The following is a 144,179-nucleotide window of genomic DNA, read 5'->3' on the forward strand; positions in this document are numbered from 1 at the left end:
ATTCCAATAATAATTAATTAAAACCTTATTTCTCGTCGCCTATGGCTTTGAAAACCTTCCAAATATTATTTTATCTTCTTGAACAATTATTCAGCAACATTTAGAAATAAAAATCGTGTATATAACGCCATTTTTAAAAGCACAGGAAGTGAAATACTAACCCCACCCCCTGCCGTCTTTTATTATTATTTATTGCTCTATCGCCTCTCCGTTCTTCTATGGTACTTTTATAGACAATTAAAATATTTAATCCTGCTTGAAATTTAATGCTCTTTTGAATAAAATTAATGCCAAGTCTCTATCTTAATCCGTATAGGACCTAGAGGCGAAAAACCGACCCCCCCCCTACCCATCCGCCAGGGCGCGCTTTTGCGAAATTCCAATAATAATTAATTAAAACCTTATTTCTCGTCGCCTATGGCTTTGAAAACCTTCCAAATATTATTTTATCTTCTTGAACAATTATTCAGCAACATTTAGAAATAAAAATCGTGTATATAACGCCATTTCTAAAAGCACAGGAGGCGAAATACCTACCCCACCCCCTGCCGTTTTTTATCATTATTTATTGCTCTATCGCTTCTCCGTTCTTGTATATTGCTTTTATAGACAATTAAAATATTTAATCCTGCTTGAAATTTAATGCTCTTTTGAATAAAATTAATGCCAAGTCTCTATCTTAATCCGTATAGGACCTAGAGGCGAAAAACCGACCCCCCCCCCCCTACCCATCCGCCAGGGCGCGCTTTTGCGAAATTCCAATAATAATTAATTAAAACCTTATTTCTCGTCGCCTATGGCTTTGAAAACCTTCCAAATATTATTTTATCTTCTTGAACAATTATTCAGCAACATTTAGAAATAAAAATCGTGTATATAACGCCATTTCTAAAAGCACAGGAGGCGAAATACCTACCCCACCCCCTGCCGTTTTTTATCATTATTTATTGCTCTATCGCTTCTCCGTTCTTGTATAGTGCTTTTATAGACAATTAAAATATTTAATCCTGCTTGAAATTTAATGCTCTTTTGAATAAAATTAATGCCAAGTCTCTATCTTAATCCGTATAGGACCTAGAGGCGAAAAACCGACCCCCCCTACCCATCCGCCAGGGCGCGCTTTTGCGAAATTCCAATAATAATTAATTAAAACCTTATTTCTCGTCGCCTATGGCTTTGAAAACCTTCCAAATATTATTTTATCTTCTTGAACAATTATTCAGCAACATTTAGAAATAGAAATCGTGTATATAACGCCATTTTTAAAAGCACAGGAAGTGAAATACTAACCCCACCCCCTGCCGTCTTTTATTATTATTTATTGCTCTATCGCCTCTCCTTTCTTCTATGCTGCTTTTATAGACAATTAAAATATTTAATCCTGCTTGAAATTTAATGCTCTTTTGAATAAAATTAATGCCAAGTCTCTATCTTAATCCGTATAGGACCTAGAGGCGAAAAACCGACCCCCCTACCCATCCACCAGGGCGCGGTTTTGCGAAATTCCAATAATAATTAATTAAAACCTTATTTCTCGTCGCCTATGGCTTTGAAAACCTTCCAAATATTATTTTATCTTCTTGAACAATTATTCAGCAACATTTAGAAATAAAAATCGTGTATATAACGCCATTTTTAAAAGCACAGGAAGCGAAATACCTACCCCACCCCCTGCCGTTTTTTATCATTATTTATTGCTCTATCGCTTCTCCGTTCTTGTATAGTGCTTTTATAGACAATTAAAATATTTAATCCTGCTTGAAATTTAATGCTCTTTTGAATAAAATTAATGCCAAGTCTCTATCTTAATCCGTATAGGACCTAGAGGCGAAAAACCGACCCCCCCTACCCATCCGCCAGGGCGCGCTTTTGCGAAATTCCAATAATAATTAATTAAAACCTTATTTCTCGTCGCCTATGGCTTTGAAAACCTTCCAAATATTATTTTATCTTCTTGAACAATTATTCAGCAACATTTAGAAATAAAAATCGTGTATATAACGCCATTTTTAAAAGCACAGGAAGTGAAATACTAACCCCACCCCCTGCCGTCTTTTATTATTATTTATTGCTCTATCGCCTCTCCGTTCTTCTATGGTGCTTTTATAGACAATTAAAATATTTAATCCTGCTTGAAAGTTAATGCTCTTTTGAATAAAATTAATGCCAAGTCTCTATCTTAATCCGTATAGGACCTAGAGGCGAAAAACCGACCCCCCTACCCATCCGCCAGGGCGCGCTTTTGCGAAATTCCAATAATAATTAATTAAAACCTTATTTCTCGTCGCCTATGGCTTTGATAACCTACCAAATATTATTTTATCTTCTTGAACAATTATTCAGCAACATTTAGAAATAAAAATCGTGTATATAACGCCATTTTTAAAAGCACAGGAAGTGAAATACTAACCCCACCCCCTGCCGTCTTTTATTATTATTTATTGCTCTATCGCCTCTCCGTTCTTGTATAGTGCTTTTATAGACAATTAAAATATTTAATCCTGCTTGAAATTTAATGTTCTTTTGAATAAAATTAATGCCAAGTCTCTATCTTAATCCGTATAGGACCTAGAGGCGAAAAACCGACCCCCCCTACCCATCCGCCAGGGCGCGCTTTTGCGAAATTCCAATAATAATTAATTAAAACCTTATTTCTCGTCGCCTATGGCTTTGAAAACCTTCCAAATATTATTTTATCTTCTTGAACAATTATTCAGCAACATTTAGAAATAAAAATCGTGTATATAACGCCATTTTTAAAAGCACAGGAAGTGAAATACTAACCCCACCCCCTGCCGTCTTTTATTATTATTTATTGCTCTATCGCCTCTCCTTTCTTCTATGCTGCTTTTATAGACAATTAAAATATTTAATCCTGCTTGAAATTTAATGCTCTTTTGAATAAAATTAATGCCAAGTCTCTATCTTAATCCGTATAGGACCTAGAGGCGAAAAACCGACCCCCCTACCCATCCACCAGGGCGCGGTTTTGCGAAATTCCAATAATAATTAATTAAAACCTTATTTCTCGTCGCCTATGGCTTTGAAAACCTTCCAAATATTATTTTATCTTCTTGAACAATTATTCAGCAACATTTAGAAATAAAAATCGTGTATATAACGCCATTTTTAAAAGCACAGGAAGCGAAATACCTACCCCACCCCCTGCCGTTTTTTATCATTATTTATTGCTCTATCGCTTCTCCGTTCTTGTATAGTGCTTTTATAGACAATTAAAATATTTAATCCTGCTTGAAATTTAATGCTCTTTTGAATAAAATTAATGCCAAGTCTCTATCTTAATCCGTATAGGACCTAGAGGCGAAAAACCGACCCCCCCTACCCATCCGCCAGGGCGCGCTTTTGCGAAATTCCAATAATAATTAATTAAAACCTTATTTCTCGTCGCCTATGGCTTTGAAAACCTTCCAAATATTATTTTATCTTCTTGAACAATTATTCAGCAACATTTAGAAATAAAAATCGTGTATATAACGCCATTTTTAAAAGCACAGGAAGTGAAATACTAACCCCACCCCCTGCCGTCTTTTATTATTATTTATTGCTCTATCGCCTCTCCGTTCTTCTATGGTGCTTTTATAGACAATTAAAATATTTAATCCTGCTTGAAAGTTAATGCTCTTTTGAATAAAATTAATGCCAAGTCTCTATCTTAATCCGTATAGGACCTAGAGGCGAAAAACCGACCCCCCTACCCATCCGCCAGGGCGCGCTTTTGCGAAATTCCAATAATAATTAATTAAAACCTTATTTCTCGTCGCCTATGGCTTTGATAACCTACCAAATATTATTTTATCTTCTTGAACAATTATTCAGCAACATTTAGAAATAAAAATCGTGTATATAACGCCATTTTTAAAAGCACAGGAAGTGAAATACTAACCCCACCCCCTGCCGTCTTTTATTATTATTTATTGCTCTATCGCCTCTCCGTTCTTGTATAGTGCTTTTATAGACAATTAAAATATTTAATCCTGCTTGAAATTTAATGTTCTTTTGAATAAAATTAATGCCAAGTCTCTATCTTAATCCGTATAGGACCTAGAGGCGAAAAACCGACCCCCCCTACCCATCCGCCAGGGCGCGCTTTTGCGAAATTCCAATAATAATTAATTAAAACCTTATTTCTCGTCGCCTATGGCTTTGAAAACCTTCCAAATATTATTTTATCTTCTTGAACAATTATTCAGCAACATTTAGAAATAAAAATCGTGTATATAACGCCATTTTTAAAAGCACAGGAAGTGAAATACTAACCCCACCCCCTGCCGTCTTTTATTATTATTTATTGCTCTATCGCCTCTCCTTTCTTCTATGCTGCTTTTATAGACAATTAAAATATTTAATCCTGCTTGAAATTTAATGCTCTTTTGAATAAAATTAATGCCAAGTCTCTATCTTAATCCGTATAGGACCTAGAGGCGAAAAACCGACCCCCCTACCCATCCACCAGGGCGCGGTTTTGCGAAATTCCAATAATAATTAATTAAAACCTTATTTCTCGTCGCCTATGGCTTTGAAAACCTTCCAAATATTATTTTATCTTCTTGAACAATTATTCAGCAACATTTAGAAATAAAAATCGTGTATATAACGCCATTTTTAAAAGCACAGGAAGCGAAATACCTACCCCACCCCCTGCCGTTTTTTATCATTATTTATTGCTCTATCGCTTCTCCGTTCTTGTATAGTGCTTTTATAGACAATTAAAATATTTAATCCTGCTTGAAATTTAATGCTCTTTTGAATAAAATTAATGCCAAGTCTCTATCTTAATCCGTATAGGACCTAGAGGCGAAAAACCGACCCCCCCTACCCATCCGCCAGGGCGCGCTTTTGCGAAATTCCAATAATAATTAATTAAAACCTTATTTCTCGTCGCCTATGGCTTTGAAAACCTTCCAAATATTATTTTATCTTCTTGAACAATTATTCAGCAACATTTAGAAATAAAAATCGTGTATATAACGCCATTTTTAAAAGCACAGGAAGTGAAATACTAACCCCACCCCCTGCCGTCTTTTATTATTATTTATTGCTCTATCGCCTCTCCGTTCTTCTATGGTGCTTTTATAGACAATTAAAATATTTAATCCTGCTTGAAAGTTAATGCTCTTTTGAATAAAATTAATGCCAAGTCTCTATCTTAATCCGTATAGGACCTAGAGGCGAAAAACCGACCCCCCTACCCATCCGCCAGGGCGCGCTTTTGCGAAATTCCAATAATAATTAATTAAAACCTTATTTCTCGTCGCCTATGGCTTTGATAACCTACCAAATATTATTTTATCTTCTTGAACAATTATTCAGCAACATTTAGAAATAAAAATCGTGTATATAACGCCATTTTTAAAAGCACAGGAAGTGAAATACTAACCCCACCCCCTGCCGTCTTTTATTATTATTTATTGCTCTATCGCCTCTCCGTTCTTCTATGGTACTTTTATAGACAATTAAAATATTTAGTCCTGCTTGAAATTTAATGCTCTTTTGAATAAAATTAATGCCAAGTCTCTATCTTAATCCGTATAGGATCTAGAGGCGAAAAACCGAACCCCCCTACACATCCGCCAGGGCGCGCTTTTGCGAAATTCCAATAATAATTAATTAAAACCTTATTTCTCGTCGCCTATGGCTTTGAAAACCTTCCAAATATTATTTTATCTTCTTGAACAATTATTCAGCAACATTTAGAAATAAAAATCGTGTATATAACGCCATTTTTAAAAGCACAGGAGGCGAAATACCTACCCCACCCCCTGCCGTCTTTTATTATTATTTATTGCTCTATCGCCTCTCCGTTCTTGTATAGTGCTTTGATAGACAATTAAAATATTTAATCCTGCTTGAAATTTAATGTTCTTTTGAATAAAATTAATGCCAAGTCTCTATCTTAATCCGTATAGGACCTAGAGGCGAAAAACCGACCCCCCCTACCCATCCGCCAGGGCGCGCTTTTGCGAAATTCCAATAATAATTAATTAAAACCTTATTTCTCGTCGCCTATGGCTTTGAAAACCTTCCAAATATTATTTTATCTTCTTGAACAATTATTCAGCAACATTTAGAAATAAAAATCGTGTATATAACGCCATTTCTAAAAGCACAGGAGGCGAAATACCTACCCCACCCCCTGCCGTTTTTTATCATTATTTATTGCTCTATCGCTTCTCCGTTCTTGTATAGTGCTTTTATGGACAATTAAAATATTTAATCCTGCTTGAAATTTAATGCTCTTTTGAATAAAATTAATGCCAAGTCTCTATCTTAATCCGTATAGGACCTAGAGGCGAAAAACCGACCCCCCCCTACCCATCCGCCAGGGCGCGCTTTTGCGAAATTCCAATAATAATTAATTAAAACCTTATTTCTCGTCGCCTATGGCTTTGAAAACCTTCCAAATATTATTTTATCTTCTTGAACAATTATTCAGCAACATTTAGAAATAGAAACCGTGTATATAACGCCATTTTTAAAAGCACAGGAAGTGAAATACTAACCCCACCCCCTGCCGTCTTTTATTATTATTTATTGCTCTATCGCCTCTCCTTTCTTCTATGGTGCTTTTATAGACAATTAAAATATTTAATCCTGCTTGAAATTTAATGCTCTTTTGAATAAAATTAATGCCAAGTCTCTATCTTAATCCGTATAGGACCTAGAGGCGAAAAACCGACCCCCCCTACATGTCAGCCAGAGCGCGCTTTTCGAAATTCCAATAATAATTAATTAAAACGTTATTTCTCGTCGCGGATTGCTTTGAAAACCTTCGAAATATATTTTTATCATGTAGTACAATTATTCAGCAACATTTTGAAAAAAAATTCGTGTATATATCGGCATCTTTAAAAGCTCAGGAAGCGAAATACGTACCCCACCCCCGTGTTTTAAATAATTATTTTCATTGAAATGTAATTATTATCTTAAATAATTAGTTTCACTTGCTATACTTTACTTTCTGGGGTTTTAAATTAAAGAACATAAAATTGCTAATATTTTGACACCAAATATATATTAATATCTTTAAAACAGTCCAAGTTACATGATATTTAGTTTCGTGATTATCTCCGATTTTCTGATTTCTCGGTATTTCCGGTTTAATAAGGCCTTTATTTATTGACCGAAATATTAATTCTTGGTATCATTGTGAAGATCTCATCAATATCTATCAATATTAATCAAGTTTTAATATTTAAATGTTCAAATTCAAAAGATATTACCATTAGAAGTTAAAAAAAATGAAAACCGGAAGGGGGTGGGGATGGAGAATGGAGAATGCATACTTCCGGTTCAAAAATTATTATTTTTTTTACATGATTGCTTCGAGCAATAATTTACCAACATTTTGATACCAAATTTATAATTATATCATAAAAAATAAAAAAGTTATAGGCATTTTATATTAAAAAATTTCGGAAAATTTCTTCCGGTCCGCCATTTTCTCAAAAATCTGAACTTCCGGCGCCCATAACTCCCTTATTTATGGGTCGATTTTCAAAAACTTGATATCTATGTTTCAAGCGTGTCAAGATCTACAAGAATACGTAAAAAAATTTGGTGTAGATATATTAATGTGAAAGTTATGGGGAAAATAAATTAAATTTTTTCAAACAAATAAGGGGGTGGGGTTGGAGAATGATGGAGAATGGGTATTAAATGTTGATCGATTTTAATGAAATTTTGCACACTAAAATTAGACACTTTAACCTTTATTTTGACACCAAAAATAATAAAATCTGATCACCGGTTAAAAAGTTATTAGCGCGTACTTTCGGAGAATTTTCGGAGAATTCGGAGAATTGACACCTAGGCCCCCAAAATCAAAAAAAAAAAAAAAAAAAAAAAAAGTGGCCCTAAAATGCCTTAAAATGGTCTAAAATGCCTAGAAACACCCAAAAAATTTTGCAAAAAAAAATTCCTGAAAAGGTGATTCCTAAAGGTCAACCTGTTGAGCTTGGGATCATAATTTAGTTGTTGTATCTTATCCAGTTCCACATCAAAATGTATTCCTAGAAGAGTAAATCTAGTAGTTCCCCAGTTAAGATTGTAATTTGGCAGTAAGATTTCATTGCTAAACTTTTTGGAGCCTATCCACACTATACAAGTTTTGGCATAATTAATGTGTAGTCCAGATATTTCTGAAAAACTCCTTAGTGTTTCCAATGTTTCTGTAAGGGATTTTTTACTGCCATCAAGAATAAGAGAAGTGTCATCAGCTAATTGAGAAATCTTTTTTTAACATTATTCACAGTTATACCTTTAATATTTTTGTTTAATCTAATTTGGATTGCTAATATTTCTGCACATATAATGAATACATAAGGGGACAGTGGGTCTCCCTGTCTGCAACCTCGCTGGATGTTAATTCTATCAGAGAGATTACCACCTTGGTTTATTGCAGATGTAATGTCTGTATTAAAAAGCGATACCCAATTCCTAATTGAGGGGCCAAAGTTGAAAAATTTAAGTGCTCCTTGAATAAAATTCCATGACAAAGTATCAAAGGCTTTTTCAAAATCAATAAGTAATAACAACCCAGGTATATTTTCTTCTTCCGTATAATGCATTATATCATATATTAACCTTGTATTTTCACTTATATATCTATTAGAGATAAAACCTGTTTGATCTTGGTTGATAATTTTGTCAAGGTATCTTTTTAGTCTATTTGCAATAGTGCCAGATGCAATTTTGTAGATGGTATTTAACAAAGTGATTGGTCTCCAATTCTTTAAGTATTGTCTTGGCTTATCACCTTTGGTAAAAGTGTAATAATCCCATGTCTTTGTGTGATAGAGAGACTCCCACTCTTATAACTGTAATTAATAGATCTAACTACAAAAGAACCAATATATCTCCAAAACATCTTAAAAAATTCAGCAGAAAAACCATCGGACCCTGGGGATTTATTAGATTTCATTCTGTAAAGTGTATCCGAGGCTTCTTCCATAGTAATTTCACCTTCTATAGATTCTGCTTCTTTACTTGAAAGCTTTGGTATTTCTTCATTATTTAACTCATTAAATAGATCAGTATTTGGGTTGACTGCACTTTTTTTTATATAGTTGTTCATAAAATAATTTTGTTTCCTTTAAGACTTCTGATTGGTCATAAATAACATTACCATAATTATCCTCCAATCTAGGTATAATTTTACTAGTAAAATTTCTAGATTCTAATGTGCAAAAATAGTGTGATGGTTTTTCACCTTCCTCAACCCATTTTGCTCTACTTCTGATATAAGTACCTTGCAATTTATGTTTTCTAATGTTCTCTAATTCTTGTTTTTTACTATATAATTCATCAATATTATTTTCACAAACATTTTCTTCCAACAATTTAATACTTTCTATTAAGTCTCTCTCCTTGTTTTCTCTTTTCTTTTTGATATATGATGCATACGAAATAGTCTTACCTCTTATTTCTAAAAGCAGAGTTTCTAAAAATAGCTGATCATTAACAGTGAAAGAAATATTTGTGTCTGGAATATTATCTATGTTGTCAAAGTTATACACTGGGATTGCGTATTGTTTCTTAACCTCTAAAATAACATTTTTAATACAATCTAGATAATTTTCGTCATGAAGTAAAGAATTATTAAACTTCCATAACCCCCTACCTTTCTTAAAGTCATTAAAAGCTATAGATAAGGATATTATGGAGTGGTCTGATCTATAACTAGCATCTATAGTGCACTTTTCTAATCCTGACAAGAGGGTTTCAGATATTAAAAAGAAATCTAGACGGCTTTGCTTCAATGGAGTTTTCCTTCTCCATGAATATCTACGCTCATTTTCATGCAGCTGTCTGAAAGGGTCAACATAACCATTATTTTCTATTATTTCCAAAACTTTTTCTCTTGCCTTTGGATTATTTATAGATTTGTAATTATAATAGTCCAAGTCAGGATTTACAACTAGGTTGAAATCACCACACAAAATAATATTACTACACTGCATATCATCAATATATTTTTGTAAGTTTTCAAAGAAAAGTGGTGTGTCATTATTTGGACCATAAATATTACATATCAATACTTCATGACCTTCTATATAAGCTTTAAGTAAAATATAATTCCCGTCAACATCATCCTTTTCTGAAAGAGGTTTAAAATCAAAGTTATTGTTAACTAGAATTGCCACTCCCCTAGAGTTTGTGGAGTATGAGCTGAAAAAACACTGGTATCCCCACAAATTTCTTACTTCGTTTTCAACATCACATGAAAAGTGTGTATCTTGTAAACAATAAATATTATATTTTAAGGCTCTTAAGTAATTAAAAACATCTTTGCGCTTTGCAATATCACCTAAACCTTGGCAGTTCACTGAAATAATTTTAACCATTTAGAATAATTACAAGACGTTTACGAGTTGATACCCACCATGGAAACAAACAATCGGAGCTCATGTTGAAACTTAAAAGTAAATAGAGAGAAAGAAGGAAGATAGTAAGAGCACAAATATAACAATATAAATGAATTAAATTATGTCAATAAAAAAATCAACTGAAAGCCAAGCTGACTACCGTCATGGAGTTGTGAGTCACAGTTTGGAAGATTTAATGCAAGTTATGACCGGAAAAGCGTTTTGGTAACTATTGTCGAAGGAGGTATGGTCAGAATTTTTAATCCCGGATTTTTTTAACTTTAAAATCAATATCGTCAAGGATATCAAATTTCACACGTTTCCCTTTCACATTCCCATACACCGACCCATTAAAGTACCAAGCTGATGATACACTTTCGTTATCTAACAGCCGTGCGATTAATTCACTGTTTTCCTTAGTAACATCGTCACCCAGTCGAATATTTCCAGGTGCCTCCTTGACCGCTGATCGATGCCGCATGATGTGTGCCTTTCTGTCGTTGTTCTTTAGTTTTATCAGAATTGGCTTTGGGGCGTTTGATTTGGATCCTGGGATCCGGTGAACCGCCACTATATCTTGTTCATCAAGTTCCACACACCCCTTCTCTTTCAATGTAGATTTGACAACCTCAATGATGTTCTCATTTTTTGTTTCTTTTACACCGTATATTTTGATATTATTCTTTCGACTGTACTGTTCATTATAATTGGCCTTTACTGTGGCAAATGTCGCTAAATCTCGCACCTCACTCATTTCTTTTTCTAATTCTCTTGTGTTTTTATTTGCTGCAATATACCTTTATCACCTGCATATGGGGTATATATCTCTCAGTTGATTCGATACGCAAGAACATGCTCTACGTATGAACAATTTCTTAAACAAGGTAAATTATTGACAAACAAGTTGATGAAACAAGAATATCAGCTGTCTCGTTTAAAGTCATCATTTCGTAAGTTCTATGGTCGATACAATGACCTTGTCAGCAAATACAATTCATCACTGAGTCAAATGCTGACTGATGTTTTTCATACTAATTGTTAGGCCATTATTTACACACTGAATTGTCGACGAATTTTTCCGTTATTTCCCGATCATAACAATGAGCACACGGCGGGTGTGACCGGTCAGCAGGGGATGCTCACTCCTCCATGGCACCTGATCCCACCTCTGATGTTTAGAGGTCCGTGTTTGCTCTGCTCCTATTTTGTATTGTTTAATGGACTTTTGAGCTTGAATTCTGTTCGTTATCTCCATATATTTCCTTATAGTATAAATAGGTTTCTTAAAATTACCACTGCTTACGAACACCTGTTCATCTTGTTAAAAATAGCAAATATTTTTTGTTTTCATTTTTTTGTTGTTGATTTATTAATGTTAATGTTCAGTGTTTGGATTGCTGTTGTCTTTGGTTGAAAACAATCTGCTTAATCCTTGAAGTCCTTTCCCTGTAATAGAAAACAAGAGACCCATGGGCAACATCGCTCACCTGAGCACTGTAGCTTGGAAAAAAGCAAATATCAATTCAGTAAATGCATAAGTGGTCCTGACCCTTAAAAGGGAGGGGGGGGGGGGGTATGATTTGAACAAACTTGAATCTATGCAAACTTGAATCTACACTAACTAAGGATGCTTAAATATCTTTTTGACTGTGGCCTTTTCCCTATAAGTTTGAACTCTTATTGTGGTCCCAGCCTACACCCGGGGTCATGATTTGAACAAATCTGCATCTACAATACCTGAGGATGCTTCCATATAAACATGACCAAACATAACTTTGCTGTTCTACTGTAAGAAAACAATTTTTGAAGATTTTAACCTTGCCCATAACTTTTGATTGGTTGGAGCTATGAATTTCATATTTCACATGTGTATTCCTTGTGACAAGACCTTTCTTTGGGTACCATCATATTTGAGCTTTTGACCTTAACCTTGGAGTTTGACCCTCTTTCGCAAAATTTTATGAGACTTTAACCTTGGCCATAACTTCTAAACAGTTGGTGCTTGGGGTTTCAAACTGCACATGTGTATTCTTTGTGACAAGGCCTTCCTTTGGATATCATCAACTTTGACCTTTTAACCTTGACCTTGGAGTTTGACCTACTTTTGAAAAAACTTTAACCTTGGTCATAACTTTTGAACAGTTGATGCTTGGGGTTTCAAACTTCATATGTGTATTCCTTGTGACAAGACCTTCCTCTGGATATCAACCACTTTGACCTTTTGACCTTGACCTAGGAGTTTGACCTACTTTTGAAAAACATTAACCTTGGCAATAACTTTTAAATGGTTGATGCTAGGGCTTTCATACTTCACATATGTAATCCTTGTGACAAGACCTTCCTTTGGATACCAACAACTTTGACCTTGACCTTGATGTTTGACTTACTTTCGAAAAACTTTAACCTTGGTCATAACTTTCGAATGGTTGGTGCTAGGGCTTTCATACTTTACATATGTAATTCTTGTGACAAGACCTTCCTTTGGATACCAACCACATTGACCTAGACCTTGATGTTTTACTTACTTTTGAAAAACTTTTACCTTCGCCATAACTTTTGAACAGTTGCAGCTAGATCTTTCAAATTTCACAGGTATATTCCTCGAGACAAGACCTTTTTTTGGGTACCAACATTTTTTATCTTTTGGCCTGGATTTTGACTTGCATTTAAGAAACTTTAACCTTCACCATAAGCTGCCATACTGGGGCATCAGTGTTTCACATCTTGTTTTCAACTTATTTTTTAGCAAAGATAGTTAAAAAGCATTGGTAATTATAAAGCAGTATTGTTGCACTCCTGACTGCAGTAAAATTTAAAATTAAAACCATAGAACACAAAAATTCATAAAGTGTTGGCAACCTCAAGTGGTAATGAAATTGCGCAATATTTATAGTTCAATACTTCACAGATGAAAGTATTTAAAATTCGCATTTTATCTGGAATTATTCCCTATTTATGCAAAAAAAACCTAGCTTAAATGTATATTATATAAGATAAAATAAAATATTTTATAGCATATTTTCCTTTAGAGGACAAACACAGTAACCCACCAGAAAAATTCTATTCATCATTTTTTTCTTTATTTTTATTGAATGATTTATAATTCTAACATTTTTATTGCACTCCTGGCCAAAAGCATTGATGCCTTTTAAAGTAGAATTATTAAGTGAAAATTACATAAGAACTTGTTCCGTTCTTTCAGTGAAGTTGAGGAGGAATTACTTGAATTTTATGACATTTTTTAGTGTGTTTTTTTTAATGTTCATTAAAAAATCACAAAAGAGATAAAAACACATCTGAATTGATAAAATTGAAAAAGGAAGGATTTTAATAATAAAACTGCCAATAATTTAGTATTAAATTATACAAAAAGATCATTATTAATTAATGAATACTTCTAAGCATGAATAGAAGTGTTTTCATCACACATCTTTAATCTTTGAAAAAATGTGTTGCACTCCTGACCATAGAAATATAGATCTGAAGCACAGACAGACCATGTAATTGATAAATCTATTAGGTAAAAATGTTCTTTGTGTTTTTATTTTCCAAAATAAAAATCAGAAAATCATATAATGATAATAGTTTTTTCATGCTTGGGGGCAAAATATCAAATGTTGCTCTCCTGACATTATTGGGTATTCACATTATACTTGGCTATATTCAATGCTGCTTATGATTTATATAACTTTTTTAGTTTTAAAATGTATATCAGTTATTGTTTTACACTTTGAAAATTCTTTTTTGTCTAAATTTTCTTTCAGAATTTTACAATTGATGTTTTTTGGCAACACTACTTTTTTTTTCTATATAAGATTTTTTTTTTAAACATCAGCCATGACCACAACTTGATTTAACAAAAGTTACTACAGTCCACATTTAAAGCCCAATACTTTGAATATTATCAGGAAAGTTTTTATTTTTAACATAAAGCATTATTATTTATTTCACAGATCTCTAAAAAATATTGAAATTTCAAAATGTCACAAAAAGGTGTTGCACTCCTGACAATTTTAGCATCAAATTTGGGCATAACTTTTTTGTTAATTGAGATATCGAGATATTTAGCAGGTATCTAGACACTATCTAAAGACATATGCTGAGACATAGAAATCTATTTTCATTGTCTGTATTTTAAGTGTGGGTTGATAAATATGCGTTTGGTCATGTTTTTTTTTTAATTCACCCAAATATGAACCAGTATGATAGGAATAGGTTTTTGCATTTTTTGTAGGTTTTTTTTATGATTTCAAACCCTAGGTCAGTGGTGCCCTTAAAAAAAATCTTGTTTTAAATTATTCCATAGATCAAAATCTATCAAAATTTCATAATTTAATTTAGGGGCAGGCCTGTCCTGAAGAACTTCTATGCCAAAATTCACGCAAAAATTGGTGCTTTAACGGACAAAATACTGTTTTTATCAACTTTGAAGGCTAATTTTAAAGTTGCAAATAAAAAATTTTAGGTTCAAAATGCAAATTTAAAATATTTAGACAAATATACGATTGATTGATTAATGTTTTACGCCGAATCGGCACTATTTCAGCCATATACCGGTGAATGAAAACAACTAAAGAACATTATTTTTAAAAGTGACTTTTTCCGGAAAATTTTTCTCTCCTATAGGTCAAATCTTTCGTTATAACGAATACATCCTTTTATAAGATTTTAAGAGCAGCAGAAAGCTAGAATACATTTTGTTCTAGGGCTTTTGCTCTCAAGCTGCATTTCCTTGCGTTTCACCAAAGCCTAATTTAGAGTAATTCATTCCAATATTACATGACTTTATTAATACATAAAATAAATAATAATATGTATTATTATCAGATGTAGCATCTAAAATATGACTAATTCTATGTAATCCTACAGGCTACTTCAATGAAAGTTACAGATTCAAAAGAGTATGAAGGACAAAACTCAAACCTAGATTTTTTTTTAATCAATATTTAAGCAAATCTTTCCACTAAAAGTTCTCTTACTGAACCCAAGCCTGTAACAGGTTATCAAAATGATACAAATTATCTTGTTACGGATTATTCATGTTTCAATTAATAATTATTTAGAATTGACATTCTTGTACACGAATGTATCTTTCAATCCCCTGCAAGAATAACTTACCTCTTTAATTTCTCCTCTGCCATAAGTTCTTTCAACCTTTTTAGCGATTCTTCATTCTGATAAATACAGAGTTCAACATAATACAGGATGTTTATGGACAACTTAAAGATCTAATGCTGTATTCTGATAAATACAGAGTTCAACATAATACAGGATGTTTATGGACAACTTAAAGATCTAATGTTTTATTCTGATAAACACAGAGTTCAACATAATACAGGATGTTTATGGACAACGTAAAGATCTAATGCTTTATTCTGATAAACACAGAGTTCAACATAATACAGGATGTTTATGGACAACTTAAAGATCTAATGCTTTATTCTGATAAATACAGAGTTCAACATAATACAGGATGTTTATGGACAACTTAAAGATCTAATGCTTTATTCTGATAAACACAGAGTTCAACATAATACAGGATGTTTATGGACAACGTAAAGATCTAATGCTTTATTGAGTTAAATTGGTCTGTTATCACCCCAAACGGTCTGAGATATTTCCAATATTATATGACAATAATTTTTACTTCAAAGTTTTAAGTTGTAGTATCAGGGGGCCCAGACCCCAACCCCCATTTTTTTCAAGCACAACATTTCACTATTGTAAATGTTGATTTTCTCCCCCCCCCCTCCCCATCCCCCACTTTTTATTGAACCAGGGTCATCAAAAAATACGTAGACAATGTCTCTTATCAATCATATTACTTTCACAAATTTTAAGATCAACACATTTTCATATGTAAAAACATTTATTTTGTCGATGTGTGAAGTTTCACTCCATTTGATTAAATGGAAATCATGTTACTCAATTTTAAAAGCAACATGTTTTGTCACCACGGAGCAAGCTTAACAACATTGTAACGTCAAAACCAATGGTGAGAAAGTTTCTTAAAATTACTCTGCCTTTTCATTTCACACAGGGTTTGTAGGTCTTACCCATTCATAAAAACATATCCATAACACCTGACATCTACTATGCTAACAATTGTTTGAGTAGCTTAAGTTAGTTTGTCAGTGATTTCAAATTCTTAACTGTGTAACTCTGCTTTCACAAGTCCTGTAACAGTGAAGCACACATCATGTTTCATGAAGTTACATGTACTAACTCTTTTGACAAGAATTTTAACTATAATCTGCTTCTTCGCAGACCATCCATCATCCGATTCAAAGTCTCTACCACTCAAAAACTGTCATATCCATATACATACAAATGCATGGCTCATTTTTGATATGATTATTTCCTGATCCTCCAGCACTTTCAGAGTTCGTTTTAAAGGTTTCCTGAATGCAAAGCAAAATTTTGTCACTACTCGCTGCTCTGTGACGTCCTTTGATGTCATCATTTTCGCTTTTTTAAATGAAGTCTATCTGTCTTCAAAAATGATATCTTTTAAAGGAAGCAATGTATTACATTACATTTTAGCATCTGAAGTAATAGAACAATACCAGGGATCGACATTAACGGTTGTCCGATTGCCAGAGGCAAGTAAAACCTCAGTTCGGCAAGTTAATCTTTCAACATATTTGTCTGATCAGGCAAGAGAATTTTTCTGATAGAAATGTAGATTACATTAATTTATTTATCAAACAATTAAAAATTGATTTCCACCAGGTTCGTGCCTGCATGGTTTCTGCATTCGGAATCCCTCGGTAGCATTCTATATTAAAATTCAATTTAAAAGTCGGGTTCGTTATTGTTGTCTTTCATGATGGTAGTTACGCTCTATGTCTAACAAATCTGTTGCCTACTTATTAGGAAACATTAAGATTACTTATTCACTCAAAGAATATAAGTAACACAAGGTATCCTGATCAAAACATGTACGTTTCGTAGCAAGCCTACCTTTAGTTTATATCTTAAAAATCAAATTCAGAATCTTCTCGAAAATAATTTTTAGAAGTATAAATTTTACTAGAAAAGAACACAAGAGGGGGTTGGGTTTTTGCTGGATGGCAGTGTGTGTTTCCAGGTTAGATTGACAAGGACAGGGGTAAACATTGCATTGAATTGGCTTTTTTTTCATGTAGTTCAACCTGCCAAATAGACAGTTAGTGTATCTAGTCATATTTTTTTCTTATCATAGAGACATTTTCAGCAATGATTTAAGTTATTTTCTTCTTTCTTAAATTTGGGCAACCAAGTTTTGCAGTCGAGCAAGTCAAAGTTTGAGATTACTTGCCCTTCGGGCGAGTGAATCTAAAAGTTAATGTCTATCCCTGAATACTAAATTTGAATATTTAAATTTTATTTCGTTAAAGCGCTATTTATTAGAGGTATTGCAATAAAAATTATAGTGTATAATTAGTAAATAACTCAATTTTAACCCTGGTCCGTGACCCCATATTTGCCGTCTTAAATCTTTGATAATTTTAATAAATATCAAGATATATTCCAATTTTTTGACTTCAATTATTTAAATCTATTGTTAAAATATGTGTACCAAATTTGGTTATAATATGACGTTAAATAAAAAAGTTATGACAAAAGTCTACGAATTTTTTTAATGACCCTCGTAGTATACGTAAATAGAGGATATCTATATTGTGTGATGTGATATTTGCCTTATCCGACAAGTTGAAATGGAGTATGTTCGCGAGGCTTGCCGAGCAAATATACACCATTTCAACAAGTTGGATAAAGCAAATATCAAATCACACAATTATAGATGTTCTATTTATATTATTTATCTCATGCGATTTTCGTTTTTGACAAAACTTTGAGATATCCCCGGTGAAACTTATCCAAAAACATAGGTAATCAAAGATTACTAAGCTCACCTTGACGAATGATATCTTTCAGTACTTGGCAAATCTCACATCATATTTTTTTCCTAGTTTGTGTGCATCCCAAGATCAAAATCCATGCAAGTTTGGTTTAAGTAGAACTTGTAGGTACTTGGGAATGGACCTGCTCCAAAAACTTTTACTTGTTCACTAATCAAGAAAATGAAGGCCAGTTCCAACATCTGAAGCAAGACTGGAAGTGTCCATCCCTAGATGCATCATACATGCAAGCTTAGTCATAAAGGACATATAATACAGAGCTACTCCAAAAAAATTATCCTGTTCACTCATCTGGAAAGTATAGGAAAAAATCAGCATCCAAAGCAAGTCTAGAAGTGTCCATCCCTAGATACATCATCCATGCTAATTTTGTTAAAATATGGCTAAAAATCACTCATCTGGAAAATGTAGATCAGATCCAGCATCCGAAGCATGTCTGGTAGTGTCCAACCCTAGATGCATCATCCATGCAAGTTTGGTCCAGGTAAGGTTTATAATTACTTGGAAATGGACCTGCTCCAAAAACTTTTACCTGGTCACTCATCCGGTTGTGTCAAAACTGGAAGTTCTATTTATAAAATACCTACCCTTGGATAAAGCATAGCGTTATCTCTCTTCCTGGCTTCTGATACCTGTGAAGTTTATAAAAAAAAGTACAATGGATTTGTGAAAGAATTGTTTTAAAAATGAAATGCATGCAATATATAGATCATCCTCTACTCAAAAATACAATAGGTTTTATTTCTTTAAGTTTAAACACAGAGTTGACTTTCACTGAAGCCCAAGTTCACAATACAAACCTTTTCATTAGCTTTCTCCAGCTCCTTTTTTAGTTCAACAATTTCCTGTTTAAGGATTTCTCTTTCCTCTGGAACAAAAGTGGTGAATTCATTTTGAATACATTTTCTATTAGCACACCATAACATATACCAAAAGTACATGTATTTTATTAAAACAAGTAAATTAATGTACATACATGTATCATAATTCTATGCATTTAAGGATACACCAAAGGTTTCCAAATGCCGGAATTTAATTTGCGTGTAATTCTTTCATTATTAAAGATAGTACCATAAAAGTATATATTATTTGAAAGCTTGTTAAATTTACTATTTAATTATCCTTATTTAAAGTTAAATTGACAACTTATTAAAAAATTATTTAAAATTTGATGTAAATTTTAGTGCATAAGTTTTTTTTATAAATCAACTTTTTTGTATTTCTCCTCTCAAAGTGGTCTTTTTGCCTCAAGGTTGATTAAAGATTGAACTTCAAACTGTACCTCATTTTTTTTTAAAAATCTTCTAATCCAAAAGTTACAGCCATTTGGACTTCAAGGTTACCAACTTTTTAGCCTAATTTAACATTTCCCTCAATAATTCCAAAACTAAGCAAGATATATAAAAAATCTGCAATACGGTTTTGTGAACACATATTTGAGAAGCAACCTAGCCAATTTTCAGAGAAATTGGTCATTAAATAAGAGAGCTGAATCCTTTTAATTAATACCATAAACTGTCTGATCTTACTTTACAGTAGAGGGCAAAAACCTATTACCCAACAAAATCTGTCAAAGCTCGAAATATATGACACCTTGGAGATCCAGCTATGGATATTTGTCAGTTAACCATATTTCCAATGCATATTCAAAGAATGGGATGTTCTTTTCTGTATTTAGAAGCTTTTAATTCAATTCTGAATCAGAGAGATTTTACAGCAAAAGGGCAAGAGCTTAGCACCGCCTCCTATTTTACAGTCATCAGTGATCTGTTAGATCTCCCTCTCTAAATCTAGAGTCCCTGTAGTTTAATTACTGATAATCTCTTGTGTGGCTAGGGAAGAATTCCCCAATTATTTATTGCCTCTTTCATGAGCAGACAGTCACAGATCAAATCAGAAGCTTCAATAACAGAACATTCACATGTGGTAGTGTTTATGTTTCATTATTGTTAAATAATTTTAAAGAGCCATTCCCTGTAATGACTTTAACTTTTATATAGGAGCTGTGGCACGCATAGTCTCAGAATTTCTCCAAATCCTCTATGATAAAAGTCTTTGATACCGTAAACTCAAATCAGGCAAAAATTGGCTGCTATGTGTCATGGTTACCATAGCAACATGTCCTAAAATTTGAAAAATGGCATTTTTCAACATATTCAGAGTCCCACAGTTAACGTTTGCAGCAAAGCAAACAAGTGGCAATGACTGTTTCTGAAAGTTTAAGGCCTGCTCTCTTAAATGCATGATAAACATGTTTGGTAAATCAACTATTATATATGTTACTATGGAACCAAAGTATTCAAAGTAATAATTTTGTTCATTTAATTTTATAAAGTCATACACTTAAGATTAAAAACAAGTATAGGTTGAAATGCAAGCAAATAATAGACAAGAGATCCTTGTAACATATACCAAGGACGAAATGTGATATTTCTTATAGGTTGGCAATGGTTGCCATGGTTTTAATACCACAAAAGAATTTTAAATTTACTCTCTTAGTGTTTTAATCTTATCCTATCTTTTTAAAAAGCATATTTCTATATAATTGAGGATCAATTTTTAAAGGCGTTGGTGTGACCCTAATTTTCACATTTCAAAAAATTCAAATTCATGTCTTTAAATAGAGCATTGCTATGGAAATAAGCCGAAAAAATATGCATAAAAATCTGAAAAATATTCTGTTTCCTTGGATACGTACCCTTGTATGTTGATTCCCAAAACTTTTATGATTGATATATATGATCAACTAACCTGACTTTCAATTTTGACTACCACCCAGTCTCTAACTGGATGCAAAAAGCTGGCACATAGAATTTAATATTGATATAAAATTAACAAAATTGAACATTTTCCCTTCTTGGTAACCATAGCAACAGTGTTGTATTTTTCAACAAACTTTATCAATATGAAATATATGGAGATAACGAACAGTATTCAAGCTCAAAAGTCCATTATACAATACAAAATAGGAGCAGAGCAAACACGGACCTCCAAACATCAGAGGTGGGATCGGGTGCCATGGAGGAGTGAGCATCCCCTGCCGACCGGTCACACCCGCCGTGTGCTCCTTGTCATGATCGGAAAATAACGGAAAAATCCGTCGACAATTCAGTGTGTAAATAATGGTCTAACAATTAGTATGAAAAACGTCAGTCAGCATTTGACTCAATGATAAATTGTATTTGCTGACAAGGTCATTGTATCGACCATAGAACTTACAAAATGATGACTTTAAACGAGACAGCTGATATTCTTGTTTCATCAACTTATTTGTCAATAATTTACCTCGTTTTAGAAACTGTACATACGTAGAGAATGCTATTGCGTATCGAATCAACTGAGAGATATATACCCCGTATGCAGGTGATGAAGGTATATTGCTGCATAAGTAAGGGAAGTTGACGATTGAAAAGTTAAAGTCATCACGTTTATCATAAAGATTGGTTGTTAGATTACCATTAACATATGATACTCAACTTTAGTTCTACCAGATAAGTACTATTCAAGGTGAGTCAAATAATATGTTTCTTTATTAAAAAATAAGTAAATTCCCAAAGCAGCCAAAAATATCACTTTAAGGGGAAGAAGGACCTTTAGCTGAAAAAATACTTGTCATTCAATTTTTTTTTATATTTTGTATATTTCTTATTAAGTATGTCCCACATATCTTAAAGCAGTTATATCATTAGGTTTCTTACCTTATTTTAGAGATATTGATTGACAAATATTATGCCCTACAGTATCTAAGTGGAGTTTTAATTCTCCATGTTTCCGGGCTCATTACTCTGTCCATAATTGGATTTTTAAAGCATATATAAAAAATATGTAAGTGAACATGTATCTTTTAAAATATTTCAGAGTATGAATTGGGTTTAAAATTCGAAAAGGCAAGATTCATCTATCACACTGCATCTGGATAGGGAAAATTACGAACTTTTTAAGACAACTTAAACAACAAAAAACGTAATTTACAAAAAATTCTATCATTCAATATTTTTAAATTTACGTTGAAATGCAAGTCCTTCAAATTATTGATTAACTGTAAAAATTTCGAATGGTGAAGCTGACCTCAATATTGCACAGGATATCGTTAAAGACGACATAAGCAGGACAAAAACTTGTCATGTTTACATTTCTCGAGTAAGGGAAAAAGCGACTATGACGTCACACGTAAGCTAAATAAGCGAAATAAGATATACCTACATAAGATTTCCGTCATCAGGCACGCAAAAATAATTTTTGTGTTCCCCGTTTCTCAAAATACTTCATCATATACTGATTATGACCTGTTTTTATATAATAATACCGCCCTTGTATTCACCGAGTATGATCTTGCTGTACTAGCAGATCGTGTATGACGTCAACGACTTGTTGGACGCGCAGTTTAAAGAAACAGAGGAGTGGATCAATCTTTTTTTCATAATTTGTTAATGTTTACAAGAATGTTAAACTTTTTATTCTTTTAATATAAGATGGTAATTAAAGAAAAAAAATTGTCAAAATGTTTTACAAGAACTGATGCTTTACACGTTTTGCACTTATATAAATGGAGACTATGACGTAGTTTAACAAAGTCATGTGACCATGTGTCCTTCATCCCCTTAATCAACTAATATGTTGTTTCCATGGTTACACTGCAAAGTAACAATAAATTCCTATTTTTTCTTTATGTTGTCGGTTTTTCAAAGTCCTAAGGATGTATATGTGCCTGTCATGAATTTTATTGTTTTTCCTCAAGATAGTAGCATTAACCCAATCTTAGCAACAGATTTTGCATGGTTACACTGTGTTACCATGGCAACCATGAAAGTTATTTTTAGAATAATATTGCCAATAACTAATTACTTTAGGTCAAATAATTTTACTGTTTTTCTTTGGTTGTTGATTGAGTTTGATCATGTATCATCTATCATAAATGAATATTGAGCGTTTTTCAGCATTTTTCAAAAATGTATTCCAAATGTACCCATGGTTACCACTTACTTAAAGATAAATTCTAAATAGTTTCTTTATAGCATAAGTGGAAACAAGGTGTCATGTTTTTGTGAGAATGGTTTGTTGTTTTTCTTAGTCTTTATTAAGGCTTGATAAAGATTCAAGGTAGCTGAAAATCTCATTTTTTTCAACTTTTCTGGCTGTTACTATGGCAACCAAAACACATAGCAATGAAATTTTATTTGATATATGTTTCTGGTGTCAAGTTGTAATAAAGGGCAAAGTTTCATCAAAATCGGTAACCATGCGTGGCAAAAAAGTTTAAGTGGTTACACAGAATCGCTAATAAATAAAGTGTTCCACCACAGCATGATACGCTCGTCAAATATTGTTCAATTGTCATTAATCAGCCTGCGAACTGACTAGTTATCTTACCAAGAACTTCAAATGTGCTTGCGTGTTCTGGAATTCTGGGAGGTAGATTGGTACCCTGACATTGGTTAATATAAAAAGTGCAAGCGATTCTGGGAGATTGACGTAGACCTGTTGATTTCATTTCAGTTAAATCAATATGGATTAAACAACAAAATCCCTATTTTAACACCATGCATATACCAATATAATGTAAATACAGTTTTAAACAGTAAAGGCATTTGGTGCTGTTTTCTTTGGGAAAATGTCCTGTATTGGGGTGTGTATATATTAGCTCTTGCAACATCAATAATCTGGTTCGCAGTAATTTAACTGGTTGGCAACTATTCATAAAACGTGTGTTCTACGCAACGAGGCATAAAATTGTATAAATTCGTTTTACTAAGTGTTTGGCGCATCAGTTTAAACTCTTTTGAAAAGTATCTTAAATGTATTTTACAAGTGTATTCAATTCTGTAGCATAAATATTGGATTATTTCAGATTTTGAAGCTTTTCAGTTTTTATTACTTTTACTTTCGTTTTCGTTTAAAGCATTTCGATCCTGATGTTAATTATCAAATTGGCCAATATGATTTGTAAAGGATTGCAATGGATAGATCGGGAGAGACACAGCTGGCTTCCCCTGCTACATTCTTTTTAGCTCACCCGAGCTGAAAGCTCAAGTGAGCTTTTTGATCACCCTTTGTCCGTCCGTCTGTCAAGCTGTCTATCTGTCTGTAAATTTTTCATATTTTCAACTTCTTCTCAAGAAAAACTCGGCCAATTTTAAACAAAGTCGCTAAAAAGCAGCCTTGGCTGAAGGGGAGATTAAATTATCAAAGTGAATGGCCAAGCCTCCTTATAAGGGGAGAAAATCAAGAAAAGACAATCAAAGGCCTGAAGGCCTGAGAGGCATGTTGAGGGAATGAAAAAAATCAGGAACAAAGAAAAATAATAAAATATCGTTTCTTTGATGATAAAAAAAGTTTTGCGTTGTGGCATTTTTAACCAGTCGGTCAGGAAACGGTAAACAAACATTTCTTTAAAGATAGTCCAATATGTAAATTATAATTCAATGATATTTTAATTAAATTTTCATTGATTTCAATTAATTTTTTATTTTTTTATTTTTATTCTTTAATTATTATCACAGTGGGAAGATGAAATAATGATGAGAATTTAGAAATAATTGATTATTGAGTAATTCTATATAATTTCATATCTGAATTTTTTTTGTTTCCTTCCTTATGTGCACTTTTCAAAAATATCAATACTTTGTCTTAGACTAGTTTTCTCAAGCAAAATGGCATAATACCATGAATACGTTAACCATATTGATACATGAAATATTCAAATAAATAATACGGGACTGAAAAAATACAATCGGCGTGGTATACTATGAAACCCGTCAATGGTGGCCGATATGATATTTTCTGATATTTTCGATAAAACTGACTATAAAACCTTAGCAGTAAGGATTGAACTCAAAAAGTCTAAGTTTATAAGGTACATGTATTAGTAATCCTATAAATTGAAATCCACAGTTTCCAGTTTTTTATCAGTCATTTCATGATATTCAACCGACATTTCACCAAAAACCGATCACTTCAGTTTCAAGTCACCCTTCCTCGTGGAATTTTTCCCCCCGAAAGGTGGAGCCTGTTGCAAAAATTTATTCAGTTGGACATCTTACTATTCGTTTCACCGAGTGAAAAATAATAATATTCCTTCTATTTCTATAAAAACAACAATCCCGTTCCTATTGTTAGTGTTGCTTTATTAAATAAAACATTTTTCTCAGATATTTGTACAAGCAATGTCGCTTAAAAGGCCTAATAATTTTTAGTACAAGTTGTTGTAATGCAAATAGATCTTACTCCGCGTAGCGCACTTGTTTGTTTGTTGTTTTCTCTTTCTCGGTTTTTGTTTGTTTTTTCTTTTTTTAATTTAACTTAATTGTTGCTTTCAAAGTATAAACAACATATAAATATGAGATTTTATGTTATTTGATATTTAAAAAATAGACAATGAATATCACCAACTTGTCAATATACATTTGCACTATTTTCACTAGCATATGTAGAATGAATATTGTGGAGTCCTTTGCCACCGCAGTAATTGAAAGAAAGAGTGGGGGTCGTCAGCAATGAGGCTACATCGCTGATAGCGATGCGCCTAAAATAGGGTGGGACCAATAAAAAAAAATCTCAAGAACCACTGGGCAAGAAAAGCTTAAACTTATGTGGAAGCATCCAGGTAAAGTGTAGAATCTAAATTGTTCAAATCATGACCCCCAGGGTTAGGGTGGGGCCACAAGTTTTTCATTGAAATACATAGAAAAAAAAATCTTTAAAAATCTTCTTCTCAAGAACCACTGAGCCAGAAAAGCTGAAAATTAGGTGGAAGCATTCTAGGGTTGTGTAAAATCTTAATTCTTGAAATCATGACCCCCAGGGATAGGTTGGGGCCACAATAGGGAATCAAAGTTTAACATTGAAATATGTAGAAAAAAATCTTGAAAAAATTTCCTTCTAAAGAACCAGAGCCAGAAAGGCTGAAACTTATGTGGAAGCATTCTGGGGTAGTGTAGATTCTACATTATACAAATCATGACCCCCGGGGGTAGGGTGGGGCCACAATAGGGAATCCAAATTTTACATTGAAATATATGGAAATAAATCCTTAAAGACCTACTTGTCGAGAACCACTGGGCCAGAAAAGCTGAAAATTTGGTGGAAGCATTCTGGGATATTGTAAAATCTACATTATTCAAATCATGACCCCCGGGGGTTGGGTGGGGCCAAAATAGGAAATCAAAGTTTTACATTGAAATATCTAGGGAAAATCTTCTCAAGAACCATTGGGCAAGAAAAGCTGAAACTTATGTGGAAGCACCCCTGGGAAGTGTAGAATCTAAATCGTTCAAATCATGACCCCCGGGGATCGGATGGGACCGCAATAGGGAATAAAAGATTTACATTGGAATATATAGAAAAAATGTTTTAAAAACTTCTTCTCAAGAACCACTGGGCCAGAAAAACTGAAACTTATGTGGAAGCATCCTGGGGTAGTGTAGAATCTTGTTCAAATCATGACCCCATGGGGTAGGGTGGGGCCACAAAAGGTATTACAAGGAAGAAAATCTGGTGAAGAACAGGAAGGCTAAAGTTACTCAGGTGAGCGTTGTGGCCCATCGGCCTCTTGTTTATATTTAACTCCTTATTTGTTCATCTTTCTTTCATTAAATTACACTATTAGGCTGTGGAAATTCAGGTTGGCAAGCATAAAAAGATTGGTAATAAATTTGTAAAAGTGTTTTATTTTATTTTCAAATTCTACATTAGTTCTAATGTCAAGTAAATCATTAAATTTTATTAGGTAAAATAAGAAAAGTCGATAGATTAAAATATAAAATAAAACGCAAAGTACAGGATTTAACGAAGTTTACATGTTTATGATGTTACATGCTTGATGCCTGTGTTGTTCAGTAAATATTTCAGGGGTAGACAAATAGAATTTTGCATTACTTGCCCTCGGACAGGTTACCATCATAAAATTACTTGTCCTACCAAATGCTTGTCCGACCTGTTTCTTAATTTAAACAAAATCATTAACATTAAATTATTTTTCAACCGAGATACTACAAAGGAATCAACCTAGATCTAAAATCACTACATTCTCCCAGATTTCTTTCGATATTTTCAGGGCATTGGTAAAGTCAAAGTTTCATTCTATTCACCTCAAAATTCTTCAATAAGATACTCCATATAATTTCTTTTAATTAATCTAATGAAAAAGGTGAAGATAACGAACAGTGATTGATCTCAAAAAAACCTACAAACGAAACAAATCTGTGAACACTTCTGCATGCCGATTGAGCTATCGACTTCATGAATATGTGATTGCCAATCAGCAACACCAATTTTAATAACAGTAGCACGTCTGTATTCACAGAATGAATTTAATATTTTGTCATGTTTTATGACTTGTGTTCATTTTAACAACACATTCATGGGTAAATTCTAGAGAAGTTCCGACCGAGTATTCAATATAGTGGTCAACAGCAGCGAAAACAGATGCTTTGTTGTGATTCATGATATTTTAAAAGCAGTAACACAAAAGACATATTGAGTATATGATTTTTTTGTAAATGGGAAAAAGCACTTGTCCGCGGGCAGGCACCATTTATCAAATAACTTGCCCACCAAACAAAATTGGTTGCTATTTGTCTAGCCCTGAATATTTATTTTTTATATTCTAAAAGTTACAACACTATTTTGGAGCGCTCGCTCCGTGATCGGGAGGTCGTGAGTTCGAATCTCGGCCGCGACAGACCTAAGTCGATAAAAAATAGGTAGCAACTGTTCCTTCGCCATGCGCTCGGCACTTTGGAGTGAAAGTTGCGGGTCTTTCGGATGAGACCTTAAAAACCGAGGCCCCGTGTCACGGCAGGCGTTGGCACGATAAAGATCCCTCACTGCTCAATGGCCCTGAGTGCCGAGTAAAGGTCAAAATTTGAAGCCCTTCACCGGTATATGGTGACGTCTCTATATGAGTGAAAAATTCTCGAATGGGACGTAAAACAATATACAATCAATCAATCAATCAATACAACACTATTTTGCAATTGTCATTTATTTATAATCTTAATAAGGGGGTTCCGTATGGCAATTAAGGATTTCTTGTCTGGGTGAAGTTGACCGAGGCAATCTCTACCAGAGACACTTTGCAAGTTTCACTAACACCCATTAGTGAAGTTTGCAAAGCTCCTTCTGGAAGAAAATGACGACGTGAAAACTACAACGCTCTTTTTCCCTAAATAATAATGTAATAATGTAATAGAAAAGTTTGAGTAAACGACTTTGACAAGATTAGAGGGCGGATCCAGAGGGTTGGTGGTCCCAGGGGGTTCAGACTTATAAAAGTCTAAAAATCAACGAAAGTTGTCAAAAAAAATTATATAGAAAATTATTTGTAAAACGGGCTAAAGAATGTTACGTATTAAAGCAAAAGTAGTGTAAATGAGATGCGAGGTTAGTGTAAGGGGTTTTGAAAGCTGACAAAACCTGATGTGAGCGGCTACTGACTTTTAATGAAATTATGCTAGCCTATGTGCATTTAAACATAATTAAACTTTTTGTTTTCTTTTTCGTATTTAATTCACAAAATAATGAGAGAACCTGCATGCATGGGGTCGTTCTAACCCCAAACTCTCCGCTCCTATGCTGAAAAACTAAAAAATCAACTGGCCAAATCGGCTGAAGATATTGCTGAAATCATTTTTTCTTATACAAAATTTCTGTTTCCTAAAGCTTTTAAACATTATCACTAACAAGAGGCCCATGGGCCACATCACTCACCTAAGCACGGTGGCTAGGAAAAAAGCAACAAGAGGCCCATGGGCCACATCGCCATCGATTTTTCCTATATATTTCAATGTAAAAATTTGATCCCCCATTGCGGCTCCTCCCTATCCCAGGGGTCATGATTTGAACAAACTTGAATCTACACTACCTGAGGATGCTTCCATAAAAATATGACTCATCATGGCTATGCTGTTCTTGAGAAAAAGATTTTTGAAGATTTTTCCTATATATTTCTATGTAAAACTTTGATCCTCCATTGTGGCCCCGCCCTACCCCTGGGGGTCATGATCTGAACAAACTTGAATCTACACTACCTGAGGATGATTCCATATAAATATGACTCATCATGGCTTTTCTGTTCTTGAGAAGAAGATTTTTGAAGGTTTTTCCTATATATTTCTATGTAAAACTTTGATCCTCCATTGTGGCCCCGCCCTACCCCTGGGGGTCATGATCTAAACAAACTTGAATCTACACTACCTAGGGATGCTTCCATATAAATATGACTCATCATGGCTTTGCTGTTCTTGAGAAGATTTTTGAAGGTTTTTCCTATATATTTCTATGTAAAACTTTGATCCTCCATTGTGGCCCCTCCCTACCCCTGGGGGTCATGATTTGAACAAAATTAAATCTACACTACCTGAGGATGCTTCCATATAAATATGACTCATCATGGCTTTGCTGTTCTTGAGAAAAAGATTTTTGAAGATTTTTTCTATATATTTCTATGTAAAACTTTGATCCTCCACTGTGGCCCCGCCCTTTCCCTGGGGGTCATGATTTGAACACACTTGAATTTACACTACCTGAGGATGCTTTCAAATGAGTTTCATCTTTCCTGGCCTTGTTGTTCTTGAGAAGAAGATGTTTAAAAGACGCTATTAATTTTCACTAATTCTTTATTATCTCCCCTTGAATGAGGGCGTGGCCCTTCATTTGAACAAACTTGAATCCCCTTTACCGAAGGATACTTTGTGACAAGTTTGGTTGAAATTGGCCCAGTGGTTCTTGAGAAGAAGTCGAAAATGTAAAAAGTTTACAGACAGACAGACGCCGGACAAAAAGTGATCAGAAAAGCTCACTTGAGCCTTCGGCTCAGGTGAGCTAAAAAAGAAAAATGCACTGGCTGACTCTCTAAGCTTTTTTTAAAAGCTAAACTTGTAAACAGTTTAGAGTGCAAGAAAATCATGTCATTACCTTGATACAAGGATTTCAATGGTTTTCCCATTCCTTTAAATATTTGTTTATACATCTCCTGTGGTGAAGGCATTAATTATAACAAATATTACATTACAGATCCTCAACTGGTTGTGTTAGAGCTTGACATTAAATGCCCATCTGCAGCCTCCCCCCCCCCCCTTTTTCAGACTTGTGAGACATGATGCTCTGAATTAGTTGATATTTTCAAAAAATTAAATAAAATATCATATAAAACAATATCAATTTAGTCTTAACAACTTAATCTATATCAAATTAATATTAAAAATAAAAGGCTGGCCATCAAATGATATATCCTATAAACTGACAAGCAGTTCTTCTGTCTAATTCCCAAAGAACACAAATAAGAGCTTTTTTCTGCTTTGTTGTGCAATAAAAATGCATCTATATTTTTGTCATTCTGAAATTAAATTTGAAAACAAAGATTTTTTTTTTAATTTGTTACAAAGATTTATAAAAAGAAACAAAAATTTTGAGTAATCTCGATGCGACATTTTTTAATAAGGTTCCTGCATTACTCTTAGATTTTTAGGGACTATCTACCATAATTATAACATTTTTTTAAAAACTTGATTTTTTTTTTAGATTTATATAAAGTCAGACTGGTTTTAAGCTGCAATTCATACGGACAACGGGCATGCTGATTCCAATATCACCCCCCCCTCCTGAGTATAATTAGTTTTAATTATATTATACAATATCAAATTAGTTTATTTATTATACAATATCAAATAAGTTTGAATTACTTTTCACTAAACTCATTTTAAAAGTTGGGCTAGCCAACTATTTAATCCAACAGGCTGATTCTTTTTGCCCAGTTCCCAAGAGATATAGATAACACCTGCTTGATCAGAGATGCTCTATCTGTTAGCTCCTCACACTAAACTCATTAATTTCTCTCTAATTTGACATGCAATATTTGTTATCAAATTCTCCTTGACCAGTGCTTGATAATTACATCCATGGGAGAGGTGGAATTTCTCTTGTAACATTACATTTGTTATAGATTGCTGTAAAGTATATAATGAAAAAAATAAGTATTTTCTTGATTTAACTTTTTTTTTAATAAGGATACTGCAACACTCTTGCATTTTTTGGGATTATGTAATCTAATAGTAAAAAGACATTTTTTTTTATTTCACTTAAATTAAAGGTCACAGTGACCTTGAAATAGATTGCGACATACCTTCTACCTAAGATGCATAAATTGGCCAAGTTTGATGATTCCAAGTCCAATAGTTTTCTAGTTATGAGCCAGACAGGATTTTTCCATATTTGGTCATAGCATCTTCATTAAAGGTCAGAGCGACTTACTTTAAATGTGCGACACACCTTCTACCCAAGAAGTATCAGCTTACAAAGTTTAATAATCCTAGGCCTAATAGTATTAAAGTTATGAGCCGGACACGAAAAAAGCTAACAGACGGACAGATGGACGGACATGAACGCCATAACATAATACATCCCATCTAAAGACGGGCGTATAAAAACCATTTCATAACTAGTAGACTAATTATTCTCGAACATTAAGAGGTCTTTCCACCTTCTTTAAATTTTATCTTTTTTGATTTTTCATTCTCTATAGTTAAATTTTGAATAAAAAGAAACCAGAAATGGCTTGAGAGAAGTAAAAAATGAAAAATTTTAAATTTTTGAAATGACCTTGACCCTTGTCTTTGATCAAATATTCAAGGTCAAAGATCAAGAGTTACATTGCACTTGACCCCATGCTTCTACGACTTTTAGTTGTAAACTTATAAGGTTTAATAGTAAGCGCAAAGACGTTAAAGGGCGATAACTCATTTAAGGGGTCATCAGATCCTTTCCCACTGAATAGATTGAAGTTGTGTCTAAAGACCCGTAAGACATTAGGCCAAAATTTAAAAAAATGTTTGTTTGCCCTTTTCCGACTCAGATTTTTAACAGTGGGTAGGTAAGTAGGAAAAATATTTTTTTTCCTGAAAATTATACAAAGAAGCATAACTGCCAAAATGCTCATTTGAGTCACTTTTAATATTGCTGCTCTTCAAAAGGTTGTTTTTGAAAGATTTTTCTACATTGAAAAATTGTGGGTCCACCTAGACTTAAGGACTCATGACATAACCAAATTAAAATCTAACCTACATTGGGATTCTGAATATTAGTATGACTAATGTGGCCTTGCTTTTGTAAAAGAAAAATGTTCGACAATGATTTTCCCCTAAATGCACGATTGTACATGGGTAGAAGGGCACTTTTTGCTGCAATAAGAAAAAGGAATAGACATGTTTTCTGTTGCATGCTTAAAATTTATAAGGCCTTGAGGTGGTTTATTTACTTTTTGTCTGCTTGTATTAATTTGTGTAAAAAAAAAATCAAGGGGAGTGGGGATGGGTGGGTGAGTTAGAAATTAGAAACAATAGGCCCATGGGCCACAACGCTCACCTGAGTAACTTTGGCCCTGCTGTTCTTCACCTGATTTCCTACGTTGTCATACCTTTTGTGGTCCCCCCTACCTCATCCCCGTGGTCATGATGTGAACAATTTAGAATCTACACTACCCCAAGATGCTTCCACATAAGTTTCAGCTTTTCTAGCCCAGTAGTTTTTGAGAAGATTTTTTAATGACCCCACCCAATTTTTGTCTTTTCTTGATTATCTCCCCTTTGAAGGAGACTTGGCCCTTATTTTAACAATTTTTACTCCCCTTCACCCAAGGATGTTTTGTACCAAGTTTGGTTAAAATTAGCCCAGTGGTTCTTGAGAAGAAGTTGAAAATGTGAAAAGTTTACAGACGGACGGACAACAGGTGATCAGAAAAGCTCACTAGAGCTTTCAGCTCAGGTGAGCTAAAATTGTAAAGGGCATTGTTTTCTATGGAAAATGATATATCAAGTGAAAACTCATCATATCGAAAAATTTAAAAATTTATATGAAAAAAATTGCATAAATCCTATTGAGAACTTCTTTCTGGTGTAGAAACATTGAACGTGCGGGTATCAAGTTTAAAGTTTGAACATCATTTACTGTATTTGACTTGATACTCTGTGTTTCCAAGCCCATTTCTCATCCAACATTTAAGTTTTATTACATTTATGTAAGTTGACTAAATGTATCTGAAGGTAAAATCAGCAGCCTTGTTTGCCGCTTTTCCTCATCAACGATGTTTTTTCTACTTTTGGTTTTAAAAAGCACCTCCGATTTTGATAATTATTTTAAATTTATTTTATAATAATTTATGTCTGATGTCTTTTACATTCTCAGTCATTATTTTCTATCCCCTATTACTGCTTTTGTCAGCTGTGAGCGTTCAAGTGAGAAGTGATTTCCTGTACACCTTTCACACCCTGAATTCACACCTTTGCATACATTAAAATCTAAGGCGATATTGCCGCATGTACTGAATAAACAAAATAGCTATTCTAGAATTAACATATATTTCACCAATTACAGTCTATTTTTAACGCTTCATGTACTAATCAAAGCATCTAAATGACTTTAAAGAAGTTTTTAACAAGATTAAAACAAACTGGTTTGAAATTATTTAGATAAAAAAAATTGTAAATGAAGAGCAATGAAATAGTTTGAGTCGGGCTAATTTTTGTGGGTCGGTTGGCTGAGGGCAAACAATCAATATTTTAATTTAGGCCTTAGTGAAGGTTTGGTGTCTCTGCAGTTTACGGTTTTGGAGGAGTAGAGTGAAAGGGGCGATAACTTTTCAAGGTGTCAAGCTTAGGGGATAAGAATAAAATCTTTGAAATAGCTTTAAGATGACATATTATAGATGTAATGATATATAGTATATGTTGAAAGACAAAGGAGCTACAAAAAGAGCTAAATTTCTCATATTTTGAATGACCTTGACCTTATTTTTTTAAGAGGTATGGTCAAAGAATCTAATGCAGTTGGTTTCATGTCTTTAAGACTTATTGTTTTGAAAATTTTCGATTCTTTGTAAAAATTTAAAACTTTGAGGGGCAATAAATCATTGAAGGTGTCGATGAATACTTTTGCAATGAATAGATTGAAAAGTCTCCTAAATTAGTCAAAGACATTAGTGAAGGTTTCATATCTCTACGGTTTACGTTTCAAAGGAGTAGGGATAACAAGCTTTTATTGCAAAAGGGGATGTAACTCCTTGAAGGGTCAAAGTTCATATACGCAGGGACAACAGCAAAAATCTTTTACGGAGTACATTCTCATGAACTATGAATCTTTTCGATAAATCTTGTAACTCAAAATCACATGGCGGAAAAATAATAAAAAAAAAAAAATAAGAAACAGAAGAAAATCTACAGAAAGGTTGAAAGACCTCATTAGTCAGAATTTTACAGGCACTATAAAGCAGTTTATAAACTTCTTTTTCTCAGCTAAAAATCTCAAAATTGTTGAAAATCTTGAAAAAAAAAAAACCTTTGGTGTATCCTTAAAGACAACAAAATTTTTAAATTGTGCATTCTGCTATTGTAAAAAAAAACATCACAAATGAAGTCAACTTAACTATAGGATGTCAAAGTAGTGTAGATACCATTATGGAAAATGTATATTTATTTATATGCATTGTTGTGCCTAAATTACATGTATTCCTTACCAACATTCATCTATAGCAGAATGATTTTATGGTAACTGGATTTTTATCATGCAATAGAAACTCTGAGAAATTTTATTATACTACTCTTAATCCAACTACAGTAACTACTTTTTTTTTTAAATTGCTCTAACAACAATAGGAATACTGGTATTGTAGATTTTTTTAGTTTTAAGTAACATGAATGCTTGGGTCTGACCTCAGGTGTTAAGTTTTATTTTCAGTTTGCCTACATGTGTACACATCAAAACAATCAAACAAGAATTTGTTTAGGTAAAAAGGTCCTTGTCACCAACTTAATGCAATTATCTGTACTAATTTCAACTTCTATTTACTGCCATTTGAACTATAAAAACTTACCTACAAAGTCATTGAGGAGAGCCTCATAATCTTTCATTATCAATCTGTGTAAATGAAATAAAAAAAGTGTTAGAAGTATTTCCCATAAATAAACATTGCACAGACTTAAAAACTTACCGTTTCATACAAGGTTCATAAACAGCGATGAATCTTTAACTTAACGAGGTTCGCTCCTGAGCTTTTGAGCAGATTTTTATCTTAACCTATATTTCAAAAATTCTCCATAATATTTTAATTCTTACAATAAATTTGGATTCTACAATGCCAATTTAACCCTATTCAGTTAAAACTCCATGATTAAATTCCATACCAAAAGCATTAAGTGAGGAACTATATTTTGTGGCGGGAGGTTTTTTAGAAGAAAATGATCATTTTTTCTCTTTCGAAGTATCTAAAGTATGTTTAGTTTGGATTCCTATTTTTACATGCAGTCTGCACACATAGTTATTTTTTTTGCAGTGGACTGTTTTATACTGGTCCTAAATTATCTATTAAATAAACTGTCATGAATTCTGTCATCATATTTGATAAATATAGCAAATATATTGTGAAAATGAAGAAAAAAATAGCCCTAATTTAAGCTTAAAATTAGCACTATTTTAGTAATATCTAAAAATTAACATCACAGACCCCCACTTTTAATTTTCTTTTCTGAATATATACGATACTTTTAACCATTCTTCTTAAATTCAGTGAAATGTTATTACTTTCAAATGATTTTTTTGCTTTTTAAATTTTTAATGCCAGAAAAAAGAAAATGTTTGAGTGCAAAAAGGTCAAATAATTGAACATGTGGAGTAATTTGAAAATTTCTTCGTTGTCACAAATTTTAATGTGTCTATTTAAGATAAAATAAGACTGTATTTGTTCCCATAATTTAATTGATAAAAAAATATTGAAGGAAAAACTTAAAAATTGATTTATGTGTAAGATGTATTTTCAGTGCAAAAAGGTCAAACTAAATGCTCTGTAGCGCCAAAAGAAGCGCATTGACCCCCATTTTTTGTTTTGATTTTTAATAAAGCTATGTGTATAAATTCTAAAAATATACTTGATAAAAAATTTTCATTACTTTTGATGACAGGATCCAACCTCCTTAAGAAGGATTTGAATAGGAATTACAATGGAAGAATTAATCAGATTTTATTGAACTACATTACATATGCCATTTGCTCCACCTTGTACAAAAATTATTATTTTTCATTCAAAATTTCACAATAATGTCCAAATTGTGATAAAAAAAAATTATGAAGGTATATAAAAGTGATTGCCTAAAAGAAAGAATTTAGAACATCATAAAAAATTTACAATTTCTAAATATTTTAGAAATTTTATATTTGCCTCATTCACAACCACAATAGGTCTAAAAAATATTATATACAAATCCAGGCATCCCTTTTTTGGTTTGTATCATCTGTCCTTTAAAAATAAAATTACAGTACGTACATCAGTTCGTTAACCTTGTCCTCTGCATTGGTCTGTATTTTGGTCCTCATTTTCACCCTCAACTCCAGCTGTTTACTTCTTTTCTCCTCCTCTGCTAACTTCTGACTCCATTCTTTTTGATTTTTCAGTAATATACCTTGGAATGTCAGGGCCAACCTTTGCTTGATCTGAGATATGTCTGCCTCTGTATATTGCAAAACCTATGCAAGAAATGCATGAATGTGCTTTTTTTTACCTGGCTTTTCAAAGGTCAAATAAATACAAAAAAAAATTTCCAATTCACACAAAATCATCTTAAAATAATTTAAAGATCAATTACCAGTAACACCACACAAGTATACCCAACAAAACACACAGTATATTCTTTAACAATTTATAGAAAAACTGAACAAACCCTCCACTCCAATAAATGCAAAATGCAATAACAATGAAACTGAAGCTTATTAAACATTTTCCTATTGACGCAGTCATTACATCAATATCCCTGGAAACAAATACTGAATTTACAAACTGTAGTCACGATTTATATAATGACACTTGTTCAAAAATACTAACTAGATGTACATATATATATATGCCTTGGCTTGTCATGCGACCTACCTCATCATCTCCCTCTGTCTGATTTAGAGACAAGGTATACTTGATCACATCTGTAACTTCCTGTGAGAGTAAAATTAAACATAGGTAATCAAAGATTACGAAGCTCACCTCGACGTATGTTATCTATAAGTAAGGCATATTTCACATCATATTTTTTTTCTAGTTAGGGAACATCCCAAGATCAATATCCTTGCAAGTTTGGTTTAAGTACGACTTGTAGTTACTTGGAAATAGACCTGCTCAAAAAACTTTTAACCTGTTTAGTAATCAAGAAAATTTTGGTAAGTTCCAACATCCAAAGCAAGTCTGGAAGTTTTCATCCTTAGATGCACCATCTATGCAAGTTTAATCATAACAGGCCATAATATTATATAGCTACACCAAAAAAACTACCCTGGTCACTCATTTGGATAATGTATGTCAGATTCAGAATCCAAAGCAAGTTTGGTAGTGTCTATTCCTAGATACATCATCCATGCTAATTTGGTTAAAATATGGCTAAAATTCACTCATGTAGAAAATCTAGGTCAGATCCAGCATCCAAAGCAGGTTGGTTAGTGTCCATCCCTAGATGCATCATCCATGAAAGTTTGGTTCAGGAAGGGCGTATAGTTACTTGGGAATGGGACTGCTCCAAAATCTAAACCTGGTCTCACATGTGGAAAATCTAGGTCAGATCCAGCATCGGAAGCAAGTGTGGTAGTGTCCATCCTTTGTATGCATCATCCATGCAAAGTTGATCAAGGTAGGACTTATAGTTACTTGGGAATGGACCTGCTCCAAAAACTTTAACCTGGTCATTCATCTGGAAAATTAAGGTCAGATTTAGCATCCGATGCAAGTGTAGTAGTGTACATTCCTAGATACATCATCCATGCAAGTTTGGTCCAGGTAGGGCTTATAGATACTTGGGAATGGACCTGCTCCAAAAACTTTAACCTGGTCACTCATCTGGAAAATCGAGGTCAGATCCAGCATCCGAAGTAAGTGCGGTAGTGTCTATTCCTAGATGCATCATCCATGCAAGTTTGGTCCAGGTAGGGCTAATAGTTACTTGGGAATGGGACTTGCTCCTAAAACTTTAACCGGGACGCTGACGCGAACGCCGACACCGAGGCCGGGGGTATAGCATAAGCTCATCTCGACTTCGTCGAGGTGAGCTAAAAATCCTTTTAGTATAGCTTGACGTTAGATCTATATTCAAGAAACATGAGAAATGTTAAAAAAAAAATTATTGAATGCAAAAAAAATTTTCTCACAAAAACAGCAAATTGTATGAGCAAAAATTAAACGAGGCATGTACATATATACAGAAAATAGCATTTACTCAAAAAAAAATTTCAATTAAGCACTTGCATCTTTTACCAAAATTTTTATTTCAAAATATTTTATGGAAGATTAAACAACATGTACCGTCCTGCCCTCGGGTATATCTGAGCACAGAAAGTCATTAGAGGTGACTGATGTCTGGTTCTTCACCACCGGCACCATGTGGCTCTGACCGGGACGAGGCGTCCCCATCAAAAGCATGCTCTCTTCTGGCTCACTTATTAAATAATCAGAAACAATAAGTTTGCTGTTTTTTAAATATGCATTAATATGGATAAGATATGACATAATTCCTCTGAAGTCTAAACAATGCGTGTCTTGAGGCATTTCTAATTACTGATCCCCTAATGTTAAATCTATATTTTGCTGAAATAGTTTAAATACATAATACAGCTGAACTTCAGCATCTCAAACACTGACATCTCAAATACTTTATATGCATGTATGTCAAAGTTTTAAGTCCAATAACATTTTCTTTACAAATTTCAACGTCAACTCCTCAATCTTCAAATCCTTAAATATCACAGTTTTTGCTTCTTTCCAATCAAGTTCAAGATAAAAAGCTTTGACTGTTGTAATGAACATGAATTTCTTATGTAATAAACTTGAAGTTATACTCACAGCTGTCCGAGTCTAGAGTCAAAAGCAACTCCTCGCTTCTTTCTCCTTACATCAATACTGGCTCGACGGGGATCTGGCAAAAAAAAACAGGATGCAGAAGAGCGTGCCAGCATCTTAAAATTTCAAATTCTGAACACTTTAATATATATTCTTTGGAGGAAAGGGAAACAAATTCCTTTGAAAGCAAACGAGGAAACAAGAGGCCCATGAGCCACACCGTTCACCTGAGCACATTGGCTAGGAAAAAGCACAAATCACTTCAGTATTGAAAAGTTTAAAGGGGGGGGGGGGCTTGGATTTTGAACTATCTGAGGATGCTACCATATCAATATAAAAAATGGCTTTGCTGTTCTTGAGCTGAAGATTTTCAAAGATTTTTTTCCTATATATTCCCTTGTTAAAAATTTGATCCCCCATTGTGGACCCTCCCCCCCCCCCCCCATCATTTGAACAAACTTGAATCTACACTATCTGAGGATGCTTCCATATGACTAAACATGGCTTTCCTGTTGACGAAAAGATTTTTTCCTATATATTCCTATGTAAAAATTTGATCCCACATTGTGGCCCCATCCTACCCCGAGGGGTCATGATTTGAACAAACTTGAATCTACACTACCTGAAGATGCTTCCATATCAATATGACAAAACATGGCTTTGCTGTACCTGAGAAGAAGATTTTTCAATTTTTTCCCAATATATTCCTATGTAAAACTGTGATCCCCCATTGTGGCCCCACCCTACCCCCAGGGGTCATGATTTGAACAAACTTGAATCTACACTACCTGAGGATGCTTCCATATCAGTATGACAAAACATGACTTTGCTGTTCTTGAGAAGAAGATTTTTCAAGTTTTTTCCTATATATTCCTATGTAAAACTTTGATCCCCAATTGTGGCTCCACCCTAACCCTGGGGATCATGATTTGAACAAAGTTAAATCTATACTATCTGAGAATGCTTCCATATCAATATGACTTAACAAGGCTTTGCTGTTCTTGAGAAGATTTTTCAAGTTTTTTTTTTCTGTATATTCCTATGTGAAACTTTGATCGCCCATTGTGGCCCCACCCTACCCCAGGGATCATGATTGGATACAAACTTGAATCTGAACTACCTGAGGATGAATCAACATCAATTAGACTAATTGTGACTTTGTTGTTCTTGAGAAAAAGATTTTTTAAGATTTTTCCTATATATTTCTATGTAAAATTTTGATCCCCCATTGTGGCCCCACCCTACCCCTGGGGGTCATGATTTGAACAAACTTGAATCTGCACTACCTGAGGATGATTTCACATCAATATGACTAATTGTCGCTTTGTTGTTCTTGAAAAGAAGATTTTTTAAAGATTTTTTTCCTAAATATTCCTATGTAAAACTTTAATTCCCCATTGTGGCCCCATCCTACCCCCAGGGGTCATGATTTGAACAAATTTGAATCTGCACTACCTGAGGATGATTCCATATCAATATGTCTAATTGTGGCTCTTTTGTTCTTGAGGAAAAGATTTTTAAAGATTTTTTCTATATATTCCTTTGAAAAACTTTGATCCCTCATTGTGGCCCTACCCTACCCCTGGGGGTCATGATTTGAACAAATTTGAATCTACACTACCTGAGGATGATTCCATATCAAAATGACTAATTGTGGCTTAGTTGTTCCTGAGGAGAAGATTTCTAAAGATTTATTCCTATATATTTCTATGTAAAACTTTGATCCCCCATTGTGAATCCATCCTACCCCAGGGGGTCATGATTTGAACAAACTGGAATCTACATGATATAATGAAGGTCTCACATAAGTTTCAACTTTTACAGCGCAGTGGTTCTTGAGAAGAAGGTTTTTAAAAGATACCAACAAATTTTCACTAATTATTATCTACCCTTGAAAGAGGATGTGGCCCTTCATTTGAACAAACTTGAATCCCCTTTACAAAAGGATGCCTTTTGGCAAGTTTGGTTGAAATTGGCCCAGTGGTTCTGGAGAAGAAGTCAAAAATGTGAAAAGTTTACAGATGGACGGACAAACAGACGGACGAACGGACGGACAGACGGACGACGGATAAAATGTGATCAGAAAAGCTCACTTGAGCCATTGGCTCAGGTGAGCTAAAAACTACAACAAAGGCATTAAAGTTGAATTATCAATAATTTTCTATGACCACAATTAGCATGATTAGTAAAACAGATAAATATTACTGCACTTAAATAAGAGCAATAAACTAGAAACTCATTGCGAGCAATGAGAGGTCTTCCGTCCGATTTTGAAAGTAAAAACGTAAATTCAAGCTGAAAAGGTGATAAAAGAAATTCAGACACTTTGGAGATTTAACCCTGGTTGTCAGGTTGAAAATCCAACGTGCTAACCATTGACCATTCACTTTTTTGCATCACTTCCTGTCACGACCAGAAGTAACGGCGATACAAGATTTCCTCGCAATTCAAATAAACTGATGAATGACTATCAGTTCTGAAAGTTTTAGACTTCAGTCGTTTACTGTTGCCGAGCAATATTGTGAGAACAAATTATAATTCTGAGGACAGGTAAACACGCGACCGGAAGTGAATTTTATAAAAAATCTCTGACGTTTTTCTATACATTTGCAGTATCTACAAAATGCATAAAAACATTTCAAGTACTTTATCGATAAGCAATATTTATGAGAAGGTTAAATATCGAAGTAACGTAGCTTATCACCTAAAACCGGAATTTGACGTTTTTGTTTCCGGTGGAATCTAACATATTTCAAAACAGCGAAAGAGATGCAATAAAGTGATGCAAACTTTAATTTAAAAAAGAAAAGTTAAAATTTTTTATTTCTTTGATCACTTCCTGTGACGACCGGAAGTTACGACAGACGCGTTTAACCAAAATGGTTTTGCCTACTCCTCAAGGTCTGCTACTCATAAGAATTTGGTGTTTTAATCTTTTACCTGTTTTTGAGATCTCGCTCAGACAATTTTTCATTTTGAGGACAGAAAAACACGCGACCGGAAGTGAATTTTTTAAAGATATTTAAGTTTTCTCTAGACCTTTGCAGTCTGAATAACATATTTAAAATTCATTTCAAATACCTTATCTATAAAGAATATTTATAGGAAAGTAAAATACTCAAATTTTGTAGTTTTTCTCTTATAACCGGAAGTTGTCGTTTTTGTTTCCGGTGGGACCAACATCTTTCGAATCTGCGAAAAAGATGCAATAAAGTGATGCAATCTTTAAATAAAAAAAGAAAAGTTGAAATTTTCGATTTCTTTGATCACTTCCTGTGACGACCGGAAGTGACGGCTGACGCTCTGAACCCAAGTGGTTTTTGCTACATCTTAAGGTCTGTTGCTCGTATAAGTCTGGTGTCTTAATCTCTTACCGTTTCCGAGATCTTGCTCAGACTTCTCATTTTGAGGACAGAAAAACACGCGACCGGAAGTGAATTTTTGAAAGATATTTGAGGTTACTCTAGACATTAGCTGTCTGAATAACATGTTTAAAATTCATTCCAAATACTTTATCTACAATAGATATTAATGGGAAAGAAAAATACTCAAATTATGTCGTTTTTCTCTTATAACCGGAAGTTGACGTTTTTGTTTCCGGTGGGACCAACATATTTCAAAACTACAAAAGAGATGCAATAAAATGATGTAAGAATTGATTTAAAAAAGGAAAGTTGAAATTTAACGATTTCTTTGATCACTTCCGTAAGCGACCGGAAGTGCTGACGACAGACGAAAAGGTGCCCTCTCCAATCTAAAAGTCAAGTTCTATCATCTCTAACAAGTCTCCAGTTAATATCTTAAGCCATTCTCGAGAACACTCGCGGACAAAATTTCATTTTAAAATCAGAAAATTGTCCATAACTTGGCACTGGAACCGAGTTTACCAAAAAACGGAATTTTATATAAAATTCATATAAAGACCTTTTATCCCTGAAAATTTCAAGGAAATTCGTTGAATAGTTTTGGAGAAATCGCGTGCACAAAATTTTGTCTAAAAAAAAAAGAATAATAATAATAATAATAATAATAAAAAGAAACAATAGAATCACTATAAGGTCTTCCGTGGAGACGGAAGACCTTAATAATGACTTCAATCAGTTGATTCTATGTACCTGCTACAGGGAGGTCCACCAAAGGATCAAACTTTACATACAGTGACATCCTTGATAGGGCTGATTCTGCTATCTGTAATATGAACTCGTTCAGTTTAGACTTGGATAAGATTGTAAGTTGTAAATTTTGAAGATTTTTTACACCTACATTTAAATGATGGCATATTTCCTCTAATGTCACCATTACATCATTCTGTCTTTAAAAAAATGTATTGCATTTGCTTCATCTACAAAAGTATCACTTTGTTTTCCAATTGCCAATAGCTTCCAAATTGCTTTTTTTTCCTGAGCCAAGATGCAGTGATCAATCCACAGATGATAAAACTCACCCCCTTATTGCTGCCTAACTGTTCCAAGATGTCTAAGTCAGCAGGATCACTAAACACTGAAAAAAAAATTTAATCTATTTTTTTAAAAAAAAAAAAAAACAAAACAAAACAAAACATACATGCATGTCAACAGATTGACAGGAATAATATGCAAGTCCACATAAATGTTTTATCATTCACTGGAAAATGTTAAACTGATTTCAATACAAAATATACTGCATGATTGTACTAATTCTATCAGAAAAACTCCTCCTTACAAGTAGAACTGGCTGGCTTAAAGTCGTCATCACTCAATCCATTTAACTCACTCATATTGGTGAGGGGGCAGCTCTTTTTGGGAATCTTTTTCTACAATAAACGTCATATTGTTATAATGACTATCCCTAAACTTTTTTAAATAAGAACTTCTTTGAAGCACTAAGTGAATGTGCACTTGACTGCCATAATGGATAAGGACGTCTGCATGAGTTGGTCTGTAATTTAAGATGTTGTAAGGAAATTTTTTCAGAAATTTTGATTTCGTTCTTGATTTGCCAGTAATCAGTTACATGTATTTGGGTTTTTTTTTACATTCTGCTTTCAATGTTTAGCCTCAACATTACTTTTTATATTCCCTAATAGATATAGCCAGGATCTGGCAGATCATAGGTGCACGTACTTTTTCAAAGTCATAAACTTTTGGTGAATTTAAGCAGATTGATAAGCAGATATTTATGTTAGGAACCCAGGAAGAAATGGTGTATATAAAGGTGTGATTGCATTGCCGATTTGTCTTCTTAGCAACTTTATGAGTACTAAATAAAGTCAAAATGAAACAATATTGTACACCTTCATGAAAATTCGAAAATATGAGCAAAAATTAAACGAGGCATGTACATATATACAGAAAATAGCATTTACTCAAAAAAAAATTTCAATTAAGCACTTGCATCTTTTACCAAAATTTTTATTTCAAAATATTTTATGGAAGATTAAACAACATGTACCGTCCTGCCCTCGGGTATATCTGAGCACAGAAAGTCATTAGAGGTGACTGATGTCTGGTTCTTCACCACCGGCACCATGTGGCTCTGACCGGGACGAGGCGTCCCCATCAAAAGCATGCTTTCTTCTGGCTCACTTATTAAATAATCAGAAACAATAAGTTTGCTGTTTTTTAAATATGCATTAATATGGATAAGATATGACATAATTCTTCTGAAGTCTAAACAATGCGTGTCTTGAGGCATTTCTAATTACTGATCCCCTAATGTTAAATCTATATTTTGCTGAAATAGTTTAAATACATAATACAGCTGAACTTCAGCATCTCAAACACTGACATCTCAAATATTTTATATATACTAGTGACTCTTGATGGCTCGAACTCTGATCTCTCGAAGTGAACCTCCGGTCCCGTTTTTTTCCTCTATATAACTAAGCAATTTTCCTCCTAATCTCTCGAACTACCTATCTCTTGAAGTTCTCTATTTCCCGAACCAAGACCTGGGCCCCGTTATACATATATCATTGTTTTTTACTCTCTGTATCTCGAAGTTTTGATTGCGCTTGTATACACGTCAATCAAGCGTAAAATTAATGCAGCTTGGACTTACCTGGATAACAGTGAACGCCTGGGGCTGGGATGGACGTGTTAATTGGGTGTTTACATAGATGATAATTCACCTGTGAGTCGTCCGAGTGTTTGTATAATTAATTGGTTAATTGGTAAATTATAAACAAATAGCTTCACAACTTACTTTGACTAGATAATTTTGAGAAAATAATTTAGGGACGTGTCCTTAATTCTCCAAAGATTATGAACTTTAAGATTATTAGAGTTTACACAATCCCAGTTTGGCAAACATTGCACAAGAAATCCCATTTCAAGAAATGTATACCGATTACGAGCAATCTCGTGAAGGACCGATCAAGCCTGCGCCAGGGATATAGCCGAATCGGCAATTGCTATTCAGGTTTCACGTAATCATGAAATGAGAACAAATAAATATTTAAACTCAAAATAATCATTTTATTTACTGAAAATAATTAATTGTTGTTGAAATCAAGTGAATTACCTCTAAATTTCGAATGAATACGTGTACTGACATTATCAACTTTTACTTCCTGTATGTATAATAGTAGAGCTATGATGATCGGAACTGAAAATTCCAGATTTTATTCACTTTCTATCTCTCGAACCCCCCGATCTCTCGAACTTTTCTTATGGTCCCTTGAACTTCGAGAGATTGAGAGTCACCTGTATGTCAAAGTTTTTAAGTCCAATGACATTTTCTTTACAAATTTCAACGTCAACTCCTCAATCCTCAAATCCTTAAATATCACAGTTTTTGCTTCTTTCCAATCAAGTTCAAGATAAAAAGCTTTGACTGTTGTAATGAACATGAATTTCTTATGTAATAAACTTGTAGTTATACTCACAGCTGTCCGAGTCTAGAGTCAAAAGTAACTCCTCGCTTCTTTCTCCTAACGTCAATACGGGCTCGACGGGGATCTGGCAAAAAACAAGATGCAGTAGAGCGTGCCAGCATCTTAAAATTTCAAATTCTGAACACTTTAACATATATTCTTTGGAAGAAAGGGAAACAAATTCCTTTGAAAGTAAACGAGAAAACAAAAGGCCCATGGGCCACATCGCTCACCTGAGCACATTGGCTAGGAAAAAGCACAAATCACTTCAGTATTGAAAAGTTTAAAAGGCGGACTTGGATTTAGAACTACCTGAGGATGCTTCCATATCAATATAATAAATGGCTTTGCTGTTCTTGAGCAGAAGATTTTTAAAGATTTTTTTCTTATATATTCCCTCGTTAAAAATTTGATCCCCCATTGTGGACCCTCCCCCCCCCCCCCATCATTCGAACAAACTTGAATCTACACTATCTGAGGATGCTTGCATATCAATATGACTAAACATGGCTTTCATGCTGATGAAAAGATTTTTTCCTATATATTCCTATGTAAACCTATGATCCCACATTGTGGCCCCACCCTACCCCTGGGGGTTATGATTTGAACAAACTTGAATCTACACTACCTGAAGATGCTTCCATATCAATATGACAAAACATGGCTTTGCTGTTCCTGAGAAGAAGATTTTTCAATTTTTTCCCTATATATTCCTATGTAAAACTGTGATCCCCCATTGTGACCCCACCCTACCCCCAGGGGTCATGATTTGAACAAACTTGAATCTACACTACCTGAGGATGCTTCCATTTCAGTATGACAAAACATGACTCTGCTGTTCTTGAGAAGAAGATTTTTCAAGTTTTTTCCTATATATTCCTATGTAAAACTTTGATCCCCAATTGTGGCTCCACCCTAACCCTGGGGATCATGATTTGAACAAAGTTAAATCTATACTATCTGAGAATGCTTCCATATCAATATGACTTAACAAGGCTTTGCTGTTCTTGAGAAGATTTTTTTTCAATTTTTTTCCTGTATATTCTTATGTAAAACTTTGATCACCCATTGTGGCCCCACCCTACCCCAGGGATCATGATTGGATACAAACTTGAGTCTGCACTACCTGAGGATGATTCCACATCAATTGTGACTTTTTTGTTCTTGAGCAAAGATTTTTCAAGATTTTTTTCTATATATTTCTATGTAAAATTTTGATCCCCCATTGTGGCCCCACCCTACCCCTGGGGGTCATAATTTGAACAAACTTGAATCTACACTACCTGAGGATGATTCCATATCAATATGCCTAATTGTGGCTTTGTTGTTCTTGAGGAAAAGATTTTTAAAGATTTTTTCTATATATTACTATGAAAAACTTTGATCCCTCATTGTGGCCCTACCCTACCCCTGGGGTCATGATTTGAACAAATTTGAATCTACACTACCTGAGGATGATTCCATATCAAAATGACTAATTGTGGCTTAGTTGTTCTTGAGGAAAAGATTTCAAAAGATTTGTTCCTATATATTCCTATGTAAAACTTTGATCCCCCATCGTGGACCCATCCTACCCCAGGGGGTCATGATTTGAACAAACTTGAATTTGCACTATGTAATGAAGGTCTTACATAAGTTTCAACTTTTACAGCGCAGTGGTTCTTGAGAAGATTTTTAAAAGATACCAACAAATTTTCACTAATTCTTAATTATCTCCCCTTGAAAGAGGATGTGGCCCTTCATTTGAACAAACTTGAATTCCCTTTACAAAAGGATGCTTTTTGGCAAGTTTGGTTGAAATTGGCCCAGTGGTTCTGGAGAAGAAGTCGAAAATGTGAAAAGTTTACAGACGGACGGACAGACGGACAGCTAGACAGACGGACGGACGGACAACGGACAAAATGTGATCAGAAAAGCTCACTTGAGCCGAAGGCTCAAGTTAGCTAAAAACTACAAAAGGCATTAAAGTTGAATTATCAATAATTTTCTATGACCATAATTAGCATGATTAGTAAAACAGATACAGATGGTTTACAGATGGACGGACAGACGGACAGCTAGACAGACGGACGGACGGACAACGAACAAAATGTGATCAGAAAAGCTTACTTGAGCCGAAGGCTCAAGTGAGCTAAAAACTACAAAAGGCATTAAAGTTGAATTATCAATAATTTTCTATGACCATAATTAGCATGATTAGTAAAACAGATACAGATGGTTTACAGATGGACGGACAGACGGACAGCTAGACAGACGGACGGACGGACAACGAACAAAATGTGATCAGAAAAGCTCACTTGAGCCGAAGGCTCAAGTGAGCTAAAAACTACAAAAGGCATTAAAGTTGAATTATCAATAATTTTCTATGACCATAATTAGCATGATTAGTAAAACAGATAAAAATTACTACACTTAAATAAGAGCAATAAATAATGACTTCAATCAGTTGATTCTATGTACCTGCTACAGGGAGGTCCACCAAAGGATCAAACTTATCATACAGTGACATCCTTGATAGGGCTGATTCTGCTATCTGTAATATGAACTCGTTCAGTTTAGACTTGGATAAGATTGTAAGTTGTAAATTTTGAAGATTTTTTACACCTACATTTAAATGATGGCTTATTTCCTCTAATGTCACCATTACATCATTCTGTCTTTTAAAAAAACCTATTGCATTTGCTTCATCTACAAAAATATCACTTTGTTTTCCAATTGCCAATAGCTTCCAAATTTCTTTTTTTTCTAAGCCAAGATGCAGTGATCAATCCACAGGTGGATAAAACTCACCCCCTTATTGCTGCCTAACTGTTCCAAGATGTCTAAGTCAGCAGGATCACTAAACACTGAAAAAAAATTTAATCTATTTTTTTTTAAAAAAAAAAAAAAACATACATGCATGTCAACAGATTGACAGGAATAATATGCAAGTCCACATAAATGTTTTATCATTCATTGGAAAATGTTAAACTGATTTCAATACAAAATATACTGCATGATTGTACTAATTCTATCAGAAAACTCCTCCTTACAAGTAGAACTGGCTGGCTTAAAGCCGTCATCACTCAATCCATTTAACTCACTCATATCGGTGAAGGGGCCGCTCTTTTTGGGAATCTTTTTCTACAATAAACGTCATATTGTTATAATGACTTTCCCTAAACTTTTTTAAATAAGAACTTCTTTGAAGCACTAAGTGAATGTGCACTTGACTGCCATAATGGATAAGGACGTCTGCTTGAGTTTGTCTGTAATTTAAGATGTTGTAAGGAAATTTTTTTCAGAAATTTTGATTTCGTTCTTGATTTGCCAGTAATCAGTTCAGGTATTTGTTTTTGTTTTTTTTTTTACATTCTGCTTTCAATGTTTAGCCTCAACATTACTTTTTATATATTCCCTAATAGATATAGTCAGGATCTGGCAGATCATACGTGCACATACTTTTTCAAAGTCATAAACTTTTGGTGAATTTAAGCAGATTGATAAGCAGATATTTATGTTAGGAACCCAGGAAGAAATGGTGTATGTAAAGGTGTGCTTGCATTGCCGATTTGTCTGCTTAGCAACTTTATGAGGACTAAATAAAGTCAAAATGAAACAATATTGTACACCTTCATGAAAATTTGTTTAAACTTGAGATTGATATACGATCTTTTCTAATTTTGAGTTGTTAAATTATTTATTAAAATTGGAATTATAGCTGAAAAATTACGGGTCACTCAGTTATTTTTATTATTATTTTTTTCAATTACACAAGTGCTGTGGATATTTTATTCCTACAATATATGAAATGAAGTGATGATTTCTAATTGTGTACAATATAGAGGTGTGTCGGAATTACGCAGAAAGTCTAGAGAGGTCAGACTTTATCTCTTTGCATAATTATAATGATGTTAAAGAAAATGAAAACTAGAAGTGAGTGCTGCTCATAACTGCGAACTACACTGTACCTCTTAAAAGAACACCGGGGCGAAGAGTAATTTTGGATTGTGCACATTGCTCCAAATGTACTTTGTTTCATAATAATTTCCACAATTTAACACACACCCCCACCCCCCATAACTGCGGTATTTTTTTTTACGATAAACAGAGTAAACTAAAACTTGCTAAAAAATTAATTTAACACTCTCTGTGAAAGAGCAACCTATATACAATGTCATCTGATGCTGATATTTCGAACCTTCAAATAATTATATCCTCACAGGGTTCTCACTAGGATTTTGCTAACTTGAGTCCCAGGACTCAAGATTTCTGAGAAGCTTGCGTCCCAGCTAAATTTGGTGCGTCCTAGAAAAATTATGTTGAGTCCCCCAACTGAATTATTGCAGTATCCTTCCATCCAAACATAAATAAAAATCTTTTATTATTTTAACAGTTTGTTTATGCAGTATTAACATATTCAAATATATAAACTGGTAATGCATCCAATCCATATTCTAAAATACACGTGTAATCAATTGCCATAAAAATAACTTGTTGTTTATAAAGCTAAAATTAACTGTTGCATAATCAATTAGTACCCGAAAGTTGACTGTATATAATCACAGGTGTCATGTGCAATGAGGCGTAACTAATCCTGTCTGCACTGGGTGAAATTTACGAGATAATCAAACCGCATTGTGTATACAAACAGTAATTATGATTTCTAGATAAAACTCAAGATTCAAAAGTGTTTCTAAAAAAAAAGCTGCAGTGTGTTTACAGCTATCGGAGTTTGGTATGCGACACTAAATTATGACTATGCACTGATAAACATGAAATATCTTATAATCAATCCCTGTTTTAAAAAAATAGAAATAGGTACAAGAAAAGTTGTGTCTTGGATAAACTTTATGATAGTTATAGGAAGGTTTCGATTAAATATTTAATCTAAGATCTAAAATCTCCAGTTTTCGAAAGCACCCAAATTTCTCGCTAACGAGGACGCGTCCACTCATGAGTCCGCAGAAGCATCTTTTTTAAGAACCTTGAGTCCCAAATAATTTTGCTTGCGTTAATGAGAACCCTGATCCTCATGCGGCTTGATGTTATAGTTTTATTTTAACGTAAAAATGTATCAAACAACTGTGCTCATCGCAGTGCAGTCACACTGTCAATGCCAATACAACAAGCAATTTAAATTAAAAATAATTCTGATGTAATTTCAAATTTCAAACAAAGCTTAGCGCTTTCCCGTACTTTCAGTACTTTGATTAAGGAATAAGGATAGGTGTCAGAATGCCCGTTTTCAGGGTTGTGGGTACATATGCCGTGTGCAATATAGCATTAATAATATTGGTAAGCACTGGGGTTATCTAGTCAATGCCATTTTGAGATGTTCTGCTGTAAGACCTGATATATCTGCCACTTTGTTATTTTTAAGGTTTTTAATAATATTTCTTATTTTTTCCTCCAATATCTTTTCTATAGACGAATTTCAGTCATAAGAGCTATCTCCCATTGTCGGCGTAACTCTGATTTTTCTCACTATAACCTTTGTAACTTAATTACCTGTAAATATTTTCAACCTTTAAGGAGGCTGGGGGGTCAACAAATTAACCACCAGATTTAACTTAATTTTTTAGATATGATATCTTAAGCTGTCAACTATCATTTGGCAAAAAAAAATTCCAAAAATTTTAGTTTTAAAATTTGATCATTTTCTATATCTTCATATGGAGCTCTTCTTCTAAAGGAGATCAATATAGTCTAAAAATGGCCACAACCCCCCAGCCTCTTTAAACGCTATCTGACAATAGATAGTTTTCATTTGACGTATTTTCTCTCCGAGTTATTTCCCTTGGCCGCCATCTTGGTGGTCAATCTGGTAATTTTTCCTCTTTGTCTTACCAAATTTAAGAGGGTGTAGCAGAAATATTTTGGGAAAAATCTTTATAGAATAAAAATTATGAAATAAAGTTGGCTTTAACAAATGTATATTTTTTAGAAAAAACAATGCTCCCTACCCCACAATGGCCAGTATAAAAAGTTAAAGTTAATTGGCTGAATAATGAAGGAATATGAGCATGTTGACCTCCAATATGGCGGCCAACTGGAAATAACTCTTGTTTATTTAGGCCTACTGAAAACTATCTACTTTGATCCGTTCTTGCATTGTCATAGTAATATGGGACGACATAAAAAAACATAGAAAACATATTTATACAGATTTCATTTGTAAGACATTGCCCCATGAAGTTGCTAATGGTATAGAGGGAATAATAGAATCATTCATTACTACGAGTGTGGGATAGTGAAGTTCCACCAAGGGGACAAGATTCAGGGTCTAGGACGAGGCTTTGCCGAGTCCTAGACCGTGAATCTTGGCCCCGAGGTGGAATTTCACTATTCCCACACGAGAATGTAATGAATGATTATTTTTCTCGCATTATTTTATCCAAAATACGGCCTGTCAATGACGTCGCCATGATAGGGTTAAAAATATATTCTTTTAATTTTCCATCTACTTAAAAATCTAAATACACCATCAGAGAGAGCGTACCTGAAAATCTGATAAAATGAATTTCAGTCCATGTAAATTAATTAGATAGATAAAAACTGGGAATATAAAAAAATATCTATCCGATAGCGTACACATTCATTCAAGAAGAATCCTTCCGCGATCTAAAAATAGTGCCATTTAAAAGTGAAACTACGACAATATTTTGAATGAAAATAAGTTTATCTTAATAAGTTAAATGACAACATTTTAAGTATATGTAATATTTTTTAACATTGTTACAATTTCTTTATATAAAGACGGAATGTTTACGTTATCGTTCGCGGCGTAGTAATACACAGTGTAAGACAAAAAAATCTCACACTGCTGTCTCACACCGGACAAGTCAATCATGCGAGAAAACAGTGTCTTGCGCCGGTTGACCCCATATTGACCCCGCAAAGGGAAATAACATTTGTAAATGTGAAAATCGCCTATTTGTGTTCTGTTGGCTTTGCATACTTTCAATTATAAGCAGATTTTGGTGTATTGCATGTTTAAAGTCTTCATCAAAGTTTTCTTTTCCTTTGGTCTTGCAAGATTCTCGAAATGCATCTGCCATCCCACAATTATATTATCATTGTAGTAGTGTGTGAGCTGATTTATTTTAAACAGATTATAAAATAAATTTAATTTAAAACATTTATCTATTACAGTTATGCAACTTCATTACATGAGACAGACTTGGATTAAAGCCGTAAAGTACGGGAAAAAGTAACATTAAATTAATTATGACGTCATAATGGATCTAGCACCAAAAAGACAGACTAAACTCATTTACTCGATATGACATCATACGACGTAGGTTCTACGTTAAGTCATGTGATTTTTTTTATCATGAAGCTCTATTGAATGATATTAGTATTTTTCAAATTGAGTCTGGAAGATCAGTTTGGTCATTCAGTTCTTATGATATATTGATCTTGGACTTTTATTCATAAAAGGTCAGTTGATTTTAATATTATACATTCATTTGATGAATAGTAAAAGTGAATGTGTGAATCATTTTATATAAATTAATTAGCAAAGAGTATATGATATTTATTATTATTCAGATCTACCTAATATATGTGATGTAGCTGGACTGCTGTATATATAACTTAAGGGTCTGTTACCATATATTGGGTAAGATATGTGATGTATATGTTTGTGTAATGTGAGTCTGTATAATATGTATTTACATTCCATTGTTATGTGAATCATAACGTGAACCATTTTTATTTCATCAATAGTAGTGATTTACATTTGAATTGCTGCTGTCGTATTTTAATTCACTGAAGTTTATAAGAATTACAGACCTGTTTACCCATAATGTTGTCTCTCAGTATTTATTATTAGATTTGTCAGTGAGATTTGGCATTTGCCCGTAAGAGATTTAACATCTATTACTTGAAAACAACTGCATTTTTGATTACCAAAACATGGTTTATTAACAAAGATAAACATACCTCGCTTTCTTTCGAGGGGTTTCTGTCATTTTTTTTAACCCTCTGGCTTCGGGAAGGACATATATGTCCTTTTACCGTTCGCTGCGGGAGGGACATATATGTCCCTGGCGACGTCATAAATGTTGCGTGATTTCTCTCTAGTTTTATTGAGATTTTCTTTAATATTATTACATTTTCAAAGCATTTCTTGATTAAAAAAACGATTGAACAATTTAAAAGCATTTGCATTTAAATGTAAGTTAAATAAGCCAGTAACACATTTATTTAATCATTAAATTATATGCACATGTATTTTTTCCATGCATGTGATTAATCAGTTCTTAATCGCGCAATCGAAATACTTTTTCATATTATTATAACTGTGAAATTAGAACATACGTTAAAGTCCATTATAAAATATATATTTTTTAAAAAATTGTCATGTTATACTAATTAAGGGGATGAAGGACACATGGTCACATGACTCTGTTTAACTACGTCATAGTCTCCGTTTATAGAAGTGCAAAACCTGTAAAGCATCAGTTCTTGTATAAATTTTTGACAATTTTTTATCTTTACCATCTTATAAAAAAAAAATATAAAAAAGTTTTAACATTCTTGTAAACAATAACAAATTATGAAAAAGATTGATCCACTCCTCTGTTTCCCCAAACTGCGCGTACAGCAAGTCGGTGACGTCATACACGATCTGTTAGTACAGCAAGATCATACTCGGTGAATACAGGGGCGGCATTATTATGTAAAAACAGGTCACAGTCGGTATATGATGAAATATTTTTAGAAACGGGGAACACAAAAATTAGTTTTGCATGGCTGATGACGGAAATCTTATGTAGGTATATCTTTTTTCGCTTTGTTAGCTTACGTGTGACGTCATAGTTGGTTTTTCCCGTACTCGAGAAATGTAAACATGACACGTTTTTGTCATGCTTATGTCCTCTTTAACGATGTCCTGTGCAATATTGAGGTCAGCTTCACCATTCAAAATTTTTACAGTTAATCAATATTTTGAAAAACTTGCATTTCAACGTAAATTTAAAAATATTGAATGATAGATTTTTTTGTAAATTACGTCTTTTGTTGAACTTGTCTTAAAAAGCACGTAATTTTCCCTATCCAGATGCAGTTTGATAGAAGAAACTTGCTTTTTCGAATTTTAAACCCTATTCATACTCTGGTATATTTTAAAAGAAACATATCCACTTACATATTTTTAATATATGCTTAAAAATCTTATTATGAACGGAGTAATGAGCCCGGAAACATGGAGAATTAAAACTCCACTTTGATACTGTAAGGCATAGTATTTGTCAATCAATATCTCTAAAATTAGGTAAGAAACCTAATGATATAACTGCTTTAAGATATGTAGGACATACTTAATTAGAAATATACAAAATATGAAAAAAATTGAATGACAAGTATTTTTTCAGCTCAAGGTCCTTCTTCCCCTTACTTGTTTTTATATCATTTCCTATACAGATCAAATGAAAATAACCCCCCCCCCCCCACACACACACACACACATACACTTTCAGAGAGAAAATAGCGTTACCTTTTAGTAATAATTTTCTTTTTTAAAAAAAATACAAATTTTCATTTTTTCATTATAACTTAATCTGTCCAACATTCGAAAACAAAAAAAAATTCTGCTTCCAAATATGACTCAGATTTTGATTTGAATCCAGAAGCAAAGATGAAGTTTGCCATCAATATAGACAAATGTAGGGTGTGTGAATGATCTTTATTATCCACACACTATCAAACCATTTCCCCGATATACGCACGTTTACCCACATTACGCCGAACACCTCCCCCGTCGAATATTTCAAGAAATTATCACATATACCTGATCCTGTTGTGTTTTCTTGATAGATTGATGTGCAGAGCAAGTTCTATCTTTGCAACACGACCCCAAACCCTATTCGAGGAACCATATATTTCAGATACTAAATGCATTTTATTTTAAGTACACTTAAAATTAAAAAATCTTACAGGCATGAATCTCTGGCATTTTAGGACACCTGCACAGGTGCGTATCCAGGATCCCGCAATTTCCAGGGGGTGGGTTGGGGTTCCGCCCCCCCCCCTTCCATCCGTGCATGCAGCATATTATATGTAAGATGTTACGACCAGAGACAATTTTCATATTATCTCTATATTTCTCCATGACAATGATATCGCAACATACACCTCGCGCGGGACCGCTAGGTATGACCCCATCGCACACGTCCAATACTGAACTTTACATGTACATAAATAGTACATTTTCAAAGGATAACATTTAGCAAGAGATTTTACATGTTCTGTATATACATTTACTGATAAAATATGGTTAGATTTAAAATTCTAGTTTTTTGGCATGTAAACACTAAGTCTTGTATTACCTGGATTTTCTATAATTAACCATCTGAGCTTACATGAAATCTATAAATTACGAAGAATGAGAGCTACTATGCGTATTTTACTTTTTGTCGTGATATCATGTTTAAAGACTTCACAAACACATGTAAATACATGTAGGCACAAATACTCTGTTGTGGAATTATATGTAAATGACATCGATCTCAAATATATATAGGGTAATTTTGGCCTTTAAGAGTCGCAGTGACAAACTTTGTTTGAGCGGAGTCTCTGTCTATTAAGATTATCTTAAAAAAATTGAAGAAATCGTTAATGTCTTCGCTTTCAAAACCTAAGGAATTCATTTTCCCACCAAAATACTATTACAATTAACCCCGATTTTAAAGGAACATAGTCAGGATTTGTTGAAAAAAAAAGATTGAAAATTTCATTTTAGAAATAAACCAAAAAAGAACCAAATAAGTGTGTAATAATTTTGTAATCCCCTCGCTCTCCCGTTGTCAGTAGAAAAAAAAAATGCACGTAGATTACAAATGCAACCAGCAGATATGTAAAAAGGGGAGGGGGCACGGTTGGCATTTAATCGGATAAATAGTCGTGGGTGCTGTCCTCTCGTGTTCTAAATATAGGTCTTCATGATTTTGACATCCATTCTTCAATTTTAGTCACAAGATTAGTATACAGAAGAACGATTAACACAGGACCTTTTGGGACCCATTTCTGGGATATACGTACTCTTCATCCTGTATTAGTTTTTATATTAAGTATATTTATTTCTTAATATCTTAATTCGTAACCCACCCACCCACCCCACCCCCCAAAAAATCCAGATATTCATAAACAGTTTTCTATCGTATCCTTTCCCCTTGAAATCCCCCAAAAATTCTTACATAGGCCTTTTAAATAAGAAGAATATTTATTTTTAGTTTCAACCTAGTTCTAAACAACAAAAAAGAATGTGTTATTTACAACAAGAGGCCCAAGGGCCACATCGCTCACCTGAGCACTGTGGCTAGGAAAAAAGGAAAAATCAGTTTAGTATTGAAAAGCTTAAATGCATAAGTGGTCCCAACCTACCCCTAAAAAGGGAGTGGGGGGGGGGTCATGATTTGAACAAACTTGAATCTACACTATATGAGGATGCTTCCGTATAAATATGACAAACCGTGGCTCTGCTGTTCTTGAGATTTTTAAAGATTTTTCCTATATATTCCTATGTAAAACTTTGATCGTCCAATGTGGCCCCACCCAACCCCCGGGGGTCATGATTTGAACAAACTTGAATCTACACCACCTGAGGATGCTTCCAAATAAATATGACCAATCATAGCTTTGCTGTTCTTGAGAAGAAGATTTTTGAAGATTTTTCCTATGTACACCTACATGTATGTTAAACTGATCGTCCATTTTGGCCCCACCCTACCCCCGGGGGTCATGATTTGAACAAACTTGAATCTACACCACCTGAGGATGCTTCCATATAAATATGACCAATCATAGCTTTGCTGTTCTTGAGAAGAAGATTTTTGAAGATTTTTCCTATATATTCCTATGTAAAACTTTGATCGTCCATTGTGGACCCACCCTATCCTCAGGGGTCATGATTTGAACAAACTTGAATCTACACCACCTGAGGATGCTTCCATATAAATATGACCAATCATAGCTTTGCTGTTCTTGAGAAGAAGATTTTTGAAGATTTTTCCTATATATTCCAGACCTATGTAAAACTTTGATCGTCCAATGTGGCCCCACCCAACCCCAGGGGGTCATGATTTGAACAAACTTGAATCTACACCACCTGAGGATGCTTCCATATAAATATGACCAATCATAGCTTTGCTGTTCTTGAGAAGAAGATTTTTGAAGATTTTTCCTATATATTCCAGACCTATGTAAAACTTTGATCGTCCAATGTGGCCCCACCCTACCCCCGGGGGTCATGATTTGTACAAACTTGAATCTACACCACCTGTGGATGCTTCCAAATAAATATGACCAATCATAGCTTTGCTGTTCTTGAGAAGAAGATTTTTGAAGATTTTTCCTAAATATTCCTATGTAAAACTTTGATCGTCCATTGTGGCCCCACCCTATCCCCGGGGGTCATGATTTGAACAAACTTGAATCTACACTACCTGACAATAATTCCACATGAGTTTCATCTTTCCTGGCCCACTGGTTCTTGAGAAGAAGATTTTTCAATAATGCCATTAATTTTTTGCTATTTCGTAATTATCTCCCCTTGGAGGAGGGCGTGGCCCTTCATTTGAACAAACTTAAAACCCCTTCACCCAAGGATACTTTGTGCCAAGTTTGATTGAAATTGGCCCAGTAGTTCTGGAGAAGAAGATGAAAATGTGAAAAGTTTACGACAACAACGACGCCGCCGCCGCCGACGACAGACAACGGACAAATTTTGATCAGAAAAGCTCACTTGAGCCTTCGGCTCAGGTGAGCTAAAAACAAATACTCAGTAATAAGGAGCCGGATAAATATGCCTTTAACTTGTTTCCAAATCCCGTTTAATATTTTTCAAATGTATGTTTACTCATTATGCTTGTAATTCTAAAAAAAATATATATATATGGTTTAAACTAGGATTTATTACCCAATGTTAAAACAAAAGAACTTTTTTTTTAGTAAAAAAGAAACAATGCCCTTGTCATCCGAAGTCTTCCTTTACAAAACACCCTTCTTGCTAGTTTATAGAATATCCCATATATCATGGTAAACATTACATCTTAATCTCATCTTACATGAACAATACAATACAGCTGGATACCAAGATGTGGGAACGGAGCAAAATTTTTTCTAACATTTAGCATGATTGTATTGGTTTGAATTAAATTTTGAATTCTTCTCATTAATTATCACTTTCTCTCATAAAATAAAACATTGTTCCTATGTATTTTAACTTTACAGCAGAATTTCAATACATAATGCAAAAATTCCCTGATGTCTATTTTGTATAAAACAAGATTGCTGGTATCGACTTGTCCGACAAATCGTTGGAATTATATGACCCCGATATCAGATCGATCCAACAGAATATGGGATACAACCCTAATTTATTTTCTTTTCAGAATTCTATTCGATATTGACGCAGTTTGAATTCGCTTATCAAATTTTACTTCCGATAAATTGCAAATATTTTTTTTACCCTTTAATCGATCTCATCCATAAAATATGGAATTACAGATTTAATGTTGCTGAAAATTACCTCTGATATACAAATTATATTTTTTATCAACTGGTCTATATATCTATCAGTTTAAGATTGTATTTTGTAAGAGTTCCTATACCAAGGAATATTTTTGATTAACAACACTTTATAGTCAATGCCTATATCATTTATTGGCAAAGAAGTGGGCTACGCACAAAAATTAACCATTTTAAAGACTTTTACTCCCGCCAATCTAAAACATCAGACCGGAAGGTACCGTCTCGGCCTTTTGGCCAAATTAACAGAGAAGCATTACACTGAACAGCTTAATAGTAAATCTTTTTCCTAATTGCTGGTTTATTAATTAAAAAATAAATCAATTAGCCTAACATGCGTTTAATCATTCGTTTATGTTGTTGTTTTATTTGAACCAGAGACATTACATCTCATAGGTATACAAAATATGTACATAAATATTTATACATAAGCTTTGCACAGGATAAGTGTAGTATATGCTATACAATATACATTACATGTGGCAATTACATAAACAATAGAATTTAATGTATTATCACTTCTTATTGTACACTATTTAAAACATCATTTCTTAATTGATAAGAAAAATACAGAAATTTACCTAGGTTACATAGTTCTTTAGTATTTGTGGAACTCAGTAACTGTACTAATTTAAATACTGATGGTTTTTTAAAATAATTCAGTCAACATTAATGCCAAAATGAAATATTTATACAACTTCTAAAGAATTAATTCTAATAAATTAAATTCAAATTCATGGGTCAAAGTTGTTTTATTATGATTTTTTTTTCTAAGTGAGAACTATTCTTGGAGGAATTTGGCTTGCTTTTTATTAAATGTAGGAATAGAAAAATCCTCGCGGGCTTTAGAAGCAAAATTAATAGAACGTGGTACGCTTCATGTAAATTTGGACTTTGAGCAAAATGTTTTAGAAGGCATCACACCGTATAGCAAGAAATTTGAATGCAAAAGAAGAATAAGATGGAGAATGAAAAAAATACTAATGTTGATCTATACTATATTTTTACTTAATTTTTTAGCAAATATTTAACAAACTATCGATAATGTTTAGGATTATTCAGCTGATTTGAATTCGCTTCTGATTTTTATGAATTCATTCTTCATAATCGATTATTGGTATTTATCGAAAAATCTTTAAGATATCATAATAATTAATGATTAAAATTGGGACAAAATATACATGTAAAAATAAAGAATTTCTAACTTCACACTTTTGTTGATGTAAAAATTGAATAAATTTCTATACACGCTATCTTGTATTTGAGCGCACTAAACTAATTCAGAAAAAAAATCCCGCAAAATAATGTCAAAGAAATTGTGACGTTTTTATCTCGCAGTGACGTTATATTTTCTGTACACTGACGTCGCAGCCAGAGCGTTAAACCACCGCGTTTTGGCAAACCGACATCACTTAAGTGTTTGAAATCTTTTTTTTTTATTATAGCGATTAAAAAGCGTCAAACTGAGACAGATAATTTCGAAAACTAAATGCGAAAATCCAAACGAACTGATTTCCGTATTTTTCATACCGCAAAACGTGAGACGTATTTTGGACTCAAAATCCGTACAAAATAAGGCAAAAACATAAGAGTAAACAGGTTTGGAATTATGATATACAAAGAAAGTAAATGATGTATAGTTAATTCTAGTTTTTGTAGGAATAATCTCAATGTTACAGTTAAGTGAGAAATAGTTTTTATGCCAAAAATATTTATTGAACAGCTCATATTAAGAAACAGGAAGAGTTATCTCTCTTTGTGTATTTTATATTGTGTGTTATTAAATATACCAGGTCCAGCACAATCTCTTGATTTAGCTATATAGCTTGAAAAAGCTATATAGCTTTAATAAGGTATTCAGAATAGCTTGATAAAGCTATTCAAGAGCAGTTTTTCGGAAAAATGTTATTTTGTAAGAAATAGACAAAAAGTCGCAAGTATTTGACTATTCATATATGTACTATGGGCTATCAAAACCAGGGGCGTAGCTGCCTATACGCAAATACGCAAGTGCGTACACATCACTTTCAAAAAAAAAAAAAAAAAAAAAGGAGAGGGGAAGTATTCGAAGAAAAAATCTCCGTTCTGTACCGTCCAACAAATATCTGTGTTTGTGTCATACTGTTTCGATTTAAATTTTATCACAATTATATAATAAAATATGAATTCCTTTATTGAATCATTGCCAAGTCCAAATAAATCATCCATTAATTTTTAATTGTTCTTTAACACACTGATTATTTTTTTAAAGACCTTTTAGAAATTAAATTTCTAACACATCGTTGAATGCTCTGATCTACTAGTATACTAGTATGATTTATATTACGATATTTTTTGTTAATAATTAACTTTTAGTATACGTGTTTTTGAACGTTAAAAAAGAGTATATGATACCAATATATCGGTTAAATATTAAGCCTAACTTCATGTACAATAAGATTTCAAGGAAGTATTAATTTTGCGTTAAAACAATAAATATTAATATATAATGTCTTTTATTTTCTAAACAAAAGCTAAATGACAATATTTATATTTTGCAAGAAAATGAATGAAATATTTGGTAAAACTCGGAGCTTCTGGGCCCTCACCAGCAGGCACGTAGTATAGGGGGGCAGGGGGTGGCCTGCCCCTACTTATTTCCATACCTAACCTATTACTATTGAAAATGTTTATTGAAAGTGTGGTCCCCCCTTTTTGTTGTAGTATAGTTAAATCATGGCAATTTGGTAATGTATTAATAAAATTTTGATTTCTGAAAGTTGGACCCCCCCCCCCTTCCGTTCTCTGCGTACATTTTATTTCCATGCTGGCTACGCGCCTGAAAACAACAACTGAAATCAAAGATAGTTCTAACATTGCAGCATTTGAATACTTTTAAGCAAAAGACGAATTTCCATTGTTTGGGTAACTGTACACTACCTTGTGTGCGTTGAGGCATGGATAAGTATGATTGCATCTTATTGTACTGAATTATTACCAATCAATTATCTTGTTGAACACAATTGGCCTCTTTTACAATTTGAATGAAGAAGTAACTGTATCAATTGCTTTATATAGCCCCAAAACTTTTAGAACTGAGTACAAAGTCTCTTAAGGAGACGCAATTTGATGAGTGATTTTTACATGCATTATTTTCAGAAGAGTTCAAGGTTGAATATTATCACTGCACCAAGGTGCGACTTTTTGTGCATGCTGAGAAAATGACACATTTGAGAAAAAAGTGTGATAAAATAGCTAAATCAAGCTATTCTGAATAGCTTAATAAAGCTATATAGCTAAATTGAGCTATATAGCTAAATCAAGAGATTGTGCTGGACCTGTATACAATGTCTATGTTTATTTCAGACTGTTGAATACTGGTTATATAAAGGATTGAAAACATTAACTCTTGTTACTTTGTGAATCCGGTAACATCATATTTATGGTATGCTTCGCCTTTCACGATGATATGGTCAGTTGTCTGATAATTGATGTGATCATGAATCAAAATGAATACACTTTTGATCGAGTATTTCTAATTGTCTTAAGCTTTTTATATCGACCTTTTCTTCCCCCCCCCCCCAAAAAAAAAACCGATGATTAGACTTTTTTTGTTTACCAACACTTACCAATTCTTACTATGGTTTACCCGCGCCCGCTTGATATTTGAAATCCGACAAGAATCTAAAGATACAATAAGCATGCGCAGGAAAAAAAAAACACTGTACGGATATATATTTTATTTCCGATATAATGCTGAAATCTTTTGCATGCCAAATAAAGAAATGAATACATCCAAAATTAAAGTGTTATCTGTTTTATATTCAAGACCTTTTCATTGAAAGAATACAAAGCAATATATGACTCACTTGTCTGAAATAAGTTCCCGGTTTCTCGTTAGTGTATTTTGTAACTTATGTTCTAAATTCACCAGTTCAAACGAACATAAATTATTTATAAAATAAAAACTCAAACACCAATATATAGGATAAGCTCGCATGCGCGAGTGCAACTGCTTTAATACAACAAATTAAACTTTACATAAACAAAAATCTTCATGATCGAGGACATTATTGATTCCATTCTAAAAAAAAGAAACGATATTTTATTGAACATATTCATGAAAAAATCATATACAAGAATACTTGGGGTGGGGGAATCTGTTGCACTTAAGGCAGCGAAACTTCGAATGACTTAAAAAAACCCTTAATGCGACCCAATACAGACAAAGCTACATGCCTAGCATGATTTTCACCTATAGAACCGCGAAAACTTAAACCAATCGATCTTCGATTACTGCCACGCCCCCGAATTCCGTAAACAAAACAACGTGTTTACCGTAACTTTTATAAATATATTTATGTTCTAAATTCACCTGTTCAAACGAACATGAATTATTTATAAAATAAAAACTCAAACACCAATATATAGAATAAGCTCGCATGCGCGAGTGCAACAGACTTCGACGATAAAGAAAAGACTGAAATTGTGACTTAACAACAACAAAAACACCCCTACCCCTAAATACCAAAACCTTTAGTAACAAACAATTGCTGTTGTAAACTCTCTTTCACATATCCATCTTTAGCCGAATCAGATCGTCACCTACCATGTTTTTTGAACAGTCTGTCACAAATGCCAGAATATTAGCGGCTGCAGTGGCACCACCTGCACGGAGACTATGAAAACCAAACTTGCGCTTATCTAACCCAATAAATTCAAGTGCAGACAATAAAATTTCCCTAGCTCGGGTATATGACAAACTTTTATGCCCTTTTAAGGAACAGACACCAGATTTCTTCCAAAAATTGATGGGACGAAAAATAAACTCATCTGAACCAGGAGTAATCTTAGCTTTCTCTAAATACTTTCTCGTGATAATAAAAGGACATGTAACGCGACCTGTACCTGATATGTAAACAGTACTTCCTTTCATATAACGATCTGTCTTACTTTTTTGTACAAAAATAGTCAAATGATCATCAAAAAAGTTTATGTCGCACATTCTAATATTAACTAACTCAGAGAACCTCAAAAAACCTGTGAAACTTAAAATACACATACATGCGATTCTAAGGTCTGATAAATTACATTTTTCACTCCCGTACAATACACATATGCTTTTAAGAATTTCAGGTGATATAGGTTCCTTTTTATTGTTTGATCGATGACCAATTGATCTATAGCATCCTTCCTGGTGAGAATTGCGAGATCCGAGGAACACGGATTAGAATATCCAGATAGTTTATGTGCCCAGCTAAAAAGCTTCATCGATAGTATTAAATGAACCACAGGTATCATTAAGTTTGACCAAGTACAATGGAATATTATAGTCTGAAGCAGGTAGTGGAGAAATCTGATAGTTAGAACACGACTTACAAAATCTGTTGAGCGCAGCTGAGTATTGTTTTGTTGTATTTTTCGCCTTTGATTTTACACACACCGAAGGAAGTTTGTAGGCTAGTTCCTTTAAGGAGGCTGGGGGGTCAACAAATTAACCAAAAATTAACCACCAGATTTAACTTAATTTTTAAGATATGATATCTTAAGCTGTCAACTATTATTTGGCAAAGAAAAATTTCAAAAATTTTAGTTTTAAAATTTGATCATTTTCTATATCTTCATATGGAGCTCTTCTTCTAAAGGAGATCAATATAGTCTAAAAATGGCCACAACCCCCCAGCCTCTTTAGCTGCGGATTCGCACAAGTCCAGGTAGAAGACCATTTGCCCGATTTAAAGATATCTGCAAAACTGTTGAATTAAAAAATTTTACTTAATGTATAAATAATTTGAATATCAGGACCTCGCCAAATTAAATGAAATGGCCTTGTCCTATAAACCATTAACGCTACCATTTTTCAAAACAATGCTCCGTTGAATTAAATAATTACTTAATGCAAATCATTTGAATATATCAGGACCTCGCCAATATAAAAAAATATGGCCTTGTCCAATACACAACTTGTACTAAGCGTATTTCATAATAATGCACTGTTGAATTAAATAATAAATTTAAGTCAATTGAAAAACCAGGACCTCGCCAATTTCAATGAAATGGCCTTGTCCATTAAACCACTAATACCAACCATCTTTCATAAAATGCATCAAATTGATATGTTCAATTTGTACGTATAATACGATACCTTTCACGGTATATGTATACATGTATATAACTCTGACCTTGTCAGCTTCATCAAGACAAACTCTTGAAATGGCCATGGCCATGTCTAAAAACGATTTGTACAAAAATTAAGAAACAAATTAACTCTAAGACCTTGCCAGCTTCATCAAGACAGCTCTTGAAAGGGCCATGTCTAACTCTATTTTTTTTTTTGGACCTTGCCAGCTTCTTCAAGAAAAATCTTGAGAAAGGGCCATGTCTAATCTATTTCACCGCAAAGTCTCACAGCCAGAACCCTAGAAGTAAAATAACTTGAGCCAAAATGGCTTTTATTATTCATACCATGACAAAACACATTTTGATGAGGCTCAAATCCTAATACGTCAAGCACATATTTTTTGAACGTCATATTTTGACCAAACAACATGGTCCAAAAGGGAGAGGATGGCCACTTTGGAACAATTAAGGTACCGCTAGCTCTACAAAATTGTAAATGTTTAATTGCTTGAGATACCAAAGAAATCGGTGAAACTAACCAATTATTTTCACATTTCCAATTTTGCGAAAACGCGTCTAATGCCTCTGTCGTAGGAGACCAAAATAAAGAATTAAATCTCTGTAATTTGGCATTTTGAGCACTAGCAAATCTGTCCACCGTATGTGGACCCCACATACTATCAATGAATTCGAAAAACGCTGTGTTAGTTTGCCAATCATCATAATCAATAACATTAGAAATGTAATCAGTTTTTGTATTCAACTCTCTTGGAATCCAAACTAAATTCAAAGAAATGCCAGATTCTGCACAAATTGAAAATATACCAAATGCTAGTTCTTGTAAATGGGGCTTTGTACTGCCTCTCTGGACAATTCTTACGCAGTTTTGGTTATCTGTATGCCATCGCACAGACTTGCATGTCAGGTAACTAGAAAACGAAGACAAAGCTAACTGAATCGCTCTTAGCTGTCTCCAAGTTGAACTCATCGAAGATTCGGCTTCTGACCAAACATGATGGAAAACATTTTCGTTCAGTTCAATTGTGTAAGCACCAGCGGCAACATTGCTAGCATCTGAAAACGCTATAGTAAAAGGCAAAGATTCTTGTATTAAGCGCCTAAGATTTAGCTTAACCAAATTTTTTGACCAAAATTTCAATTCTGTTTTAACACTGTCTGGAAACTCGAAATTTATAAACCAGTCCCAATGTGATCGGCTCTCTACTGCTAAATAAATATGCCTTGTCATCAAACTACAAACATCCATACACAGGTGACATTGAAATAACTTGACCCGCAAATGTGGCAAGTTCTCTAGCTGTAAACAAAGGAAAAGCATTCATTAGGAATTTCAAAGAATTCGAAGCATCCACAATTCTCCTTTCCGGTATGCTCAAAGATAATGTCTTGGAATCCCATAGTAAGCCAAGCCACTCCATAGACTGTTTGGGCTGAAATATTGACTTTTCAACATTGATTAGTAAACCTGCTTGAAATGAGAATTACTGACAAAATTTGAAGCTTTCAAACAGTTTTCATAATTATAACCAAAACCAAATCCGTCATCAAGATGGAGAACAATGTCAATACCATGGTTTCTCCAATGTTTCACCAAAGGTCTGAGGCACTTGGTAAAAATATAAGGTGCTGAAGTCAATCCAAACGCTAAAACGTTAAAACAGTAAAACTGGTCATTCCAACAAGAAGAAAAATATGTCAGTTGTTTTCTACATAAATCAGTATGATGGTATCCTGATTTTAACGTAGATCGCGGGTTTGCAGGCCATTTAAAAGTGTCCGAAAACATACCATGAAAATTAGTTATATGAATCCTCTACCTTCGTTTTATATTCTCTGAAAATTTTATAAAATTCGTCTGCATCGTTTTTGTGTAATTAAATCCCACTGCCACTGTTGTCGTTACATTTTCGACATTATTCTATTGAATTATATAAGAAAAACGTCGTTTTCGGCTCATTTTGAGGCAAGATTTTGTTTCAAAAAACATCAATAACTTTTAAATGGTGCAGACGAAATTGTTTTCTTTTTGGTATTTTAACAAAGAATTAATTTGAAATAAACAATGTGAAAAAATTAATATGTCTTCGGGTTAGTTTTCGCGTAATTTAAATGTGGATAATTGCTTTTATTACATTTTCAACAGTGAAATACTGTGATTTATTTATTGAATAAAAGTGATATTCTCTCACACTGTGAAAGGATACCCAAAATGATATTCTCTCACAGTGTGAAAGGATATCAAAGTAAGTAAAAAATAATTTCTGGCCTATCATAAGATAGAGGTAGTAACTAACCATCTTGATAGAGCTAAAACTGCACATTTCTCCCCAAATGTGTTGCTAAAATCCATGCTATGTAATGTTTTCAATCTCACAACTGCTAAGCTATGACGTCTCAACCGCTCAACTATGACGTCAAGCCTATGACACTGTGATAAGAAAAGACAGAGGCAAAAAGAAAATCAAAGAAAATGTAATAAACAGAAAATTCAATGTTTTGTAGATGAATATGGAATTTATTTCACTCGTGAGACAGGATTTTTGTGATATTTTCACTCGTGCTTCGCACTCGTGAAAATATCAAAAACTCCTGTCCCACTCGTGAAATAAATTAAAATTAAAATTAAAAATTAATTTTATCTGACGTAATCAACAGCCAGTTTTTTTTAGAACATTAATTCTACTTGTTGGACTTGGAAAGCAAAGTAGCGAATAAAATCTTTAGGTAACAGCATTGCAAGCTGTTGCTTAGGGGACGATCATTTCAGGGGGGGGGGGGGGGGAGGGGGGCTTACAGATTTTGGAAATAAATAATCTGTCCTTGAAAATGTTGAAAATAAATAATCTCTCCTCGACTGGGCAAGAAAATAAATAATCTGTCCAAGACTAGTTCTAGCATCCCCCCCCCCCCACGGGATTTTTCAACTTTGATGTTTTTCTTTCTTTTTTTATGCTTGTCAGACTTTTTTCAATGAAGAAAAAATAAATAATCTGTCCTTATTTTTATTGGAAATAAATAATCTGTCCTTCACCGACATGAAAATAAACAATCTGACTCGGTAAAATGTGCCACCACCAACCCCCAACCAAACCCCCCTCCCTCAGAATCAAATATTGTCCCCTAACAGGAGGTCAGTGTCGCTAAAAAAAATTGTCTTAATGTTTCATCGTACCTTAGCAGTATTACCCCCCCCCCCTCTCCCTCAGAATCAAATATTGTCCTCTTACAGGAGGTCAGTGTCGCTAAAAAAATTGTCTTAATGTTTCATCGTACCTTAGCAGTATTACCCCCCCCCCCTTCCCTCAGAATCAAATATTGTCCCCTAATAGGAGGTCAGTGTCGCTAAAAAAAATTGTCTTAATGTTTCATCGTACCTTAGCAGTATTTAATTATTCTTGTACATCTATATATATATTTTTTTTTTAAAAAATATCCTGTTTAAATATAAAGTGTAATCTTTTGATGTAACAGGTGTATTTGTGATTTTTTAAAAAAAATAATGGCTTCTTTCTTAATAAAACAAACTGATAATTCAAAAACGATCAAAGGAAAAAAAGTCAGTTGAACCTTGTGTCCATATCGTTTCGCGATTCCAAGTGAAAACAAATCAATCGCAATTTCTCGGGCCTTTCCGACAAGCCGAAAAACAACCACTTGTTTTTCCAAGCTTGGAGGAAAGGTCCGAGAAGATGCGATTGATAACTTAAATAATCAAACTTTTTTTAATATTTCAAGTGTCATTCGAATCGTTATAAGCCTTCTTCACTAAATTACCAATTCCAACAAAAGTTTTATCTACGTATTGTATCGACTATACAAATCGTAAAAAGCCTTCATTATTTGTGATAATTTGTTGTTTAAATAATATAACACTAAACTACCAATTCCAAGAAAAGTTATAGCTAAATAATGATATACTGCAGAATTTTTGAAAAAAAATCATCACAGATTTCTTTTTTATTGTGACGTCATAATCAAATGTGCACAAGAAAGTCGCCCAAATCATATAAATTGCGTACCCAGTTTTAACGACGTCAGCAAACCCGCGACCTACGTTAAATCGAATTTAAAAAGAAAACAATCTTTCTTGAAAAAATTCATGGCCACGTTCCAGTCTTCAAACTTTACTTTCTTTTTATCTACAAATTTATTCAATGCGCTCAAATCTAAAATAAGCCTCTTTTTACCCGACCCTTTATTAACTGCAACGCTGAGTGGGCTAACAAAAAACGGCTGAAAAGGAACTTCCTCGATACATCCGGTTTCTAACAGATCTGAAATGGAACTATTAACAAACTCAACATTTTGAAGAGCTGACTTATTATTCTTGAACTTCATTGGAGGCGGAGCAATCTGGAAAGGAACTACATAACCGTTAGTAATGGTATCAATAACAAAATCACTGGCACCTATACTTTTCCAGTATTCAACATGCTTAACTAAATTCCCTTTAACACCTTTGCCATTGACAGGTAATTTGTCAAAATAATCTACTTGTTTCAAAAATAAATCAATTTGCTTGTTCAATATTGAATTTTCAAGAAAAATGTCATACTTCTCAACTGATTTATTGGGCGATTGTATTGCTTGTGCTCTGAGTTTGGGTGCTTGGTTTGGGAGATGCTGTGCACTGTGACTTCCAGTGTCCGTATTTTCGACAGTTGAAACAGATGTCGTAAGGAGATGCTTCGCGGCGCCTTGAGAAACGAAAAAGCTGCTGTGGAGGAGGAGGGCTACGGTCAGGAGGAACAGAAATCGTAGCAGATGCATTCCTGTTAGCATAAGGCTTGAATCTTCGTTTCTCTCTGAGTACCCGGAGCGCTCTATTCTCCGCTTGACGCATACGCTTTTCGTCGAATTGGAGGCGAGGTCGTCACTTTCATATTCTCTCACAGTGGACCAACCCGCTGGTGATTTATCTGTTATATTTATTGTATAACACATCTACAATATTCCATGAATGCAGATACAGGTGACTCTCGATCTCTCGAAGTTCAAGGGACCGCAAGAAAAGTTCGAGAGATCGAGGGGTTCGAGAGATAGAAAGTGAATAAAATCCGGAATTTTCAGTTCCGATCATCATTGTTCTACTATTATAAATACCGGAAGTATATGTTGATAATAGCATTGCACGTTTTCATTCGTAGTTTACAGATAATTCACTTGATTTCAACAACAATGATCGTATTTTGAATAGATAAAACGATCTCTTTAAGTTTCAATATTTATTTGTTCCCATTTCATGATTACATAAAATCTGAATATCAATCGTCGGTGTGGCTAACCCCGGGCCTGATCGGGTACTTTAACAGATTTCTCGTATTAAATCGGTATTTAATTCTTGAGATAGGATTTCTTGTGCAATGTTTGTCATACTGGGATTATGTACATTCTAATAAAAACTTCATAATTTATGGAAAATTTTGACACGCCTCTTAAATTATTTTCTAAAAATTTTCGTCGCGCTGTCAAGTCAAAAATAAGTTGTGAAGCAATTCGTTTATAATTTACCAATTATAACCAATTATTTATATCAACACTCAGATGCTCACAGGTATAGTGTCATCTATGTAAACACCCAATTAACACCTCCATGCCAGCCCCAGGCGTTCACTGTTATCCAGGTAAGTCCAAGCTGCATTAATTTCACGCTTGATTGGCGTGTACAAAGCACAATCAAAACTTCGAGAGATAGAGAGTAAAAAACAATGCAATGTGTGTAACGGGACCCAGGTCTTGGTTCGAGAGATAGAGAACTTCGAGAGATGGGAAGTTCGAGAGATCGGAAGTAAATTTGCTTAGTTATATAGAGGAAAAAAAAACGGGACCGGAGGTTCACTTCGAGAGATCGAGAACTTCGAGAGATCGGAGTTCGAGCCATCGAGAGTCACCTGTATTTCCCTTTTTTGTTGAGGAATTTTTGAATTATTTTCCAAATTAATCTTTTTTCAACATGTATCTTCAATATTTCCGATTGCTGTGTAAACGTTAAAACACAACAAAATAATTTTTATTATAACGATACATTTTTATAAGGTCAAGATCTAGTAAATGACTTGAGACCTTCTTTTTGGTGCTAGGTTCAAATGATCGGGTTTCTACCTTTACATGGTAGGGCCAAAAAAAAAGAAGATACTTTATTTATTTATTTTATTTTTTACATTTTAAAGTTTAAATATTAATTTCAATAACAAATCATGTCATATAATATGATAAAACCATTCAATATAATATTAACATCAACTGGCAAAGAAACAAACATTACTTCCCATGTGCAAGTACGTGGTTCGTAAGTGTCGAGTTGTTTTTGGACAGCTGACCATAGCTTTACGAAAGTCACGCATGTCATGGAAAATATACAGTGTGTCCCAGAATATATCATAATAATTTAATTTTGTTTCTATTCTAGCCTCTGATTGGTTAATATTCAAAAAGGAACACAAATTATTTCTGTATAACCTGATTTGGTATGGGGACACACCCCCTTGACAACCAGCTAAATCATCTGTATCCATACAATCCTCTCATTTCCAGTCCTCGGGATTCATGGAAAATTCCAGATTTAGTAAATGTACCTTTAATTTCAAACGATAATTCGACATGTAACCAAACAACATGGCTGCTAGGCCTATATATCAGTTTTTACCTCCCCTCGATTCCCATCACTTCCGTTACTTCCGTTACTACGGTTGTATTATTGAGCGGCAAATTTGAACTAATAAAAAGTAACGAAATTTTACACCCATAGTTATTTAATGATTTTAAAATTAAATTATAAGGAATGACTCTAATTCTTGGCCAAATTATTCGAGTATAACCTGGTTTGGGTCAGTTTACGCTGTTTTATAATCCGCTTCGCGGATTATAAAGCGTAAACTGACCCAAACCAGGTTATACTCGAATAATTTGACCAAGAATTAGAGTCATTCCTAAACTATTTCAAGATTCTGCAAAACTTAAGTGCATGTCTCAGTAAGAGTCAGGCAAAGTAGGTTTGAAAGTGAATCATGAGGGTTCTTAGAATTTGATGATTTTCAACACATAGATTTCTATTGTGCTATGAACCATGTATGCAAAGTGAAAAAAGTTTTAGGTCATGGTTACTATGGAAACATGACAAAAGAAATTTCCCTAGCAACCGGTCAATTTTCCATGGGTATGGACAAAAAAACCACTATTCTTTATGGCTTGAAATTGATTGTGAATATTTAAAAATTTCTTCTTATTTATTCTTATCGCAAAGATAAACATTTAAAGTGTTTTCACAATGCATTACATAGAAATTAGAATATGAGATATATATGTTTCCATAGTAACCATGACCCAAAACGTTTTTCACTTTGCATACATGGTTTATAGCACAAGAGAAACCCATGTGTTGAAAATCATCAAATTCTGAGAACCCTCATGATTCACCTTTTTGCCTGATTCTTACAGAGACTTGTACTTAATGAAACGAATATTGAATTATAACAAATGCATTATAAACATTGCATATTATGGTGTCCGGATAGGGCCATTTGCAAAAGCTCAACAGCGCGTTCAGAAAAACACGCCGTCGCGCTAACACACAACACGCTGTCACGCTAACACAATTTCGCACAACACGCCGTCGCGCTAACACACAACGCGCTGTCACGCTAACACAAGTTCGCACAACACGATGTCACGCTAACACACAACGCGCTGTCACGCTAACACAAGTTCGCACAACACGATGTCACGCTAACACACAACGCGCTGTCACGCTAACACAAGTTCGCACAACACGATGTCACGCTAACACACAACGCGCTGTCACGCTAACACAAGTTCGCACAACACGCCGTCGCGCTGTCACACAACTCGCTAACACAACTTTGCACTCACAGTCTACAGGGAAGTCGTGTACGGAAATGCGGACTGCGCATGCTGATTGAACTAATACACGTGTAATGGAGGGATATTCGTCTTTGACCATGTCAGAAAACCCAGAGGACACAACTCGTAAATATTACACTGTATTTAAATGCTATTTAATGGTTTTACAGAAGGTTTTTTTTTTAAATCAAATGAAAATTTAGAAATTATAAAGCTTAGAGACCGAATTTAATCATTACATTTACAAATTCATACGTGTAGTAAGTTAATATCTCTTGTCCAATTGTATGAACTTTTATTAATGAATTTTTAATTAAAATATATTTTACTGATGGTTTAATAGGAATTGAAAACAACCTATATATTATAAACTTTCTCCAGGGAGTGGAAATCTAACATATTATGAATATAGCGATATTACTATTATAGTAATTACAGAGTCGATCTGGTATTCAGGTGCTTGGGTCTTTGCTCATGAATATGTACAATAACTACATGAACTATGTACATTATGTAATAAATAAAAAGATATAAAGGTAGCGTACACATGAACAAAGACCCAAGCACCTGTGATTGTGTAATTTTGTGTAGAAGGGGAATTAAATGATAAATTAATTACCTTAGTTTAACTTTTACCATGCAGTAGTCAGTAGTTGCATTTATAATAATTTGTTCTTTTTCTTATTGATATTAAAGGAGAAGACCTCATTCGAGAATACTTTTATGGTGGATACACAAATCTGGAGATATGTGGTATCCTGCTCTTGCGACACAAAATAGTAATAAGGTACATGTAATATTTGAAAATTGAAATTGGTCTGCCAAGTAGTCAAAATCTAGGTAATGTGATTACTCAAGTGTACATTGTTACTTTACAGCCTGTCATATATTACACCTATTTATTTTGAATAGGAAACCTCTAGAACACTCTTATATTCTATTATGGGTATTTCTTTTTAAGAAGAGTTCACATAGATCTGCCCAGAACAGGGTGGATTCTAGTCAGCACCAGTTCGGAACTAGAAGAACTAGGAAAAAATTGAAATAAATCAACTTTTTAACAAAAAAGAAGGAAATTCTTTACCTGATAAATCATTAATTGCATTACAATTTCCTGTTGCAAGTGACCGCACTTTAAGTAACTTTGTTTGGTGATCACTAACTAATCCAAACCATAAAAATGATCAATTGATTGTTGAAAAACAAAAATTTAAAGAAATTATCCCTAGATAAAATCACACAATGAAGTGCAAATGTATGTCTATTACATATAGCTGAAGTCATATGTCATTTAAGCAAACTTCCTAGCTTTGATTTAGTAAATAATGTGAAGCTTGACACAAAATTTTTAACTGTATTGAGAGAAATCAATTACTTTACTAATATGTTGTAATTTGCCCCCCCCCCTCCTAAAAAAAGAGAGAGAGAGGGAGAAAAGAAACATGAAAAACCCAAAACCCACAAGTCATATTAACTGACAGAATTACTGAATTTTAAGAAAATGTTAAAAAGTAGAATATTTCTGAAATTTTGTTTTATTGATCAGCACAATTTATATCCAAGGCAAACAAAATATCAATTTTTTATTGATTGAATTTTTACATCCAGTGTGAGACATCTGAAAAGGATAATGGCAATGATGGGACTTAAAAGACGGATGCTGCAAAACACTGTTGAGGCATCTTGTGTTATCATGGTAAGATTAAAATTATTAAAATAATTGGAAGTAGAGAATTAATCATTAATGGTTCCAAATATCCTCTTTACAAAAGTGAAAAATAAATTTGTCTGTAATCACTTTAAATTACTGACAAGAAATTGAATTGAACTTATTGAGTTGGCTCTTATATATACAGTTGTTAATTAATAGAAATTAATGCTTATTTTGTATTGAATAAAGTTGGAGCAAGGTCAGAGTTTATGGTCATGTTCTCAATTAATTCACACAAAAGTGCATATTATTTGAAATCAAATTAGTTGCTCTGTATTTTACCATATTATAAAGTTTCCAATATTTCAATACTTAATTTTTGAAAGAATAAATCTGATGATTTTTTAAATGAAAAATTCAATTTTCAGAGTAAATATAATGTACATGTAGTAAAGAGTGTAATTTAAAGTAATCCTATGGTAGTAATTGTAAAATGTAAATGTAATTGTGATATGCATGCATATATAGTTATATCCACACAAGTGACATTACTACTTCTCTCTAAGTATAATTATGATGAAATGAAAAAGAAGTATTCAAAAATAGAATTCTTTTAGGAAGAACTGCAGGGAAGTGGTTCTTCTCTTGGATGTCGTGGATTACAGCGTCGTCTTTTATCACATCATGGACTTGTGGTTTCAAGGTTAGTTTTTGTACAGCATGCTAAATAATAAGGGTGGAGGGCAAAGAAGAAAATGATGAAACATTGTAAGTTAAGTTATGCAACTTTTAAGCAATCATGAATACAATGATTAATTTGCTTAGTGTGAACTCAGATTTTTTTTTTTTTTGTTTAATTGTGCCCATCATTATTTTGAATAAAGAGAACAAGTTTTAGCCATTCAAAAGGAATTGGACCCTATTGGTGTTTTGGAAAGAAAACAGAGGCGTCTAAAGAGAAGAGTATATCATAACAAAGGACCTAATTATCTTTTACATGTGGATGGGTATGATAAGCTTAAGAGGTTTGGATTTGCTATTCATGGATGTGTTTGTGGGTATGTGTTATAAATTTCTGTGTTATGTATCACATGTTTCAATATTACCAGTATTAAAATATATGTAACAAAAGAAATAGTTTCATGCCAAGAATGCTTTCGCCACAACTGAAACACTTGCTGTCAGTGCATTAATACAATTCCTTGGTTGATATGTAAAAGTGCTCATTGTCAAGACCAAAGAGCACATTTGCAATCATATATTTGGTAATGTATGTTTCATAAAGAAAAATTTACACTGTTCTGTTCTATTTTAAAAATATTTCCTCACATGTCTTTTTCAAAGATTTTCAAGGCGTGTGTTGTGGCTAAAAGTAGGCAGATCAAACAATGATCCCAGGGTGATCGCTTCATATTTTTTGGATTTTTTAAAAGAAATTAAAGGTAAGGTCTTCCATATTTTTATGACAAGTTTGAAATACTTGAAACATTTTCTAAAGAAAAAACATTAATGTAGATGTTAATTGTGTTTGAAAAATCTGTTATCTTTCAATTAAGTAAAAACTTAATCCATAAGAAATAATGGATCAGCTTTAATTGAATTTAGTGCATTAAGCAAAGTAACTATAGGTGAACATAAAATATGATTTTTTTATGATCTCATGGAGTATGTAGACTTTATAATGTTGGGTCCATGAAAGAATCATTATGATGAAGTTTCAATGAATCTTCTTCACTTCCTCAAAGCATCTATGAGATTTTTATCATAGAAAACAATGTGTATAACAGTAAATAAACTTTATACAGCAAGTTTAATTGATTATAATATATGATTTAAAATATATGCCTTAACAGCAACAATTTTAATCATATCTTAATAATTGCTGTAAAATTAAAGGTTATAAACATGGATAATATGAATTTTTGCATATATAGAATTGATTTAGACCCATGCACTAGCTCTTATCATGTGAATTGTGCATATATTTATTCTCGTGCTAATTAAAAGTGGGATTCTAAAATAATAAACATATTACCAGTTACCGGTATATCAGTGCTTTTATGGTCAATTTAATGACTGCATGGTTTTAACCACCCTCCTCTCTATCAATATGTATTGAATTAAAGGAGTTCCTAGGTGTATCAGATCAGATGAAGGAACAGAAAACTGTATCATAGCTGATTTTCAACGGGCCTTTCGGTGGTACCATGATGATGATATGGCTGGGGAGAGAAGTTTTCTAACAGGATCATCACCTTCAAATCAAGTATTATAAACATTAATATGTCTAAATTAATTTTACATAATTTGTAATTAAACAGTATGTAATATGAATTAAAAATGAAACAACTAATCCCAATAAATGTTCTCGTTTGCTCCGCTTCAGAGAATAGAACGATGGTGGTTGTCAAACAAACAAGGTGGTGGACAATTCTGGATTGAGTTTTTTAGCAATTTAGAGCACATAGGAAAGTTTTCCACCACAAACCATGTTCAACTGTAAGTTCTTTCACCAAAAAAAAAAAATGGATACAGTACACTTTCATACTAGGATCTATAGATCTCATAAATTGCATGTTCAAATTTTAAATGCTAGACACAAAATTTCAATTTTGGATTAATCCAGACTGATTATGTGGACTTCCATTTAATTCTTTGTGATGAAGAGGTATAGTGATGGAGGCCATGTAAATTTCATGTCTCTATATATATGCATGCTTGCATTGCTTTTGTCCAAAAGATTGCAATTAAGGAATTAAGAATTTAAATTGATATGGGTTTACAGATGGGTTATTGTCAACAGTGTGGCTTACATGTAACACTGTTTGCTTTTCATATAGACCCTTCCTTTTACAGAAGTCGTATATTAGGTACAGCAAAATCAAAAGTATGCACATTTTTCTTCCTATGATATTAAAATTGAGTCAATATGCTCATTGAAGTATTAAATACTGGTAAAAAACCTTCTTTGGAAACCTAAAATCACCAATAAAAAACCAAAGATGAAGGATTTTTATATAAATGAATAAGTACAGAAATAATTTTTTTACTTGTAAGATTTAATTAAAATTTGTCATAAAAGATGTATGACTAATTGTTATGCTTAAATTAAAATGACACCTCTACAGGACTAAATCAGTTCTATATGATTATCAAGAAATTCAAAATATATACGAGTTCATTATAACTCTAAATTTTACAGGAATTATGAAGAATTTTCCCAGGGAAACCACAAAGTTTCCTGATTTCATGATATGCATGTGCATTTGTATTAAACAAGTTAAATTTTTTTTTGTGTGTCTTATAGCCTTTTCATGTTTAAATATAGGTCTTATCTTGAGTACTCTACAAGGCCTAGGGTCTGATCAGTTAATGAATCATTTTTAGCTCACCTGAGCTGAAAGCTCAATTGAGCTTTTCTGATCACCTTCTGTCCGGCATCCATCTGTATCTGTCCGTACGTTTGTTTGTAAACTTTTCACATTTTTTACTTCTTCTCCAGAACCACAGGCCAATTTTTAGAAAACTTGGCAGAAAGCATCCTTAGAGTTTGTTAAAATGAAGAGCCACACCCTCTTTCAAGTAATTGAAAATTTGTAGGCCTTTTAAAAAATCTTATCCAAAAGCATTTGGCCAGAAAAGCTTTAACTTGTTGTAATCATGTAATGACAATGGCATCAGGACTTTCAATATTGAACCTATTACTGTGTGGATGCATCCTTAGGTAGTGTAGATTCAAGCTTGTTCAAATCGTTCCCCAGGGTAATGTTGGGCCACAATGGAGGGGATGGGGGTTGAATTTTCACATAGAAATAAATAGAGAAAAATCTATTTTTAAGGTGGTTTGGGACACCTGTTGATATTAATGTGGATAATAGTACATAGTAATCAAAATACTCTCACCGTTTTAAAATTCTGCAATATTTTATGAAAAAAAAAAATTTTTAAAAGGTAAAAATTACACATAATTAGGCTCAGCGGGATTCGAACTCATGACTTACAAATTGGCAGTTAACGCTCTAACCCATTGCGCTACGTTGTTGTTAAATAACAATTTTAGGAAAGACAATTTGTATATAATTATACTCGATTTTATTGTTTATAGAATATAGGAAGTACAGTACATCACAATATGGAGGTGTCCATACCATCTTTAAAAAATATGAAAAAATATGAAATGACAAAATAGGCTCAATGTTTATGTGGAGAAAAATTTGAAGATCTTTTTAAACATGATCTTGTAGATGACTAAATTGGCAAGATATTTTGTAATCGATACCATAAAGCTGAATTGATCAGAGTTAAAATATGGCTATACATGGTGGCTCAGATGAGCAATGTGGCCACTCAGGGCCTCTGGTTATAATTGTTTGACTGTGTGGTTTGAGCTGTGATCTTATAGTACATTACTGTTACGCCTCAATTTAGAGATCTTCCCGGTTGGGTGGAAGGTCTGGCATGTCTGAAAGTTAACCATGTATAGGTCATGATGTTTGACTTTGGGAGTAATTCATATATAATAGGCAATCTATTCCTGAGTTATTATATCTTTCATAATTGTGACTCAATCACCAATTATTAGCTTATAGATACATACCCCGGTACATGCATTGCATCATATGCAACATTCAATTTCGAGTGTTTTGCATGCAAGAGTCTGCATGTATATAATTATACATCTAAATTGAGGGGGTAGGGGTCTCTTTTATTTTGAGCATCCCAAACAGAGAAACAATTGCATAAATTAGTTTTCTGCTGAAAAAGAACACTGCATCTTAATTACAGGGAATGTCTGCGATTCTGTTTCACAAAACTTGTTCAAGATGATCTAAATAAATGTGCTCAAGAGTGGAATCAACACAGAATTCGACACACAAAGTCTGCAGGACTGCCTGGTGGAAAACCAGATTTGATGTATTATCTTCCAGAGTTATATGGTAATTAAGGAAATATATGTCTTATTTCTCCTAATTTTAATTTGCATACATCAAGATCAAAGCAAATTGTATATAGCTATATAAGGTTAGTTCGGTCAAAGTACCGGGTAGGTAAATTGTATATAGCAATATAATGTTAGCTTGGTCAAAGTTGATAATTACAGTTAGTAAGTCTGGTGTTTTTATTTGTTCTAATATCGATAATTGCATGTACCAGTACTTCACAAATGGAGTATTTTGAGAAAATTAACTAAGCTAGGTCCAATATGTCAAAGAATTACAAATTAAGGTATAAAATTTAAAAATTCCACTTCTCTTGGAGTATGCCTTTAATTTTCTCTATTGGTCCAATGTAACCTAGTGCATTAGGGAATAAAGATTAAATGCTTTGAGTTTCAAGGTCAAATAAATACATTATTGATAATCTTAGTAAATAATTTTTCTCCTCTTAATCCAAGGTCCATTTTTCAGGAATTACTCTAAAATGTTCTTCCACTGGTAAAACACTTGACCCCATTTCATTACAAGGCACACACCTTTCATTTAACATTTATGTCTAGCATAAAGTATTATTAGGTATCATAATTGTATCAGATCTGGTTCATGGATTTGTCAAGGTGGGGATCCCAAAGTGTGCCAGACATTATAATTTAGTGTGATATCATTATATATGACTAAAATAATGCTTGAAACATTTTACGACCAACTAAATATAAGCATACACCCTACCACTTATCCATCACCTTCATGTCATTTGTTAACCTTTTGATAAATTGGGTCCCAGACCAAAACTGGCCAAATCTATAGACCATAAAGTAGAGTGGATAAGGAGAGAAGTCACTGTGATATGTTCCTAACCTTAATTTGTATTTATTCTGCAGATACACACAATTTTAAGATGGAGATAGACATTGCTGATGTGGATGCAGCTGAAGAATTCTGCATTCGCCAAAGTGCTTTTGGATGTTTACCAGACTTTGAAGAGGAATGTAAAAACATTATACTTGAAAATTCCCTGTTGTTGCCAACAAATTATAGTGAAGCACTTGCTTTGTATGAATGGCTCATATCTTACTTAAATGCTTGAATATGATATAATTTTTTGCTGATGAACACCATTTAATTATCCAGCACATGGCTGTATGGTAGAATAATCTGTTATCAGAATAAATTTGGAATAAAGTTTTAAAAAAGGGAAACTATAATTATTTATGGTTCATTTAGATAAATTAGTACAAAGGGAATTAAACTACCAAGATCAACTGTAGTTGGCCATGAAGTAAATTTCCTAATTTCAACCAATATAACCCTTGCATTTTAAGTCAAATGCCCTACATTTGCAGTCTCCACTGACATTGTACATACAATGTAGCCTATACATACTTGACTGCCATGTCTCTCTATAATTCACAAGTCTTAATGACCCCAACCTGCATGGTTATACATCCAAAAGGAGTTTCATGCACTTATTATTTCAGAAACTGAAAGACAGTCATTTCAACCCCCCATGAACCTTGTATTTCAATTCATTGCTACACCAAAAGCCATCTGACCCTAAAGGCCACCTATAATTTTGTCTGATGTAATGAAAGCTATTTGATTGTCTTAATTAACGATGTTTGCTCCTCAGCAATGTTTGATAACTTATTGATCAGGACATGTTTTGTTTATATCACAGATTTGGCTTGTATCTTGGAAATAATATTGCGTTCTTTCAATTACAACATGGTAATTAGAAATGACTGGGTAAATGGTAACATGAAGAATATCTGACTTACGTTCAAAGAGAGTTTGACCTTCCAATATAATTTGACGCAATTCTTAATTTACACAAATCTCAATTCAAACAATTTTCCTTATTAATTTACATCTCAAATGAGCAAATGTGATACATGTACATAAGTTTATTATATGCCATGATACACTGGAGTCATATCATTTTGTTTGATTTTAAAACATGAACTCAAAATGCACATATTGGCAAATAACAATTAACTATGAAATTTATATGGCTGAGGATCAAAGAATCTCAGTTTGTACAATCAGACTCTGCAGTTATTCAATTGCCATTGATTTGAGAACTGTGACTCCTCCTTATAGAAAATAGTAGACTTAATTTGTGAACTCATTATTTCTGAATTTTCTTTTTTACAAAGAAGACAAGATGTGTTTGTGAAACACTGATGCCCCCATATGGCAGCTTATGGCGAAGGTTAAAGTTTCTCAAATGCAAGTCAAAATCCAGGCCAAAAGATAAAAAATGTTGGTACCCAAAGAAAGGTCTTGTCTCAAGGAATACACATATGAAATATGAAAGTCATAGCTCCAACCAGTCAAAAGTTATTGGCAAGGTTAAAGTTGACAACAGACAGACAGGACAAAACAAAAATATACCCCCGGGATCTTTTGATCCCGAGGCATAAAAAAACTCGGCCAAAATTTGAAATTTTATTGTCAATCATAAGAATATTGGTACACACTACTATCTGTAGCTTTAAATTTGCACATTCAAAGTGCAAATAAACAAGCAGAAACATAGATATAAAAATTCTGATCACAGTTAAACTAAAAATGAACTGCCTATATGGGCAACATATTCTAGTCCAATAACCTAATTTATCACTTGACTGTCTATATTATTCTCTTATAATACATGTAAAAGCAAACTTCTCTCACTCTCATGGACTACTTTATATTCCCAGTTCATGATAATAAACCTTTCAGGTGCTTCGTTGGCCTGATTATGTTAACAGTAACAGTTTGGTGTTTCAGGAACATTGTATTGTCATGACAGTAATACATTGGTTAAAGTCCTGCCCTATCCTAAACCAGAAGTTTGGTGTTATTAACATTTTAATTTTGTGACCATTTTCTGAAGCAAAAAGCTTCAATATGTTATAGCTTTATACAATGAAAATTTTCCATAATTTGAACATGCATGTCCTTAATACGCTAATAATTTCTTATAATACAATGAGGTTTTTTTGGGGGGGGGGGGGGGCATGTAATGAAAGAAACTGATATCATAATATCGTTTTAAGAAAATATCAGTATTTTGTATCACATTTGTATTGAAAATAATTGACTAGTTATAAAGTAAATATAAGTAAATATAATTGTACCATAGTGAAATATTGAATAGCTTGCTAAAAGTCCAGCTAATACCAACTGAAACAAAATGAGTAAAAATTTGCCATTTTCATTTCACAATTAATTCACACAATTTCAATCAGTGAACAATTTTGTAAATATTAAAAAGTTTTTTGACTTTTTAAAATACACATCATAAAACCTACATACAATCTGAACACATGCACACTTTAATATCTTAACTCTAACCTGTGAGTTAAACACATGGATATATATACACCACCTAACATTTCTCAATAATCAGTAAATAAACAACCCAAATCTAGTGCATTGTCCATGACTTCTTTGAACGCACTGTATGTTTCGGTGACAGGAATGCTCAGAGTGTTGGAACGTGTTTGCATAAGGGGTAGCAAACACACTGAAATTTTCTTCTGCTTCTGGATGACGAAACTTTAATTTGAGTGGTGGAGAAAACCCCAAAGGTGGAACTGAATCCAACCCAGTGACAAAAGCCAAGATAGATTTGAATTTGTCGGGCGTATCTACAAATAAAAACTATAGGTTTTAAAATAGCAATAGTCAACTTTTGATAATTTGGTTTACTAATAGCAATTCATGCATATATACATATATGTGCAAAGTAAGCTAAAATGCACCTTAATTTTATATTATTAGTAAAAATCTTTGAAAGTACCGGTATGTGATAATTTAGATATTCATGAAAATATTATCCTTTGACATTCCACAATAAAGGTCCTATAAAAACCTGTGAATTTTATTTTTTAAGATGTCACCCTACAATGGGCACTTCATCATCTTGTGAAATTATTTGTTTCAGGTATAATTTTATAGCTCAATGGAAATGACATTTATAATACTTAACTGACTTACAGATCCAGAGTTTGAATTAATTCAGAATGGATATGTGATTACTTGAATAAAAGGGTCTTTGATGATCATTTTAGAATCCCGAATTGCTATTTTCCTAGTACTTTTTCATTTCTGAAGATAAATGCTTGACATGCATACATCTTCAAGGTAAAATCTCAGTTGTGCTGATTTGAATACATTTCCTAAAGGTGTTGAGAACCCATAATCGTTCACAGATATATGCATACAATCTTAAACAAGAGGCCCATGGGCCACATCGCAGCTGAACAACAATTCTTGTATCTCTGTCGAAATTTATAAACATGAAACTCTTCTAAAAGACTGTTAAACTCACCAAAATTCTCAAATATATTCCAAGTGACAATACATAAAAACAATGTATAAAAAGAAGCCTACTTTTTTGGACATCAATATCCCAAGATCAAAGATGCATCAGGCCTATATTAAAATATTGTTTGTTTGCCCTTAGCCAACCGACCCACAAAAATCGGCCCGACTCAAAATATTTTATTGCTTTTTACATTTACAATTTTTTATTGAATCATTTCAACCTAATTTGTTTTAACCCATTTAAAAACTTTGTTGAGGTCTTTTAGATGCTTTGATTAGTAGCATTAAAAATAAATATAATTTTCTAAATCTGTGGTAATCCTAGACTAGCTTTTTTGTTCATTCAGTGCATACAGCCCTTGCCGCCTTGGATATTTACTGCACGCAAAGGTGAGAATTTAGGGTGTGAAATCTACATGTTCTGAGGATTCAAGTTTGCTCAAAGAGGGACACTAGGGTTAGGTTGGGGTTAAAATTGGGGATTAATTTTACATAATAATAATATAATATTAATGCATGTATTATAATAATTATTATTTATATAATAATAATATAATAATAAAATCGCTGAACATTTTTCCTTAAGAATAGCAAGGCCACATTAGTCATACTGATATTCAGAATCTTCATGTAATGATCGAAGATTAAAGTCTGATTATGTCATGAGACTTGGACCCACAATCTTTCACGGGAATGTAGAAGGAAGATTTTTCAAAAACAACCTTCTGAAGAGCAGCAATTAAGCAAAATGACACAGTCGAGCATTGTGACCCTTATGCTTCTTGTTATAATTTTAAGAAGAAAAAATAAAATATTTTTTTCTACCTACCTACCCATCATTAAAAATCTGGGTCGGAAAAGGGCAAACAAACATTTTTTTTTAATTTTGACCACAACTGACCCATCTTGTTATCTTTTGGGTCCCTGTATTGTTTTGGGGGTCATGGTTTTAACAAATAAGAATCTTCACTATATAAACATGTTCAAGCTTTGGTATAAATTATTGGCATTTCTGATGCAGTGGTTCTTGAGAAAAAGATTTTTAAAGACACACACCTTATTTTCACTGTTTTGTGATTATATATCTCCATTTTGAAAAGGTTTAACCCTTTATTTTAACAATTTAGAATTCCCTTCCCATAAGGATGCTTTGTACCAAGTTTGGTTACATTTGGCCCAGTGGTTCTTGTATTTAGAGAAGAAGTCAAAAATGTGAAAAGTTTATAGACAGACAGACGGACAGATGGACAACAGGTGATCAGAAAAGCTACCTTGAACCTTCAGTTTAGGTGAGCTAAAAAGTCTGGATCCTATTCCCATCATTTACAATAAATACCTTCTATTTCAACTAAATAATCTCTCCAGTAAGTCTGTATTCTTGATTCATTTATATACTTGTTACTGCCTTCCTCAGAGAACTCAACAAGGAACATGTTGTCCATTTCCACTGCATCAAGAAGAAGGTCGCTTTTATGGACAAAGAGTCCTCTCATGGCATCAGGATAATTTCTAATCCTGTCAAGTACACCAAGGCATTGTAGACCTTTGGTGAATCTGTAAAACAAGATAATTAGGATTTTGAGATAAAAATTCTTAATTCATCCTGTGGTAACAAGTCGACCCCTATTTTGCTTCACTGACTTTACCCCAGGAAAAAGCAATTACCATGTACAATAAACTATAACTTTTTTTTAATTATAATTAATTAACTTGCCAAACCTTTTAATAAAATCATATATTCCAAACCATATATTTTAAAGTCATTCAAATAACCGTTAATAAAGGTTCATTACTTAATAAGAGATCCTTGCATGCAAGTCTATTTCTAGCATTTTATATACAGGTGAGGTAAAAAGCACACACAGTTACGTAAAACTCACTGTTTAAGTGACTTCTCAATCCTTGTTACAGCTATATGCCTACATAAAGCATGGACAAGCTCATTTTTTCTTTTTGGCACAGCTAATGGAAGAGCACCAATATAATCCAAAAGTGGCCTCATTGGATCAACAGCATCAAAAAAAGATGAAATATCTGTTGACATTTCAATCTGAAACAAAGATTTTTCTTTTGGAAACATATCTGCCACCAATTTAGCAACACAGGAACTGAGCAGACAGGTAATGGGTAATATAGATACCAATCATTCAGTGTAATATCAACAAACAATTTCAAAAAATTGTGGTCCCCCGCTTTTGGTGTCTTTGTGGGTGAGATGTCATTATATGTATTTACAGCATATTGTGTCAAATATGAATGCCCTATCATATGTCATTCAAAAGTTATCACCAAAGGTGAATTTTTTGAAAATTAGGTCAAACATGAAGGTCAAGGTCAAGGAGTCAGAAATCATAGCATGCTTGGAAATTCTTGTCACAGGTAATACACATGTATAATATGAAAGCCCTATCTCTTGTCATTCAAAAGTTATGGACAATTTAAAGTAATATTTAAATTTTTTAAAAGTAGGTCAAACTTCAAGGTCAAGGTCATGGGGTCAAAAATCATAATGTATTAGAAAGGTCTTGTCACAGGTAATACACATGTGTAATATGAAAGTCCTATCTCTTCTCACTCAAAAGATATGACCAAGGTTAAAGTTTTTGTGAAAGACAGACAGACTTACAGACTGACGGACAGACAGATGAATGAGATTTAATGTCCCCTCACTTTCCTTAAAGTGGGGGACAAAAATTTAAAACATGGGAGATATCCTTGATTAATGAGGGTAAATATTTGATAGATATGAATATGCAGGATTTAGTTCAGGCCATTCATTAATATAGTTTGTGCAATTTATTTGATAGAAATTGAAAGTGTTACAAATAACTGCATTTAAAAACCAGAAGTCTCTGATGAGACTGAAGCTCTACTGGTCTGTACGTATAACAAAGGAAAAGTAGCACTTGGATTTGAAACTTTGCAACATGAAACAATAAATAGAATTATGTATCTTAATGTTAAGTCTACTTCTGTGCCACGTTATATTGAAATCAAACAAAAACTATAGGAGGAGTAGCATTTTGAAAAATTGTTTATACAGACAGACAGACAGAAGGACGGACGACGGACATGTTACTATTGCACAAGCTCTTCTGGTCTCTGACCAGTAGAGCTAAAAACAATTATAATTATATACAGAAAATTTACTCATAGCTATAATTGCTTACACAAACCTTAATTACAGTGGTATTTTGATAAAAAATAACTGTCATGCAAACGAGGATTAATTTGATTTATAAATCAAAAATACCTGTTGAACTTGTTTCTTGTATTCATCATCAACAATGTCATCTATGGTTGGATCTGCTGAATCCGGCCCATAGGCCAAAAGCCCAAACATGAACTCTGACATAAATCTTGGTGCTGGTCCACCATGCACCAAGCAATAAGCTATTATCATCCCATAGGTCTCATAATCACCGTTCTCTTCAGCTAAAATAAGGTAGTCATAATGTGATGGAAAAACAATTACAGATTTCAAACCCATTCAAGTTTTTGACTATTCATAAAAAAACTGGAGTGAGGAGTGAGGAAAGGGGGAGTAGGTGAAGGTTATATAATAGTAGCTGTTATGGAATTTCACTCATCTGGTAGATACTTGTTTGCTCATCAAAACCACAATTATGATAAAACCTAGAAGCGGATCAAGAAACAGATTTTTAAAGAATGAATGTAAATTTACTATATGATTAATGGACTGAGTCCACCACAACACCAGAATTACATGTATACCCCTAATTCTGGGATCACAAATTCCACAAATTTAGAGATCGCGGCTGTCTTTCCTGAACACCGTAACAAGGCACTTACTTTTCTGATGCCAAGGAATATAGAGAGCAAAAAAGACAAAGCATCTCTCTTTTTTTTTTTTTTTTTTTTTTTTTTTTTTACAGTTTACCGGTAGCCCCAAATTTATGGGCCCTGCATGGGGATGAGGATCATAAATCTTACAATTTTTTTTTTACCATTACCCTATACTGTTATTACAAATTTATATCAAAACTATAAATACCTAACAGGTTTTGCAACAGCATCTTCCTTCTGGACTCCCCTTCAAATATTGCAGACTCTGACACTGCTTTCATAATCATTCTCATGAATTCCCTTGATGGACCACCGTCATCAATTCCTTTTTCTCCCGAAAATCTTACAAATAATGGCTGGTCAGCCATGAATTTTTCTCTTCTGAATGAATCTTTAGTGGCCAACACATTGTTCCTGTCCACATTAATAATATTTTTTTTTACCATCAACTTTTATATTATTTCTTAGTTGTTTAAGAATTTCTTCAGCTGTCATATTCCTGCAGGAGAAAGCAGAAAAAGATATTAATTTTTCAATGGCACACATACCGGTACTTTTGCAAATGTGAATATGTACATACCGGTTTATAAATTACATGTATCCATAAAGATGCTGATTAAAAATGTAGATGTGAATAGCTATATATAGATAATGAAAGAATTTTTAAAATCTTTAATTTTTTTAATAAAATACATGTATATATTCATGGAATAATAAGACTTTTTCAGTTCTTTCTGCAATTCTGCATATCTTAATATGCTTCCTAAAATTGAACTAAAAATGCAAAATTATTTTGATTTTATCTATAGATTTGGTCGTCACATATTTCTGCTGACCTCAGAATGACATGAAATACGTTATTCATGACATAATGGTCTGAGACCATTACACATGTAAAGATTCTGACCATGTAATTTTCACCTAATCAGAGTTAAAAAAAAAAGAGAAGATTTTACACAAATTTAAATCCAAACTAACATCTTTGCAGCCTTAAAGAACAGAAATTAGTGTCTATTAAAGGATGAGGTCTTATATGTCAGCAGCCCATTTTTAGTAATATAATGAATTAAAAAATCAATCGTGATTTCTATAATTGATCCAATTAAGAGTGCATATAATTGATATATCCTGATTAGTATCTATAGATCAGATATTTTCTTATTGTAATGACTGATGCATTTAGTAATCAGTATTATTTTTAGACTCAGTAAAATTGAATTCCATTCTGTTTTGTGACCCCGTCTTTTTAATTAATAAAAATGAATAAAATGGGCGAGCCCTAGTACAATACAGGATTACATGTATGTATATGAAGAAATTAAGCAGACTGGACAAGACTTGCTTACATACCATGTGACATTGTTATTGCCAAAATTTCAAAAGAATCGTGAAAACTTAACTTTGAAAATTAACATCCGTTGAAATTACAACTAGCAAAATTAATGATATATTATCACATTAATGTGCAACAAAGGCAAATACAGTCATGTCAAACATGCATATCAAAATGTACATGTATGTGCGATCAGGTAGACGAGTAGCATTATAAAAGGTTCAGAGTTTTCACATCAATTAGGTATAAACAACATCTGATTCAGAAAATTTATAATGGGGAAGGTCATGCAACTTGACTTTTGCATCTTATAAAAAGTTATACATGAACGCAGTTAGATACGTTTTTCTCCTATGTCAGCAAACCCGCAAGCTACCTTAAGATGACAGATCAACTTACCTGATACTCAGGGGTCTTGAAACACTATCAGCATTTTTGTTGAAAACAATCTAAGAAAATAGATTTTGTTATTATAGAAAATATCATTTTTGTTTTTTTCTAAAATGCTAATTCCTAGTTTTTAAAAATAAATTTCATTTAATCAAATTACCGTTGGGGTTCCTGAATCAGATGGAATGTGTATTCCTGAATCAGCAGAGCTTTTGGTCTCCTGTTTTTCTGTCTGTAAAATTTGACACATAAAATATTATGATATATTGACTTATGAATTCTACCAGTAGATTGTCCAATATTTATTCATATGACAGCTGGTGCAAATATTAAATGTGATCCAACATTGATAAGCTACAACATTTGTTTTAACCTTAATTCACTTCAGGAAATTTTACTTATTATAATAGATGAATCATTTGATAAAATGTAAATGTCCCAGGTTACCGTTTCCATCATTTTTTGATGAACTTTAACAAAAACACACATACCTGCTAAAGAAGTACAATTGAAATCAATATAAGGGGAAAATTCCAAGATTTCATCACTGTCACTTCATCTATTTTTACCTGGAGAAATTAACATGAACAAAAACAAATTTCTATGGAGATTTACAATGGGAAATGTTGACATCTTTTCTTCATTCGGAAGTACTCGGGACACCTGGCTCACACAATTTTTCAACGTTACCATCCGGGTACTTTTCATGTCATTTGCAATGTAAAATCCCCATAGTCTTCTTATTTTTGGTTGTGAATTTAAACCTAAAGAGTAATGATACAAAGGGGCATTTCAAAACAGAAAATCTGGACTTTTTTCATTCCAGTGGATGAACGAAGTTTAGGCACAAATGTATTAATTATTATCAAAATATAAAGCAAAAAGTGGTGGAAGCAGAAACTTGGGACAGAGTATAGCTGGATTTTTCGCATGTTTATGTTGCTTCAGTAAAATAATTCTATTAATTAATGTTGTTTACCGTTGGTGCTCTTGATTCTGAGACATCAGATTACAATTCTTCAACCTGTAAAATCAAAACCCAAATCAATATAACTCAAGTTTATGAGTAACAATTATAATTAACATGTTAGCTAGAAAGAATGATCATGCAGACTTAAATTATAATGACTCTGCATGATTTGTTGATACTTCTTTGTAACATACTGTACATATAAACATGTATTTTGTGTCATCTGCATGACATCTCAACATTGCTAATAAAATAAGTTTTGAAGTATTATATACAGCACTCATGCAATCAACATAATGAATATAAATAAATCTTTCAATTTTCTATTAAGTGTTACATTCAGGACATATCATTTTCCTTTTTTAATGAAAGATTGAATTGTACATGAACTTAACCTTCAAGTTCAGTTTTTCAAACTCAAGAGGAAACAAACAATTCTTTGATGCTTTAACAGCACAATATACCAATTAGATATCTTTTAACTTCTTGACCCCAACTCCTTAACTGCATGATCCATACACGAGAGCATACAAAAGAAGCCCATGGTCCACATCACTCACCTGAGCAATAATACTCATAACAATATCAGCTTTATGGAGTCATATACAAAATATCTGGACAACGTAGTATCAACAATATGTCAAGATGCTTGCACATAAATAATACCATATATTATATTAGAGTTTTTGAGAATGATTTCAAATTTTTTCCTATGTACAATAATAAAATAGCATGGAACCCCCCCCCCCCTCCCCATAATGTGGCCCAACCTTACCCCCAAAGATCATGATTTTGAAAAACTATTTGAAGATGCTTTCACTGAAGTTACAGCTTTTCAAGGCGAATGGTTTTAGAAGAAGATTTTAATCTATATATTCCTATGTAAAAATTTGAACCAACTTCCCCATTGTGGTCCCACCCTACCCCTGGGTATCATGGTTGAACAAACTTGAATCTATACTACCTGAGGATGTTTCAAAACTAGTTACAGCTTTTGTGGCCAATCGGTTTTTGAGAAAAAGATTCTTAAAAAATGACAACAATTTTTCAATAATTCTAAATTATCTCCCCTTGAAAGAGGGCATGACTCTTCATTTTAACAAACTTGAATCCCTTTCAACAATGGAGGCTTTGTGCCAACCTTGGTTAAAATTGACCCAGTCAGACAAAAAGTGATCAGAAAAGCTTACTTGACCTTTCAGCTCAAGTGAGCTAAAAATCAAATAAATATAATTAAGTTGACAAAATCAAATTACTGTTGAACTTGTTTCTGGGTTTGAAGGTATTTCAGCTATGGTTGCAGTTTTGGGCTCCGAATCCTTCACCTGTAAGATTTGATACAAAGAGCTCTGTTCAATTGGAAATCCATGCAGTTTTAAATGCTCAAATGAATCAATTTCATCAAAAGTATAAAACACTGTTTTTGATATCATATAAGAGAGGTGCGAAATTAAAAGTATTAAGACATATGATAAAAGATGCAAGATATGTGCTAAAAAAAATCATATATATTTCATAAATTATTTTCTTCTCCTTCCCTTGCATTTACAAAATAAAACTTAAATTGTTCTATAAAAATCCTGTATATATATATATATATATATATAATACACACACACACACTCACACATGTATATGTATGAGTCTTGTTTATATACATTACAAAAGAAATTGAAATTTTTTTAGCTTAACCTGTGACCTCAGACATGCCTAAATTTTTCACAAAAGCTTTTCTTTTCCAGGAAATTAGAATATATATATCGAAATGCCAAAGACAACGACACCCTTTCAAAATAATAATGTTTACTGTACTGCTTTATCACAATGTCAACTGATTAGTAATTAAAACATACCTTTTTATCTTCTTTCCTTCTCTTTGATTTTCTCAAAACTAGTTTAGGCAGACTTTCAAATTCATCATCACTCTCATCCTGAAATATTTTTTTACTTTTCATCACATATTCAATGAAATAATAAATAAAAGGTCAAAACAATGCAAAATGAGGCAAATGGATGGGGCAGTTTGTAACTATATAAAGGGCGTTCTTCTGCATACATCCTACATAAACTTTAATTTAAACATTGAAGTCTACTTGTAGTCTAACTAATGGTTTGGAGGATTTCCGGGGAGGGGGGGGGGCTGCAATATTTATTTCTCATAAGCTTTGTTACTACATATATTTTATAACGTTGTCCAGAACATGTACACCTCTTGATCAGTGCATGAATATTATGACAAATACTTACTCCTTGTAGTATGTAATATACCTATGAGTAGTGTATCAGCCTTAACTGATTCACATTAGATAGTTAAAATGATCGAAGCAGTTAAAAGGATGGACAAGCTAGAAAGTATGACATTTCTGTAATTTTTTTTTTACTTGCTCATTATCAATTTAAATGCAGTGATCTAGGGAAAATTAAACTTACAAATTTACAGAAGAAACTTGACACATTATGAGGCTACTTAATAAGTTCCTCTCTTGATAATTTTGAATTCTATATGCATCCAGACCACGTTCTTTATGTTTAACATACATTAAATGATGACAGTTCGACACCCAAGTCTGACAACTCTGCGAGTGCCTAACACGATAAAAATAGAAATGAATGAGTTTTGAAAACCCGGAAAAACAAGTGTAAGATTTCTTTAACAAAATATATTCTTCTTTTAAAGAAATCTTAATTATAATGGTATTAAAATAATTGATGATATTACCTGACATCACACCGTTGTTTAGATCTTGTCTGTAACTGGTATCAGTCCAAGCAGGCCAATATTAAAACAACAGTGTTATGTTCTTTATGTGTATGTCTTGATAGGATTTGAACAAAACTCTCAGAGGATTTTAAAATCCAGTGGAAAACCTTAATTTACTATACTATATATGAAACTACCTGCCTAAATTACTAGAAAATTCCTGCTGCAGGATCGCAATACTCTCTTCCTAATAATTGGCCAGCATTTTTTTTATTTTTAGGTTTACAAACACCAGAATGAAAAAGTTCCATAGGAGGAGGAAATAAAACATTTTTTTTTGGATAAATTATCTACTTTTGTACATTCATTTTTGCTTCTTTTTTGATGCTCTTCTAACAGAGCCTCCTTGCCACTTGCCACACAATGGTTACAAATAGAAAGATAGGACCTTTAATTGTTTATTTCATTGTCTGCCAGTTGGGGACAGTGATATAAATTTTGAGATGTTGGTCAAAATACAAATTTTTTAACTCTTTCAAGATATCTTCATTTTTTTTAAAATGTGTGTCAAGTGATTGTATAGAAATTGTTCTAAAAATATACTTGTGACCTTAAGTAAATATTCCTATCATATAACAGACAGGGAAGGGGGGGAGGGGTACAATTTTTTCAATTAAGAGTAAAATATTTTTTCTGGTTGCCACATTCAAAGACGATACTACATGCATGTATATATTTGTATATACTTGTTTTCTTTAATAGTTGAAATACTTCATTTCTTTTGGCTATTGTTTATTTCACCCTCAAATGATCAACTTCACTTCTCCCATAGTTTTATTCATTACATCTGATGCATAAGTGATCCTATTCTGAAGAATGTTGCTTAGACTGTAACCTACAGCAGAGACCTAAACAATGTCTCTGGCTATAGCTAACTTGGGCAGTTTTTAACCTGTGGGAGAAAATTAACTTACATGCAGATACTTTTGAATACATATACATAATTATCTCACCAACATGTCATTGTGCAACAAAGTTGTCAGCATTTTATTTGTCCTCTGAACAGGTGAAACATTTTGAATGGCACTCCTATTGATAAATTTTACACTAAACCAAGCTATGATGCTGCTATGGACTATGCAGATCTACCTTTACCTATTTACCCGCTTAATTCCATTTTTCTCCATTTTTTTTCTGAAAATTAATTCAAAAATTTCAACGGTAAACCTAAAAATTAAAAAAAAAATGCTGGCCTATAGGAAAATAAATTCCTGCAAACATGGGACTGAAATCAGGCAGACATAGAAAAGGGAAATAACTGCACCAAACATTAATTGAAATGCTTGAAAGTAATTTTGCATTTCAATTGCCCGTACGAAAGTTCGAGGCGGAATAGGCACGGCTTGGGCACGGCTAAGGCACGGAACCCGCACGGGTTTTTAAAAAGCCGTACGGGTTCTGCATGTCCAAGACACGGACACGGATTCTGAGTCTGAAAGTGAGGAATCCTCGCTCACAGAAACCCGTGTGGAGGCACGGAATCCGTGTCCCAGAGAGACGGTTTTTAACTCAAGCGGGTTTTGCTTCAAACTGTTCATTTATATCTCACGGCTTTTTACTGAGCATGCTCAATCATAACTTCCTTTATTTGAATATTAAATTGGAGGGATTCATGGTCATGAGCTAAGAATGTGTCTTTTTTACTCTAGTTAAAGGATATTTAACTAATAGATGTCAGTTGGAATTGTATTTATGTCAGTCTGGAATGATTTCATCACTTTTGAACTAAATGCAGTAAGTGTAATATAGAATAAATAAGTCATTTTCAATTTTCATGAAATTTCTGTATTGCAATGTTGACAATGAACCTGATGAGTCTTTGTTTATTTGAATGACTTTAGTTGGACTTTCACTAATTAATCCCTAGACATTTTATGTGTCATTTATGATTACTATGTTACAGAAAGTTTTATTTAAATTAAATTCTTTCTCAGATTGTGCAAACTTAGATTAGATAAAATTACAATTGAATTGTACACTATCATTAAATTCTTAATTAAAAGCTAGCATGGATTGTCACTGATAAAGTAAATTTTTAACACTTAACAGAAAGTAAATGGACACATTCATATAAGATTTTTAACTTTTAAAATTCTAAAACTAAGCATAAAAATAATGTAAAGCATTGTGAAGTTTTGGTTTCAGTCACCATTTTGGCATCTACAGTTGCATCAGGAGATTCTCTAAAGGCCCTGACCTAGATCTAAACAAATGCACAGATCCCGTGACTCCATATATGGTATGTCACACGGCTTTTTTTGACACGGGTTTCCAAAAATCCGTGTCTCCATATATGGAAAAGGACACGGGTTTTAGACACGGGTTTACAGAATCCGTGAGTCCATATATGGAAACAAGCACGGCTTTCTGACACGGGTTTTGTAAAACCAGGTGATCTAATTTAAATAATTCGGCCAATATCCCGTGCCGTGTCCGTGCCTCGACCACTTTTAGGCACGGCTTTCGATACATATTTTACATAGGAGCAGGAATGCTAAAAGCACGGGTTTCTGGAAACGGAATCCGTGCCTGAGCCGTGTCTAAGCCGCCCGGACTGTTTCGTACGGGCGGCTAGACAAATCAAAATTACCTGCAGAACTTTTTCATTTGCTAATTTGATTTTTTTCTGTGGTTCTCCCTGAATAAGAAATAATTTAAAAGTATAGAAAATAAAAAAAACTTGCATGATATCATCATAAGGAAATTGACCATAAGAATTTTTATATGGATAAATTTATCAATTTTAATGATAATCATAAATACCGGTAGATATATTAATTAACTTACTGACTGTTTTTTAATAATGACAGAATCTTCATCCGCCCCTGGTGATATGATTGCAGATGTAAATAGGTACAATCTGATGGGGTAAGTTCTTATTTCATTGTAATAACCTTCCAAGGTGAAGGGGTCTCCATTACTTAATGTGTCCTGAATTGGAGCTCCAGCATAGTTTCCAATATAATAGTTGTAGTCCTTCAATTGAAGACCCTGTATCTTATTTTCACCATTTGGAAAATAAATTTCTAGAAATTTCTCCTTCATTTCTGCTAAAGTGGTACTTTTATGTATATCTATGACCTCCTTACCACCAGTGACTCTCGAGTACACAGAATTTCTTTTTTTTTTGATCATCCAACCAACATGAACTCTTCTGGTGGTGGATATATTATTTGACCTGCCGAATTGCTTCCTTTGTATATTCCGGTGAGAGCTTAGTTCTCTTAACTTTCTAAGTGTGGGAGAGTCTGGCACTGCAATATCAAAAAAGTTTCAAATTCAACAGCATGCATCTAATCAATGCAAATATTAAGGCATAATTTTCGTTTTCATGTGTAATTATTAATACTGATTTATCATATTTTTCTTTTTATCATACAAAAATGAGTTGTAGGTCTGCAAATATTCTAGCATTTATATAATTACACACATTGCACAATGGTTCTGCAGCGATTTCTCAATCTTGCTCTGTCCCAAACTGTCAATACTCCAAGTTTTTCAAACTCGGCATCGGTCAAGGTTAGTACTTCTTTAGGTCCAACCTACAATAATTGAAGAACAATTTTCAAGAAATCGATCTGAACATTTTTTTTTCAGGATGAGCATTAACATATTAAGAACATTAATCTCCTTATTAATTCACTTCTCTTAAAAGAGCTATTTAATTCAATACTGAGTAAATTATGATCACACAAGATCAGTTTTGCATGAAAATGGAACAACAAAACTCAATTTCATCTCAATGAGAAAATATATATATGCCTAATTACAAAACGTAGGGTACCTGTAGTTTACAATATACCAATATATTTTTGGCACTTTTCTGGTAAAGAAAAAGAACTTTAGAATAATCTGTCTCAGGACTATTTAGCCCACCTAGCCAAAATTGTGACTGAGTATAGTTTTCTTTATAGACTCACCTATAACCTATAATTGTCACCCAAGCAGTTCAATTTCATATATTAACAAAATGGAATATGAATAAATAAGTAAAATGAATGATAATTTTTTTTTTCAAGAACATGTAATGCATTAATGTTTCCCTTATGTCTGGGTTCTATGTTTAAATAGAGCTGGCAATCAAACATTTGATTTAATTCTTTTGAAGAAAAATTAGGCTTTAAATCATTGATAAAATAAATTTTAAACAATTTACAAATGAATTAAAAAATAAGGAAAAACATACATCCCCTTTAGTTATTGTACACAAAGTACATTATTGACACCCACACTAGAATATACACTTTAGATTTTTTTGGATAGATGTCCATCATCCATGTCATCTGAGAATGTAAACCTCAAAAATATTTAACGAAATGCTTGTGGCTAAGACAGTAATGGTCATTTAATATTATTCAGTTTCATCAGAGTATATATATCTTTTTTCATGGCACTTAACCAGTGGTAATTCTTTCTTTTAAATTGTTCTCTCCCTGCATGATCCCCTAATTTTTTTTCACCTAATCAAAAACCATTCAACTGTGTAAATTACAGAACTTTGGCAATGCAAGTGGAAAGACGTCATTTTAAAAGTCAGGCTAAACAGTGTCTGTAGGATAATATCAGTTTGATGATAGCATGTTCCATCTATAAACTTAATAAAAACCTTTATTAATTAGTTGATAAGAAAATATTTACGGACAAAAGAACTATTTTGCTTCTTAAAGAGAATTAAATAGGTACTGTTCAGTAAAATATGTATAACAATGGGGAAAAAAACATTAGAACTTGAACCATGCTTTTTTGAAATAGGATCCGGTGGGGCCAATTTTTGGCCCCTGAGAAGGTACTGATAAATCCTTACCGATCCCCAAGTGCGTATGAGAAATATGAAAAACTGTCTCATATCGACTTAAAAAGCCATATTATATGAATTGATTAATATGAAAGTTTCCGAGTTACCTTTTCTAAAGGATAAAAAATACGCGTCCATATAAAAAATTTGCTTGGTGCACCCCTTTTCAAAAGAAGTTATGGACCCGCGTATATTAATGTTACTTGATTTTTTTAAACTTTAAAAAAATTAAAACAGTATAGTTCCATCCTTTTCAATGTACAAATTATTACAATTAATCTACCTTATGTTCCTCAAACAACTCTTTACAATGTAAAAGAGCAAGCTCTCTTAGGATTTCGTCCATTTTTTTTAGATCATGCGCAGACAATTATTTCCGTGAAGATAATTTCCGACGGCGAGTTGTGTGTTAGCGCGACGGCGTGTTGCTTGAAAGCGTGTTAGCGCGACGGCGTGTTGTGCGAACTTGTGTTAGCGTGACAGCGCGTTGTGTGTTAGCGCGACGGCGTGTTGTGCGAACTTGTGTTAGCGTGACAGCGCGTTGTGTGTTAGCGCGACATCGTGTTGTGCGAACTTGTGTTAGCGTGACAGCGTGTTGTGTGTTAGCGCGACGGCGTGTTGTGCGAACTTGTGTTAGCGTGACAGCGCGTTGTGTGTTAGCGCGACGGCGTGTTGTGCGAACTTGTGTTAGCGTGACAGCGCGTTGTGTGTTAGCGTGACATCGTGTTGTGCGAAATTGTGTTAGCGTGACAGCGTGTTGTGTGTTAGCGCGACGGCGTGTTTTTCTGAACGCGCTGTTGAGCTTTTGCAAATGGCCCTATCCGGACACCATAGCATATACTGTCCAATTTTATTCACATAATTTGACCGTCATTAAAAAAACAACAAAATGAGTTCACTTTGAAAAATGCTATGGTTTTTAAATGATGCCCTCTAAATGGCGTTCTATCTGTGTAATGATAATGTCTAGACATTGCACAAGATTTATTAACTTGAGACAACAGTGATTAGATACGAAAGCCTATTAGGATCAAACTACGGTAAAAAAAAAATTAAAAGGCGTTATAACGCCTTTTCAAAAGGCGTTATAACGCGAAAAAAGGCGTAATAACGCCTTTCCAAAAGGCGTTATAACTCGGAAAAAGGCGTAATAACGCAAATAAAGGCGTAATTACGCCTTTCCAAAAGGCGTTATAACGCCTTTCCAAAAGGCGTTATTACGCCTTTCCAAAAGGCGTTATTACGCCTTTCTAAAAGGCGTTTTTACGCCTTTCCAAAAGGTATTATTACGCCTTTCCAAAAGGTTTTATTACGCCTTTCCAAAAGGCGTTATTTCGCCTTTTAAAAAAGCGTTATTACGCCTCTTTTTTTCAATACATGACTTACTTAGCCCACCCTGGGGGCTTATTATAATTAGATTTCTAGGGAAAAAGATTTTTAAATGTGTAAAATATTTTCAGTGTTAAATTAACTTAGTCCTTCTCTGATGCCAGACGCTTCTACCAAGGTGTATGGATTTCAGAAATTTTGTTGAAGGCTAATTGCTCATTATACCTATGCAAACACTTTGCCTGTTTTTTTTACCAAGAGGAGAGAAAAATATTTCAAATTTGACATGAATTTTTAATACGTGGCTAGCAAAGCCCAAAGCTGGTTCTGCCTATATCCTGGATTTTCAAAAGCAGAGTGTTGACTTCTCTTAATATGCATGCAAAATGCAAACAACTGTCTGCGAGATGTGCAGGAATATAGAAAATACTATAATTTATAATATAATTTATAATATTAAAACTATAATCTAAATATTGCATAAATAAAGATGGCTTTGGTTCAATCTTTCGTATATTTACTATTTTAAAATAACGCCTTTCCATTTTTGGATACAACTCCTTTTCAAACAGGCCGGTAGTACGAATGTGAGTTGGGGGGGGGGGTCCCCACCCCACTTTTTGGGAGAATAGTCTTGCTATAGTTTAAATATAAAAAATCATTAATTGATTGCTTGGTCCCTTAACATTTTGCTGCAGTATGGTTAAACTCGGGCAAGTCATTGCATTTAAAAAAAGTTTTACCGAAAAATTAGAAAAAGTTTCCCCTCAAGTTTAGGCAGTTTATTTTTTTTCGGGGGGGGGGGGGGGGGTTCTTGTTTTTTTGTTTGCTTGTCAATTTTATGGGACCCCCCCCCCCCACTTTAAAAGCACGGGCCTGTCAAAGACCTAATAATGGCCCTTCAAAAGGCGTAATAACGCCTTTTAGAAAGGCGTAATAACGCCTTTTAGAAAGGAGTAATAACGCCTTTTTGAAAAGGCGTAATAACGCCTTTTGGAAAGACGTAATAATGCCTTTTGGGAAGGCAAAATAACTTCTGGAAAGGCGTGATAACGCTTTTTAGAAAGGCGTAATAACGCCTTTTGAAAAGGCGTAATAACGCCTTTTGAAAAGGCGTGATATTTTAGAAAGGCGTAATAACGCCTTTCCAAAAGGCATTATTACGCTTTTTGAAAAGGCGTTATTACGTCTTTTTGAAAAGGCGTTATAACGCCTTTTTGAAAAGCGTAATTACGCCTTTTTTGGCGTTATAACGCGTTTTCAAAAGGCATTATTACGCTTTTTTTTTCGCGTTATGGCGCCTTTTGAATGAAAAGGCGTTATAACACCTTTTAAATTTTTTTTACCGTAGTTTGATCCGTAATAAAATTGTACTTATTCACATATATAAAAAAAATCACAGAGGTATATATAACCTTCAGCTAATTCCTGACCTTTCGGACAATAGGAAGTTTATTGTTCCAGGCCCTCATGATCAGAACGTGTGGGGGGAGCCCACTCCCACTTTTTCTATATATATCATGCGCGGACTTAGAAATTTTTCAAAGTGGGGGTGGGGGTGGGGGGTGGGGGTTGAAGAGGAAAAGAATGTTGAACATTAAAAAAATACGTTTACACAAAAGTTAAACAACTTAATAGGATGCAGGGATGTAGTATCATTTTTAAAAGTGGGAGGGGGAGCAGACAGGCAAAAAAAAAATGATTACTTAGAAATTTTTGACTGAAAAAAAGAAAAATAAATCTCCGAACCCGAAAATCCTAATTTGTAAGGGGGGGGGGGGGTCCATTTTGTTTTCATGCACAACCGAATTTCTTCATATAGCCTATTACTACATTAGCCTTCCACTGAACATTTTTATATGTAAAAACACAATAAAAATCTGGGACTCTATCTTCTCTCTCTTTTTAGCAAATCCAAAGGGGGGGGGGGATTGCAACTCCCGTAACCCGCCACTGTATAGTATTTTGCTACGTAAATTGTCCTTTAGATGCTGGTTCCCCCCCCCCCCTTTTATTGCTGGAAGGTCGAGCACTGTCAAATTCCAGGACTTCGACAGTTAATAAGGTTCTTTTTTCTGTGAAGTTGCCCCTGCCTCCTTTTGAAACCTGCCGGCCTGAAAAAAAAACAAGATGTGTTTGTGAAACACTGATGCCCCCGTATGGCAACTTAAACTTTCTCAAATGCAAATCAAATATGTTGGTATCCAAAGAAAGGTCTTCTCACAAAAAATACACTTGTGAAAGCTTTAGCACCACCTGTTCAAAAGTTATGGCCAAGGTTTAAGTTTTTTAAAAGTAGGTCAAACTCCAAGGTCAAAGGGTCAATGTTGTTGGTATTTAAAGGAAGGACTTGTCACAAGGATCACATAATTGAAGTACGAAAGGTCTAGTCTTAACCGTTCAAAAGTAATGGCCAAGGTTAAAGTTTTTTTTTAAAGTAGGTCAAACTCCAAGGTCAAAGGTCAAAGTTGTTGATATCTAAATGAAGGTTTTGTCACAAGGATTGCATATATGAAGTATGAAAGCCCTAGTACTAACCGTTCAAAGTTATGGCCAAGATTAAAGTTTTTAAAGTAGGTCAAATTCCAAGGTCAAAGGTCAAAGTTGTTGGTATCTCAAGGAAGGACTATCACAGGGATTACAGATGTGAAGAATTAAAGCCCTAGTACTAACCGTTCAAAAATTATGGCCAAGATTAAAGTTTTTTAAAAGCAGGTCAGACTCCTAGGTCAAGGTAAAAAGGTCAAAGTTGTTGGTATCCAATGAAAGGACTTGTCACAAAGATTACATATATGAAATATGAGAGCCCTAGCACCAAATGTTCAAAAGTTATGGCCAAGGTTAAAGTTAGGTAAAATTTTGCAAAACTCGGTCAGACTCCAAGGTCAAGGTCAAAACGTCAAATTTGATGATACCCAAAGAAAGGTCTTGTCACAAGGAATACACATGTGGAATATGAAAGCCATAGCCTCAACCAATCAAAAGTTATGGGCAAGGTTAAAGTTTTTGCGGACAAACAGACAGACAGACAGACGGACGGACAGGATAAAAACTATATACCCCCGAATCTTCGATTACGGGGGCATAAGAATTCTACTAGTCAATGTCATATGATTTGCCAGCTCCTATTTCATTGGGTTTTTTTTTTTAAAGAAGATGGGTGAACAAGGCGAGCGAAATGCCTATAGTGCGTCAAATCTCTGCAGAAGAAATCTTGCAAGCAGTTAACAAACTGAAAAATAATAAAGCTCCAGGGTATGATCAAATCTTTAACGAATATGTAAGTACAACAATATCATGTTTTTGCCACTATATGCTGACCTTTTTAATTTGATTTTTGATACTGGTTTTGTACCTGAGGAATGGCTTATTGGTATCGTTAAGCCAATGTATAAAAACAAGGGAGACCCAACTCTTCCTGAAAACTATAGACCAATAACACTATTAAGCTGTTTAGGAAAAGTATTTACCAGTATTTTATGTGAACGTTTGAATATTTTTGCTGATGAGTTAGAATTGTTTATTGAAGCCCAAGCTGGCTTTAGAAAAGGATATGGTACAATAGATAACATACTGATATTAGATTTTTTGTGTAAATTTGTTTCTTTTAGTAAGAAGAAACTTTATTGTGCATTCATTGATTTTAAACAAGCCTTTGATATTGTTTGGCAATCTGGTTTGTGGTCCAAAGTGTTTAAAAGTGGTATAGATGGTAAATGTCTAAGATTTCTCAAAAATATGTTCAGTGGAATTAAATCCAAGATATATATTGATCAAAATACCTCTGAATTTTTCATGTGTAACCTTGGGGTAAGACAAGGGGAAAATTTATCCCCACTTCTTTTTACTTTATATTTTAACGATTTAGAAAACTATTTATTGCAGAATAATATTGAAGGGGTAACGAGCTTTAGTGAAAAATTAGAAATTGAAATGCAGATTATGTTTAAACTATTTATACATTTTTATGCTGATGACACAGTTTTATTATCTGATAATCCAGAGGATTTACAAAGATCTTTGAATATTTTCTCTGATTATTATGACCAATGGAAGCTTCAAGTGGTGTTATCATGTTTCGTAGTGGTTTTTGCAGAAGTGCCAAAACACTTTGAACTTTGAACCCCTATTTGGCCTCATTCTTTACCCGGGGGCATTTATTTGAACAAACTTGAAGCTGAAATCCCATTTTGCAAAGCAAGATTCTGCGTATAATTGCTGCATTTTTGCAGCAAATATTGCTCCAATATTGCCGCCAATATACTCGGCAACATTAAGAAGGCTTGCTGCGAACATTGAGCTCTGCATAATTACACCAAGCTTGTTGCAAACATTGCTACAAATCTGCTACTAACATTGCTGCAATCATTTCCACAAACTTGCAACAAATATGCTAAATCTTGCTATAGTTACTGAAATGTAGAATGATATTACCATGCTAATGAGGATGTAGCAAGTTTTCTATAAACATGTTGATGTTTTCTGTGCACATCGCTTCAAAAGCACTACAAGTAAATAAGATTATATGATAACCTACTCCCCACCAGAGACCTATGATTGCCTGGCGCCACGTGCGTCAGGCAGTATAAGAATTTTTTTTCATGGTCCGAAACTAAGCGATCATTCCTAATGAACTAGATTTTGTGCAAGCTTATTAAATTGGAATTTGTTACCTGCATTTAAACAAATACAGTTTGCAGAAGAAAGAATCATATTGCTGATGCAAAATATAAATGATGTGTTTAATTCCTTCAGTTTATTTTGCATGCACATGTTTATTCTTTGCGATTCTTTGTACGGATATATGTCCGTGTAACATTTTTTTCTTAAACTACTGGATCAGTCCATTTGTCTTCTACGAAAGGGGTGACACAATCATTTCGCGCCAAATTTCACAAATAAAATATTCTTGAATCGTTCTATTGAAGGGGTGTGATAACTTCTATAGAAATAAAGTTTATTCCTTTAACCTGATTTTTAAGCTTCAGATTTTTTTATTAACAACAAATTTTATCTCATTTTTTAAAAGAACACATTGTATATGGGCAGACAACACTAAAGCAGTGGATTTGCTGATTATTCTTACTATTTTGTTTCCCGATTATCCCATAAGTGGACTGGTCCAATCATAAACAAACTCCCTCCACCTAGTAAATGGGATCTTGATTCAGTCTGTTTTCCACTTTTCTTTCAATTTTACATTTATTAATAATGTATGTTACAAGGTTAGGTTTTAAAAAAAAGCTTAGAACAGTAGAAAGTCAGCCAGTAGCATATTATTTCATCAGTGCTTTGTGATGATCAAGGGTTTCCTTTTAATACAGTGACAAAAGTGTAGGTCAGTACCCGTATAGGAATGGGCTTCACTCCCGTAAGGTTCTACATGTAAGTAAAGAATCGGCAAAAGGAAGAAGACATCATGATTTTTACTGGTTTTCTTTTCATAAAAAAACCATTGTTATCTATAGAAGAAATGAGAAAGGTCCTAAAATCGATTGAAAGAAAAATTAAACAATTTTAAAACTGTACATAATGATGTATTTTAAGCTCATTTATAATGCATGTACATGTATTTGGTAACACCATCATCGCGTGAATTTTGTCCGGGGGGTATTAGTATCTTGTTTTGCTCTAGCTATAAAGTGTACAGGTCATTTACTTTGAGTTCTAGAGCAGCATTGAAGCATTTTGTCTCAAACATTTCAAGACAACTTTCCCAGTTAAAACTGTTCATGATTTACTTCGTCGTCGAGAACGACGGAAAACAGACCAGTCTATAAATAAAGGCCGTCTCATCAATCTATCACTGACCAGAGAGTGTGCATGAAGAAGCGCGCCCTCTTGTAAGAGAGTACATGTAATATGAATTTCTTTAGAACGACCCATCTAACTGTTTTCCTTAGAATTCCAATCTACGCTAGGGTAGTGCACTTGCAGTTTCATCCCAACGTAACTAGTCAGCCCGTGGGCCAACTAATAATTTTATATTTAATATAATATATAATTAATCGATATTTGTTAATCTGTAGTATTTGGTTGTGACATTTGAGAAAGTCAATATTGTACATCTTGTGTAATGAAGTATCGCAACTATGTCGCTCCTTGCTGACGGACCTCTAGCACCTCTTTTGTTTATACGTTCCATAGATATTGATTGATTAGTCAGGCAAGCTTTTTGAAAAGCTATTACTTGTTTTAACAAATTCGATTCGTCACTACCTGATGATGCTTGCACATTACTGTCCTGCAGTGTTTGAGAAATATACTGAAAGAGAAAAAAAACATAGGGTAACATAAAATACGAAAAAGTTTTGAGTGTCTGGCCAAAAAGTATGAAAACTGATCAGAGGGGTATCCTCAAGTTGGTTTCTTTGCACTAAAATCAGTGTTCAGAATTACCCAACCATGAAATGTATGACGTCATGAGAGGAAAAAGATAAAAAAGCCAAAAACACGTGCAAATTAATGATGACAGGTTTTTTTCAATGAAGACATGTTATACCAATTGATGCTCTGAGGGAATGCACATCGTTTTTTTCTATATTTACAAACAAATTGAATTTCTTGCAGTCGTAGAACTGCTGAGGGAAGATCCATGGGGTGTGCCTATTGAGCTAAGAAAAGGGAAAAAGGTTGCTGTGCAGTTTGTGGGAATTTCCACCATAAAAGATCTTATTCGTTGTTAGAAAGGAACTGGAAGAGTTTCCAACCAACTGTGATGATGACGTTGCATGGCACGTAACAACGTCACATCAAGATTAAGCTACTAGTTCTGCCTCCCGTGTAATTGACATCTCATTACCAATGAAACAGCTATTAATACAGTACGCAATGATAAAAGTTACATTTACATATAAGTGAGCTCGCCAACTTTACGTCGCTGTTCTTTCCGACTCGTGCGCACGTGCGTCGTTTGTCTATTTTTTCAGCATGTATACTCTGGTCCAATGTAGCCAGAGCTTGTCAAGACTCTCTCTCAAACATTCACATTAACCAACTCGACTGGCCTCTAATAAGTTCATCTTTTTCTCCAATTGAACATCTGATATATATATATATATATATATATATATATATATATATATATATATATATATATATATATATATATATATATATATATATATATATATATATATATATAAGCACTAAAAACCAACAACACTGTATATTCTAAGTGTCGGATCTACTAAGTAGATACAAGGTCACGGATGGAAATTTATATAAAGCACTAAAAATGACCAACGACACGAACAATAATAATTGTCAAATTTTCGGGACGACCTGCCCCTTCCTCGGGACAAAGAAAAAAGTTAAGAAGTCATAAAAACAAAGGAAATAGAGAAGCAAAAACAACTAGCACTACTACTAAACTACCAATCACTAAATATTTACAATGTTACATGTTTAATTTGGAGTTTATAAACAGTTGTGAACAAAGAAATCCGGAGCGCTATGAATTGCGTCCGGTCTATCGGGTGTACTCTGGTGAAGTGTGATTTACATAATTGAACTAATTAATTATCGCTAATTAATTACGACCAACAGTAAATCGTACATTGTCTTATTCTCTCAAAATAGCATAACTCTACATGATAAAAAGAAATTAAAGAAAGATAATATGGAAGGACAATTTTGAAATATGAATTTGGATATATTATAAATTTGGAAATCGGAAAAAAAAATTAAACAAAAATGTAAGCTGTAAATATTTGGGTAGGTTGTTCCAGGATTGCTAAATACGAATTAACGGTATATATATATATATATATATATATATATATATATATATATATATATATATATATATATATATATATATATATATATATATAGGGCTTGAAGGCCTCTGAAAGCAGAAGTGACTCTCCACCAGCCAAGGGCTACATTGCTACATTGTCAGAATGGTTGCATAATATTCGTATGAGGAAGATACATGCACTGGTGAACTCAATGCAAAGTAGAATCAAGACTGAGAAAGATGTACGAGGGAGGCAAAGGTGAATTTGATTTTCACTTTGGGGGATAACGTCATACATGTATGAGATTCATTAACTCATCACAGTGGATTATCATTCGAAATCAAATGAGATTTTGGTTACTTGTTGACTAAAGAAAAGACTAAATGTTATAGTTTATAACAGTTGAAAATGCGTTTACAGAAATAGCATTAAACCATTTTAAAAGTTTACCCTGCGTTTCTTTTAGTTTTAGTTTTTAGTTTTCCTTTTGGTATATTTCAACATTTTTTCTGTACTTTTGAATGAAAAATCTACATGCATTAACATGCATTCTCTGTAAGCACCAAAAAATTTACTATAGGGCTTGGAAACGACATCTCTCCGATTTTGATGAAATTTGCACCATAGGTGCATCTTGGCACAAAACTAGGAAATATGGTGTTAGAAGTTTCACACGTGCACCCGGTTGCCATGGAGACGGGTCAATTGAATTTGGCCCTTTTTGGCCCTTTTTGACCAAATAAAAACATGAAAATTGAGGAAATGTAAATGCATTTTTGTCTTTATGTAGTAAACTCAAACACAAATCATTGTATCATAAGAAAACATCAACTTTTAAGGTATACAGGGCATATAATCGGTTATTCCAGAATTATTCCCACTCTAAGAAAAAGGTCCTGTAAAATGACATTGTTTCTGAAAATGTGAAAAATGGGAAATTTGGTATTTTTTGAGAACTTTAAAGTTAAATAAAAAAAATTGTCTACGGAAATTTTTCAAATCTTATGTGTGTTTTATACTTCAGAATTAGGAGTGTCACCTCATGAAAAAATTGGAGTGGGATCTCAATTCTATTTTTAGTAACATGTATCTATAAATAGACATATTTCAGAAAAATCTAAAAAATCAAATTTGGGCAGAGTTTAAGATGCCATTGGTAGGTATTTAAGAAATATACTGTAAAAGTCAATATGTTAATGACAGAAACTGGACACCAATAACTACTATGCATATTATTTGAAGGGAGTTCCGTTTTCTATTTATAGCTTCAAATGCCTTAAAATAGACATGTCTCATAATATGTGTAAAAATGACTATTTTCTATCATTTAGAAGCTCCACTAAAACATAAGTGATAAACATACTGCTATCACCAATATTTCATCAATTAGAACATGGGATAATACAATAACTCACACATTATTGAGGATAGGCTCTCATTTCTATAAATAGTACAAATGTCTAAAATTAGACACATGGGAAATTAACGACGAAATGTAGATTTTTGCACTAGTTCTCACATTAGAGATGAACAATTTGCATACTAACTGTCATTAACTGTAACTGACGTAATGTGACTGACAAGTACAGGAAAGCATTAACTGAAATGCAGAATAATAAGCGGAGGTTTCCATTTCTATTTATAGTAACAATTGTTTAAAAATAGACATTCTGCAAATTATCAAGAAAATGTAGAATTTTGCACTATTTTCTCACATTAGGGATGGACAATTTGCAGACAAACTGCTATTAATTGTTAATAACATAAGGGGAACAACAAGTACAAGAAAGCATTAACTGAAATGCAGAATAATAAGCGGAGGTTTCCATTTCTATTTATAGTAACAAACGTTTTATAATTATGGAAGAAATGTAGAATTTTGCACTGTTTCTTACATTAGGGATGGACAATTTGCAGACTAACTGCTATTTACTGTTATTGACATCAGGTGACCGACAAGTACAAGAGAGCATTAACTGAAATGCAGAATAATCAATGGAGGTTTCAATTTCTATTTATAGCAACACATGTCTAAAAATAGACATATTGCAAAAAATCAAGAGAATATAGATTTTCGTACACTAGGAATGGAAATTTTGCCGATTAACTATTATTAACTGTTATTGACAAAAGGTGAATGACAAGAACAGGAAAGCATTTACTGAAATGCAGAATAATCAGCGGATGTTTCGATTTCTATTTATAGCAACATACGTGTATGTCTAAAAATAGACATAGTGCAAATAATCAAGGAAATATATATAGATTTTTGCCCTATTTCTAACATAAGGGATGCTCAATTTGCAGACTAACTATTATTAATTTAATGTGACTGACAAGAACAAGAGAGCATTAGCTAAAATGCAAAATAATCTGCGGAGATTATTTCCATTTCTATTTATAACACCAAATACTTAAAAATACATATGTCTCAGCATATGAGAAAAAATGAAAATTTCCCCCAATTACAACCTTCACAAAAATATTTAAAATAACATTGCTCTCCAAAATATGCCATCTTCAAGTGCATGTGGTCATACAACACTTCACACATTAATGAGCATGGGCTCACCATTTTTTACTACAGTAACAATAAACTAAAAATATATGTAATGTATATATAGGAACTCCCATGGTTTGTGCTTGAATATGATTTTTATCCAACCAGTTGTGTGGTTTTTTACTCCCGAGCCTTAGCGAGGGGATAAAAAACTCACAACGAGTTGGATAGAATTCATATCCAACCACAAATCATGGGAGATTCTTTTTATCCTATGTTTTATACATCACAATCAATGTTTTACACTGTTTTTATATAGGAATCTACTTCATTTTACTTCTCCACTCTCACGCTTAAACGCATTGTGACGTCATTACTGTGGGATATCAAAAAAAAAAATCCAATGAGTGATATCCACGGGATAAAGGGGTAAACATGTGTAAGATCACCTATTTTTCGTGGGGTTATTTTTTCGTGGTTTGAAGAAAAAATGAGTTGGTGAAGGGGATTTTCTTTGTGAATGAAGAAAAGCTTGGTTGATATATATCTGAATTTTACATTTCGTGGAGGACATATATTTGTGGGTCTCTCTATGCCATAAAACACCCACAAAATTTAATGATTTTACAGTATCTCAAATAATTTAGAAAATGTAGGTTCTTGCACTATTTCAAACATAAGAAGTGGAAAATTTGCAGATTTTCTGTCATAACCATATTGTGACTTACAAGAACTAGTCAATATTAATTGAAATGCAGAATTACCAGTACTAGTAGAGGTTTCCATTTCTATTTATAGCAATAAACATCAACAAAAACATACCCCTCAGCATATAAGGAACCAGAAGTCTCTGACGAGACTGTAGCTCTACTGGTATTTATTTAACAAAGGAAGAGAAAAGTAGCTAGCACTTGGACTTGACAGTAAATAAAAAAAATATATCCTTATTTAGCTTCTTTTTGTGTCAAGATTGCAGTTGGTCAAAAACTGTAATAGGAGTAGCTTTTGAAAGAATTGACGAAATTTCCTTTTTTATTTTTTTTGGTTACCATGACAACACTGTTATCTAAAACTAAAATCTAATGTGCAGGATTATGTGTCTTCTTGGAATCAGATCAAAGCAGTAGAAGAGGCTTCCTGATAGAATTTGACAGGAATTTTTAATTTTAGTCACCATTTCAACGCCATTCATCAAAACCAAAAACTGATAAGCAGGGTGATGTATCTCAGTGTAGTCTACTTGTATATAATTTAATTTTGGTTTTTACTCGTCATTTGATTGGATAAAAAATTAGTTTATACTATATAACCTGTGTTGCCTAGGTTACACTGACTTAAGTCAAAAACGTATCGATCCGCTTGATGTTACATTTTAATTATGTACAATTTGAAGGAGAAATTGTTATTTTTTCACACTTAGTGCCCGCTGAAATATGGCTAAAATAATAATGCCTTGGCATTAAACAGTAATCAATCAATCAATTACACTTGGTGAAGGAATATTAAATAATAAGGATTGAATTTAATAGCTACCCAGTATTAAAAGTAAGTCCCAATAAAGCTAAAAATGACAATCTTATACCAATTAGAAAATTCGTAGAAATTTTTTTTTTACAGTTCTACCAATCTCCACTATATTTCACACATTATTGAGAATGGGTTCTCCAGTCTTTTTATAGAAATATGTCTAAAATAGACATATTGTGATTTTTGGAAAGATGAAGATGCTCAGTATTTTAGACATTATGGATGGAAAATCTGCAGACTGTCATAAACATCATTTGGCTTACATGTACAATTATAAGTCACAGTTAATTGAAATAATTCAATAAACAAAAATAATTTACAAACATTTACCAATATCTTTAAAAAAAATTAAGTATGGTCCTTCATGCATATATTTCCATTGTATCATTTTTAGTGTTTGGTGGCAAAATTAACAAGAGGTCCAAGAGCTTTGAATCGCTCTTCTGATAAACTGTACAACCTATCACTTCTATTTGAAGCCTCTAAGTATCCTGTATATTTAGATAAAGTCTTGAAATTCCAAATCGTCATCTTGACCTACATTTTAGATGAAACACTCTGAGAACCCAAGATGATTCTAAGCCCATTAGTATCCGAAATATTGAATTATAGTCATATAAATTGAAAAGTAGGTCACGGTGACTTACTTTTCAGTCAATTTACTCCGAGGACCCAAGATGCATCAACTGACAAAGTTTGATGATGCTAACCCAATTAGTACCCGAAATATTTAATTAGAGTGATATAAATTGAAAAGTAGGTCATGGTGCCCTACTTTTCAGCTGACGTTTTTCGAGGACCCAAGATGCATCAACTTACAAAGTTTTATGATCATAGGCCTTAAAATGTCCAAATTATGCCTCTAAAACGCTTTGAAATCGAATGCCTGCAAAGTTCAAAAAGTAGGTCACTGTGACCTACTTTTTAATAAATATGTTTTATGGCCCCAAGATGCATCATCTTACAAGATTTAATGATTCTAAACCTCTCAGTATTCGAATTAATGACCTTAATTGTTTTAAAAAAGATTAGCCATAAAATTCAAAAAGTAGGTCAAGGTGACCTACTTTTTAGTCAACGTACTCCGAGGACCCAAGATACATCAACTGACAAAGTTTGATGATCATAGGCCTTAAATTGTTCAAAATATGCCTCTAAATCATTTTGAAAAAGAATGGCTGCAAAATTTAAAAAGTAGGTCACCGTGATTTACTTTTGAGTCAACATGATATGAGGTCCTCAGATGCATCAACTGACAAGATTTGATGATCCTAGTTCTTAAAATAAACAAAATATCAACATTATAATATAATGTAATTTTTGGTCAACTTTGAAGAGACCTTGAGACCATGCCCTTTGCCCCAGGGTGATTTCCCGTGCAAATTTTAATCTACAACATATCCTTATCCTTTTGTGTAAGTTGGTGATAATCTGCCCAGTGGTTTTTGAGAAGAAGATTTTTTAGCATTCAGTACTTTTGTTTCTATTTTCCTAATTATCTCCCCTTTTTTAAGGGTCACAACCCTAGTTTTAGTAAAAATGGGAGTTGTTGGGCCAAGGATACCCTGTAACAAATTTGACAATAATTGGCCAAGGGGTTCTTGAGTTATGGCCCATATTCTATAAAGCTTACACACATCGCACAAATGGCCATAGCATTAGCTCTTTGAGCCTTTGGCTCAGAAGAGCTAAAAATGGAAACCTCCACCGATTATTCTACTTTTCAGTTAATGCTGTGTTTTTCTTGTCGAATACATAACCTTTTTAACAATAAGTCTGCAGATTTCCCATCCCTCATGTGAGAAATAGTGCAAAATTCTACATTTCGTCTATAATATGATTTTTAAAACATTTGTTACTATAAATAGAAATGGAAACCTCCACTGAATGTACTGCATTTCAGTTAATGCTGTCTCGCTCTTTTCAGTCGCCTTATGTTAACAACAGAAAATAAGAGTTAGTCTGCAAATTGTCCATCCCTAATGTGAGAAACAGTGCAAAATTCTACATTTCTTTAATAATTTGCATTATGTCTATTTTTAAACATTTGTTACTATAAATAGAAATGGAAACCTCCGCTTATTATTCTGCATTTCAGTTAATGCTTTCTTGTACTTGTTGTTCCCCTTATGTTATTAACAATTAATAGCAGTTTGTCTGCAAATTGTCCATCCCTAATGTGAGAAAATAGTGCAAAATTCTACATTTTCTTTATAATTTTCAGAATGTCTATTTTTAAACAATTGTTACTATAAATAGAAATGGAAACCTCCGTTTATTATTCTGCATTTCAGTTAATGCTCTTCTGCACTTGTCAGTCACATTATGTCAGTTACAGTTAATGACAGTTAGTATGCAAATTGTTCATCTCTAATGTGAGAACTAGTGCAAAAAATCCACATTTCGTCATTAATTTCACATGTGTCTAATTTTAGACATTTGTACTATTTATAGAAATGAGAGCCTATCCTCAATAATGTGTGAGTTATTGTATTATCCCATGTTCTAATTGATGAAATATTGGTGATAGCAGTATGTTTATCACTTATGTTTTAGTGGAGCTTCTAAATGATAGAAAATAGTCATTTTTACACATATTATGAGACATGTCTATTTTAAGGCATTTGGAGCTATAAATAGAAAACGGAACTCCCTTCAAATAATATGCATAGTAGTTATTGGTGTCCAGTTTCTGTCATTAACATATTGACTTTTACAGTATATTTCTTAAATACCTACCAATGGCATCTTAAACTCTGCCCAAATTTGATTTTTTAGATTTTTCTGAAATATGTCTATTTATAGATATATGTTACTAAAAATAGAATTGAGATCCCACTCCAATTTTTTCATGAGGTGACACTCCTAATTCTGAAGTGTAAAACACACATAAGATTTGAAAAATTTCCGTAGACAATTTTTTTTATTTAACCTTAAAGTTCTCAAAAAATACCAAATTTCCCATTTTTCACATTTTCAGAAACAATGTCATTTTACAGGACCTTTTTCTTAGAGTGGGAATAATTCTGGAATAACCGATTATATGCCCTGTATACCTTAAAAGTTGATGTTTTCTTATGATACAATGATTTGTGTTTGAGTTTACTACATAAAGACAAAAATGCATTTACATTTCCTCAATTTTCATGTTTTTATTTGGTCAAAAAGGGCCAAAAAGGGCCAAATTCAATTGACCCGTCTCCATGGCAACCGGGTGCACGTGTGAAACTTCTAACACCATATTTCCTAGTTTTGTGCCAAGATGCACCTGTGGTGCAAATTTCATCAAAATCGGAGAGATGTCGTTTCCAAGATTTTTTGGTGCTTACAGAGAATGCATGTTAAATCCCCCCAATACCCATTCAGTGGTCATGGTTTGAACGAACTTGAATCTACGTTTTGCCAGAAAACTTTCATTTTAGTTCCATCTTTTCTGGCCAAATGGGTTTTGGAAGGATGATTTTTAAATGACTCGTCCTACTTTTTTTTTCTTTCCTTATATTGACTATATATTGTATATCAATGTACTTCCTCCAACAAACCTAATATTCTAATTCTAATATTTCCAGTGATCTCTTACCCTGTTAAATTTTAAATTTGCAATTTGTATTGTTTGCAGGAGTTATGAGAATGATCACCAATATTTGTTCCTTTTCCATTTTATATATATAATATTCATGATATTGATGTTTGCATGTAGAAAAAAATTAAATATAAATACAATTCCGAGAGAATATTACGATATTCTCTCAAAAGTTTTTTTTTTCTTCCCGTCTCGCAAAAAATGTTTTTGTAGCAATTGGAATCTGACTCAAATTATGCACAAGTGTTAAACATTAAAGTGAAAAGAAAGAAGACGATCTGGGTATTTCCCGCTAGCTTCGTCCCCTGTCCCCTAAGACTTTATCCTTAACCCACCGAGAGTCTTGAGGCACGGTCCCAGATCCTCAGTCTGGGCTTCCCCTTTCAAGAATCCTGAATCTGCATATGGTAGGGACATGATCGAATCCCATAAACGTGATAAATGCTAACCAGTACCTACCTCTTGGTTATTGTTCGGCGATATGAATGTTGTATAGTAATCATCTGGCTGCATGAGGAGTTGGAGGATCTACAAATGTATTAGTATCTACTGAAGAAAAAAAACACGTCATTTAAAGAGGGACAAATATTCTCAAAGTAAGAATAATCTGAACAACAGATATATAGTTAACTCGATCAGACAGTGTATTCTTCTTGGGGCTTAAAGCTATTGTTGAGATTACTTCTGTACAAATTTTAGCTCAATTAATTGGGCAGATACAGGGGACTTATTTTAAAATCTCTCTTTAGTTTTCAATTTTCTAATATTTCCTGCACAAGATTTTAATAATAAGTTACCCTTTAAGGGCAAGTATAAGCACCCTTTCTCTATATCACATTGAAATGGAAATTACCTGGCTCAAATGTAATATCAATGCAAACATATACGCTAAATTCGCGAGAAACACTGTACTGAATTATGCATACGAGAAATTTCTCTTTTATTACAACATCCTCTCTCAGTGACGTAGCATCGTTTTTGAAAAGGAGAGGGGAGGGGGGTTACCAGAGAAAAAACAACCTGAAAAACTTGACAAGTTAAAAAAAGGAAAACTAAAGAATTTAATATAACAGTATGCTATGATATAAACGTAATTCATTCAAAATTTCTCTGGTTTAAATTGGTTTCAAATGCACAAAACTGTATTTTTTAAAAAAAATAATAATACCCCCTCTTACCAAAATCAGAATTTTCGCTTAGTAGAAGATGAATTTTGCAGCAGTTGTTTACATCACTAAGTATACATAAAAGTTGCATTTGATGTAACTATATTATGGTGGTCTTTACAAAAACTATAACTGTCTATAAAATGGACGAGTACTAATACATTTGAATTTAGATAAATTTTGATGAAGTTAATGATAGTTGAATATAACATATATAAGATGTTTAAAGAGGCTGGGGGGTCAACAAATTAACCATCAGATATAACTTAATTTTTTAGATATGATATCTTAAGCTGTCAACTATCATTTGGCAAACAAATATTTCATACATTTTAGTTTTAAAATTTGATCATTTCTGTATATCTTTATATGGAGCTCTTCTTCTAAAGGAGATCAATATAGTCTGAAAATGGCCACAACCACCCAGTCCTCTTAAGTATAAAAAAGCAACTACTGTACTTACCACTGGTTTGTGTATGCCTTCATTTGCAGTATCCAAACGCGTTAAAAAAAGAGAGAAGGATTCAATAAAAAGAAATTCATTTCGACCATAAAAGTATACCAATTCTACACACAGTTAATCAATTCAATTAGGACACTCGGGGAAGAAATGCAGTATATGTAGCTTTTTAATCTAGAATTGGTTTACAATAAGTTTATTTACTAAATTGACGCGAAAAAAGAAAAAAAATGAAATACATACATGTGCAGTAGAATATTAAATAACTGTTCAATGTTTTGATTTGAGAGTCTCATAAACCTTTCATAAAATAAATATAAATAATTGTTGTAGCTATGATTGACTCCCTTGGAGGACCCCAGAGAGTGAATAACTTTCTCACAACACTGGATCTCCCATATATATCTCACAAAAACCTGAAGGTAATGGAGAGGAGAGCAGGTCACATCATAGAAAACTTTGCCGAGAAAAGTATGACGAATGCAAAGAAAACTGCTTTTGAGAAAGAAATGAGGTTTGATTATTTTTGAGATTACTTGAATGGTTTGTGAATTAGAAATATTATGGCCAATCAAAGACGGTGATAATGTTTTTAGTGACTTGTTATTATTGTAGCGATATTGCACATTTAGAGGAGGACATGCCCCCTTTTGTAACTGATGTTTCATATGACAAAGAACTGGGTTTGGCAGTCCTGGAGGGAGAATTTCAAGGGTATGTCTCAAGTGCTAGAAACAAATGAAGAGAACTTTATAGAAAAAGAGAGATATTATACATAAATGTGGCATATTATGAATATTTAACATTAACATATTCAATTTCACTGTAAATTTCTTTTTCTACAGTGATCCTTCAATATTCAGACATGTTTGCCAGCTAGGATGTGGACTTCATCAAAGAGAGTAGAGATGGCAGTGAGGAAAGAGATAGGTTTGTATATTATTTAATGGTTATTGATTTTTGCAGTTGAAATATGATGACCATTCAATGAAATTGATGTTTTATTATAGTGAGCTTTCATATTCAGAGGAGGACAAGCCTCCCTTTGTAACTGATGTTAATCATGTTACATGTGATGAAGAGTTGGGTTCAGCAGTTCAGCAGGGTCTATTACAGGGGTATGTTTCAAAAGGATAGAACTGGAGATATTGTAGTTGATGAGAATTTTGAGGGGAAAATACATTTTGCATGTTTAGTAATGTTCAATGACCCTTCATTACTCAGACTAACTACCATCAGTGTGTGCCAGGATGGGGAACTTGCCTCCAAAAATAAGGAAGGCAGTGAGGGTGGAGAGAGTAATAGGTATGTAAACACATTTGCTTTTTTCTTTTTCCAGGTTAGGGCTAGGGAAACAGCTAACCCTACTTTTGATAGACTGTATTTTAACAATGTTTGTGTCGGGTGATGCAGATTCTATTTGCCAGTTATTTTCATTTGAAACACCAACTAGAAGTACAAAGTATCAATATTTTGTTTCTATATCCCCATAAAGCAAGTGATTGTGTAAAAAAAAAATAGAAGAGTTTAAAAAAATTAGATGCTGTCATGAGACAGTAATACCCGCACTAATGTGTTTGCCTCTAAATGCAGGCACATAGCATCGGGGGGGGGGGGGGGCAGAGGGGACCTGCCCCCCTTTTTTTGAAACATAACTTTTTACTATTGAAAATGTTCATGAACAGGTGGTTGCCCCCCCCCCCACTTTTTGTTGCATTATAGTCAAATAAAGGTAATGTAGTAGTGTATATATAAAATTGGAGTACTGAAAGAAGTTGGAAACACCCCCCCCCCCCCCCCCCCACGAAATAGGATTTTTGAGTTTTGGAAAAAAAATTTTTTGGCTTGTCAAATTTTTTGAGGTAAGTTGAAATTTTTTCTCTGGTTACCCCCCCCCCCCTTCCACTTTCAAAAACGTTGCTACATCCCTGAAATGTGCTCTGACTGCTCTCCTTCAAATTCTGGTAACCAGGGAAGAAGCACACATTTAAATCAAGCATAAAATGCTCAGGTGAACATGCAGCCCATATGGGCCTCTTATGTAAATCAGGTGTGGATCCAGGAATTTTTTCCAGGGGGATCCAGCCCAGAAATTTCTTGACAAGCAAAAAAAATATTTCTATTTCATGGTGCTGGTGGTGGGGGGGGGAGGGAGGGGGGTTGGCCGCTCACTTTTTAAGCTTCATAAGTATAACTTTTCAGCTTAACAGGGGTCCGTGTTTTCTAAGGGGGGGGGGGTGGTTCCAAGGTCACTTTTAGTTGCTTTCGTATATAGATTTCGTGTTTGCTTCCGGACCCCCTCCCCCCCCCCCTCTAGATCCGCGCATGTAAATATTTCATTACCAGTCTGATATTACCTAATAATGTAAATTCTAATAAAGAGAGAATTTTTGAAAGATTTGTGTAAAAAAAAAAAGGGGGATGGTTAATTTTCTACCCATAATTGGAACTTGTTGATTTTATTGTCAAAACAACAAATATTATTATTTTAGTGCATAGCTTTTTTGATGAACTTTAAAAAAAAAAAAAAATAGATGCCAACTTGTGCAAATTTTTATCAGTATTTGAGTAGGACTCGGAGAACCCCTTTCCAAATCTTGACCCAATCAACTTTGTCAAAAATCAACCCCACCCACGATTCACCCGTTTTCCTGTCATATTTAGAATAGATGACACAAACTTATGAAAAAAAAATGTATGTAATTATAATATAAATTTTACAAATGTAGGCTACACCTTTTTGGAAAATTTCTAGACTCGTGCGTGGAATTACGTCACACTGCGAGCACTACTTTTACCGTTATCATTATTGTTTTGCACACGGTGTATGAACATCATTATTACCACTGTGATTATTGATATTTAGTGTGTGTTTTAAATGGATTTATTATTCTATCAAGTTAACAGCACCTATAACAGGCGGTAAGTACTGTATTATGAATATATTATTTTAAACGTTTAGTATAGAACGGGGTTTGTTTGTTGTTTAACGTCCTTCTCGAGAATTTTTCGCTCATATGGAGACGCCACCACTTGCCGGTGGAGGGCTGCAAATTTTAACGTATGGTCGACACTGGTCTCCACGTCCCGCAGTGGAATCGAACCCGCGACTTAAGGATCAACTCCTTACTCCACGACTCTAGAGCAGACTTTCTAACCACCCGTACGAAAATTTACGCCCTGACCTTAGGCGGAAATCAAAACATGGAATCCGCCTTTATCTATAAAGAACTTAATAAGACTATTAGACGGAGTCCGGGTGGAATCAGGGCGGAATAGGGCTCGAAATATTTAAATGAGTTAAGGCGTATTCCGCCTTTCCTAATACGGATTACTTTCAAGGCATATTCCGCCTTACCTGCAAGGCGTATTTCGTATTAATGGCAAGGCGTATTCCGCCTTACTTAGGATAGGCGTATTCTGCCTTACTAGCAAGGCGTATTCTGCCTTACTTAAGATAGGCGTATTCCGCCTTAATGGTTAGAGGGATTTTGCATAAATGGTTACATAATCTGCCAATCACAGTGTATCAGCTATTGTTGTTTCACACTTTTACAAACTTAACAATTAAAAAAAAAATGAAATTATACAAATTATAAATCATTTATTTACAAGTTCTTTGAAATTCAATGACTAAAAAAATTTTACATTTGAAAATGTTATGCCTTGCCTTAAATTCACATGAAATAAAAAGATAAAAAATATTGTATCAAAACTTGATTTTTCTTCATACATCTACATAATAATGTGACTGTCACAGTTGAATTAACAAATAAAAAAAGAAAGACAAAACCATTGTTTAAAAGTCAATTCAACAAAACAATTAGCTGTTAATTTACCACTGGTTGATTATTTTCACAAAATTCTTTCTGTCTGCAAGGAAAGAGTGTGTCATTTTTATTGTTCTTCTTCCTAAGTTATCTGGAATAACTTAATTATCTTTTGCATGATTCAAGCTTTCCTTTGCCATTCTTCACACACGGTCACCACATGTTGAAGTCTATAAAGAAAATACAAACTGAGATGAATTTATCGTTTTAAAACAACTCTTCAACATTTTTCAATAAAATGACTCTTTTATGGCATTCTATTTTGTATTACAGATTAGGATGCAAATAGTCTTGTCTATAATTTCTCTCAACACTAAAACTTACAAAATATAAGAATATTTTTTCATATATTTATCAGACGTCTGATGTCTTCATGTATTCTTACCTCTCATAACCTCCAATACAGATGAATGAAGCACAGGTGTTAGATTGCATTCCTTTTTCCCATGAATCTTCGGCAAGCTCTCAAATGAGAAGTCTCAGCAGCATTGCCAGTTTACTGCTAAGGGTGGATGGACAGTGACTTCTGGCCTTCATCCTGACTTGCTGCAGTTGCCGCAGTCCTCATTTTACCTTTATTGGCCAAAATTGCTGAGGACTTAAAAAGCTCGAAGTGCTGAAATGTATAACACTGCACTGCAGAAAATCCTAATATCTACAGTTTTAAAATTGACTTAAATAGGTTTTTAATCTCTTATTCAATTACTTTTCATAATCTTCATATATTTGTAAAAGGTAATAACGTAAGACCCCATTCTACAAACACTTTTAATTTACATGTATATTCAATAGCTGCTCATGAAATATGTAGATCTAACTTAAATGAATATACTCATATCCATGTATGTTTTGAAATGTACATTTGCAGCTGCTTATTGAATAATTAGGAAAACTTTCGTGTAAATGCATCAACATTAGGAGGAATGGTACACTTCAATATGGATGAAAAAATAAATTTAAAAAACTTGTTCAAATTTCACCCCAAAAATGTATTTTAAGAATTTCATCAAGGTAAAAAAAAAAAAAAAGAATTCCATGTACATGATGTATACATTAATAGTTTAAATGATGACTTACATCTCAGAACCTGACTCCTAATCCCAACTGAGCAGCGAACTACACTTTTAAAAGGGTGTCTGTGTCACCATTCCATTAATAAACCACTGGTTAAACCAGTGCTAACATCGTGATTTTAAAACTGGAAGTAACTACAGGTCGCTAATTTTAAAAGGAAATCGTATTTCCGGAAAACACATAAGCAAAGTGAAAAATAAAATTACACAAAAGTACATGTTGATTAATAATTGACAAATGAATTAGTTATTTTTTATCCTTTATCTTTGTACTTTTTAATATTTTAATCTAAAAGGATATACTCATAACATTGAAAACAAGGGGGGGGGGGGGGAGGCTACCCTACATTAGGCAAAAAGAAATGGCGCCTGAAATTTTATGCGCAAACTTTTTTATAACATCTGGGTCAGTGTAGAGTATAATGTGAATATAGGGCCTCAATGCTATTCCAGCTGGAATTAATTATCGGAAGTAATGGTGGAGAGTGGTGTGTACATATTTTGGCTGTACGAATTCAAAAAAAGAGAAAAAACACCGCTAAAAATTTTAACTTACCATTGTTTTTCACAGTTACATGTACTCCTGTACAGTGTTTAGAGGTCCTTCTTTGTCCATTCAGCATGTTCACCGAGCATAATTTGCTTCACACCAAAGCTTAGTAGAATAACACCAAAAGTTGTATTTTATCACTCTTTTTTCCAAAAACACATAACAAATCATCTTCAGAATAATAATTTACAGGCATACATCTTGCCTGAGTTCCTTTTTAAACTGAATAAGATATAAAGATTCATCAACCAAATTGACCAACAGTCATCACTTTCAAAATCTGCATTCAAACTGACCAATGCATCCAAAGAGAGGCTCTGCCTGAAAACTTCCACCCCCTGTAGAGGGTGGTCAAGCAGGAGCGCATTAGAAACGTATATCTGATATACAATATGGCAGCAAAAAAATTGCTCCTTTAGGAAACGCAATCTTCAATGTTATAAAAAGCCTAATATTCAAAGTCTAATAACTGGATTAAAAGCCATGTTTGACTATTTTTTTTTCGAATATCTCCCCCATTAGTGCCTTTAGAAGAGGAATGAAACATGTGGTCATAATTTAAACTGTTCATAATTTAAAGATTAATACAGAATCCGTCTAAGAGCTAAGCCGGAAAACGTCTAACAAAAATAAGCCTCAGATTTAAGGTGGAATCCACCTAAGATATGAGGCGGAAAACGGTTAAAGCTAAGACGTTTTCCATGTCCGCCTTTAGTACGGCTTAGTCCACCTAGCACTTGACCGGAATCCGTCTCAGTCCGCCCGGACTCCAGGCGGAAAACGGTTAAGAGTTTCGTACGGGCAGTGACTGCTCCACACGAGTGACTAAAATGGGGCACTCGGCACACCTCGGCCGATTCCTACCTCATCGATGAAGGTGACGGAATCAGCCGAGGTTTGCCGAATGTAAAACGGGGTAAAACGGAAATGAAAATGGTTAGGGGGCCTATAGTTGGGGTCAAAGATCATTGGAATGCCACAATTACACAAATTATACAATGAGGCAAGTCTCTGGGGTCATTCCACTCGATCTTTGGGACCGTAAACAATATAAAATAGCTTTCATTAAAGCAAAAGCCCCTAAGTCATCTTTGTATTATAACACACTAAATAGGATATATGGGGTCATGACCCCCCAGTGGTCATTCCCAACCCCTAAAACTTGAAACAAATGATCATATACATTGTATCTTGAAAATGGTTGAAAACTCTCCCCTTAACCATATTTAAGGAATGTTTTTCAGTTTTGTGTAAGTTATTGGTGTGTAAATCACACAGACTTGTCACGTAGGCATATTTCATGAAGCGCGCTATGCCTACGTGCAAGTCTGTGTGATTTACACACCAATAATTCACACTAAACTGATAAACATTCCTTATATTTACAAGTTCAAAAGCAACAATATTATGCTCAATATTGAATTTCTTGCTGTCCTATATCGTTACATTTTTATTAACGTCTCTGTAGCCTCATTGTGACGTCACTTTACCGAGAGTTTCTCCGTGTATATTTCTACGCGTGAGTATACACAAAAATGAACTTCAAATCAATTGCACAGTTGGCTTAGTAGAAAAACATAGCAAATGTAAATATATAATATTGTCCCTCGAGTCATTATGCATTAAATGGTATAAAGGTAATGACCCCTTGAAGTCATCCTCATCCTGAAACTGGAAATGATCACAATATGACCTGCCTCAAAAGTGTGTTAGTGATAATCTGCTTGACATTTTATTCAGGACCCCCTAGGTTCAGTCCACCCTCCTAGAAGTAGAAAATGAAAATCATTCAGAGACCATTATACTTTGTGTACATATACATTTTTGAATTATTCACAATTTATTTTATACCAAAACAAGTTATAAATAATTTGTATAAATAAATGAGCCAAGGGCTGGGAAGGGGGAAAGGGGGGAGGAGTTATGTCTGCATGGTCTTAAATGTTGAAAACTCCTAAAATTTGTGAATATTAACCCGGTCGTTTCCCACTTGTCATCATTATTTACTGATCTTCTCACAACCCAGCAGGCACACAACATTGAAAAAAACTGAATCAACGTTGATTATATATGTTGATTCAATGTTTAGTTTATGTAAGATTTTGAAAATTGAGCAACGTTGAAATCTTAACGTTGATTCAATGTTGAAAATCAATGTTGTTTAGACATTGAATAAAAGTTAATTCAACGTTTATTTCTTTTTTTGGGGGGGGGGGGGCATTACTTATTTAAAATTTTAATTGTTTTATTAACTAAGATGCCTTCATTATTATATAAAGGAAAACATACCCAGTATATAAATCTATATTGTAAACATTTAATTAACTTCCTATCAATAGATCAGTTACAATAAATTTCACAAATACATTTTATAAATTACATGTAATCATGGTACAAAACCCAAACATTTTACAAACGTTTTGTATTCTCATGTGTGGTCAAGAAATAGCCCAATACATAAAAACATTCCAAGATAAGATGTAAATCTTATACAGTAACAATTTTTATGCACCCAGATGCACATTTCGACAAATCATCATGTCTCTTCCATAATGCTCATGCCGAAATGTTGGAAATCCGATAAATATTTCTTTTAAAAAATACATTGTTAATTAAATCTTGCAATTGGTGTTGGAGTCCTGGTGTTGGAGTCCTGAGGGTGGTGTTGGTCTTCATGGGTGGTTGGACTCCTGGGGTGCTGTTGATCTCCTGATTACCCATGGCAAAGTGGAAGGCAGTTATGAAGCAGTTCCTTAACCTTAACAGTTTTCTAATTTTGGCAGTTGATTAGCAGTTTCTTAACCTTTCTTTACCATGTTAATTGTGTATGCCAACTGCTTTCTTTATACTGTATGAAATAAGCAGTTTTCTTAACCTTACCAGTTCACAGGCAGTTTGCAGGCAGTTCACAGGCAGTTCATAGGCAGTTCTTTAGCAGTTCACAGGCAGTTTCAAAAGCAGTTATGGGGCAGTTCTTTAGCAGTTATTTTAACTGCCTATGAACTGTTTGGCAAACTGCTTAATGTAATTCCTTACTAGCAATATAATGCAATACATTTTAATACAGTTGAAAAAAAAATTTATTGTACTACATATCTTGCAAATATGGATTGTTCTAATTAAAGCATCACACATCATTGAATTAAAACATATCTGAAATCAAGAGCTTACTATATATAGATGTCCATATGTGTAAATTCAATAATAAATGCATATAGGGAATGACTTATTGTACAACTTAAAAAAGAAAAATATCTCCTGCATTGATATCTAAGTCACAAAAACAAAAGTCAACAGGTAATACAATGTATATACATGCTGTCTGTATTATACATATACATACATATATATACTTAATAAGAAAAACACTTTTACAGTTTACGCTGACATTTCCCATAGAACTGGTGCAGTTTTAATCAATGATCACGTAAACAACAGCTTACGTGGTGTATGAGGATGACATCATATGAAATATACTAGTTCTCCAATATTCTATGCTAGTATACTTACTCAGGAGTGCAACAGTCCGACTACCACAATCACTATTATCACGCACATAAACACACACATGCTATTCATTAGCACTGGATGTTTTGAATTTCATATTTTCATTAATTTATACTTTCCAATTACAACTGATGACAACCAAAATTTAGATGGGTCTCCTAATTAACTGAATCAACAATTCACTGTTCTTTTGTGTCTGTGCAAGAAGTAGCAGTAGCAGCAGGAGAATCACCGGCATCTTTTACTTTTTTCCCACTCGACTTGTTTTTTGTTTTCAATTTTGGAGATTTATTTAATTTTTTCCTGGTGTTGGTCACTTTGTTGGTAACGACTTTGTTGAATTCACTGATGGTCGGCTCCTCCCACTTGTACGTTTTACAGTAATATCTAATGTAACCTGCAATACATAAAAAATTTTCATGAGTAAGGTATATTAATTTCTAAAAGTTAAAGTTAATAAATAATGTCCCAAATTCTAAAGGCATGAACAAATTTCATATTAATTTTTTGTGTATATTTTTTATTGTATAAAATTATGCTTATATAAATTTTTAATGAAATCAACTTTAAGAAAATCAATCAAATTACCTCTAACTGCATCCATCTTGACACTGTCTAGGGGTTTGTTTACTTCATCACTGCTTTTTCTTAGTCCAAGTCCAGAAGAATTGGATAACTCGTACTCTGTGAAGACACAGCTAAGGATGCCATTTAAGAGTGTTACTGCTGGTTTCTTGGAAGATTCAGCCTGTATAATGGCTTGGCGTTCCTTTACTTTATTGATACGAATTTTGCTAAATTTGTCTGGGTTATTTGGGTCTGTTATGAGGACACCAAGATTCTCCTGTTTAAAAAATCCAAAATTAGAATATCAACATTTGTGTGAAAATAAAGAATTGCATGCAATATTTTTTTTTTTAAATCAAAACCAAATTTAAGAACATGCAACTGTTGGTGCCTAGATAATCTAACCTAAATTTTCATGCAGAACTACATTCTTTGTGTATTATTAGCTGCAATTTACAAGAATATATACAATGCGATACAAGTTGGTGAAGTGAGTTCCCTCTTCATAGCAACTTCGAACAGAAACATTTCTGAAAGAGCAAATCTAAGGATATGGACTGTTTTGTTACCTTAGAGCTTGTACGCTGCAGCCGTGTGCTGTTCTACCATTCCAACAAAACTGAACATGCTATGTAAGAAATAAGTTACAAAATTTTTTAAATTTTTTTTTTCACTTTAAATATCAAGACATGTTAATTAGAGGCTGCAAGCTTTTAGTTGTTGGATATTAGAGTTGATGAAAAATCAAAATTTTAATCCATACTTGTATTAAAAAAAACAAAACAAAACAACAACAGTACTTTGTATTAGCAATTTTGAACAACAGCTGTTCATAAGTGACATTATTTCAACACTTTTTCAAAGATTATGATAATTTTCATGCAAGAAAAAGGTCTCTTTACCTCATGTTCAGACTTGCTGACTGTGCAAGGTTGGCTATTAATGGTATCCTCTGGCCCAAAGTTACATGAATCAAAATTATCCATGATTTGAGTTGATATATCTTGATCATGATGATCTGATGTCAAGACATCTGCAATTCTATGTAACAGTCTCCCAGCAAATTGACTCTCATTCATTGAAATCCTTAGAACTGAAAAACAATTAATTTAAAAAACTATCATATTTGAATTTCCAAACCAATACATGGAATAAATTGGATTTTTTTTGCAACAATTTTTACCTACTTTTACATAGAGTATCTCTGTCTGATGTTGATCTTCTTGTCTCTTCTTCTTGTGGGAGTTGCAGTTCAGGTCCAGGTGTTGAAGTTTGATTGCAGTGTGGATAATGGACATCTTGTACACTTGTCCAAGATGACAAAGTTTGAGGCTGCTCCATGTCAAGTAAAACTCCTGCCGATCCTACAAATGTGTTATCCCATCTTGAGGTTTCAGAGATTTCATTTTTTATTGGTGAAAGATCTTGAAAATAAGGGAAATTGTTGTATTGTGTCGGAAGATGATCTTGTCCAAATGCAGAATGAGTTTGAACATCCGAGGTGGAGGCTTCAAAATCATTTCTGTTTTTAGTCTTGGTTTTATCTGGAGATGTGCAGATCTTGATTGGTGAATGTCCTAAGCCTTCGTTTACTTTGTGCTTTTTTGGTGTTTTCCTTGATTCTATATCAGCAGAGATCATTCCGACAGGAGAACTTTGGGCAAATGCACTCAAACGGCTTTTCTTGGGTGTTTTGTTTGGTTCTGAATGCGAGTTCACTCTAACGGGAGATCTTTGGGTGCACTCGCTCAAAGGACGCTTCTTGGGCGTTTTCTTTGGTTCTGAATGAGAGGAGTTTACTCTTACTGGAGATCTTTCGGTGCACTCGCTCGACGGATGCTTCTTGGGTGTTTTGTTTGGTTCTGAATGGGAGTTCACTCTGACGGGTGAACTTCGGAAGCACGCTATGGAATGATGCTTCTTGGGTGTTTTGTTTGGTTCTGACTGCGAGGAGTTCATTCTGTTGGAAGATCTTTGGGCGCACTCACTGGAAGGATGCTTCTTGGGCGTTTTGTTTTGTTCCCTTTCAAAGGACATTGTTTTGGCAGGAGAATGTTTCTTTGATGAACCAGTGGCATTTGATTGATCAAGGGATTTTTTAGTTGGGGAAACTCTGCTTTTCAATTTAATATACTGCTGACTTGTAGTATTCTCACCAACTAATTCTAGCATCTCTGCCATTTTCTCTGGATGGATGCTTTTTTTTGTTACCTTCTCCGGCGCTTTCTTTTCAAGAGATTTTGTTTTTCTATTTTGTCCTTTCTTGGCAGCAGGCACAATTTCTGGCTCCAAATTAGCAGATGATGGTTTTGAATTACTTTCCGGCTGCAATTCAAGAATAGCTGCAGCCATTTTCCCTGCAGAATCTCTTTTTCTAACTTTCGACTCATTTCTGTATTGTTCTATTATTACCTCCAAGGAGGAGGAATCGGCTTCAAGTTGAGACTGACATCTTTTTGCGATCTCAACTGCTCTTTTTTTCACTGAAAAGAAATAAAATTTCATTCACATTACAAGCCCGTAGGAAGCAATTTCAGTGGGTTTTTTTTTTTTGGGGGGGGGGGGGGGGACCATACATTTTCAGTTGGGAGCACTATCAACTACCAAAAATTTCTTGACAAGCAAAAATCAAACACACGCACACACAAAAAACACAACAGTTATTATTGAGGGGGCAAAAGCATATAGTAGCTATATTTTCTACAGTATTCTACGGCACCCCCCCCCCCCCCCCCCCCCGGATCCTACGGCCATGCATTATTTTTTTTTACCTTGCAAAATTAAAATATAAAGTTATATGGTTTATTATAACATATAAACTTCCAGAAGAAGAGGAAATATATATGAAATAATAATAATAAGGGGAAAGGGGTTCAAATTTTGTCCAGATGAATTGGAATGTGTATGCCTTAAATTCACAGGAAAAGTTGACTAGAAAAAAGGGGCGATCTCAAACACAACAGTTTAATTATGAAGGGACTCAAACTTAATTTTTGTGTGGGGGGAGACCAGTAAAGGTTCGGATAAAATATATTTTCTTGTTAGTCGAGAACAGTTTATATGTTCTTTGATTTTTTTTTTCTTTTCGTGCCCCCTTATTAAGCGTATCATCAACTGCTATCCCTTCAGTTGAATTTTTCTCTCTTATGGAAAACTTTTTTTTTGCTGGTGTGTATTAAAAGTTAAAATATGTTGATATTAACATACCTTGCCCAGAACATATGATGGTGCCATTATAGAATTCCGTAGCAATCACTTCTCTGCCATCATCTCCAATTTGGAGTGTGTCAAATGGTACTGAGCAAGCAGCTCCAGCTTCTGCGGTGGTCAAAAGCTTCAATTTTGTTTTTGCGACGGGTGTAAACTGTTTGTCATATTCAAAATACACTACGGAGAACTCTGTCATGATTACAATCCGAGATGCTAATTAGTAAACAAAGGAAAATGAGCGGGAATATTTTGAGCGCGACCCAGACCGCGCAAGAGATGCTCTGATCATTGATTGGTGGAAAATTGAAATGCGATCTAATTCACAAGAAGATCTGCTAAAAAGGGGAAAAGTAAAGTATCAAAACCATGATTAAATAATTTTGTAAACATGTAAAAAGTGTTTCATTTCTTTTATTTAATAATATACATTATTTTTTCTTTCTATTGCACTCGGAACTACTCGGATATTATGCAGACCTCTGCATGGTGCGTAGCGGAGTAAGCCGAGGTTACCGAATACGCAGCATGTAATACGATAGGCCAAGTCAGTGCTGTAGCGTGTATACAAAATCATCGTCAAACTGCTCGATATACCTGAGAAAAATGGCCAGCGAAGAAAGAGGAAGTCCACATAAGAAGCAGAAACAGGAGGTATTATAGTTTTGACGCGAAAGATTGATAATATTCTTAACAATCCAGTATCTATAAAGCATGTCATGGATAGAGGAAATTCCGAATGAAGCAATACGTAAATTGTGTCTTTTTATGTAGAATGTGTTTAAGAAATGTCTTGTAAATATTAATATTATTTAAATATGTGTTGTTGATGTCGTTTCCTCGTCTTCTCACTCTGATGCATGTTGTTAAATGTGTGTTATATTATGGTTATTTGCCATATTTGATGCGTTTCTAAATGGTTTATTTACTTATTTAGGCTAATCCCCCAGCTCTTGTGATATATGATACAGCAGTTCTTCCACCTATTGAAGAAAGCAAAGTACAAGACACAGTAGTAAGTTTGTTTTCTTAACCAAATGTAAAACATATATTATATATATCCCGTACCAAACATTCTAACAAATGCTCATGAGCAGCTCATGAGACTCACATGAGAATCAAGTAAGAATTGTATGCAAATTAGGTAGAATTGGATTTTGCTCATGTGCAGATTGTTAGTCTCTGTTAGGGAGGAAAATACTAACCAAAATGCACATGTGCAAAATTATGCTCACCTCAATGCTCATGAGCAAAAGTCTATTCAATTTGCTCACCTAAGAACAGCCTAATTTAAGATATAGCATTGGTAGTGATTTTTCTAAGTTCAGTTTTCTCACGTGAGCAAGAGGTGAGCAAGAGGTGAGGAAATTGGACATAGTCAAAATTCAGTATTACAAGTAGAACCAAAACCAAAGATTTACAAGTCTCAATTCCTCACTTGAGGCTCACGTGAGGAAATACAATACTTTGACACTCTATGTGGTCCAAGCTTTCCCAAGCCTTTATTACAAATTGACCATGTGTTAAGTGTTAACACTTCCTGATGATAGCATCACAAATGATTGGGGACCAGGCAGGAATAAATTCTTAATTTCTTGAGCTTCTAATCTTCATCTCCCATCAATTTGAAAATGCTTTCCTCTACTTAAACAACCTGTTGTGTCCCCCACTGTTACTTAAGGTGGGGCAGTATCCAATGAGGAGAGCCAGTTAGGATTTGTGCGCCTTCTAAGACCAGTTCAAAATTTCAATACAAAATGTTTGTGAGGGACATTGAAAGTATATGGATTAATACAGTGAAGAACTGAAATATGCTTTTGGAAATACATGTCATCACCATATTGAACTAGATGCTAACCTTTAAAAGTTACAAATGTATCCAGTATGTCCATGGGATGAGGAAATGATTAAAGATCAATTAGATATTACCATGGTGCAGCCACAATGAAGGAAAGTTTCAAAGATATGCTGATCTGAGAATAGGGTAAGTGCTTTGAAATTTATTATCCCCCCTCTCATTTCAGATATTACTAATTAAAAAAAAAGAAATGTTTATATGTTAATTATCAGTGTATTTAAGTTTGATATATTTAATGCAGAATGTTATCAGGAATTACAGTTTAATTAAGAACTATAAATATGGTAAGAACAGATTAGGTCAGAGTGTACAATTGACAGTCTCAGTGTGGTATTCTATGAATTACAAGTATTTAAGTTGCTAATTAAATATTGATGCATATGATTTTTCTATTGACTGGCTTTTCATGACCAACGGAACATTGAAAATATACTAACTAAATTATTATAACTTCAAATTTTTTGCAGATAAAATTTGGAATCAAAGGATCTGCAGATTAATCATGTACCCTAGCTGAGCTTGCATACATGACGGAGTTCTGATGTTGGCACTCATTTAAAGGAAATGCAAGGAAAAAGAATGGAACAAGATGAATTGATTATGATTCTTATGACGTACCACTGGATGATTATTTTAAACCCAAGTATGACTGCCACTCATAAATTCAGCAAAGGAAGAAACATCTACTTAACCTCCAAGACAACTTAAAACCATCTAGTACTAGTGCAGTCAAAAATGTTGACTAGACATTTACATTGGATGTTCTATGTTAATCTACTGGAAATGGAACTATTGGATAATAATACCTTGATTGATGTGTACTGTACATAATTAAAATAATTTAATTTAAATTTTTATTTCATTTTAAGTTTAAAAGATGAAGTTCACTGAACATAATTATGCATGCATCTATTTACATGTACATGTTGCTAAAGAGTATTTAAAATGTAATTGAAGAATCACATTTTAGAATTACATAATTATATAATGTTTGTAATCTGAATTTTGTTCTATTGTTGCTTGTTCCAATTGTTGCACATGAGTCTCATGAGCCTCATGAGACTCATGTGAGCAATATTCTAGGTGAGCAAAATGATTCCTCACATGAGCAAAAAACGCTAATGTGCAGAACCCTGCTCACGTGAGCATTTCACCTAATTTGCATGTTAAATTGCACATGAGACTCACGTGAGCAACTCAGGTGAGGAAATCTGGTTAGTCCTCACGTGAGCTGCTCATGAGCAAATTGTGAGAATGGTTTGGTATGGGATATTACTGATTAATGCTAGAGAGAACATAAAGTTTTGTTAATGAATTTAGTCATTTTTTCTATGCAGGCTCCTTCAGCTGTAATGATACATGAAGATGAAGCAGTTCTTCCTCCTGTTATTGATGTACAAGATATGCAAGAAGTATGTTATACTGATGAACATTATCTTAATTTAATGCTATTGACCATTCTGTGGTATATATATATAAAAAGCAAAAACTATTATTAAAGTTTGTGAATAAGTTTTAAGATCTAATATGTAACAGACATCCTATTCTTCCACAAAAATTTGCTCAATTTTATCATAATTTCTCAATTTTTTTCAAGGATGTCACTGTAAATCAAGAAGTGGCTGTCATGAGTGCTGTTGAATGTGATGAAGAAGAAAGTCATGAGGTTAATATTATATTAGAACACTTGTAATAAATAAATACAGTCATCATTTATATGCAAATGATAATAACAAAGTTTAAATCTAAACTTTAATTCTTTTCATATTTACATGTATAATGGACTTTGAAAAAAAATTACTCAGATTATTTTCTTTAAAAAATCTAATTAGCTTCAAGGTTTAAAAGTATAAACTTGGGTAACTACTACATCCATTCTCTAAACACACAAAATTAAATTTCAATACTTTGTCAGGTATCTAGTCCAGATTATGAGGAAGCTTCTCCAAATTTACCAGCTGAACTAGGGCCTTTCCTTGAGGAGGAGATTGCTGTGGAACTCAATGAAGATATAAAAAATAAACATTTACCAACTGCTGAATATAATCCTGATGTTTATGTTGTCCACATGAATGAAAGGATGCATCTAGATTATGCACCACCTGTCAGTGAAGAGGAGGATGTTCAAATGGATGACATTATCTCAACAACAACTAATCATAATTATGCAAATGAAGATGTTGAAGATGAACCATACATTATTCCAGATCCTGTTGCAAGTATTATAGAGGAAGAGGCAGTCACTTATTTGACAAACGAAGAAGAAGAAAATGAAGATGATAAATGTTCATCTGAGCTGTATGCTGGTACCTCGAAGAAACTTGGATTTGTTTTGCTGATGATATGCAGCTTAAGTATCCGGTTTAAGTTGTCTGACGAGGCTGTTAGTTATGTCATCAGCATTATAGCAATGCTACTTCCACCAGGAAACAACATGATAAAAAGTGTTTATGCACTAAAGGATCACCTGAAAAAATTTGTGAGCTTCCCTGCAATTCATTATTTATGTTCTTTTTGTGGCACTCATGTAGAGAAGCAATCCAAAAATTGTTCCAATCCATATTGTCTAAAGGATCTTACTCAGCCTGGAGCAATAGGCTACTTCATCCAGCATTCAGTTATCAATCAACTCCAACTTATGTGCAAAAGGACATCTTTCCTAGAAAAGGTGCGCTCACACAGGTTTAAGCATTTTGAAAACAACACAGAAAAAAGTTTAAAGGATGTGTATGATGGTTCAAACTACAAAGAAGCGTTTTCTAAAGGATTTTTAAGTGATCCAAATGCTATTTCTTTTTCCTTGAATACAGATGGAGTCCAAATATTCAAAAGCTCAGCAGTGTCTATGTGGCCAGTGTACATGATGATAAACGAAATCCCTATAAATGAGAGAAAACTGAAGGAAAATGTATTATACTATGGATTATGGATTTCATCCAGAAAGCCAATGATGTGGAGTTATTTAAAACCACTCCACGAGGAGATCTGCAGATTGGAAGATGGTGTAAAAATGAAAGATTGCAATGGCGAAGAATTTACTATGAAAGCTACAATATTAAACTGTGTTTGTGACCTACCAGCCCGTTGCATGGTGAGCAACAGCATGCAGTTCAATGGAGAGTATGGTTGTTGGTTTTGTCTGCAACCAGGACAAACCTATACCACTACTAAGGGTGGTCATGTTCGTACTTTTCCCTTCCAAGCAAATGATCCAAAAGGACCTCAACGAACATCACAAAATTTGCAAGATGATGTTAATAACGTTATCAAAAACATCCATGAAAACAAAAAAAAGTACATAGTCAGAGGAATCAAAGGCCCCTTTTGGTTTATGTTTTTGAAACATTTTAACGTTATCAATGGATTTGTCATTGATTATATGCATGGTGTGTGTGCAGGTGTTATGAAATTGCTTATGGTCCTTTGGTTTGATAAGATTCACAAAGATGAAGCATTTTCTATTTTTACTTCAGTTTCTTTGGTTAGTAACAGACTTAAATCAATATGTTCAAATCTTCACATAACAAGACCTCCAAGATCTCTAGATGACATAAAACACTGGAAGACCTCAGAGTTTCGGAATTTTTTGTTTCTTTGGAGTTTACCTGTACTTTTTGATGTTTTGCCTGAGGCATATTATGTACATTATTGTTTGTTTGTAAAGGCAATTTATAATCTCTCTAAGGAAGGCATTTCAGAAACTGAACTACAAAATGCAGAAATGTGTCTTTTTAAGTTTGTAGAAAATTTTGAAAATTTGTATTCTGCAAGGTTTTTAACAATGAATTGTCACCAACTCTTGCATATTACTGATTGTGTGAGAGCAAATGGTCCTTTGTTTGTTAATAATTGTTTTGTCTTTGAAGATTTAAATGGATATGTACTGAAACATATACACGGCCCTACTGGGGTAGAGACTCAAATAATTAATGCAGTTACAAAAATGCAGGCTTTACCAAGTATGTTGGATTTATATGTTGAAAAGGGTTCAAGTGATGAAGCTTTTATTAATGTCATGTTAAAACCAAATTTCATCCATGATGGTACATGCATTGAAGATGGAATATTTTTACTAGGTCAAACATATAAAAAGGTATTAAGCAATGAGGAATTTTTAGCAGTTTCAGATATTATTACTGTATTTTCTCCCTCTGTGACTGAATACCGGAGGATTTTTTCAATGAAAATGGCTTGCCCTGTATATGGGACAGCACATGGGCGGCTAAATAAGCGGAATCAGAGTGTTGTAAAATTTTATGAGGGTACTGATATAACAGAGGTATATTTTGGGGTTGTTAAGACATTTATACAAGTAGAAAATAATGAACAAGATGTTTTTAACTTTGCTCTTGTGTATCCTTTCTCTACAACTGCTCGTGCAAATTGCCACAAAATCACATCTCAGCATGCTGAAATTAAATGTATTTTGCTAACATCCATACTGAAAGTATGTAATATCATTGATGTAGGACCAGAGACATTTATCACAGAATTTCCTAACTGTCGTGAAAAGGACTAGTCAGCTTAATGAATTACTGGGGTATTTCATTTTTCCAATTCAGAGTTTACCATTTTTTTCCATTACTTGTTTTAATATTAAGCAAGCACATGTATATTTTCTGTAATGTGTAATATTTATGAGATCTTACGACAATGACAATAAAATGATAATACAAATGTATATGTATTAAATAACACTAATTTATAAAGCGCTCTTTATTTTTTTTTAGTTTGATCACGTTGGTTGCAGCATGCATTGTATGAAGTAAAAACTTAATAAAATGTTTTGTAAAGTAGTTACTCATTTAAGAATTCTTCTCAGTCCATGTTTACTGTCGTGAATGCATGTTGCAATTAACTGAATTCTGGAAACTGTCTCAAAGATTATAACTGCTTCAATACTGCTTAGGAAAACTGTTTGACATTTTCTGAAAACTGTGTAAGTAATATTTATAGAAGGAGTAACATTAGAAAACTGCTTCCAGAAAAAGAACTGCCTACAAACTGCTTAAGAAAACTGTTTATCTTGTGCATGATAAACAGTTCTTTGCTAACTGATATATTGAACTGCTTAAAACTGCCTAAAAACTGTCTAAAATTTGGAAAACTGTTTAATAACTGCTTAAGAACTGCTTAAATAGGCAGTTCAGTTTAGCATGGGTAGTGTTCTCTCCTGGGTTACCCTTGCAGAAATAAATCCTGGAGGGTCAGGAGAAGTCAGGATATCCTGGGATTTTCCTGAGATATCCTGACATGTCCTGCTCTCCAAAATTTTTGCTCCTGACAATTGTCAAATCCTGAGATATCCTGACATCAGGCACAGGATTTTGTCAGGAAATATCAGGACTTCATGTTAACTCTTCACCAGAACAAGATTTTCCCAGGATTTTTCAGGACTTTTACAAGAGATCAAGTCCTGACATAAGGAAATCTCAGGACTCTTGACATTTTCTGAACTAAAACCAACTGAATCAAATAAGTCCTGGGATATCTTGAGCTGAGGACTGTTAAATTTTAAGTCCTAGAATATCCTGAAGTCAAGACTCAACATATAATAATATACGAGACATTCACAATATATGATATTTTTTCAATGTGTTGATGAATACTGAATAGTGCACTTGAGGTACTAGGGGATTATAATCAGCACAACTCCCATTATTAAGTTTGCGAATACACTAGGCCTATTCAATAAAACAAATAGGCCTAAAACTATATCAGTGGCGGATCCAGAAATTTTAAAAAAAGGGGGGGGGGCTGAACAGTTTGGAGTTGGGGTTGGGGCCCACAGCCACACCAAAAAAAATTATTTATTAAATCTTATATATATATTTTGGACACAAAAGGGGGACCCGGGCGCCCTGGCCCCCTTTCTAAATCCGCCAGTGTATATTATGGTTTACCCCTCAATAATAACAATATGTTGTAAAAGGGAAATGGATAAGCAGTATATAATAGTTTACTGAAAGTCCACTAGCAGTTAGCAAAAACTGCCTACATAACTGCCTATGAACTGCTAAGAAACTGCCTATGAACTGCTAAGAAACTGCCTGTGAACTGCTTGCGAACTGGTTACGAACTGGTAAGGCTAAGAAAACTGCTTATAGATTACAAAAGGATTGAAAGCAATTTGTTTATCCATTAGCAGTCTAGGGAAGGTTAAGTAACTGCTCCAGAACTGCTAAAAAGTTCAAATTGTTAAGACTAAGAAACTGCTAAATAACTGCCTTCCACTTTGCCATGGGCACTCACCATTGGGTTGCACCAAAGTTATGTAGAACATGACATCATAATATAATAAGCATGTTTTTACCATTGTGACGTAACGAAGCCATTGTCTGTTCAGTTAGGACTGTGTCAGATTATTCACTTTGAGTGATTATATAGTATCATATTGCAATACGTTTTTCCAGTACCGATATACCGGCAAAATGCTTGTGCTCTAGATTTATAAAGCAAAATATGAAATTTAAGGTGTCAGAAACGTTTTCAGTTATGCCAAACAGTACCAAACGGTAAAGGTTTTTATTATATGGTTGCATTTCATTGCCAAACTGTAGTGAAATTCAACAAGAACTTTTTTGTTACAACGTATTTATAATAGTTTTATAAACTCCTTATAAAAGAGGGTTGAATAAAATGATAAAAGAGCATTTTAACTGTTATGCAGCCTTGAATGCATTTTTTCTTTGCAAGCAAATGCATAAACTATCATGCTAGTAGTGAAATAAATAGTTGACCACTCTTAGATTCATTTACATTTTTAATGAAGCTACAAAGCAGGCGACACACATGCCTTCCTTTGAACACTCTAGTTGGAGAATAATGTCAGCGGCATTTCTTTGATCTTGACAGAAATTGTACAGTAGTACGGGTAGAATTCTTTTTTTTAAAATGCCGTACAGTTATGTTATAGAGGATTGACTGATGATAATATTTATGCAAATTCTTTATGCTTGTTGTGTGGGAAGTTAAATATTTCAAAATTCCTGCATATGACAGGGCTGGGATGATATAACTCTTTTTTGTATCAATAGGTATCGCAATATTTGAGTCATGGATACGATATTTATCACAATATTTTTAATTGTTTAAAAAATCTTTTTGTATATATTGAAAATTGAACAAAATATTTCTTCACAAATAAGAAACATTTATTCATAGAAGCTGGCTATATCTGTTGTAAAACAAAATTATTCACACAAGTTGTGTTCATTATTATGTATTTCATATTAATATTTATATTTAGCATATTTATCTTGTAAATAAAACCAAAAACATTAAGTAAACAAAGAAAAAATAAGTTGGAAATTTTTTTAGTGATATTTCTATACATATGTATCAATATGCATGTGTATCGTCCTCACACAGAATCAATATCATCGATATATCATCCCAGCCCTAAGAGGTGACAAACATTTAATTCAGTCTCCTTATATCTAATTGGGTCTTTTTAGTTCCTGAGAGTGAATTGTGTGCCTTAATTAGGTAAGTATTTGTCTCAGAAACACTTTATTACACATGCTAGTTTCCTGATGGCTTTAATAAATGATTTTGAAGCTAATTCAAATAAACTTGTATATCAGAACTTTTACAGAATTTTAACATCAGAGACTATGAAAAGTGCAAGAAAAAAAGGGCTGTTTCCTCCTATTAAGGGCTCAAAGGGGCCGAAAGTCTTTTATCCATAACTCTTTAACGGTCAGTATTTCGTTATAAATTACTGAAGCAAAAATGTTTATCTTAACAATTTAAAACTAGCTTTTATAAAATTGGGATCATATATTACGTAATAAGGCGCCATAAGGGGCCAGAATGATAAATCTTTGATGCTTTATATCTTGGAAAGGGGAAATATTTTGATAAGCAATATTGAACAAAATATGTTCAGAATAATGTTCTAAACAATATGCACCCTTTCAATTTTTGCAAAACGATCCCAGTAAGGACTTGAAGGGCTGGCCCCTAAATATTTCTATTCTACATATCTCGGAAACAAAAGAAACTTCTGAATAGTTGTTGAACAAAACGTCTTCATAATCATAAGGCCTTTCTTTTGATATCAAGAAAAAGGGACTGACCCCTCAAATTAATTAGGGGCTCAAAGGGGCCAGAAGTCTTTTATCTATAACTCCTTAATAATAAATATTTTGTCATAAAGTACTGAAGCAATAATGTTCAACTTAACAATTTGCAACTATATATTATGAAATTTTGATCATATATTGCATAATAAGGGGCCAAAAGGGGCTAGAATGATAAGTCTTTGATGCTTCATATCTCGGAAAGGGGAAATATTTTGGTAAGAAATATTGTACAAAATATGTTCAGAATAATGTTCCAAACAATATGCACCCTTTCAATTTTTGCAAAACGATCCCAGTAAGGACTTGAAGGGTTGGCCCCTAAATATTTCTATTCTACATATCTCGAAAATGATAAGAAACTTTTGAATAGTTGTTGAACAAAAAATGTTTAAAATCACAAGTCTTTTCATTTGATATCAAGAAAAAGGGACTGACCCCTCAAATCAGGGACTCAGAGTGGCCAAAAGTCTTTCATCTATAACTCTTTAACTATCAATATTTTGTTATCAATTACTGAGGCAAAAATGTTCATCTTAACAATTTGCCACTATATATTATAAAAATAAGATCATATGTTGTGTAATAAGGGGCCAAAAGGGGCCAGATAGCTAAATCTTTGAAGCTTTATATCTCAACAAGGAAAGATATTTTGACTAGCAATATTGAACAAAAGATGTTCAGAATAATGTTCTGAACAATATCCATCCTTTAAATTATTGCAAAACGGACCAATTAAGGAATGAAGGGTTGGCCCCTAAACATTTCTATTCTACATATCTCGAAAACGAGAAGAAACTTCTGAATAGTTGTTGAACAAAAATTAAATGTTTAAAATCACAAGTCTTTATTTGATATCAAGAAAAAGGGGCTGATCCTTCAAATTAAGGGCTCAGAGGGGCCAAAAGACTACTATGTAACTCTTCAATGATCAAGAAATTTTTTTTAAATTACTAAAGCAAAAATGCTTAACGTAACAATATGCAACAATATGTTGTAAAATTTTGATTCTCTGTTGTGTAATTTGGGGCCAAAAGGGCCAGAATGCTAAATATTTTACACTTCGTATCTCGAAAAGGGGAAATATTTTGAAAATCAATACTGAACGAAAGATTTTCAAGATTATGTTATAATTTTGCTATGTAACCAAAGTGATGATTTCAGGTCGGGATCGGCCTTAAATAGTGTTTATCACGTGACCCTTCATAATTATTCATGACGGAACATGGCCGTCTGCGAATGAAAACATCGCAAAATTCTGCCTAGAGATTAACAACTGATGCAGCTTATACAAAGTATTTAACGATGTTTTAACATTCATACGTGAGTAATTAAAAGATGTAGAATCTGTTTATTATGTCTATAAATCATGGTAAATGGTATTTAAAGCTGAATCATCTCTCCGAGGTGACGATGTGCTGAGCACATGTTGACATAATTATAGCTGGCTGTCAGCTGGGTAATTACGTGTAGTAATTCTATATAACACCAGTTGCTGATAGACAGAGTTGATAAATAGTTGTCTCCATACCTCTAACTAATTGTTGAATCATCTTGGGGTTGTATTTTTTTTGCTGGATACAAGAATTGTTCGATCCTTGTTTACATGCACTGTAGTACAGTACCGCACAAAAGTAAACATCAATCACAGGAGTCGGCAATTTTATCAATAAGTTGAAAATAAATGATAAACAGGCATGAATCCTACCAGTGAAGCGAAGCGACAGGATGGCAACGAGTTTTCTCGATTTTCTCTAATTCGCTATCGAACCAACATCAAACACCAGATATCAACTCCGTAGTGTCCATTCATTAATATTCCTGACATTTTTTAACATTCAACTACCCCGCATTATCATTTTAATCACACTTCTTCACATCTAGTTTACAACCAGCGGCCGAGTGTTGGTAAAATGGGTAGGCAAACCCGGGCCGAGGCAAATTAAAAACCGGGGCTATTCGAGATTTGTTAATTTTCTTCCCTAATACTCCACCAATCGATTTGAAATTTTCAGATTATGTTTCTTAAAGGTTTTTGAGTATTCGTTGTAATTATCACCTTGAAATACACAGGATTTTGGATTTTCTAGGCGATTGTTTATTTCCTAGTTGGTAAAATGGGTAGGCAAAATCAAGACGACTTTTTATGGTATTTTTAACTTATATGGATCAATACGTCAATATTATTGTAGGTTTTCCCCATGATTAACACGGCATATTAACTATAACTAATAAGTTGTACATCGCAAACTGCTAAAAATATGCAAAATTTACACATTTTCAGAAAAAACGGGTCATGTCATTAAAACCGGATCCGATCACTGGGGGCAAACCCGAAAATTCCGAAAAAATAATAGTGAATTGTTCGTATCGGAGGATGTTAGCTATCACCTTAGTGACATTGCCCAGTTCTAATCTCATGAAGGTATCCTCACAAGAGCTTTTTATTTAATAAGTGAAATTATTAATATGTTGGAATTTGAACTAAAATAATTAACTTAATAAGGTAAGCCACTTCTGCTTATGTGTGATTAAATTAAAGCCTGGCATAGTACTCTGCATTAAGGTATTCAATGTATAACGACCATATTTTGTACCTAATACATGAATGGTTCGAAATGATTAATCATGGAAGCATTTTGAAGGTGTTATGAAATAAACATGCTCCACCAAAGGAATTTACAAATTTTTAATTATTGTCCAATTTATTGCACCTTAAATTTTACATTGACGTCTATGGGCAGCGCATATTTTATTAAGATATTGTAAAAAGTAATGTGAATTTCATACAAATCTCTTGGTGAAAATATGCATAAACTCTCTTTATATTAAAATATGAAATAAAATGAATCATTTACCACAGATATTTTGACAAAATTAAAATTTTCTTCTTTTCTTCAAGAACAGATAACTCTTCAAAAACTTTTCAGGTGCAAAATGATCAGCTTCTCATTTGTTATCAGTCATGTGAATTTGGTTCATTTCACTTTCATCATTATCTAGCAATGTATTTTTAACTAGCTTAAAACGATTCAAAATTGTTCAAAATCCCTTCGTTATACATTGAATACCTTAATATTCATATAATTATTTTAACTTTCCTTAAATGATTTTTTGTATCAATAAAAATGAAATAAAAGCTGCCAACAAATAATTGGGATTAAGTTCATTCAATCTCTCGTACTGTAATGTAACCTGTACAATTATTCCGGATTTTTCAGCTTTGTCCCGTGTGATCGGATTCGGTTTTAATAACCAGGTTTTTCTTAAAACGTGTAATTTTACGCAGCAATAACAATTACCAATGAAGAAATACGAATTTATAGTTAATATATAATCTTAGATAACAGAATGATTCATAACTTTATTGACTTTTCGTCAAATATGTCAGAAAACGTAAAATGTTGACTTTGGTAACTGCCTACCCATTTTACCAACTTGGAAATCAACAATCGCCAAGGAAATCTAAAATACTGAGTATTTCAAGGCAATTTTCTTACTGAATACAAATAAATCTATAACAAACATAAACTGAAAATTTCAGCTGGATTGATAGAGTATTACGGCAGAAAATTAAAAAATCTCGAATAGCCCCGGTTTTTAATTTGCCCCGGCCCGGGTTTGCCTACCCATTTTACCAACACTCCCAGCGGCCATTGACAATTCTGCATGACGTCACATTCATTGCAGTAAACACCACATTTTTTATTTTTAGGCAATATCAACATTTCGGTTCTCTTTTAATGTGTTTTCAGCTTTATTAAGTGATTTTAAAAAATCCACTTACCAAACAGAAGTTCCAAAGTTGTTGGACATCTTAAATTGTCTTGAATCAGCCATTCGAAATGATTTTCAATGTCTGTTTTCAAATTTCCCTCAAACCAAAGTAGATGATTATCTCCCTTTCTTATTGAAGAAGCATATTCCAATTTTTATTAAGGGATAGAGTTGGTTAATGTTTTTTGGTTATTTGAACATTAAAAAATAAAGAAAATCACAATGCATTGGTAAATATTTTTTAATAACATATGTATCAATAGATGAATTAATATTTTCTGCGGTGTATGTGACGTCACGCAGAATTGTCAATGGCCGCTGGTTGTAAACTAGATGTGAAGAAGTGTGATTAAAATGATAATGTGGGGTAGTTGAATGTTAAAAAATGTCAGGAATTAATAAATGGACACTACGGAGTTGATATCTGGTGTTTGATGTTGGTTGGATAGCGAATTAGAGAAAATCGAGAAAACTCGTTGCCATCCTGTCGCTTCGCTCGCGAAGCTCACTGTTAGGATTTATGCCTGTTTATCATTTATTTTCAACTTATTGATAAAATTGCCGACTCCTGTGCATCAATACACATGACAATTGTAACTTCTTCATATCTCAGGAATAATCATTAACTATCATTATTCCTATTAATATAACATTATATATTTCAACAATATCAACAATAAATAAATTAATAAACAACTTTAACTGTCACAATGGGTTCATAACAATATCAAATAATGAGGATCCAGTGATGAGTGAGCCAAGACCAGAACATGAAGACCAGCTAAAGTGTCTGTACGTCTAGCAAAAGTTTTGTTTCAAATTGATTTTTTTCAGACACAAATGTACCTCTGAGTACCCAGATGCACTGAAACCAAAACTTTTACAAAAATCTAGAACAAGAATGGATAATGATGAATAATTTGCAGAGATTTTGAACTGTTTCAGAGATGGGCAAGTGGGAGACCTCTGCAGG

At 33.6% G+C, this 144,179-nt stretch overlaps 2 protein-coding genes, 3 long non-coding RNA genes and 1 pseudogene across 6 annotated transcripts; 2 read left to right on the forward strand and 4 right to left on the reverse strand.

The window, feature by feature from the left end:
- Window positions 1-15,499: 15,499 nt before the first annotated feature.
- On the reverse strand, window positions 15,500-35,194 carry LOC133185759 (uncharacterized). Its single transcript, XR_009720936.1, has 4 exons — window positions 35,151-35,194; window positions 19,090-19,157; window positions 18,877-18,921; window positions 15,500-15,559 (listed from the first exon to the last, which is right to left on the reverse strand). It is a non-coding gene; the product is annotated as an uncharacterized LOC133185759 (long non-coding RNA).
- A 1,389-nt stretch (window positions 35,195-36,583) lies between these two features.
- Window positions 36,584-49,083, reverse strand: LOC133185639 (uncharacterized). Its single transcript, XM_061320951.1, has 12 exons — window positions 49,029-49,083; window positions 48,787-48,842; window positions 48,457-48,529; window positions 46,009-46,081; window positions 44,574-44,706; window positions 43,845-43,935; window positions 43,588-43,643; window positions 43,259-43,331; window positions 39,147-39,219; window positions 38,610-38,742; window positions 37,197-37,256; window positions 36,584-36,796 (listed from the first exon to the last, which is right to left on the reverse strand). Exons 1-12 carry the CDS (start codon window positions 49,081-49,083, stop codon window positions 36,584-36,586), a joined length of 1,089 nt encoding a protein of 362 aa, XP_061176935.1.
- Window positions 49,084-69,689: 20,606 nt separating this feature from the next.
- LOC133185760 (uncharacterized) lies at window positions 69,690-81,275 on the forward strand. Of its 2 annotated transcripts, XM_061321060.1 has the most exons (11): window positions 69,690-70,002; window positions 73,500-73,614; window positions 74,185-74,275; window positions 75,097-75,184; window positions 75,757-75,842; window positions 76,024-76,197; window positions 76,484-76,581; window positions 77,266-77,405; window positions 77,526-77,638; window positions 79,925-80,076; window positions 80,958-81,275. In XM_061321060.1, exons 2-11 carry the CDS (start codon window positions 73,563-73,565, stop codon window positions 81,161-81,163), a joined length of 1,200 nt encoding a protein of 399 aa, XP_061177044.1. In that variant the 5' UTR covers window positions 69,690-70,002; window positions 73,500-73,562; the 3' UTR covers window positions 81,164-81,275. The 2 variants fall into 2 exon arrangements, with proteins under 2 accessions (XP_061177044.1, XP_061177043.1); XM_061321059.1 differs by lacking the exon at window positions 69,690-70,002 and having other exon boundaries at window positions 72,976-73,614.
- A 690-nt stretch (window positions 81,276-81,965) lies between these two features.
- Window positions 81,966-98,792, reverse strand: LOC133185640 (G2/M phase-specific E3 ubiquitin-protein ligase-like; annotated as a pseudogene).
- A 21,631-nt stretch (window positions 98,793-120,423) lies between these two features.
- On the reverse strand, window positions 120,424-121,767 carry LOC133185761 (uncharacterized). Its single transcript, XR_009720937.1, has 3 exons — window positions 121,661-121,767; window positions 120,969-121,199; window positions 120,424-120,753 (listed from the first exon to the last, which is right to left on the reverse strand). It is a non-coding gene; the product is annotated as an uncharacterized LOC133185761 (long non-coding RNA).
- A 9,200-nt stretch (window positions 121,768-130,967) lies between these two features.
- Window positions 130,968-131,910, forward strand: LOC133185168 (uncharacterized). The gene is made up of 2 exons (XR_009720881.1): window positions 130,968-131,471; window positions 131,813-131,910. It is a non-coding gene; the product is annotated as an uncharacterized LOC133185168 (long non-coding RNA).
- Window positions 131,911-144,179: the final 12,269 nt, after the last annotated feature.

The sequence above is a fragment of the Saccostrea echinata genome, unplaced genomic scaffold (genome assembly GCF_033153115.1).
Source record: "Saccostrea echinata isolate AGI-Se365-2 ecotype Australia unplaced genomic scaffold, CSIRO_AGI_Sech_v1 ptg000012l, whole genome shotgun sequence".
Classification (NCBI taxonomy): domain Eukaryota; kingdom Metazoa; phylum Mollusca; class Bivalvia; order Ostreida; family Ostreidae; genus Saccostrea; species Saccostrea echinata.

Coding starts and splice junctions, on each gene's coding strand:
- LOC133185760 (XM_061321060.1), top strand. CDS start 73,563: ATGGAGGGATATTCGTCTTTGACCATGTCAGAAAACCCAGAGGACACA. Junction 74,276..75,096: donor CGACACAAAATAGTAATAAG/GTACATGTAATA, acceptor TTTTACATCCAG/TGTGAGACATCTGAAAAGGA. Junction 75,185..75,756: donor AGGCATCTTGTGTTATCATG/GTAAGATTAAAA, acceptor GAATTCTTTTAG/GAAGAACTGCAGGGAAGTGG.
- LOC133185639 (XM_061320951.1), bottom strand. CDS start 49,083: ATGAGTGAGTTAAATGGATTGAGTGATGACGGCTTTAAGCCAGCCAGT. Junction 46,082..48,456: donor GGTGGACCTCCCTGTAGCAG/GTACATAGAATC, acceptor GTTTTTTGCCAG/ATCCCCGTCGAGCCCGTATT. Junction 39,220..43,258: donor GGTGGACCTCCCTGTAGCAG/GTACATAGAATC, acceptor TTTTTTTGCCAG/ATCCCCGTCGAGCCAGTATT.